Source organism: Loxodonta africana, chromosome 3, assembly GCF_030014295.1.
Source record: "Loxodonta africana isolate mLoxAfr1 chromosome 3, mLoxAfr1.hap2, whole genome shotgun sequence".
Taxonomy (NCBI): domain Eukaryota; kingdom Metazoa; phylum Chordata; class Mammalia; order Proboscidea; family Elephantidae; genus Loxodonta; species Loxodonta africana.
The window spans coordinates 3,940,604-4,083,890 of record NC_087344.1 but is presented as its reverse complement, the minus strand read 5'-3'; the positions used below and the strand labels follow the sequence as shown (position 1 = coordinate 4,083,890).

General features: G+C 46.2%; 3 protein-coding genes across 19 annotated transcripts; all 3 read left to right on the top strand.

Moving 5' to 3' along the window:
• Nucleotides 1–48,012: 48,012 nt before the first annotated feature.
• ZNF554 (zinc finger protein 554) lies at nt 48,013–66,549 on the top strand. 15 transcript variants are annotated; one of them, XM_023540949.2, is made up of 7 exons: nt 48,013–48,495; nt 56,784–56,822; nt 58,726–58,799; nt 59,685–59,811; nt 60,020–60,138; nt 61,200–61,295; nt 63,340–66,549. In XM_023540949.2, the coding sequence occupies exons 1-7, from the start codon at nt 48,404–48,406 to the stop codon at nt 64,524–64,526; spliced, it is 1,734 nt and encodes a 577-aa protein (XP_023396717.1). In that variant the 5' UTR covers nt 48,013–48,403; the 3' UTR covers nt 64,527–66,549. The 15 variants fall into 15 exon arrangements, with proteins under 15 accessions (XP_023396717.1, XP_023396718.1, XP_023396720.1 ...); XM_064280229.1 differs by lacking the exon at nt 48,013–48,495 and adding an exon at nt 57,438–57,545 and having other exon boundaries at nt 48,514–56,822; XM_023540950.2 differs by lacking the exon at nt 56,784–56,822 and having other exon boundaries at nt 48,014–48,495.
• A 7,674-nt stretch (nt 66,550–74,223) lies between these two features.
• LOC100673332 (zinc finger protein 555-like) lies at nt 74,224–94,004 on the top strand. Its single transcript, XM_010601241.3, has 4 exons — nt 74,224–74,386; nt 84,034–84,160; nt 84,611–84,794; nt 85,541–94,004. The coding sequence occupies exons 1-4, from the start codon at nt 74,384–74,386 to the stop codon at nt 86,679–86,681; spliced, it is 1,455 nt and encodes a 484-aa protein (XP_010599543.1). The 5' UTR covers nt 74,224–74,383; the 3' UTR covers nt 86,682–94,004.
• Nucleotides 85,582–119,841, top strand: LOC100673044 (zinc finger protein 709-like). Of its 3 annotated transcripts, XM_064280224.1 has the most exons (5): nt 94,237–94,330; nt 95,497–95,834; nt 107,252–107,378; nt 107,829–108,012; nt 108,424–119,840. In XM_064280224.1, exons 3-5 carry the CDS (start codon nt 107,345–107,347, stop codon nt 110,504–110,506), a joined length of 2,301 nt encoding a protein of 766 aa, XP_064136294.1. In that variant the 5' UTR covers nt 94,237–94,330; nt 95,497–95,834; nt 107,252–107,344; the 3' UTR covers nt 110,507–119,840. The 3 variants fall into 3 exon arrangements, with proteins under 3 accessions (XP_064136293.1, XP_010599544.3, XP_064136294.1); XM_064280223.1 differs by lacking the exons at nt 94,237–94,330; nt 95,497–95,834 and adding an exon at nt 85,582–85,662 and having other exon boundaries at nt 108,424–119,839; XM_010601242.3 differs by lacking the exon at nt 95,497–95,834 and having other exon boundaries at nt 94,004–94,330; nt 108,424–119,841.
• The last annotated feature ends 23,446 nt before the right edge of the window (nt 119,842–143,287 follow it).

Genomic DNA, 143,287 nt, shown 5'->3' with positions numbered 1-143,287 from the left:
GTATGACAAACTGACACACGTGGGGGCAGGCTGATGTAGTCTCTGGTTTATGTGGCCCTTTCTGTCTCTTGGGCTCACAATTACCCTTATGTCTTTCGTGTTCTTCTTTCTCATTTGCTCCAGGTGGGTTGAGACCACATTGATGCATCTTAGATGGCCGCTTCCTAGCGTTTAAGACCCCAGACACCACTCTGTAAAGTGGGATGCAGAATGTTTTCTTTATAGATTTGATTACGCCAATTGACTTAGATATCCCCTGAAACCATAGTCCTCAAACTCCCACCCCTCTTACGCTGGCCTTGGAAGCATTCATTTTATTCACGAAACTGCTTTTGGTTCAGTCCAGTTGTGCTGACCTCTCCTATATTGTGTGTTGTTTTTCCCTTCACCTAAAATAATACTTATCTTTTTTTTTTAATTCTCTAATTAGTGAAAACCCCTGTCTCCTTCTCTCCCTCCCTCTCCTCTCTCGTAACCATCAAAGAATATTTTCTTCTCTGTTTAAACTATTTCTTGAGTTCCTATAATAGTGGTCTTATACAATATTTGTCCTTTTGCAACTAATTTCACTCAGCATAATGCCTTCCAGATACCTCCATGTTATGAAATGTTTCACAGATTCATCGCTGTTCTTTATCGATGTGTAGTATTCCATTGTGTGACTATATCACAATTCATTTATCCATTCATCTGTTGATGGGCACTTTGGTTGCTTCTATTTTTTGCTCTTATACACAGTGCTGCAATGAACATGGGTGTGCATATATCTGTTTCTGTGAAGGCTCTTATTTCTCTAGGATATATTCCAAGGAGCGGGATTGCTGGATCTTATGGTACTTTTATTTCTAGTTTTTATAGGAAACGCCGAATGGATTTCCAAAGTGGTTGTACCATTTGACATTCCCACCAGCAGTGTATAAGTGTTGCATTCTCTCCACAACCTCTCCAACATTTATTACTTTCTGTTTTTTGGATTAAAGCCAGCCTTGTTGGAGTGAGAGGGAGCCTCATTTTAGTTTTGATTTGCATTTCTCTAATGGCTAATGATCATGAGCATTTCCTCATGTATCTGTTAGCTACCTGAATGCCTTCTTTAGTGAAGTGTCTGTTCATATCTTCTGCCCATTTTAAAACTGGGTTATTTGTCTTTTTGTAGTTGAGTTTTTGCACTATCATGTAGATTTTAAAGATCGGGTGCGGATCGGGAATGTCATAGCTAAAAACTTTTCCCAGTCTGCATGTAATCTTTTTACCCCTTTGATGATGTCTTTGGATGAGCATAGGTGTTTGATTTTTAGGGTCTCCCAGTTATCTACTTTCCCTTCCGCATTGTTAGTAATGTTTCGTATACTGTTTATGACATGTATTAGGACTCCTAGCGTTGTCCCTATTTTTTCTTTCATGATCGTTATCGTTCTAGATTTTATATTTAGGTCTCAGATGCATTTTTCAGTTGGTTTTTGTGAATGGTGTGAGATATGGGTCTTGTTTCATTTTTTTGCAGATGGATATCCAGTTATGGCAGCACCATTTGTTAAAAAGACTGTCTTTTCCCCATTGTACTCATTTTGGGCCTTTGTCAAATATCAGCCGCTCATATGTGGATGGATTTATGCCTGGAGTCTCAATTCTGTTCCATCAGTCTATATATCTGTTGTTGTACCAGTACCAGGCTGTTTTGACTACTGTGGTGGTATAATAGCATCTAAAATCAGGTAGAGTGAGGCATCCCACTTTGTTCTTCTTTTTCGGTAATGCTTTACTTTTCTGGGGCCTCATTCCTATCCATATGAAGTGGGTGATTTGTTTCTCCATCTCGTTAAAAAACGTCGTTAGAATTTGGATCAGAAGTGCATTGTATCCATACATGGCTATTGGTAGAATAGACGTGTTTACAATGTAAATTCTTCCTATCCATGAGCAAGGTACATTTTCCCACTTGTGTAGGTCTCTTTTTTAGTTTCTTGCAGTAGTCTCTTGTAGTTTTCTTCGTATAGGTCTTTTACGTCTCTGCTAAGGTTTATTTCTATGTATTTTATCTTTTTGAGGGTTATTATAAATGGCATTGATTTGGTGATTTCCTCCTCGATGTCCTTTTTGTTGGCATAGAGGAATCCGGCTGATTTTTGTATGTTTATCTTGTATCCTTATACTCTGCAGAATTCTTCTATTAATTTCAGTAGCTTCCTTGAGGATTCTTCAGCGTTTTCTGTGTATAGATCATGTCATCTGAAAATAGAGATACTTTTACTTCTTCCTTACCAATCTGGATGCCCCTTGTTTCTTTATCTAACATAATTGCTCTGGCTAGGGCCTCCAGCACAATGCTGCATAAGAGTGGTAATACAGGGAATCCTTGTCTGCTTCCTGTTCTCAAGTGGAATGCTTTCAGACTGTCTCCATTTAGGATGGTGTTGGCTGTTGGCTTTGTATAAATGCCCGTTATTATGTTGAGGAATTTTTCTTCTATTTCTATTTTGCTGAGAGTTTTTATCATGAATGCGTGTAGAACTTCATCAAATGCCTTTTCTGTATCAATTGATAAAATCATGTGATTCTTGTCTTTTATTTGTCTGATGGATTACATTAAGTGTTTTTCTAACATGGAACCATCCCTGCATACCTGGTACGAATCCCACTTGGTTATGGTGAATTATTTTTTTGATATCTTTTTGAATTCTATTGGCTAGAATTTTGTGAAGGATTTTTGCTTATAATTTCATGATGGAATATAGGTCTGTAATTTTCTTTTGTCGTGATGTCTTTACCTGGTTTCGGTGTCAGGAATATGGTGGCTTCATAGAATGAGTTTGGGAGTATTCCATCCTTTTCTATGCTCTGAAATACCTTTAGTAGTAGTGGTGTTAACTCTTCTCTGAAAGTTTGATACAACTCTGCAGTGAAGCTGTCAGGGCCAGGACTTTTTTTGTTGGGAGTTTTTTGACTACCTTTTCAATCTCTTCTTTTGTTATGGGTCTGTTTAGTTGTTCTGGCTCTGCCTGTGTTAGTTTAGGCAGGTAGTGTGTTTCTAGGAATTCATCCATTTCTTCTCACTTTTCAAATTTGTTAGAATACAATTTTTCATAGTAGTCTGATATGATTCTTTTCTTTTCATTTGGATCTGTTGTGATATTGCACATCTCCTTTCTTATTTGGGTTAGTTGGTTTCTCTCCTGTTTTTCTTTTTTCTGGCCAATGGTTCATCGATTCTGTTAATTTTTTTGACCAAAGAACGAGCTTTTGGTCTGCTATCTTCCAATTGTTTTTCTTTTTCTCTATTTCATTTAATTCTACTCTAATATTTATTCTTTGCTTTCTTCTTGTGCCTGAAGGTTTCTTTTGTTGCTCTCTTTGTATTTGTTCAAGTTGGAGGGATAGTTCTTTGATTTGGGCCCTTTCTTCTTATTGTATGTGTGTGTTTATTGATATAAATTGACCCCCGAGCACTGCCTTCGCTCTGTCCCAAAGGTTCTGATGGGAAGTGTTTTCATGGTCATTGGATTCTATGAATTTGTTTGTTCCATCCTTAATGTCTTCTATAACCCAGTGTTTTTTGAGTAGTGTATTGTTTAGTTTTCCAGTGTTTGATTTCTTTTCCCTGCTTTTCCTGTTATTGATTTCTTCTTTTATGGCCTTATGCTCAGAGAAGACGCTTTGTAATATCACGATGTTTTGGTTTCTGTTAAGGCTTGCTTTCTGACCTAATATGTGGTCTATTCTAGAGAATGTTCCATGTGCACTAGAAAAGAAAGTATACTTGGCTGCTGTTGGGTGGGGTGTTCTGTTAAGTCTATGAGGTCACGCTGGTTGATTGTGGTATTTAGATCTTCCGTGTCTTTATTGAGCTTCTTTCCGGATGCCCTGTCCTTCACCGAAAGTGATGTGTTGAAGTCTCCTACTGTAATTGTGGAGCTGTCTATCTCACTTTTCATTTTTGTTAGAGTTTGTTTTATGTATCTTGCAGCCCTGTCATTGTGTGCATAAATATTTAACATGGTTATAACCTCCTGGTATATTGCTCCTTGAATCATTATGTAGTGTTCTTCCTTATCCTTTGTGGTGGATTTAACTTTAAAGTCAATGTTGTCAGAAATTAATATAGCCACTCCTGCTCTTTCTTGACTGTTTTTTGCTTGATATATATATATTTTTCCCATCCTTTGAGTTTTTGTTTGTTCTCGTCTCTAGGTCTAAAGTGTGTCTCTTGTAGGCAGCATATACCTGGATCACATTTTTTTACCCATTCTGCAACTCTCTGTCTCTTTATTGGCGCATTGAGTCCATTTATATCCAGCGTGATTCCAGGTAGGTGTGAGTTTAGTGCTGTGATGTGGATGCCTTTTTGTGTGTGTTGTTGACAGTTTCATTTTTCCACTTACTTTTCGTGCTGAGGAGTTTTTCTTTGTAAATTGTGTCTTCCTCTTTTTCCTTGTAGTTGAATTTGTTTTTGCTGAATCTTTATGTTTATGTTGTTTTTCATTTTGAAGTGAGGGATTGTTAGTCTTTTTTGTGGTCACCTTAATATTTACACCTGTTTTTCTAAGTTTAAACCTAGCTTGAATCTCCCTATTTTGCCTTGATTTCCTCTCCATACGGAGGATCTATGCCTGCTTTATTCATTCTCTGTTTATTGATTATCGTCATCTTTTACATAATGACATCACTGATTTTCTGTTTGGAGCATTTTTTCAAATCTTATTTTTTTGATTTCCCAATCTGAGTTGATATCTGGTTTCTCTGTTCTGTGTTCTAGTATTGTGTTGATATCTGATATTATTGATTTTCTAACCAGAGAATTCCCTTTAGTATTTCTTGTAGGCTTGTTTTGATTTCTGCAAATTCTCTAAGCTTGTGTTTATCTCTAAATGTCTCAATTTCACCTTCATATTTGAGAGACAGTTTGGCTGTATATCTGGTTCTTGGCTGGCAGTTTTTCTCCTTCAATGCTCTATATATGCCATCCCGTTGTCTTCTTGCCTGCATGGTTCCTTCCGAGTAGTCCGAACTGATTCTTATTGATTCTGCTTTGTAGGTGAATTTTTGTTTATCCCTGGCTGCTCTCAAAATGTTCTCTTTATCTTTGTTTTTGGCAAGTTTGATGAGAATATGTCTTGGTGAATTTCTTTTGGGATCTACCTTGTAGGGGGTTCGATGAGCATCTTAGATAGACATCCTTTCATCTTTCACAATGTCAGGGAAGTTTTCTGGCAACAAAGCTTCAACAATTCTCCCTGTATTTTCTGTTATCCCTCCCTGTTCTGGCATTCCAATCACTCACATGTTATTGTTTTTGGTTGAGTCCCACATGATTCTTAAGTTTTCTTCATTTTTTAAAATTCTTTTATCTGATTTTTCTTCAAATATATTGATGCCAAGTGTCTTATCCTCCATCTCCCTGATTGTGTATTCCAGATTCTTTATTCTGTTCCTCTGAGTTTTTATTGAGTTGTCTAATTCTGTAATTTTATTGTAAATCTTCTGTATTCCTGAATGCTGTCTTTCTTTGGATTCTTGCAGCTTACTAAATTCTTGATTATGTTCTTGAATAAACTTTCATTTCGTCAACTGCTTCATCTGTGTGTTCCTTGGCTTTTTCTGTGTATGGCCTGATCTCGTTCCTGATGTCGTGAAGGGCTCTGTGTATTAGTCTTCTGTATTCTACACCTGGCAATTCCAGGAATGCTTCTTCATCCAGAAGAGTCCTTGCTTCTCTGTTTTGGGAGTTCATTGAAGCAGTCATGGTCTGCTTCTCTATGTGATTTGATATCAATTGCTGTCTTCTAGCCATCTATAAGTTCTGGTAATAATTTATTTTATGTTTGCTCACTGAGTGCTAGCTTCTTGCTTTGTTTTGTTTTGAATTTTAGGCTACTAGAGTGAGCTGACTTGATTATTGGAGCCTTTGAAGCATAAATGTCCTCTTACCAGATGGTTAGAGGTGTTACCAGGTGTATGAGCCTAGGAGTCCATTCACTATTCTTGAATGGAATCAGCTCAGGTGTTCTGCTAGTCAGTCACCTAGGGTGTGTTATAGGCTCTCACCTACTATCTTAGAGGAGTAGTGGTGATGGTTGTATGCACTGGTTTCTGGTAGCGGCACGAAGTCACACTCTGAGGAAGGCAGGGTGCTGACAGCCTTCCCCCAAGTGTCAGTGAGGAAGAAGTGTCTCTGTTGTCTAGAGCGCTCTGGTGGGTGGGCTCTGCAGCTGTACCTTAGGCACCCAATGCTTATACCTGTAAAGACTGGTGGGCACCACTAACCTCGGACCACTTTCGTGTGTGACTATGTGGTGTGGATGGAGCCTCGAGCCCTCAGGTCCCTACTGTGGGCAGGAGAGGGCCCTGTTTAATAGGCAGAGTGGTATCAAACCTTCAAAACCTGCCTCTGGACCACACAAATGAAACAATTACAATCAGACCTCAAACAGATTTGCCTTTGCATTATAATAGTCACCTCCTTCCATGTAGGGGTGAAAGCCAAAGTCAGTGAATCGCTCATGCCTGGACTGGAGCCACTCCTGCTCTGAACTTCCAAATTAGGGGAGTTGGGAAAGTATTTTTCCACCATTTGTTAATTTGTTTCTTCTCCCAGACCAGGAGAATGGCTCAGAGAGAGCGCAGCAGGTTCTATTTCTGGTCCAGAGAAATCAACTGTTAATGAAGCCGGCTGGAGCAGATAGGGGAGGGATCAGGTAGACAAGAGAGAGTACTTTGTAAAGACGGAGCTATTAGATCCAAGTGGTAAATGAGACAAAATCACTTATGTTGTGTCGAGAGTACTGTTTTATGTAAGATACCAGAGGCATGTGGAGCCTGTGGGCTCTGGCTGGGTCCCCACAGAGATTGCCCCAGGGGGTTAGGGTTTGTCCCTTGCTTGCCTTCTTTTGCTGAATTGGCTTAGTCCTGAACTCCACGGCCTGTCCCGTGGCTGTCACACCAGGGTGTCAGGGTACCGGCACTTTGTTTGCCTTCTTTCACTGAAGCAGCCACTTCCTAAACGCTGCGACCAGCCCAGTTGTAGACACGCCAAGAGTTAGGGGTGTGCCACTTTGCTTGCCTTCTTTCACTGATGCTGCCCTGTCTCAGGAAACTAAAATCAGCCCCACCACCATCACACCCAAGTTTGGTGCCAAAGCATTGGAGCTGAGGCCCTGCGCGGACTTGGCAGCTCGTCACTGCTTCTGCACTGTCTCACTGTCCCTCCTCGCTCATACTGATTCCTTAATCTGCGTTTGATGCTCAGGGTTTGTAGATTGGCATATATATAATCGATTCGCTTGTTTTTCTGGGTCTCTGTTGCAAGAGGGTTCGGTGGAACATTGTGACTAGCTTGCCCACTTCACCCTGCCTCTTTAGTTCTTATCTTTAGTTAACATTTTTAGTACAATCCAGAGACTTTAATGACATTCACTATGCTGTGTGACCATGACCACTCTCCATCTCCAGAAAATTTTTATCACCGCAAATGGAACCCAGTGCCCCTTCAGGCACCACTCCTCATTTCTCCCTCCCCTCAGTCCCTGGCCACCACTCATACATTTTGATCTCTATGCATTTGCCTAGGGAGCTCTGGTGGCACAGTGGTTCAGTGCTCGGCTGTTCACCCAGGGGTTGTCATTTCAAACCCACCAGCTGTTCTGCTGCAGAAACAACCTGGTGATATGCTCCCATAAAGATTACACCCTAAAAAACTTGGGGCAGGTCTATTGTGTCACATGGGGTCAGAATGAGTTGGAATCAACTCGAAGGCATCTGGTGAGAACAACAATGCATTTTCCTCGTTCAGACATGTCATATAAGTGGGATGATATATTATTTGTCCTTTTGAATCTGACTTATTTCGCTTAGCATGTATCAAGGTTCATCATATTGTGGCATGTATCAGGAATTCCTTTCTCTTTATACAAAAATATAGATAAGTAATATTCCATTGATTGGATAGACTATATTTTGTCTATCCATTCATTTGTTGGTTTCCAACGGTGGGTTGTTGCCACCGTTGCACTCTTGTGAATAACACTGCAGTGAACATTCATGTACAAATATCTGTTTGAGTCCCTGATTTCATGTTCTCTGGGTCTATAGCCAGGAGTGGAATTTCTGGGTCATATGGTGACCAGCCATCTTGGTTGCTTTCTCAGAGATTCCTGAATTTCAAGCAAAAAGTAGGCACCATTTGGCTCTGGGAAGCTTTGAGCATTTTTTTGTTTTTAGTTAAGGCTGTATATTTGCATTTTCTTATATTTATAACTACCCCATCTTGGGGGTTGAGGTTGTTCAGTGGTAGACTTCTCATCTTCCATGAGGAGACTCGGGTTCAATTTTCAGCCAATCTACCTCACATGGAGCCACGACTCATGTTGCTGTGATGCTGAACAGCTTTCAGCAGAGCTTCCAGACTAAGCCAGACTAGGAAGAAAGGCCTGGCGACCTACTTCTGAAAATCGGCCAATGAAAACCTATGGATCAAAGAATCCAATCTGAAACTGTTCATGGGAGTGGCCCAGGATCAGGCAGCATTTCGTTCCGGTGTGCATGGGGTCATCATGAGCCAGGGGCTGATTCAGCAGCAGCGAACAGCAAACAACAACAGCCCCATACTGGTCGTTCCTTCACACTTGGGGACATTAGAACTGTGCTCCACGGGGTTTTCTTGGTTGCCATCTGGACGGAAGGAGATCGCGAGCCCTTTCTTCTGAGGTGCTGCTGATTGGGTTCAAACTGCCAACCTTTTGGTTAGAAGTCAGTGCAGATTGTGCCACCCAAGGACCAGGGAACAGCGTGGGCTGAGGGAGTTCTCGTCCAAAAGCAGTGAGAGGCCACAAGCTCAACATTTCCTTTGGAAGTGAAGCCGTTGCCGATGCTACCCATAGCCCATTGCTGCTGTGTCAGTTCTGACTCAACGTGACCGTATAGGACGGAGTAGAAGTGCCCCAGAGGGTTTCCAAGAAGCAGACCTCCACATCTTTCTGCCCCGGAGCGGCTTGGGGTTTGAACCTCTGACCTTTTGGTTAGCAGCCGAGCACTTGAACCACTACACCACCAGGGCTCCTTATAGCCTCTATGCTAGTTCCGCAGAAATCAGGGTAGGACAGTCTGAAAGGTGCCTCATCCCACAGATACAGGATTTTAGAGCTGGAAGCAACCTTAGAGATTCTCGGGTCCAGATTTCCTACCCTTGTAATTTAAAAAAAAGAAAGAAACAAACGAAGTTGTATCAGGATGAGAGGTGAAGTTACTCTTCTCCAAGGACCAGTGACACAGGACTTTAGCAGAGAAAGCCACTGTAGAAGGAGGAGCTGGAGCTGGTCCTGGGGGCTGCCTACGATTTGTAGGACAGTCATTTTGTGCCCGATCCCATAGGATGTTATTAAATTCAGAGATGTCGGCAGCGTGTGAAGAAGCAGGTCCCCTTGTCCTGACACCCAGCCAGCCACCTCTGTTTAAGTCCAGGTGTGTATGTGCGCTGCCCCCTAGTGGGATCCCGTGGTAGTGCAGCATGAGGGGGTGGGGGCTGTTATGGCCCAGGGGACCTTCTCTGAGGGACATGGGGCCGGCCCTCCAGGGAGAATGATCAACTTGTAGAAGAGAAGGAAGGTGCCCAGCTTTGCTGCTATTTGAGGGTGTGTGGTGGGAAAAGGACCCCATCCCAGGGACGGACCTTTCCTGTTAGAATCCTGGGGAGGGTTGATGCACGGAGAAGGGGAGACCTGCCTCACTGGAGGTGGGGATGAGAGTGGAATCCAGGAGAACTTCCTGGAGGAGGGGCTATTTGCCCCCAGCTCTGAGAGCAGGCAGGCCCTATATGGGAGTGGTGGGGGTCCTCCCATAGGAGCCCAGACCCAGCTCCTGGACGCTGACCCACCCAGCACCCCACCCAGGCTCTCAGCACCCTGTCCTCCCTGTGGCCCAGGACTAGAGGTAATCCTGAGATTGAGCTGCTCCAGTCGGCCTTTGGCAATGACAGTGTGGCCCCAGGAGCACTTCGGTGCCTATTTCTGGTCCAGGGAGGGGCTCAGGGGGACTGAGAGGTGAGGCCCAGGCAGGAGGTGGGGAATATCAGGGGCGGGACTCCTGATGCTGCTCCAGAGAGCAGACCTGGGCGGTGGGGATAGTCGGTGTCTCACAGGTCCCCACGCTCTCCACATCCACCTGGCCCAGTGTCCTGTGACACTCCTGGGTACAGTGATCCCAGGACACTAGGCTCCCATGTGGCGGAGGGGAGGGAGGGACAGAAAGCTGGTAGAGGTGTGGATGGGACTGTGTGGCACCCCCCCCCACCAATGAACAGAGCATCTCGTGCCTGCAGGAAGGGGAGGAGGGTCACTTATACATGCTGTCACAGGCCACACAGGCCCTATTACCCCTGGGCCTTGCACATCGGCCTGGCTGCCCCGGGCAGTGTCCACACGCATCCCTCACACTAAGGAGGCTGTGTGCTGTGCTCACCCTGAGCTGTCACCCACGTCCACCCGAGCTTGGAGTCCTGGCCGGCGTCCTCCCTGAGTGATCACCGAAGCACTTCTCCGTCCAATCCCTCAGTGCACAATTGGGAAACTGAGTCCAAGAGAAAGGCAGGGACGGCCCAGGACACACACGTGGGCAGAGTCCACAGGATAAGGAAGGTTCCGTCCCCCTAGGCAGGACTCAGCCCCTCTCATGGGGTTGGCTTTGAGAAGGAGACATGCCAAATAAGGGGAACCCCGGGTACGCCCTCCCATTGTGCACATAGGTGTGAGAGTATACACGCACACAGCGGCACACACTGACTTTACAGGTGGGGCCATGCAGGTGGGGTCAGAAGAGAAGAGGACATCAAGGAGGTGACCCCCTGGAAAGAAGAGAGAGGGTGGAGACAGGTGTGTCTTGGGACAGGGGCCACCAGTTTCCTAGCAACATGCCCACGGCCTACAAGATAGGCTTGGAAGTCGCCGGATGAAGGGAAGGGATGCCATGGTTCCCCGGGGTCTGCCAGGGCCACCCATCTCCACGGCAGCACAGAGTGGACAAGGCCTAGTCCTGCGGTCACTGCTCTGGGTCCCTGGACCTTACCTAGGATGAGCCCCTTCCTGAGTGGTGGGGGCTACAGGACAGAAGTCCTCAGTTTCCTTCTCTGCACATTTGGGTGCTTAGAGTGGGTGAGCCCCAGGATTCCAAGGCTCAGAGAAGTGTCTGCTGGACCCACTGTGCTCTGAGGTCCTAGGAAAATGCTTTCTACCTCCTGGAATTGAGTATTCCCCCAGCAAGAGCACTGGGGTGTGGGGACTGCGAATTTGGGGTGGGGCAGGGCAGGGCAGGGCAGGGCAGGGCAGGGCAGGGCAGGGCAGGGCAGAGCCATGGACCATATGGCCAGGTCCAGTCCTTGGTGGAACTTCAGGGTCCTCCTGAGGAAGTGGAGTCTTTGCCATGAATGTGGGGAAGGTGCCTCCTGAGTGAGCTGGATACCCCAGGGCCTGTGGAGGCCAAGAGGGGGTAGGGCGTCTCCTGAGCTACCCCACACTCCCTGTGGACCTGCAGGTCCTGATCCTGCACCCCTGGGACACAGGAGAGCTGCTGCCTCCAGGACACTTGAACAAAGGTGTTCTGTGATGAGGTTACCAGCTTGGGGATACAGTGCTGATGTCAGCCACCAGGGCCTGCCAGTGGTGCCTCCTGGGGCCCAGGAGAGCTACTGCCTCCAGGACACCTGAACACAGGTGGGGGATGTGAGGTTTCTTGCCTGGGGCTGCAGTGCTAGCGCACAGTGGAGGGGAGAGGGACAAGAGCATGAAGACAGATACATGGAGAGAAAAGAGCATATTCCATAGAGAAAACAAAGCTGGGTACAGCCAGTGAGAGAGGGCTGGGCCACTGGGTGGGGATCCGGAGGCCTCACTGAGGTGACATTTATGTGTGAGCAAAATGACAGGAGAGTCAGCCCTGCCAGAGTCAGGGGAAAGTGTACCAAGGAGAAGGCATGGCTGGTGCAGAGACTGGGAGGCAGATTGAGTTTGCCCAGAGAGGGGGTTGGAAAGCTGCCATAGTGGCTGGAGGGAGCTGGGGAGGAGAGGAAAGAAGGAAGAGGGCAGGTCCAGGTCCCAGGACATGGTGGGCTGGAGGAGCTGTCTCCTCCTCTGTGACAACATCACCACAAAACATAGCAGCTCACAAAAACCATCTGATGATCTAATGGGTTCCGTGGACCAGGAATGCAGCGTGGCTTAGCTGGTGACTCTGCCCCACGTTCTCTCAGGAGGCTGGGGTTGTGGTCTCAGCTGAGGCTGGACTGGGGAGGATCCACTCCGTGCTCACTCTGTGTTGTGCACAAGAGTCTTTCTTGTGAGCTGCAGGACTGGGGTCCCAGTTCCTCTCTGTTGATGAGGGCACTTTGGGTCATTTTCCCAGGGGCATTATAGGGCAGTCCATACATCACAGCTGCTTTCCAGGGGAAAGAGTGGGCTCTGACAGAGAGTGAGAAAGAGAGAGAAGAGATAGATGGCAGACAGTCAGCAAGCAGAAGAGAGATCCAAGAGGCGTTGTCTCTAATGGGGTCAATATGAGTTGAAATTGACTCCAAGGCACCTTACAGCCACAACTATATTGTTGAGACGTGAGTCCCTGAGTCCAGCCCACACTAGGGAGGAGGGTCGCACAAGATGTTGAGACCTGGAAGAGGGATTGTTGGTGGCCGTTATGCAGGCTCCCCACCTCCTAGTCCATGACGAGGTCCTGGGTCAGATTCTAAATAAGGGAGGTTATTGGAGGCTTTTATGCACAGGGTAGCAATATCTGATGTTTGCTTAATTCCAACCCCTGCTGGGGCAGACAGGAAAACCAGGCCAAGAGGTGAAGTGACTTTCCCAGGCTCACACCACCAGAACCCAGCTCTGTCTTTAGGTGTACGCCATGCGGCTTCCCACCCCTGCTTGGAATTCTCCCGTCTCTGAGTTTGTGCATTAGCTACACGTGACACCAGCTCATGGGTTTATAGGTGGTATCTCACATCCACCTGCTGACTTCCCTAGGAAGAAGATGCTAGAATGATCCCCATTGTGTGATGGGGAGACTGAGGGGGCTCTGAGAAGCACAAAGATTTGTGCAGGGTCACAAACTTGTTAAGAGGGACGAGCTGTGTCTGCTCACAGCTGGGGCCCTGGCTGCATCCAGGCCTACCCTAGGTTGTGTGGGGGGCTGTGTTGGTGTCTCTGTGAACAGTTATGGAGATGGCATGGGGAGAGGTGAGCACTGAGCAACCCAGAAGGAATTTTGGGGAGATCTTATGTGAGGTTGGGCCCAGGTCAGGGGACCCAGGATATGACCTCACTTCCTTGGTGATGGACTACATAGAACTTGGAACCCTGGTAACCAGGCACCCACATTCTAGAGACAGCCCCTCCCTAGCTCACTTGAGTGGAGACACTCGAATGAGGAACATGTTTTCTTGTTGTCGCTCATGTTGCCTTGTATCGAACCTTGAGAAATCCAGGAGTTCGACCCTTTCACGAAGGCTGAGACATGGTCTCATCCCCCATCCCCGAAGGCTCTGGCCATTTACCAGAAAGAAGCCAAAGGTAACACAGGGTGGCCCGGAGTGCCAATCCAGGCCAGGCCACCACTGTGATCCCACTGCGGAGCCCCGCACTGACCGGGAATAGGGTGGTGGGTGGGAATAGTCCATCAGGCTGGGTGCCTTGGAGACGGGGGGCTGAGGGTGGCTTAGGTGGAGACCTGCTTCATGTCCCTGTCCCCAACAGCCTGATCACATAGGACGTTGGGATCTATGTCTCTCCCAGGGGTCATAGTTCCCACCAGGGCTTTAGGGAGGGATGGTCAGGGGGCCACAGGCTGAGTCAGCACACTCACCTGGGCCTTCTCTGAGCTCCAGCTCACCCTGTGTGGGGCAGTCACCTCACAGTCCTACCTGTAGGCATTGACTGCCCATTGCTGACCTTGTGCTGGCTCAGCTCTTCCTAGATCCTGGTGTACTACTCAGAGGTCCCTATCTGTACCCCTGCCCTGAGCCCCCTCCTGCCCCTGCAAGCTCTGCTCCTCCCTGGAAGGTGGGAGGTGGAGAGGAGCTGCAGAGCACAGGGTGGCCCTGGTCAGTGGACGTGGCTGGGGCTGCATGGTATAGCCTCGGGCTGGACCTTCCTATATGTGGTGTGGACGAGGAACTAGGGGCTTCTCGCAGGTCCAGGGGTAGAAGGGTCTGAAGGAGCAGAGAGAGAAGGAGGAGGCTTGGAACAGCCCTTAATGCCTCCTGGGCCGCTGCCGGGCACTTTCTCTGCAGAAGCCCCCAGAGAAGATCCGGGAGGAGAAGGAAGATGGCCTGGTCTACCCCGTCTACCTCAAGAAAGGGGCCAGGAAGGGCTGGCGCAGGCTCTGGGTGAGTGTGTGCAGGGGCAGCGTCCCCACCCAGGGCCCTGAGTTGGCCAGAGAGGACACAGGGACCAGACACTACTTCGAGATTCCTAGCTCCCTCCCAGGGCTGTCTCTCTCAAGGGCCAGGGCTCCCTCCCAAAGAAATCCGCCAAAATTCTCCTTTTATACCTCCTCCCCCAACTGCCCTGCCCAGTCTGGCCAGGTATAGCCACTCTTTCCCTATTTGCAGGAATGTCAGAAACGAGGCTTTTCTAGTGTTTTCACTGCACATCAGGCCAGGCATCTTTTTGCATGTTGTTCCTGTTTCAGGGTTTTACTCTCAGCCCCAGGGCCGGGCAGTAGTTGTCTGGGCTGTCCTTCCACACCTTCTTCCAAGCTCACACATCCTCACGGTGGCCAGGCTACTTTTACCCAAAAGCACAGGGCTCAGGCTGTGATGCACATTTTTCTGCAACCTGCAATCTCAGGGAACGCATCACCATGACCCTTCCAGCTTAGGAGCTGTGTGCTGACTCGGATGAAGACCGTTCCAGAAAGGAGGGCAATTCCCACAGTGACTGAGCCTCTCATGGCTGTTGGTCCTTGACTGATACCTCCTGCTGTCCTTTCAGCAGGGCTACAGGAATCTCACGTGTGTCCTCATACACTGATCCACCGCAGGGCTGCAAGAACCTCACATGTGTCCTTACACACTGACCCAACGCTGCGTTGCGGGAACCTCATGTGTGTCCTCACACACTGACCCACAGAAGAGCAGTGGGAACCTCACGAGTGTCCTCACGCTGTGACCCACAACAGGGCTGTGGGAACCTCAAGTGTGTCCTCACACACTGACCCACAGCAGGGCTGCAAGAACCTCAAGTGTCTCCTCATACCCTGAGCCACCCAGGACAGACTTCCAGGGGTGGCATGCTGGGGCCAAGGATGTGCCCATTCCAACTTGAGATCCCTAGAGCCAGACTTCCCAAAACCACTGTGACAGTCAGGTGGCCCAGCAGTCTATGACCCTGCCTGTGTCCCTGCATCCATCCTGTTCCATTATTGCCAATCTGCTGTCACATTGGCCACTGGAACCCCAGGGTGGCTTTGAGGGGCTGTTGGCCCTGAGAAGCTGAGCCACGTCTTAGCCCTCTCCTGGTCATTTGCATTTGCCCTCCCCAAGGCGTCTGTTCAGATCCATGGTCCTATGGGGGCCTTAATCTCACCCCAGAGATATCCAGGCAATCACCTTTGGCTAGATGTGGGACCACCATAGCTTTAGCTCCTCAAAACCCCCTTTTATGTACAGAAAGGAAAATCCCTGTCTTGCTTTGCATTCAGTGGGTGTCTCATGGATGTGTCTGCTCTGGGCACTGTCTCCAGCTGGGGACGGAGTGAGCTTGCACCAGACCTTCCCCTCCGAGTCAGGAGTAGATCAGACCTCATGCCGCACACGGGGAACATCACGGAGCCTTAGCGTCAGAAGATTCTGGGCTCCTATCCGTGACTTTGAACAGACACTGGACATGGCTAAGCTGTGTTTTCTTACCTCTACAACAGGGTGATTTGTGAGGACTCACAGGATACTAATCTTGATATCCAGCCCAACCAAACCAAACTTGTCATCGAGTCCATGCTGATTCATAGGACCCTATAGGACATACTAGACCTGCCCCATGGGGTTTCCAAGGAGTGGCTGGTGGAGTCACACTGCTAATCTTTTGCTTAGCAGCCACGTTCTCTACAGCTAATGTGCCACCATGGCTCCACTCTTACTCTTACTAGAGGGAGGTAATGTTATGAAGAAAATAGCTTGAGCTTTCTAATATGTGTAATAATCCCTATCTCCCGTTTCCTGTTGGGGACACTCGTGTCCCACCTCCTGCCACAGGCCACAGAGGTCTGGGACTCCAACCCTACTGGTGGCTTACGGGGTGCCTCTGACATTATGTCGCACCTTTGTCTCACCCCAGTGTACCTGTGGGCCGGACCAGGACCTGGATGAGACCCGCGTGGTGAGAATCGTCAAGGCTGGCTCAGTGGAGAAGCTGGGGGAGCACCTGGTGCCCGCCTTTGTGGATGGTGACTTGTCCTACATCAACTTCTTTCTGGGACATTACAGAACCTTCGCCACCACCCAGCAGGTCCTGGATCTGTTGTTCCAAAGGTGAGCACCCCTCCCTCCACAGACCCGTGGGAAGTCAACCCCTACCAGCTATGAGTCTGGGGAAAGTCACTCACATCTCTGTGCCTCAGAGTGCTCCTCTGAAAAGTGGGCTGGTAGAGGATCAGCCTGCTTGACCTTACTGTCAGAACCACATGGGACAAGCCATGGCAACTATGTACCCAGAGCCCGACCAAAGCCAAACTGATTGCCATGGAGTCAATTCTGACTCTTACCGACCTTAGAAGACAGAGTAGATCTGCCCCATAGGGTTTCCAAGGAGCAGCCGGATTCAAACTGTTGTGCTTTTGGTTAGCAGCCAAGCTCTTTAAACAGTGTGCCACTAGAGACAAACCCTGGAGCCCAGCTCTAGGGTAAAGGCTGCTGGAGGGGCTGGGATGTTCACATTTATTGTTTTTCTCTTTCAAGAAGAAGCTGTCTGCCTCACCCGTCACTGAGTGCAGGCCCTTCAGCAAACCTGTTCCCCGTTTGAAAAGGGGGAGTTGAGATTCCATCTAGTGGTGCTTTGTTTTTGGTGTAGCCAGAACAAGAATCCCTGTTGGCTGAGAGAGGGGCCCAGGATACTCAGATATTGGGGAAGGTGCTCCTAAAGTTCATTCACTCAACAATTATCTATGAAGGCCCTACTGTTTCAGACACTGTTCTAGACACTCAGCATCATTCAGTGAACAAAGCAGACAGGGAGCCGTGCCCTTCTGGGCCTCTGTCACTGTCAGGAGTCAGACAGGGGAAGACATGGGAAGACATAAGAAGCAGGTAGTGTCCACCGTGCATTAGATGTGATGCCCTCGTGCCTTCTCTAGGTATGAATACAGCTGCCCCCATTCAGCCAGGGCCGGCGGACCCCAGGACCAGCAGAAAGAGTGAGTGGACATTGGGTGGAAAAAGAGGGTTTTGTGTCTCTAAGGAAGCCTGGGGATTTTAGGGGGCTTCTGTCAGGACTGGGGCTGGGCATACCCTGGGACCCACACACCTTGATCCCTATGGAGAAATGAGTTCAGGGGCACCGCCTGTAGGAGCAAAGCAGTACCACAGAGCTGGAGGTGGACCCCGGGCACACTGGGAAGCAGAGATGAGGCAAGGGGCTCACTGTGGCCCTTGAGAAGGCCCTCTCCCCACCCCTGCCATAATCCCCTTCCAGCTCTGGTTGTTCCCTCCCAATTTTGAGCCCGATCAGACGGATGGGGAAAAACCGGCCCCCCAAACTGTAATCTTGTCATGGGGGCTCAGTTGCATGTGGGGTGTCTGTCCCTGGGAGAACAGTGAACGTGGGCGAGGAGACCCTCAAGTGCATGCAAAGGACCAGGCAGCAGGCTGGTGCCCACGCTCCACGTGGAGGGGCCTCAGGGCCTAGGCAGGCTGGGACAGGGGACAGACTCTGTGTCCTCAGGCTCAGAGATTCCTGTGTGTGCCAGGCTGTGAGATGAACATGCAGACACACCCCTTCCTGCTCTCAGGGGTTTACTGTCCATTGGGAAGGGAGCCAGGGAACAGACAGGGACATAATTCAGGCTTCCAGAGGAGAGTTGGTCACACCATTCATTGGGATGTCTCTGTGACCAAGGCTCTGCACTATTCCCCTGCTCAGTGACCAGGCCTGACACTGCCAGGATAGCCAGAGGGCACGGTGCAGGCTGTGGCTGGGGTTTGGGAGGACCGGGACAGACAGAGGAAGCCAGCCCCTTACATGGGTGCCATGGGACGGCAGTGTAGTGGGAAAGGTGAGGCCTCTGACCTGTCCTTCACCATCCATCCCCAGCGCCATCTCTTTCATCCTGAAAACCTGGATGGATGAATACCCCGAAGACTTTGACCAGCCCCCACACTTCTCCTGCCTGAAGCTCCTGGTGGAGTACGTGCAGGTGAACATGCCGGGCTCAGTCCTGGAGCGCCATGCCCATCTTCTCTGTGCCCAGCTGGATCCTCTGGAGCTCAGTGAGGCAGAACCAGTGGGTGAGGAAAACTGAGTATGCCTGCATGTGAGCTTGTGAGGGGACATGGGGCTGGTCCCACAGGGAGGACCCACAGAGGTAGGGTTGGGCTTGTGCTTAGATTAGCCTCAGACCCTCCTCTGGTGGCCCTCAGTCTGGGAAGTCTTCCTGGGGTGGAAATCTGGACCCTGGTCTTCTCTTCAAGGCTGTGGGATGTTTTCTATCATTGGAAAGGCAGGAGGAAAGGCAGCCATGTTGTTGAATGTTTCTCCTCTTGTACCTCTCCCATCAGGGCGGGCACTGGGTCTAAAAGCAGCTCAGGACCTAGGGCCACGTCCAGAAGCTACTCTAGGGCGACCTCCTCCTCCATCACCAACACTGGAGCTCGACAGAACATCAGGTCCTCCATCACCAGATCTGTCAGCAGACAGAGAACGTGCTGGAGAGCTGGGTTGTTTTCCTGGGTCACCTCTAGGAGAGAATCGAGAACCATCTTCTGAGATAGATCCTACTCCTGAAGCATCACAGGAGCTGCATAGAACACCAGATCTTCCACCGCCACCTCCCACACCAGACAGAGAGCTTGCTGGAGGGCTGAATCATCTTCCTGGGTCACCTCCAGAAGCAGCTCCTGTACCACCTGCCGATGTCGCTCTTGCTCCTGCACCCACACCGGAGCGCCATAGAGCACCATCTCTCCCATCACCAGTTCTATCCCTGGCAGTGAACGGAGATCATGATGGAGGGCTGGATCCTGACCCTGGGCCACCTCCAAAACTGGCTCCCGGACCACTGAATGATGTTGGTCCTACTCCTGCATCAACACCGGGGCTCCGTGTAGCCACAGGTCCACCGTCTCCAACTCTGGCCCAGCCACTAGGTGAAGAGCTTGTTGGAAAGTCGGGTGCTTATCCTGGGCTATCTAGAAAATTGGCTCAAGAATCACCTGACTGTGCACCAACACAGAGGTTCAAAGTAGAACAAGGTTTTCTAGATCCGAGTCTGGCTCCGGCTCCAGATGAAGAGCCTGCTGGGAAGTTGGCTTCTTCTCCTGAGCCACCTCCAGAATTTGGTTGTGGACCACAGGCTGATGGTGGTACTGCACCTGCAACAATACCAGAGCTCAGCGTATCTACAGGTACTCCATCGCCAGCTCCGGTCCAGATGCCAGATGAAGAGCCCACTGGAAAGTCAGGTTCTGTTCCTGAACCACCTCCAGAACCAGCTCCTCGGACACCAAGTGTTGTCGGTCCTACTTTTGTACCAGCACCAAGGCTCCATGTAGTGCCAGGTCCTCCATCTCCAGTTCTGGCCCAGACACCAGATGAAGAGACTACTGGGAAGCTCGATTGTTATCCTGGGTCCCCTCCAGAACAAGCTTCCAGACCACCAAGTGATGTCAGTCCTATTCCGACAGCAACAACAGACCTAGGTGTGGTCTCCTGTCCTCTGACTCCAGCTGTGGCCCAGGATCCAGACAAAGAGCCGGAGGGAAATTCGGATTCTTATCCTGGGCCACCTCCAAAACTCGATCCTGGACCACAAGCTGATTGCAATACTAAGCCTGCAGCAGTATTGGAGCTCAGTGTACCCACAGATCCTCCTTCTCCAGCTCTGGTGCAGGCCCTGGGTGAAGACCCCATTGGAAAACCACATTCTAACCCTGAACCACCTGTAGACCTGGATCCCAGACGACAAGGTGTTGTGGGTCCTACTCCTACATCACCACCTGGTCCTCGTGTAGCCCCAGGTCCTCCGTGTACAGCTCTGTCCCAGGCACCAGAGGAAGAGCCTATTGGAAAGCTGAATTCTTCTGCTGGGCCACCTCCGGAACTGAATCCCGGACCACCGGTGGATGTTGATTCTGTTCCTTCAGAAACAGCAGACGTTGATACAGCTCTAGGTCATCCATGTCTAGTTCTAGCTCAGGCTCCTGAGGAACAGTCTGCTGGAAAGTGGAATCTTTATCCTGGGCCTCCCCCAGAACCAAGTGTAGGACCTCCTACACGTATTGATCCTGTTCCGGCAGCCACACTGGGGCTCAGCGTAGCCCTGTGTCCTCCTTCTCCTGCGCTGGCCCCGGTACCAGAGTTCGAGCAAGTCCCGACACCTAGTCCACAACAGCTCCTCAGCCCCAGCCAGGGAGCTTCAGCTTCACAAGGAGATCCTTTCTTACCTTCAGCAGCGTGGGTGTTTGTGTGGTTTATTTGTGGTACTGTTACAGCTCACATTATACATTATAGTTTTTACTATTTGAACTGGTAGATTTCTCATGAAATAAAGTTTTGTTTTTCTAGCTTTAAAGGGTGTGATATAGTGGCTTTATGTACCCCACAATCCTATTCAACCATCAGCAGTACCTACTTCAGAGCACTGTCATCACCACAAACAGAAACCCTGGACCTGTTAGGCAGTCCTCCCTGTACCCTCCCCTGTGCCCATGGCAATCAGTGACTGGCTCTCAGTGCCTATGGACTTCCCTGCCCCGAATTTCTTATCTAAATGGAAACAAGTGACCTTTTGTACCTTGCTTCTTAGCTTCATGTGTTTGAGGTCCATTCCCATTGTAGCACGTGTCAGTTTCTCATTCTCTCTAAGGCTCAGTGGTATTCCATTGTGTGGATGGTCGACGCTTTGTTCACCAGTCCTCTGTTGATGGACATATGGGTTGGGTCCATTATGGACTGATGGGAGCAGTAGAGCTGCTATGGGCCTTCGCGGACAGACATTTGTGTGAGTGCCTGTCTACAGGAGAAACCCCTGGGGTGGAAAAAGAGGAGGTGGGAAGGGTGAGGACACAGTCCAGTTGTGGGGGGTGAGAGGTGGGAGGGATGAAGAGGCAGACAAGCCATGGGGGCTGAGGAGCTGGAAGATGCCTGGAGAACTCCCAGATGTGGCTACCAAGGAGTCAGGAGTGGTCCAGATCAGCACTGGTGTGGTGAGTGAGGAGGTGGGAGGGGTCAGACCCAGTACGGGATGTGAGAAAAATGGGAGGGGCCGGTAGATGAGCAGCAGGTGTGCTAATGAGGTGGGAAGGGTCAGGAGGTGGTAAAGTAATGGTGGTTGAGGAGGGTATAGGAGGAGGAGGGATGGCCCACAAAAGACACAGTTGTGGTAATGATGGAGCGTGAGGTGTCAGTGAGTTCACAGGCGTGTCAATGTGGAAGAAGCTGGAGTGTCAGGACTAAGGTTGGAAGTGGGTCAGTAGAAGGCACAGGTGTAGGGAGTGAGGAGGTGGGAAGGGTGAGTTGAAGACCAGGTGTGGTTGCTGAGCTTGAAGCGTTGAGGAGGCAGTAAATGTCTACAGAGGAAGGAGGCAGAAAGTGTGAGTAGAAGTCACACGTGTGGCCAGGTAGGAAGTGGGAAGGCCCATGAGGTAGCCCAGGTGTGGGGACTGAGGAGGTTTGAGGGCCAGGAGACAGCACAGCTGTGAGGAAAGGGGAGGTGTGAGGGGCTAGGAGGAAGCACAGGTTTGGGGAGTGGGGAGGTATGAGGGGCCAGGAGGCATCCCAGGTGTCAGACTGAGGGAGTGTGAGGGGTCTGAAGGCAGCCCAGGTGTGAGGACTGAGAAGGTGTGAGGTGCCAGGAGGAAGCACAGGTGTGGGGAATGAGGAGGTGTGAGAGGCCCGGAGATGCCCAGGTGTATGGAGTGAAGAGGTGTGAGGGTCCAGGAGGCAGCCCAGGTGTGGCCAGTGAGGAGGTGGGTAGGACTAGGAGGCAGCCCAGGTATGGAAATAGGAAGACGCCATGATAATCCTCAGGGGTGAGAAATGAGGAGGTGGGAGGCACAGGTGTTAGGTGGACGCACAGTTGTGAAGAGTGAGGTAGACGAGAAACACACCCAGCTTGGAGTAATAAGGTGGGTCGGTCAGGAGGTACTTAGTACTGGGAAGTGAGGAGAGTGTGTGAGGTAAGTGGGAGAGCCCATGAGGAGGCTCAGGTGTGGGGATTGTGTAGGAAAGAGGGCTCAAGAGGCACAGGTGCAGGGCATAATGAGGTGGGAGGGTGCATGTTTTTGCCCAGGTGAGGGTAATGAGGTAGAGGGAGGGATAAGGAGGAAGCCCAGGGTGGGGAATGAGAGGATGGGCAGAAGATTGGGCAGAGTTGACAAGGAAGCAGGTATGGTGACAAGGAGGACTCCCAGGTGTTGGATAGAGGAGATGGTTGGTGTCAGGAGGCAGCCCAGGTACAAGAAGTGAAGAGGCTGGAGGGTGTAGTAGTAGCCCAGGTGTGGGTAATGAAGAGGTCGGAGGGGTCAACAGGTGGTCAAGATGTTGGGAGTGAGAAGGTGCGAGGCATCAGAAGGCGATGGCACTTGGGAAGTGAGGACGTGGGAAGGTTTTTCCTGTGTGGGCTGTGAGATCGTGGGCAGTGCTGGAGAAGGACTAGCATTGGGCAATTGTGAGCCTTGAGGGACCATGGAATGGCCAATGTTAGGAACTGAAGAAGAAGGAGGGTCAGGTAAGGAGTTGGGCTGGGTGAGGAGAAGGCACAGTTGTGAAGACTAAGCCTGTGGGTGGGGCCAGGATATCACAAAAGTGTGGGTAATGAGGGGTGGGAGGGCTTCCGGAGCAGCCCAGTTTGGGTAAATGAGGATGTGGAGGGAGTCAGAAGCCCATGTCTGTGAAGAGAGAAAGTCTGAAGGGTTAAGATACTGCTCAAGAAGGGGAACTGAGCATGTGGGAGGGGCCAAGATTCAGCCCAGGTATGGGGAGGACATGGGAGAGGCCTGGAGGATGCCCAGGGCTCTGGAATGAGGAGGTGGGCGGGGTGAGAAGGTAGTGGCCAGGAGAGCCCAGGTGTGGGTGCTGAGGAGTGTGGCAGGGTCACGAGGGTCCCCACCTGTGTTAGAGAGAGGAGGTGAGACGGGTCAGGTGAAGACAGAGCCTCAGTGTGAATGAGGTAGGAGGGCTCAGGAGAAGGCCCAGGTGAGGCCAAGAACACATGGGAAGGCCCAGGAGGTAGCCCAGGTATGGAGAATGAGGAGGCCCAAGGTGTCAGGAGGCAGCCCAGGTGTGGGTACACGGCAGGTGAAACGGTGGAAACAGCCCTTTGTGGGAAGTGAGGAGGGGGACCAGCAGAAGAACCCCCAGATATAAGTGATTAGGACATTAGAGGGGTTAGGAGCAGAGCTTCTGCCTGGTTTGTTCTGGTTAGAACCTCTGCTGAGAATTTACATTTCTAACAAGTTCCCAGGTGACCCTAATGCTGCTGGTTAGGGACCAATTGTGAGAAGCACTGGAAGAGCAGTGTGTCTCAAAATTTATTCTACGTGAGAATCACCTGGGGGTCTTGTTAAATGGTAGATTCTGATTCAGTGTATCTGGGGTGGAACTAAAATTTCTCTGCAGAGGTTTAAGGAGAATAAAGGGATCTGAAGACCTGGTTAAGAGTCAGCCTGGCAGGAGATGCTGGGACCCATGCAAGCCCAGGGGTGGAGTAAAAGTTGGAAACAGCCAGGAAATGTCCAGGTGTGGAGAGTGAGGAGGTGGGTGGGACCCCTGGTCCCTGCCCTCCACCACTCACCCAGGTGACCCTTCAGGCTAGGGTTCTGCAAGGCCACGACAGGGACAGGGTAGAAGAGGTGACCTCAGGGGCTGGACGTGACAGAGGGCCAGGGGAGCAGTCAGGGGGCCATGGTGGGGGATGAACGCCTGCAGCACACCCCCAGCCCTGGCCTGAGGTCCTCAGGCCCTGAACACGTGCCCAAGGATGGGGGAAGCCCTGTGTACCCCAACCTGCCTGACACCCCTGGAGACCACATTTCCCCACTGCCCCTCAGAGGCCACTGCCCTCCCACGTGTGCCCTCTCCGAGATGGACTTGGAGTGGCCACCAGGCTTAGAGGGAGCATCACCGAGGGGCCAAGACGGCGAGCTTTTCTCCGGGACAAGGTAATGCGGGGGTGAGGGGGCTCATGCTAAGATGGGAGTCACGTCTCTCTAGAAGGCAGGACTGCCGGGCCTGAGACATCACACTCATTGGGGCCTGTGGGCCCAGAATTCCAGAACCAGAACATGTCCTGGATCCCTTGGTGGCCCTGGGAGCCAGCCCTGATGTACTCTGGACACCGTGAGAGGGAATGAATCAAGCATGAGCACAGATTCAGAACCACGTTCCTGTGTCCTCAGCCCCACAGTGGAGAGAAAATATCACTGGCTCAGTACACACACACAGACACACACAGACACACACAGACACACACAGACACACACAGACACACACAGACACAGGGCAGGCACACACTCATCTAGGTACGCGTGCTGTGTGTGCCATAAAGACGATCTACAAACATCATCACCACTTTTGTTTCTCCTTGGTGAGCTGACCACCCTCCCAGCCACTAGCCCAGACAGTCAGGAATGGCCCCAGGGCCCTAGAAGCTGGTCTATAACCCTGTCTCATCTTCCTGCACCATTTTCTGAGTTGGGCAGGGCGGGGGCATCCACATCCTACAGAAAAGGAAGACTGAGGTCCAGGAACTGGGCTTTAGAAAGCAGAAAAAAGAGGCAGAGGATGAGCAGGGGCAGACATCGCAGCCTAGCATTCATCTATAGCAGGCTGTAGGCCTGAGGGGACAGGAGGGAAATAGGTATAGGTTTTCATTCCCATTTTGCAGATAAAGAGTCTGAGAAGGGGAGCTTCAGTGAGGTGCCAAGGTCAGACAGCTGATGGGTGAGGAGCTGGTTCTGGGACCTGGGCATGTAGCGCTCTTAGGTAGAACCAGAAGAGTGTTGCTACCAGGTACATGGGTATGATGAGGTCCCAGGTGACTTCATGTGGTCTTCTTCCTTAAAGCCCATTCTGCTCTCCCATGTGAAAGAGGAAAAGCTCTTCCAGGTCTTTGTGGGACCTGGAGAATGAGTGGACCATAGTATCCACAGTAAGAGGTTGTCAATTGACTGGCTTGGAACCTGGTAATCCAACCAAGACAGGGGGCCTTGGATGAGAGGGACAAGACCATTAACACACATTCCTTCACGCCCTCTGCAGACTAAAGGGGTGCGTCTTTTCCTAGTCAGTCCATCCCATCTCCCACTCAGGGAGGTAGATGATAGTTCCCAGGAGAAGGGCAAGGAGAGGCCCTGTGTGGCTCGGGCAGGGAGGGAGGCAAACTTAGGAGAGGAGCTTCCCATGGGCAGGAGGAAGGAAAAGCAGCCGTACCCTGGTTGGAGGTGGATGAGGGGTCTCCATAGTGGGGTCTGTGCCTGGACGCCAAGACAGTCCACTGAAGTGAAGGAAGAAAGTATTAGAGCATCTGTAAAATGTGTCAATGTGATTCCTCCCTCAGTCATATTTGATGATCACGTGTCACGTGTGGTGCTACTGAGGAGCCCAGAGAGCAAGGGGGTCCCTCCTCTCAAAAGGGTCAGCAGGGACTCCTCCCCAAGCCTGTGGAGTCCACCCTGGGCACTGCTTGCTGGGTGGTTCCTGGGGGCCTAGCTCTGCAGACAGACAGAGATCCCTCTCTCTAGTTTACCTAGAAAGAAGGGTGAAACATTCTTGCAGGAAACCACACAGGGCAGACACTCCAGACCATCCCGGCTGCAATGAACACAAAGAAAATGGCAGCACTAGGCTGCTCCTGGTCCTTCTATGGGCTTTTGGCCCACAGGTGACTATGTAAAAGAGCAGATCCCTGAGGAGTCCTGGCTGAAATGTACGACAAGCGTGCTAACAGAAGACGTTTGAAGTATGGATTTGTATCCAGTGTTATTCATCATCCACGTTGCGGAAAGAGTTGTTTCACCTTGGATGTTATGTTAGCCTAGGAAACGGAACCGTCACCATTAGTGACCAGAACGTGTTCACAAATCCCTCTGTTTTCAAAGATGTGTTTATGTTCACAGTCTCTGCATCCAGGATTTTAACCGTTTTTCTACCTTTAAATATGATTTTAGAAGCCTCTCTTAAGGATTCAAGGATTCTTGCACACACACACACACAAACACACACACACACGATTTCAGGACACTAACTAATCACCACTGATGGAGTGGCTCCTTGATCTAGAGTTAAAAAAGAAAAAGGATTCCAGGGTGAAGCTGCAGAGGGAACCCCGTAGAGATATGTATTCACTTCCTTCTTCACAGGCAGGACACCACAAAAGAAGTCTCGGATTCTTGGATGTGGCTTCGATCTGTGCATCCAGGAAAAGCAGGTGAAGTGGGTGGAAGATACTTGACCTCATCCCACTCCCACACAACAGCCCTGCAGTCTGGTTCATTTCACAGAAGGTAAAACAAGACCCAGAGAACAGAGGGACTTTCCTGGGACGCTCAGAGGCCTGGCTGTAGGTTAGAGAGGAACTTCTCTCTGATGACTGTAGTCAGGGTACAACTGAAGCCGCTGGACTGTTTTAGATGGAAGCGTGTCTTGATATGATTTCAGTTTAAAAAGCTGATTCCAGCTACTGTTTGAAGAATGGATTCCAGAGGGTTAAAGGTGGAATAGTCCAGAGCCCAGCATCAGAGCCCTAGTAGTGGTTAAGAGCTACGGGTGCTAACTAAAAGGTTGGCAGTTTGAGCCAGCTAGGTGTTCCTTGGAAACTCTACGGGGGAGTTCTCCTCTTTCCTATACGATCGCCATGCATAGGAATCAACTCCAGAGCAATAGGTTTTTTTTTTTTTGTAGAGAACAGTTACGAGGAACAGCCCAGAGACTGCTGTGCTCCGTGGTCCAGGCGGTAGATGGTGACCAGGACAAGAGTGGAGAGTGGAGATGGGGAGAAGGGATCGGTCTGGGATCCACTGTAGAGGCAAAGCCAAGATGGGTAGTGCTGTGAGCATTAGGGACGAGGGAAAAGGAGACGTTAAGGATGATGCAGTGGTTTGGGCTTGGAAGGTGGACGATGGATGGAGAAGTGTGTGTGTGTTTGCATTTGTGTTTAGTCAGACGAGAGAGAGAAAGAGAGAAGTAGAGGGACAGAGAGAGAATGAGACAGGGAGGCACAGAGAAACAGAGAGAGAGAGAACACCATGTGTACTGTTTGGACATGTTTGTCTACTGAGGAGTAAATGTCAGGGACCACGTGAGTGGCCTTCAGGGCCTTCCTTCCTGAGGCCTCAGTTCCTTCCTGGGACGGCAGGGAGGGTTGGTCTACAAGCTTCCTGAGTCTCTGTCCTAGATCCCCCTGTCCTGGCACCCAGATTCCGACCTCTGTTCAAGTCCGGTTGTGCACATGTGCTCTGCAGCCCGGTGGGACCTTGCAGTAATGCAGCATGGGAGGGGTGGGGCCTAGTCATGGCCCAGAGGACCTTTTCTGATGAATGTGGGGCCAGCCCCCCAAGGAGGGTGATCAAATTCTACAAGCGAAGGAAGGTGCTCAGCTTTGGTGCTGTTCGAGGGGGTGGGGAGGAATCGGAAACTCCCCTGGGAAGGACCCCTCCTCCTAGAATCCTAGGGAGAGTTGATGCCCAGAGAAGGGGAGACCTGCCTCAGGGGATGTGGGGATGGGAGTGGAATCCAGGAAAATTCCCTAGAGGAGGGGCTGTTGCTCCCCAGCTCGGAGAGCAGGCAAGAGCCTATGGGAGTAGGGGGAGGGTGTCCCATAGGAGCCCAGAAACAGCTTTTGGCCCTGACCCACCCAGCCTCAGTTTCCTCCTCTGCCCATTCGGGTGTTTGGAGCAGGTTACCCCCAGTGTTCCAAGGCTCAGAGAAGTATCGCTGGCCTTGGTTCTGTGTCAATGACCTGCTGTGCTCTGAGGTCCTGGGAAAATGATTTCTCCTTCTAGGAATAGAATATTCCAAGAGCAAGAGCATCGGAGTGCGGGGACTGGGAACTTGGGGTCGGGGAAGGGCAAGTCAGAGCTATGGATCATGAGACCAGGCCCAGGGTCAGGACCAGTAGGTGGTGGTGTCTGGGGGTCCCCCTGAAGAAGTGAGGCCTTTGCCGAATGTGGGGAGGATGCCTGGTGAGTGAGCTGGGCACCCAGGGCCTGTGGAGGCAAAGAGGGGGCACGGGAGTCTCCTGAGGTCCCCCACACTGTCCGGGGACCTGCAGGCCCTGATCCATCAATCTCGGGGCTCAGGTGAGGTGCTGACTTGAGGACACCTTAATGCAGGTGTGGGATAGGAGGTTTGTTGCCTGCAGATGCAGTGCTAGCGCTGGCCACCAGAGAGCAGCAGACTCCCCCGTCAGAGGTGGCCCCTGGGTTTTGCTGGAGCAGCTGGACTAGGAGACAGTCACCCCAAGGTCATTCAGGGTGTCACCCTGTCTAGGAGGTGCACCTCCTAGTATTACCATCCATGCCCACAATCAGAGCTGGTCAGAGGCAGGAAGTGAATCAGATCCTCTCATTTATTCATTCAGCAATGGTACCTCAAGCTCTTGCCCTGGGCCTGGTCTGCGTTAGGTCCTGGGTGGGACCTGAAACGGACCCACATGGTCCTTGCCCCAGGATCTCACAGTAGAGGTGAGAGGGACAAGGGCTTGAAGACAAATACATGGGAAAGAAAAGATCATATTCCATAGAGAAAATAAAGTAGGGTGCAGCCAGCAAGAGAGGGCTGGGGCCACTGAGTGGGGGTCCAGAAGCCTCCTGGAGGTAACATTTATTCGTGGCCAAAATGACAGGTGGGGCCAGCCCTGCACGAGCCTGGGTGCAGTGTCTGAGGGAGAAGGCACAGCTGGTGCAGAGACTGGGAGGCAGGTGTGAGTTTGACCAGAGAGAGGTCGGGAAGCTACCAGTGTGGCTGGAGGGAGCTTGGAAGGAGAGGAGGGAGAGAAGAGGCGGGCAGGTCCAGGTCTCAGGACCTGGTGGGCTGGAGGAGCTGTCTCCTCCTCTGTGACAACATCACCCCAAAACTGACAACTCACAGCAGGACGCACTGATAACCTCACAGTCTCTGTGGGGCAGGAAGGTGGCATAGCTTAGCTGGTGACTCTGCCTCAAGTTCTCTCAAGAGCCAAGGGCTGTGGTCTCAAGTGAGGCTGGACTGGGGAGGATCCACTCCCTGCTAACTCTGTGTTATGAGCAGGACCTTGTGAGCTGTTGGACTGGGGGCCTAGCGCTTCTCTGTCTGTTGATCACGGCCCTAATTCGGGTCTTTGTCATGTGGGCCTCATAGGACAGGTCACACATTGTAGCTGCTTCGCAGGGGGAGAGACATGACAGAGATGGAGGAAAGAGAGCAGGAAACAGAGAGCTAATTGTCCTCTCTGGTTCTTTAGAAGCAGGTTCCTGAGCCCAGTCCACACTCAGTGAGGGGGTCACACAGGGTGTGGGCGCCAGGAGGCAGGATTGTTGGGGGCCATTGTACAGGCTGCGCAGTCCCCTAGTCTGAGATAAGGCCCTGGGTTGGCTTCTAAATATAATGGAAGTTACTGGACAGTTTTATGCAGAGGGTAGTGATATCTGATGTTGATTTAATTCCAAGGCCTTCCTGGTGCCAACCACGATACGAGGCCAAGAGGGGAAGTAGTGCTGGGTTGTAGTCCAGGCGGCTCCCCCATGGGTCTGTCAGTTTGTCATACTGTGGTGGATTGTGTGTGGCTGTGATACAGGGACCTGTGCCACCAGCAGTTCATATGCCGGCAGGGTCATTCATGGTGGACAGGTTTCAGTGGCGCTTCCAGACTAAGACAGACTAGGAAGAAGGACTTGACAGTTTAGTTCTGAAAAAGCAGCCAGTGATAACCTTATGAATTGCAATGGAGCATTGGTTGATATAGTGCCTCAGGTTGGAAGGCACTCCAAAGAAGGCTGAGTAAGAGCTGCCTCCTCAAAGTAGAGTTAACCTAAATGACATGGATGGAGTCAAGCTTCAAGCTGCAGACATCCGTTAATAATCACTACGTGGAATGTGCAAAGTAGAAATCTAGGAAAATTGGAAATTGTTAAAAAAAAAAAAAAGAAGTGGAATGCATAAACATAGATATCCTAGGCATTAGTGAGCTGAGATGGACTGGTATTAGCCATTTTAAATGGGACAATCATATGGTCTACTATGCCGGGAATGACAAATTGAAGAGGAGTGACGATGCATTCATCCTCAAAAAAGAACATTTCAAGATCCACCCTGAAGTACCACGCTGTCAGTGGTAGAACGATATCCATACGGCTACAAGGAAGAACAGTTAATACGACTGTTACTCAAATCTACTCACCAACCACTAAAGCCAAAGATGAAGAAATTAAAGGGTTTGACCAACTTTTACAGTCTGAAATGGATCAGACACACAATCGAGAGGCATCAATAATTACTGGTGATTTGAAAGTGAAAAATGGAAACAAAAAGGAAGGAACAATAATTGGAATATGTGGCCTTGGTCGCAGAAACAATGCTGTCGATCTCATGATAGAATTTTGAAAGGCCGACTTCTTCATTGCAAATACCTCTTTTCAACAACATAAACGGCGATTATACACATGGACCTCACCAGGTGGAATACACAGGAATCAAATCAACTACATCAGTGGAAAAAGACAATAGAAAAGCTCAATATTATCAATTAGAAGAAGGCCAAGGACAGACTGCAGAACAGACCACAAATTGCTTATATGCAAGCTGAATTTGAAGCTGAAGAACAGTAGAAGAAATCCATGAGAGCCAAAATAGGACCTTGAGTATATCCCACCTGAAGTTAGAGACCATCCCAGGAATAGATTTGATGCATCAAACACTGATGATCCAAGACCAGAGAGCTGTGGAATCAAGTCAAGGACATCTTCCATGAAGAAAGCAAGAGGTCATTGAAAAGACTAAAATGCATGTTAGAAGAGACTCTGAAAATTCTCTTGAATGTAGAGTAGCTAAAGTGAAAGGAAGAAATAATGAAGTACAAGAGCCAAAAAGATAAGAACATAAGGGGGCAGGGAAACTAGATTAATGGAAACAGAACCAGAACAGAAATAATGAGAATGTTCACGCATTGTGAAAAATGTAACCAACGTCACTGAACGTTTGTGTAGAAATTGTTGAATGGGAACCTACACTGATGTATAAACCTTCACCAAATACCCGAAAAAAAAAACTTAAAAAAAAAGACCAGAAACCGTTGGAATCATTATGATACCACAATTGAGAACAAAATATTTTATAGTTCTCAGTAAAACTATCGTTTACAGTAGTATTTACTGAGTAAATTATAGAATTTCTCTTTTACAGGCAATAAACTAAATCACAAATATTTTAAAGACAGTATATGTAGATGACATAAGGCCTTTGTAAACAAGCTTGCTTTGCTCATTTCCCTAGAAAACCCTGAAAATATCTTTATAGAAGCTAGCTTCCTATAAAGTATATGCAGAGCTAAGACACTGATCTTTATAGGAAACCAAAGGAAACTTGCAATGGCATGGGTGATGACTGTATTCTGTAGAAAATGCACAGAATCTACACTGTATTCACCATTTTGCACGCATGGATTTTTTCCAAAAATAAGCAGTTTCTCTATGGTGCTTATATATAATCACTGGCTACATGCAAAATGAAATAATGCAAGAGTCAATGAGAAAATACTACTTCCACGTTGAAAAACACGTACTTGGCAATGGTATAGAAAGCAGCTTAGGTACGGTCCATGCAGTTCTTCACGGTCAGCAGGCAACAGCAAGCTGTGTGGTCTTTACATGTCCCATCTGCTGACCGTTCCCTGGGCCATGGATCCCCTGACGTCTCACAGACTCGTCACTCAAGCGGAGTAGGACCCTGTGGGTGGTGCGCTGGGCCAAGTTCCTGTGGGGTTTCTGGAGTGGAGACACTTCTCTCCCACACTATGTGCTTAGGTGCTCACCATGTTCGTTTACTGGGGGAGAAGACAAAGATAAAACGCAATGGTGAGACTAGGTTTTGGCACCGACTTAGAACTCTGCCCCATAAGTAGAAAATGAGCTCATGATTTCTCTCCATAACCGGTGCCTTGGGAAAGTGCAGGTAGAAGTAGGGTTAATTAGGCTGAGGATTCTTCCGCAATGATTTTCAGGTGGATCTGCTTTCCAGTTGCCATCAAGTCAATCCCATGTTCTGGGGTCCCCAGGTGCAGAGCAGAACCGTGATCCTTAGGGTTTTCAAGGCTGTGATCTTTCAGAAGCAGATCACCAGCCCTGTCTTCTGAGGTGCCTCTGGGTGGGTTTGAGGCACCAATCTTTCTGTTAGTAGTCTTGGTTTAACCATTTGCACCAGCAGGGACTCTTCTAACATGGAACCACTGCATGGTAATTACACCGATGCCTATCCAGTCCCTCCTACCTCTCAGCACTGGGCTAGGACTCGGAGGGAAGCAGCGCAGGCTGAGACACACTCACGCTCTCCAAGTGCACAGGGGCTGGTGAGCTCTGGGATACCAGGCCAGGAGCCAATCAGACCAACTTCAGCATGGTCATTTCCAAATAATACATCCCAAGGTCTGGCTGTAAAAATACACCCAGCAAATACTTCACCTAACATGGTGAACATTTAAAGTCAGAGCCAGCTAACTCAACCTGTGACAATTCCACCAATATACGGTCCAAATCTTAAACTGACTTAAAACACACAGAGGAAAATGAAGGAAAATAGCCAACCCAAAGCAGTCTGCCAATGAACCAAGAAGCCTTTCCTGAGGCCCCAGGGCACTTTGTGGAGGCTGGATAACCCCCAGGGGGCGTCTGAATGGGAGCCAAACCAAGGTGGGCTTCCCAACCCAGCGAGCCAAGACCCCCTTTTCAGAGCCATGGACTGGACATCCAGATGTCAGCGGTTGCTTTTCTAACTTCCCCAACCCTAAGCTCGGGTCACCTCCACTTTTTTTTTAAACTAAGGAGTATATTAAGATCATATGCTTTGGTTCTTATTATTACTTTTACATTCTGCAATGGTAAACATTGCTCATACCCATTCCTTAATCTGCGTTTGATGCTCAGGGTTTGTAGATTGTCATGTATATAATTCGTTCACTTGTTTTTCTGGGTCTCTGTTGCAAGAGGGTTCGGCAGAACTTTGTGACTAGCTTGCCCACTTGGCCCTGCCTCTTTAGTTCTTATCTTTAGTTAACATTTTTAGTACAATCCAGAGATATTAATGACATTCACTATGCTGTGTGACCATGACCACTCTCCATCTCCAGAAAATTTTTATCACTGCAAATGGAACCCAGTGCCCCTTCAGGCACCACTCTTCATTTCTCCCTCCCCTCAGCCCCTGGCCACTACTCAGACATTCTGATCTCTTTGAATTTGCCTAAGGAACCCTGGTGGCACAGTGCTTAAGTGCTCGGCTGATCATCGAAGTGTTGTCATTTCAAACCCACCAGCTGTTCTGCTGGAGAAATGGCCTTGGGATGTGTTCCCATAAGATTACTCCCTGGAAAACCTGGGGCAGGTCTACTGTGTCACATGGGGTCAGAATGAATTGGAATCAACTTGAAGGCATCTGGTGACAACAACAATGCATTTCCCTCGTTCAGACATGCCATATAAGTGGGATGATATAGTATTTGTCCTTTTGAATCTGACTTATTTCGCTTAGCATGTTTTCAAGGTTCATCATATTGTGGCATGTATCAGGAATTCATTTCTCTTTATAGATAAGTAATATTCCATTGTCTGGATAGACTATATTTTGTCTATCCATTCATTTGTTGGTTTCCAAAGGCAGGTTGTTGCCACCGTTTGACTCTTGTGAATAATACTGCAATGAACATTCATGTACAGGTATCTGTTTGAGTCCCTGATTTCATGTTCTCTGGGTCTATAGCCAGGAGTGGAATTTCTGGGTCATATGGTGACCAGCAATCTTGGTTGCTTTCTCAGAGATTCCTGAATTTCAAGGTAAAAAGTAGGCATCATTTGGCCCTGGGAAGCTTTGAGCATTTTTTTGTTTTTAATTAATGCTCTATATTTGCATTTTATTATAACTACTCCATCTTGGGGGTTGAGGTTGTTCAGTGGTAGAATTATCGTCTTCCATGAGGAGACTCGGGTTCAATTTTCAGCCAATCCACCTCACATGGAGCCACGACTCACGTTGCTGTGATGCTGAACAGCTTTCAGCAGAGCTTCCAGACTAAGCCAGACTAGGAAGAAAGGCCTGGCGACCTACTTCTGAAAATCGTCCAATGAAAACCTATGGATCAAAGAATCCAATCTGAAACTGTTCATGGGAGTGGCTCAGGATCAGGCAGCATTTCGTTCCAGTGTGCACGGGGTCATCATGAGCCAGGGGCTGAGTCAGCAGCAGCGAACAGCAAACAACAACAACCCCATACTGAGTGTTACTTCACAAGGCTCAGGCACTGGTGTATAGAAATAAAAACAAAAAACCCAAACCTGTTGCCGTGCAATCGATTCTGACTCATGGCAAGTGCATGTGGACAGAGAAGAACTGTGCTCCACGGGGTTTTCTTGGTTGTCATCTGGATGGAAGTAGATCGCCAGGCCTTCCTCTAAGATGCTGCTGGATGTGTTCAAACTGCGAACCTTTGGGTTAGTAGTCAGTGCAGATTGTTTGTGCCACCCAAGGACCAGGGGCAGTGTAGGGTGAGGGAGTTCTTGTCCAAAAGCAGTGAGAGGCCACAAGCTCAACATTTCCTTTGCAAGTGAAGCCATTACCTATGCTACCCATAGCCCATTGCTGCTGTGTCAATTCTGACTCAACGTGACCGTATAGGACAGAGTAGAAGTGCCCCAGAGAGTTTCCAAGAAGTAGACTGCCACATGTTTATCCCGCGGAGGGGCTGGTGGGTTTGAACTTCTGACGTTTTGGTTAGCAGCCGAGAGTTTTAACCACTGCACCACCAGGGCTCCTTATAACCTCTAAGCTAGTTTCACAGAAATCAGGGCAGGACAGTCTGAAAGGTGCCTAATTACCCAGATACGGGATTTTACAGCTGGGAGCAACCTCAGAGGTTCTCGGGTCCAGATTTCCTATCCTTGTAATTTAAAACAAACAAAGAACGGAAGAAACTTGTCTCAGGATGAGAGTTGAAATTAGTCTTCCCCAAGGACCAGTGACTCAGGACTTTAACAAAGAGAGGCACTGCAGAAGGAGGAGCTGGAGCTGGTCCTGGGAGGCTGCCTCCGATTCGGAGGAGGACAGCCATTTTGTGCCTAATCCCGTAGGATGTAATTAAATTCGGAGGTGTCGGCAGCATGTGAAGAAGCAGGTGGAGACCTGCTTCATGTCCCTCTCCCAAACAGCCTGATCCCATAGGATGTTGGGATCTATGTCTCTACAGGGGTCATAGTTCCCAGAAGGACTTTGGGGAGGGGTGGTTGGGGGGCCACAGGCTGAGTTGGCACACTTCCCTGGGCCTTCCTCCGGCTGGATCTTCCTGTATGTGGTGTGGACAGGGAACTAGGGGCTCTTTGAAGGTCCAGAGGGTAGAAGGGCCTGAAGGAGCAGAGAGAGAAGGAGGAGGCTTGGAGAGGCCACGAATGCATGCTGGACCACTGCTGGGCAGTGTCTCTGCAGGAGCCCCCACAGGAGATCCAGGAGGAGAAGGAGGATGGCCTCGTCTACTCCATCGACCTGAAGAAAGGGAGCAGGAAGGGCTGGCGCAGGTTTTGGGTGAGTGTGTTTGGGGGCGGGGTCCCCACCCAGTGGCCTGAGATGACCAGGGAGGATACAGGGACCAGACACTACTTCCAGATCCCTAGCTCCCTCCTGGGGCTGTCTCTCAAGGGCCAGGGTTCCCTCCCAAATGAACCCGCCAAATTCCTTCCCTTATCTCTCCGCCTCCGGCCACCGACTTCTCTGTCTGGCGAAGTACAGTCACTTTTTCCCTATTTGTAGGAATGTCAGAATCGAGGCTTTTCTACTGTTTTCACTGCACATGAGGCCAGGCATCTTTTTGCATGTTGTTCCTGTTTCAGGGTTTCACTGTCAGTCCCAGGGCCCGGCAGTAGTCCCCTGGACTGTCCTTCCACAACTTCCCCCAGCCTCACACATCGTCGTGGTTAGCAGGCTGCATTTACCGAAAAGCACGAGGCTCAGGCTGTGAGGCACATTTTTCTGCAACCTGCAATCTCAGGGAACACATCACCATGACCCCTCCAGGTCAGCAGCTGTGTCCTGAGTCAGCTGCAGGATGTTCCAGAAGGGAGGCCGGTTCCCACAGTGACTGAGACTTTCATGGCTGCTGGCCCTGGACTGATCCCTTCTGCTGCCCTTTCAGCAGGGCTGCAGGAACCTCACATGTGTCCTCACACACTGACCCACAGCAGGGCTGCAGGAACCTCACGTGTGTCCTCACACGCTGACCCACAGCAGGGCTGCAGGAACCTCACGTGTGTTCTCACACACTGACCCACAGCACAGCTGCAGGAACCTCATGTGTGTCCTCATACACTGACCCACAGCACAGCTGCAGGAACCTCACGTGTGTCGTCACACACTGACACTCAGCAGGGCTGCAGGAACCTCATGTGTGTCCTCACACACTGACCCACAGCAGGGCTGCAGGAACCTCACGTGTGTCCTCACACACTGACCCACAGCAGGGCTGCAGGAACCTCACGTGTGTTCTCACACACTGACCCACAGCAGGGCTGCAGGAACCTCATGTGTGTCATCATACACTGACCCACAGCGGGGCTGCAGGAACCTCACGTGTGTCGTCACACACTGACACTCAGCAGGGCTACAGGAACCTCACGTGTGTCCTCATACACTGACCCGCCCAGGACAGACTCCCAGGGTGGCATGCTGGGGCCAAGGATGTGCCCATTCCAACTGGAGATCCCTAGAGCCAGACTCCCCATAACCTCTGTGACAGTCAGGTGGCCCAGCAGCCTATGACCCTGCCTGTGTCCCTGCATCCAGCCTGTTCCATTTTTGCCAATCTGCTCTCACATTGGCCACTGCAACTGGGGGGTGGCTTTGAGGGGCTGTTGGCCCTGAGAAGCTGAGCCAGCTTTTAGCCCTTTCGTGCTAATTCACATTTGCCCTCCCTGAGGCGTCTGTTGAGATCCTCGGTCCTGTGGGGGCCTTAATCCCACCCCAGAGATATCCAGGCATCCACCTGTCGCTGGATCTGGGACCACCATAGCTTCAGCTGCTCAAAACCCCCTTTAATGTACAGAAAGGAAAATCCCTGTCTTGCTTTGCATTCAGTGGGGGTCTCATGGGTGTTTCTGCTCTGGGCACTGCCTCCAGCTGGGGAGGGAGTGAGCTTGCACCACACCTTCCCCTCCAAGTCAGGACAGGCCTCATGCTGCACACGGGGAACATCACGGAGCCTTAGCGTCAGAAGATTCTGGGCTCCTATCTGTGCCTTTGAACACACTGGACATCGCTAAGCTGTTTTTTCTCACCTCTACAACAGGGTGTTTAGTGAGGACTCACAAGGATACTGCTCTTGATACCAGACCCAACCAAACTTGTTGCCATCGAGTCCATGCTGACTCATAGGGACCCTATACGAAATACTAGAAGCACCCCATGGGGTTTCCAAGGAGTGGCTGGTGGAGTCAAACTGCTGATCTTTTGCTTAGCAGCCAAGCTCTTAAGAGCTGATGTGCCACCAGGGCTCCACTCTTACTAGAGGGAGGTAATGTTATGAAGAAAATGACTTGAGGCTTCTAATATGTGTAATAATCCCTACTTCCTGTTTCCTGTTGGGGACACTTGTGTCCCACCTCCTGCCACAAGTCACAGAGATGTGGGACTCCAAACCAACTGGTGGTTCACGGGGTGCCTCTGACATCATACCCCTCCTCTGTCTCACCCCAGTGTACCTGTGGGTCGGACCAGGACCTGATTGAGACCCGCATGGTGAGAATCGTCAAGGCTGGCTCGCTGGAGAAGCTGGGGGAGCACCTGGTGCCTGCCTTCATGGAGGGTGACTTGTCCTACATCAACTTCTTTCTGGGACATTACAGAACCTTCGCCACCACCCAGCAGGTCCTGGATCTGTTGCTCCATGGGTGAGCACCCCACCCTCCACAGCCCAGTGGGAACTCAACCCCTATTAGCTATGAGTCTGGGGAAAGTCACTCACATCTCTGTGCCTCAGAGTGCTCCTCTGAAAAGTGGGCTGGTAGAGGATCAGCCTGCTTGACCTTACTGTCAGAACCACATGGGAGAAGCCATGGCAACTATGTACCCAGAGCCCCACCAAAGCCAAACTTATTGCCATGGAGTCAATTCTGACTCTTACCGAAATTAGAAAACAGAGTAGACCTGCCCCATAGGGTTTCCAAGGAGCAGCTGGATTTGAACTGATGTGCTTTTGGTTAGCAGCCAAGCTCTTTAAGCAGAGTGCCACTAGAGACCAACCCCTGGAGCCCAGCTCTAGGGTAAAGGCTGCTGGAGGGGCTGGGACGTTCACATTTATTGTTTTTCTCTTTTAAGAAGAAGCTGTCTGCCTCACCCTTCACTGAGTGCAGGCCCTTCAGCAAACCTGTTTCCATTTGAAAAGGGGGATTTGAGATTCCATCTAGTGGTGTTTCTTTTTGGCGTACCCTGAACAAGAATCCCTGGTGTCTGACAGAGGGGCCTCAGGACAATCAGATATTAGGGAAGGTGCTGCTTTGGTTTATTCACTCAACAATTATCTATGAAGCCTCTACTTTTGCAGACAGTGTTCTGGACACTCAGCATCATTCAGTGAACAAAGCAGACAGGGAGCTGTGCCCTCCTGGGCCTCCGTCCTAGTCAGGAGGCAGACAGAAATATTAGACATGGGAAGCAGGTTGTATTCACAGTGCATTAGGTGTGATATCCTTGTGCCTCCTCTAGGTATGGATACAACTGCCCCCATTCAGCCAGGGATGCTGGACCCCAGGACCAGCAGAAAGAGTAAGTGGACATTGCATGGAGAAAGAGGGTCTTGTGTCTCCAGGGAAGACTGGGGTTTTAAGAGACCTGTGTCAAGACTGGGGCTGGGAATGCCCTGGTTCTCACACATCTTGATCCCTATGGAGGAATGAGTTCAGTGGCACCACGTGTAGGAGCAAAGCAGTCCCACAGAGCTGGGGGTGGAGCCTGGGCGCACTGGAAAGCAGAGGGGAGGCAAGGGGCCCAGTGTGGGCCCTAGGGAGACCCTTTCCCTTCTCCCTCCCCCTCACCATAATCTACTTCCAGCTCTGGTTGTTCCCTCCCCGTTTGGAGCCCCATCAGGAGGTAGGGGAGAAACCGGCCCCACAATGCTGTATGCCTGTCAGGGGGGCTCAGATGCATGTGGGATCCCTGTCCCTGGGAGAACAGTGACTGTGGGCGAGGAGACCCTCATGTGCATGCAGAGGACCAGGCAGCAGGCTGGTGCCCACTGTGCAGGAGGAGGGGGCCTCAGGGCCTGGGCAGGCTGGGACAGGGGACAGACTCTGTATCCTCAGTCTCCGAGATTCCTGGAGCACTACAGTGTGCCAGGCTGTGAGGTGAACACTCAGATACACCGCTTCCTGCCCTCAGGGGTTTACTGTCCATTGGGGAGGGAGCCAGGGAACGGACAGGACATAATTCAGGCTTCATAGGGATGTCTTTGTGACCAAGGCTCTGTGCTAACACCCTGCTCAGTGACCAGGCCTGACACTGCCAGGATAGCCAGAGGGCACGGTGCAGACTGGGGCTGGGGTTTGGAAGGACAGGGACAGACAGAAGAAGCCAGACTCTTACATGGGTGCCATGGGACGGCAGCGTAGTGGGAAAAGCCAGGCCTCTGATCCTGTTCTTCACCATCCATCCCCAGAGCCATCTCTTTCATCCTGAAAACCTGGATGGATGAATACCCAGAAGACTTTGACCAGCCCCCACACTTCTCCTGCCTGAAGCTCCTGGTGGCGTACGTGCAGGTGAACATGCCAGGCTCAGACCTGGAGCACTGTGCCCATATTCTCTGTGCCCAGCTGGATCTCCTGGAGCCCAGTGAGGCAGAGCCAGAAGGTGAGGAGGAGTAGACATGCCTGCATGTGAGCTTGTGAGGGGACATGGGGCTGGTCCCACAGGGTGGACTCACAGAGGTAGGGTTGGGCCTATGTTCAGAGTGATCTCAGACCCTCCTCTGGTGGACCTCAGTCTTGGAAGAGTTTCTGGGGTGGAAATCTGGACCCTGGCCTTCTCTTCAAGGTTGTGGGATGTTTTCTATCATGGAAAAGGCAGGAGGAAAGGCAGCCATGTTGTTGAATGTTTCTCCTCTTGTACCTCTCCCGTCAGGGCTGGCACTGGGTCTAAAAGCAGCTCAGGACCTAGGGCCTCATCCAGAAGCTACTCTAGGACGACCTCCTGCTCCAACACCAACACTGGAGCTCGACAGATCATCAGGTCTTCCATCACCAGATCTGTCAGCAGACAGAGAACGTGTTGGAGGGCTGGGTTGTTTTCCTGGGTCACCTCTAGGAGAGAATCAAGAACCATCTTCTGAGATAGATTCTACTCCTGAACCATCACAGCAGGTGCACAGAAGACCAGATCGTCCACCACCACCTCCCACACCAGACGGAGAGTCTGCTGGACGGCTGAGTCGTCTTCCTGGGACAACTCCAGAAGCAGCTCCTGCACCAACACCGGGGCTCAGTGTAGCCACAGGTCCACCATCTCCAACTCTGGCTCAGCCACCAGGTGAAGAGCTTGTTGGAAAGCCATCTTCTTATCCTGGGCCATCTAGAAAATTGCCTCAAGGATCACCTGATTGTGCACCAACACCGAGGTTCAAAGTAGAACAAGGCCTCCAGATCCGATTCTGGCTCTGGATCCAGATGAAGAGCCTGCTGGGAAGTTAGCTGCTTCTCCTGAGCGACCTCCAGAATTTGGTCGTGGACCACAGGCTGATGGTGGTACTGCACCTGCAACAATACCAGAGCTCTGCGTATGTACAGGTCTTCCATCGCCAGCTCTGGTCCAGATGCTAGATGAAGAGCCCATTGGAAGGTCAGGTTCTGTTCCTGAACCACCTCCAGAAGCGGATCCTGGGACACCAAGTGTTGTGGGTCCTACTCCTGTACCAGCACCAGGGCTCCATGTAGTGCCATGTCCTCCATCTCCAGTTCTGGCCCAGGCACCAGAAGAAGAGCCTATGGGGAAGGCAGGTACTAATCCAGAACTGCCTCTGGAACTTGAGTCTCAACCACTAGGTGTTGTGGGTCCTACTCCTTCATCACCACTGGATCCTCATGTAGTCCCAGGTGCTCTATATACAACTCTGTCCCAGGAACCAGAGGAAGGGCCTATGAGAAAGCTCGATCCTTATTCTAGTCCACCTACAGAACTCGATCCCGGAACACCGGCCCATGTCGATCCCGTTCCTTCAGAAAGACCAAACTTCAATGTAGCCCCATGTCCTCCATCTTCAGCTCTGGCCCAGCCTCCAGAGGAAGAATCTGCTGGGATGTCAGACTCTTATCCCGTGCCATCTCCAGAACGGGTGCCAGGGCCACCCGCCGATGTGGAGCCTGTACACGCAGCCACACCTGGGCTCCGTGTAGCCCCAGGTCCTCCATCTACAGCTCTGGCCCAGGCACCAGGTGAAGGGCCTGCTGGAAAGCTCCATTGTTATCCTGGGTCCCCTCCAGAACAAGCTTCCAGACCACCAAGTGATGTCAGTCCTATTCGGACAGCAACAGCAGACCTAGATGTCATCCCATGTCCCCTGACTCCAGCTGTGGCCCAGGATCCAGACAAAGAGCCTGCGGGAAACTCAGATTCTTATCCTGGGCCACCTCCTGAACTCAGCCGTGGACCAAAAGCTGATTGCGATATTAAGCCTGCAGCAGTATTGGAGCTCAGTGTACCCACAGATCCTCCTTCTCCAGCTCCGGTCCAGGCCCTAGACGAAGGTCCTATTGCAAAAGCTGATTTTAACCATGAACCACGTGTAGACTTGGATCTCGGACGACCAGGTGTTGTGGGTCCTACTCCTACATCACCACCTGGGCCTCATGTAGCCCCAGGTCCTCCGCGTACAGCTCTGTCCCAGGCACCAGAGAAAGAGCCTATTGGAAAGCTGAATTCTTCTGCTGGGCCACCTCCGGAACTGAATCCCGGACCACCGGTGGATGTCGATTCTATTCCTTCAGAAACAGCAGACGTTGATACAGCTCTAGGTCATACATGTCTAGTTCTAGCTGAGGTTCCTGAGGAAGAGTCTGCTGGAAAGTGGAATCTTTATCCTGGGCCTCCCCCAGAACCAGCTGCAGGACCTCCTGCACATATTGATCCTGTTCCGGCAGCCACACTGGGGCTCAGCGTAGCCCTGGGTCCTCCTTCTACTGCTCTGGCCCTGGTACCAGAGTGCAAGGAAGTCGCCACACCGACTCCACAACAGCTCCTCAGCCCCAGCCAGGGAGCTTCAGCTTCACAAGGAGATCCTTTCTTACCTTCAGCAGCGTGGGTGTTTGTGTGGTTTTTTTGTTGTATTGTTACAGCTCACATTATACGTTATAGTTTTTACTATTTGAACTGGTAGATTTCTCATGAAATAAAGTTTTGTTTTTCTAGTTTTAGCGGGTGTGATATAGTGGCTTTATGTACCCCACAATCCTATTCAACCATCAGCAGTACCTACTTCAGAGCACTGTCATCACCACAAACAGAAACCCTGGACCTGTTAGGCAGTCCTCCTTGTACCCTGCCCTGTGCCCATGGCAATCAGTGATTGGCTCTCTGTGCCTATGGATTTCCCTGACCTGAATTTCTTATCTAAATGGAAACACGTGACTTTTGTACCTTGCTTCTTAGCTTCATGTGTTTGAGGTCCATTCCCATTGTAGCATGTGTCAGTTTCTCACTCTTTCTAAGGCTCAGTGGTATTCCATTGTGTGGATGGACCACACTTTGTTCACCAGTCCTCTGTTGATGGACATATGGGTTGGTTCCACTACGGACTGATGGGAGCAGTAGAGCTGCTGTGAGCCTTCATGGACACGCATTTGTGTGAATGCCTGTCTACAGGAGAAACCCCTGGGGTGGGAAAAGAGGAGGTGGGAAGGGTGAGGACACAGTCCAGTTGTGGGGGGTGAGAGGTGGGAGGGATGAAGAGGCAGACAAGCTGTGGGGGCTGAGGAGCTGGAAGAGGCCTAGAGAACTCCCAGATGTGGCTACCAAGGAGTCAGGAGGGGTCCAGGTGAGCACTGGTGTGGTGAGTGAGGAGGTGGAAGGGGTCAGACCCAGTATGGGATGTGAGAGGATGGGAGGGGCCAGTAGATCAGCAGCAGGTGTGGTAATGAGGTGGGAGGGGTCCGTGAGGGCACAGGCGAGTCAATGTGGAAGCAACTGGAGTGTCTGTCAGGACTCAGGTTGGAAGTGGGTCAGTAGAAGGCACAGGTGTAGGGAGTGAGGAGGTGGGAAGGGTGAGTTGAAGACCAGGTGTGGTTGCTGAGGTGGAAGCATTCAGGAAACAGCAAATTTCTGCAGAGGAAGGAGGCAGTGTCAGTAGAAGCCGCAGGTATGGCCAGGTTGGAAGTGGGAAGGCCCATTAGGCATACCAGGTGTGGGGAGTGAGGAGGTGTGAGGGCCAGGAGGCAGCCCAGGTGTGAGACTGAGGAGGTCTGAGGGGGTCTGAAGGCAGCCCAGGTGTGAGGACTGAGGAGGTGTGAGGTGCCAGGAGGAAGCACTGGTGTGGGGAGTGAGGAGGTGTGAGAGGCCAGGAAGCTGCCCACGTGTGGCCAGTGAAGAGGTGGGTAGGACTAGGAGGCAACCCAGGTATGGGAATAGGGAGAGGCCATGATAAACCCCAGGGATGAGAAATGAGGAGGTGGGAGGCACAGGTGTTAGGAGGTTGCACAGTTGTGAAGAGTAAGGTGGAGGAGAAACACACCCAGGTTTGAGTAATGAGGTGGGTGGGTCAGGAGGAGCCCAATCCTGGGAAGTGAGGAGGGTGTGTGAGGTAAGTGGGAGAGCCCAGGAGGAGGCTTAGGTGTGGGGAGTGTGCAGGAAGGAGGGCTGTGAATAAATATGTGGGACCCTCTTCAATTTGACAAGTAGCCCTTTACCAGGTGCTTCTGAAAAACCCTGCACAACAGTCCAGACAACCCCAGTACAGGTTTTCATTCCCATTTTGCAGATAAAGAGGCTGAGATGGGGAGCTTCAGTGAGGTGCCAAGGTCAGACAGCTGATGGGTGAGGAGCTGGTTCTGGGACTGGGGCTTGTAGGGCTCCTAGGTAGAACCAGGAGAGTGTTGCTACCAGGTACATGGGTATGACGAGGCTCCAGGTGACTTTATGTGGTCTTCTTCCTTAAAGCCCATTCTGCTCTCCCATGTGAAAGGGGAAAAGCTATTCCAGGTCTTTGTGGGGCCTGGAGAATGAGTGGACCATAGTGTCCACATTAAAAGGTTGTCGATTGACTGGCTTGGAACCTGGTAATCCAACCAAGGCAGGGGTCCTTGGGTGACAGGGACAAGACCATTAACACACAGCCCTTCATCCCCTCCGCAGACTAAGGGGTGCGTCTTTTCCTAGTCAGTCCACATCTCCCATTCATGAAGGTAGGTAGATGGTTGCCTGGAGAAGGGCAAGGAGAGGCCCTGTGTGGCTCGGGCAGGGAGGGAGGGAGGCAAACTTAGGCAATGAGCTTCCTAAGGGCAGGAGGAAGGAAAAGCAGCTGTACCCTGGGTAGAGGATGACGGGTCTCCACAGTGGGGTCTGTGCCTGGATGCCAAGACAGTCCACCGAGGTGAGGGAAGAAACTGTTAGGACATTTGTGTAGGAACTGTTGAATGGATACCTAAACTGATGTATAAACCTTCAACGAAAACACAAAAAAAGTAAAAAAAAAAAAAAAAGATCACAACACTGGAATCAATATACTGTCACAATTGACAACAAAATATTTATTTCTTTCAATAAAAGTGTGTATCTTACGGTACCATTGACTGTTGAGCTTTTGGTTAGCAGCCAAGCTCGTTAAGCAGTGTGCCACTAGACCCCGACCCCTGGAGTCCAGCTCTAGGGAAAAGGCTGCTGGAAGGGCTGCGATGTTCACGTTTATTGTTTTTCTCTATTAAGAAGAAGCTGTCTGCCTCACCCCTCACTGAGTGCAGGCCCTTCAGCAAACCTGTTCCCCATTTGAAAAGGCGGAATTGAGATTCCATCTAGTGGCGTTTGTTTTTGGTGTACCCTGAACAAGAATCCCTGGTGTCTGACAGAGGGGCCCCAGGACAATCAGATTTTGGGGAAGGTGCTGCTTAGGTTCATTCACTCAACAATTATCTATGAAGCCCTACTGTTGCAGACACTGTTCTAGACACTCAGCATCATTCAGTGAACAAAGCAGACAGGGAGCTGTGCCCTCCTGGGCCTCTGTGCTAGTCAGGAGGCAGACAGGAACACTAGACATGGGAGGCAGGTAGTGTTCACAGTGCATTAGATGTGATGCCCTTGTGCCTTCTCTAGGTATGGATACAACTGCTCCCATTCAGCCAGGGATGCTGGACCCCAGGACCAGCAGAAAGAGTGAGTGGACATTGCGTGGAGAAAGAGGGTTTTTTGTCTCCAAGGAAGACTGGGGGTTTTAGCGGGCCTATGTCAGGACTGGGGCTGGGCATGACCTGGGTCCCACACATCTTGATCCCTATGGAGGAATGAGTTCAGGGGTACCACGTGTAGGAGCTAAGCAGTCCCACAGAGCTGGGGGTGGACCCCGGGCACACTGGGAAGGAGAGAGGAGGTAAGGGCACAGTGTGGGCCCTAGGGATACCCTCTCCCCGCCCCTGCCATAATCCCATTCCAGCTCTGGTTGTTCCCTCCCCGTTTGGAGCCCGATCAGGAGGTGGGGGAGAAATCGGCCCCCCAATGCTGTATGCCTGTCATGGGAGCTCAGTTGCATGTGGGGTCCCTGTCCTTGGGAGAACAGTGACCGTGGGAGAGGACACCCTCATGTGCATGCAGAGGACCAGGCAGCAGGCTGGTGCCCACTGTGCAGGAGGAGGGGGCCTCAGGGCCTGGGCAGGCTGGGACAGGGGACAGACTCTGTGTCCTCAGGCTCAGAGATTCCTGGAGCACTCCTGTGTGCCAGGCTGTGAGGTGAACAGGCAGACATACCCCTTCCTGCCCTCAGGGGTTTACTGTCCAGTGGGGAGCGGGCCAGGGAAAAGGCAGGGACATAAATCAGGCTTCCAGAGGCGGGGGAGTTAGTCATACCAATGGCCCAGAATATGATCTATCTTTGTATATGTTCTGTAGGCACTGGGGAAGAATGTGTGTTCTGATATTGTTAAATGGTATATTTTATAAATGTCAGTTAGGTCGAGTTGGTTGATCAGGTTGCTCAGGTCTACTGTATCCTTGTTGATTTTCTGCCTATTTGTGCTATCAATGGAAAACCTGGTGGCACAGTGGTTAAGAGCTACAGCTGCTAACCAAAAGGTCGGCAGTTCCAATTCACCAGGTGCTCCTTGGAAGCCCTATGTGGCAGTACTACTCTGTCCTATAGGTTGCTCTGAGCAGGAATTGACTCGACGGCCGTAGGTTTGGTTTTGGTTGGTTTGGTTTGTCCTACCAATTACTGAGAGTGGGGTAATGAAATTTCTGACTCTAACGGTGGATTTCTCTGTCTCTCCTTGCCTTTCTATTGGTTTCTGCTTCATGTACTTTGAACCTCTGTTATTAGATGCATAAACCTTTTGCATTATTATATCTTCTTGATTATTTTGACCCCTTTATGGTTATGAAATGACTTTCTTTATCTCTGGTAATAATCATTATCTGAAATCTCCTTTGATATTAACAAAGCCACTTCAATTTTCTTTTGAGGAGCGCGAGCATGATATATCTTTTTTTCTTCCCTTTTACTTTTAACAGCAGGCCTGGTAGTGCAGTGGTTAAAGCACTTGGCTGCTAACCTGAAGGTTCAAACCCACTAGTCACCCCATAGGAGAAAGATGTGGCAGTCTGCTTCTGTAAAGGTTTACAGCCTTTGAAACCCTGTGGGGCAGTTCTGCTCTGTCCTGTGGGGCACTATGAGTCGGAATTGACTCTCTGCAGTGGGTTAGTTTTAACCTAACCCAGAAATACCAGCCTCATTGCTGTGGAGTTGATCCCGACTCATAGAGACCCTATAGGACAGAGTAGAACTGCCCCACAGGGTTTCCAAGGAGCTACTGGTTGATTCAAACTGCCAACCTCAGCTCTTAACCACTGTGCCACCAGCTTGGTCTTTATACTTAAAGTGTGGGCTTAGTCTCTCGTTTTATAGTATAGATCTGTATTAAAACTTATTTTATGTCCCAGAATATGGTCTATCTTTGTACATGTTGCATGGATAGAGAAGAATGTGTGTTCCAGTGCTCTCATTATTAAACTGAAATCTATTATTATTCGCTAGGGGCTCTGGTGTTTCAACAGTTAAGCGCTCAGCTGCTAACTGAAAGGTTGGAGTTTCAAAGTCATCAGTGGCTCTGAGGGAGAAAGACGTGGCGGCCTGCTTCTGCAAATATTACAGCCTGGGAAACCCTATGGGGCAGTTCGACTCTGTCACATGGGGCCGCTGTCAGTCAAAATCAACTCGGTGGCACCTAACAACAGCAACTTTATCATTATTATTTTAACGGCAAAACTTTATGTTTCAGGCATCGTGCTAAACTTGCTCTTTCTCACCTATTTGTCACAGCAACCCATAGGAACTGGGTGCCACTGCTGTTCCCATTTTGCAATTGCGGCTCTTTGAGGGCCATAAAAAACCATTTGCCAAAGAGTAGATTCTGATTCATGACCACTCCACGTGTGTCAGAGTACAACTGTGCTCCACAGGGTTTTCAATGGCTGATTTTTTTTTGGACGTAGATCGCCAGGCCTTTCTTCCAAAGCGCCTCCCGGTGGACTTGAACCTCCAACCTTTCAGTTAGCTTCTGAGCAGGTTCACCACACGCTCCATCGAGGGACTACAATGCGGGAGAGGCTTGTCCTGCGAAGACACCTCCGGACCAGAGAGGGCGCTGGAGCCCAACACGCTGCTCATTGGTCCCTGTAGCCCAGCGCCGGGCCCCGATGTCTTCTGGGACTTGTAGTTCGAACGGTTGCAGTGCGCAAGCGCAGTGCCGAGTCCAAGGTCTGGGCGCGTCAATGGGGGTACAGGCAGCAGAGATTCGGTCTCCATGCTGAGGCGGGGATGCCCATATATACAGATAATAATAATAACAACAACAATAGCGACAGGAGCTGCGCTGCAGGAAACAATTCTGCCCAGGTGAGCGCAAATGACCATCTGCGTTTTCAGCCGGACTTGCCCAAGTTCACACTGCAGTGAGTGGCGGGGCCGGGGTTCGAACCCACAACCTGACTCCTGTGCTGTTCTCTTCCTGGCCGAGCCAGTGCGGGACGGTAGGTGGACAGTGGAGACAACGCAGGGGGGCGGGAAGGCGTGGCCTGTGCCTCACCCTGGGGGTGGCTTCACCCAGGCCCAAGGCCCCCCGCATCAGAGCTTGAGACCCATGAGGGCGGAACTCACTTAGGAACTGAGAATGAGAGGAAGATGGAGTCAGCCCATTTGCTCTTTATCTTAAAGGCAGAGGGCTTGACCGCCGAGACTCCTGAGTATCTTCTCAGATGAGCTCTTTGTGATCTAGTCCAGGGGTTCTGCCCTCCAGGGGACACTGGGTGAGATCTAGGGACTGTGTGTGTGTGTGTGTAGTTAATTTCTCATTGGAAAATCATATACACATGTTGTTACCTTAGTTGCAATCCCCACAATGTGACAGCACGCTTCCCCTTCTCACCCCAGGGTCCCTGTGTCCATTCAGCTACTTCCTGTCCCTTCCTGCCTTCTCATCCTGCTCTTGGACAAGAGCCTCCCATTCGGTCTCATGTATCTGATTGAACTAAGAAGCACATTCCTCACGTGTATCAGTTTTTGTTTTATAGTCCTGTCTAATCTTTGTCTGAAGAGTGGGCCTCAGGAAATGGTTTCAGTTCTGGGTTAACAGTGTGTCTGGGAGCCATAGTTTCAGGGGTTCCTCCAATCTCTGTCAGACCATTAAGTTTCTGGACTTTTTACATGAATTTGAGTTCTGTTCTGCATTTTTCTCCTGCTCTGTCCAGGACTCTCTGCTGTGTTCCCTGTCAGGACAGTCATTGATGGTGGTACCCAGGCACCATCTAGTTCTTGTGGTCTCAGCCTGGTGGAGTCTCTGGTTCATTTGGTCCTTTAGCCCTTTGTGCTGGTATTTTCCTTGTGTCTTTGGTTTTCTTCATTCTCCTTTGCTCCAAGTGCGATGGGACCAATCGATGTTTCTTAGATAGCTGCTTGCAAGCTTTTAAGACTGCAGGTACCACTTACCAAAGTGGGATACAGAACATTTTCTTTATAAACTATCTTATGCCAGTCGACCTAGATGTGGGGACGTTTTTGATTGTCACAAGGAGGGAGGGTGGGGTGTGCTGGCATCGAGTGTGTGGAGGCCAAGAATGCTGCTCAACACCCTCCAGTGCACAAGATGGCTCACCCCAGAGAAGGATCAGGTCCCCAAATGTCCACATTGCTAAGGAGGAGAACTGCATTAATTATTTGGGGAAAAACTGAGCTTGATCCCTGCTCACACCATACACCAGAATAAAATCCCGCTGGGTCAGACAGTGTAAACCAGGGAACCCTCCAGCTGTTGTGATTTCTGTCCTCTCTTCTCCCCACTCAGCAGGTGGATTTAAATGTGGGCGGTGTCCTAGGATGTCAGGAGGTCAGGTGATTATGGGATGCAGTCTCTTGGGGTCAATGGAATCTTGGGTGACACTGGGTGATGTCTGGGGACATTTGTGGTTGTGACAACTGGGGGGAGTGCTACTGGCATCGAGTGGGTGGAGACCAGGGATGCTGCCCAATGCCCTACAGTGCACAGGACGGCCCCACCCCAGAGAAGGATCAGCCCCCATGTCAGCAGTGCCGAGGGGGACGGACCCTGATCTGGGCACAGGTTCCTAAAACGAGTGGTAGAGGTTGCACATGCAAAACCGGCATCTGTGTTTTGTGGGTAATTGCAGAGCTTTTCCGGGGCTGTGTGATCACTCATATACAACCCTCAGGAGCCAGCTTTCACATACACTCGTCACAAGAGTCTGCCCTCCTGGCACTCGCTGTTGACTCCCTGAGTCGGGGATTTGTTCTACTCTCACAGGAGACGATGGGGTCGCTTCCTCAGAGCCCTCTGCTGCCTCACCCTGTTTGTCTTCAGCCCCAGCCACCTGAGAATTTGTGCTCCCCAAGATGGGGCCAGGACTCTCTTCATAACGGAGGGAATGCAGTAATCACCCCCCTTTTTATAAAAATTCATTGCGATAAAATATATGTAACAAAAAGTTTGCCATTTAGCTCTTGTCCAGAGGTGAGATGAGAAGGCAGAGGGAGACAGAAACAGGTTGACTGGACACGGGGAATACAGGGTGGAGAGGAGGAGTGTGCTGTCACATTGTAGGGAGGGCAACTAGGGTCACATAACAATGTGTGTTTCAGTTTTTGTATGAGAAGCTAACTTGAGCTGTAAACTTTCACTTAAAGCATAATAAAAAAAAAAGTTTGCCATTTTACCCTTTTTTAAGTGTCCGATTTATTGGCATTAATTATATTCACCATGCCGTGCTGCCATCACGGCTATCCATTTCCAGGTGTTTTTCATTCCCGCCAAAGAGAAACTCAGGCCCCCTTCAGCAGCAGCTCCCATTCCCTCAACCCCCAGCCACTGGTAACCACTCATCTTTTGTCTGTATGGGTTTGCCTGTTCTAGATACTTTATATAAGTGGGGTCAGACAATATTTGTCCTTTTGTGCCTGGCTTCTTTAACTCAACACAGTGTTTTCAAGGTTTATCCACTTTGTGGCATGTGTCAGGACTTCCCTTCTTCGTGGCTGACTAATATTCTGTCCTGGAGTCCCCCGGGGGTGCAGACGGTTAAGCGTTCGGCTGCCAACTGTGAGGTTGGAGGTTGGAGTCCACCCGGAGGCACCGTTGAAGAAAGCCCTGGTGATCTGCTTCAAAAAAATCAGCCACTGAAAACCTCGTGGGGCCCAGTCGTATTCTGACACACGGGGGGTCGCCACGAGTTGGAGGCGACTCCACGGCAGCTGGTTTTACTATTCCATTGTGCGGATGGACCACATTTTGTTTATCCGTTCGACTGTTGATGAACGTTTTGATTGTTTCCACCTTTTGGCAGTCGTGAACAGTGGCGCAGTGAACATTGCTGTCCACGTGTCCGCTGCAGTCCCTGCTTTTAGATGGATCCCCTTTTACATTCTTCAACACATAATCATTAAGCCGTGCTGGGCTCTGGGGGTACAGTGTGACCATGCCAGACACTGCCCACGCCAGATATGGCCACAGCAGACACAGCTCTTGCTATCATGGTGCATGTGGCGCCATGAGGGACCCAGGCAACAAAGACACGAATGTGAAAATCAAACAACTGCAAACTGGGGAGAGTGTGGGGAGCTGGGGTACGGTCCTGGGGTGGGGCAGAGGATGCTAAAAGTACTGGTTGTTGTCGTCATGTGCCCTCGAGTCAATTCTGATTCATGGCGACCCCATGTAACAGAGCAGAACTGCCCCAGAGGGTGTCCTAGGCTGTAACCTTTATGGGAGCAGATGGCCAGGTCTTTCTCCTGCAGAGTCACTGGGTGGGCTCAAACCACTGACCTTTCAGTTAGCAGTCAAGTGCTTGTCAAGGATTGAATTGTATCCCCAAAAAATATGTGCCCGCTTAGTTAGGCTATAATTCCCAGTATTGTGTGGTTGTCCTCCATTTTGTGATTATAATTTTATGTTAAAGAGGATTAGGGTGGGGTTGTAACACCCTTACCACGTCACAGCCCTGATCCAATGTAAAGGGAATTTCACTGGGGTGTGGCCTGCACCACCTTTTATCTCGCAAGAGGTAAAAAGGAAAGGGAAGCAAGCAGAATTGGGGACCTCATACCACCAACAAAGCAGTGCCGGGAGCAAAGTGCATCCTTTGGACCTGGGGTCCCTGTGCAGAGAAGCTCCTAGTCTGGGGGAAGATTGGTGAGACGACTGACAGAGAAAGCCCTCCCCTGGAGCTGACGTGCTTGCTGAGTTTGGCCTTTCAGCCTACTTAACTGTGAGAAAATGAACTTCTCTCTGTTAAAGCCATCCGCTTGTGGTACTTCTGTTATAGCGGCAGTAGGTAACTAAGTGCTTAACCGTTGCACCCAAAGTGATGGTAACACTGGCTTTACACTCCCAGGCCCCAGCCTCAAAGGAAAATCAGACGCTGGAGCCTCAGGCCCAGGAGTGGAGACCCCTCTGACCAGGACAGAGACCCCAGAGCAGGAGGAGAGGAAGTCCTGGCACTCAGCATTTCCTGCCCCAGCTACCTGGCGGCCTGATGCCAGGAGCTGGAGGGCCTTGCCTGCCAAGAGGACGGGGCAATATCGGCCAGAAACCTCAGAGAACGGGGAGCTCTCCTCCTCAGTTTCCTCATCTGTGAGATGAGGGAAATAATGTTACACTGTCAGGTTGTGGGAAGAGGAGATAGGTCAACACACTCAGTTCTCAGAATAATTGTTGCCTAGCTCGTGGGAGTTGTCCAGCGCGTATCCAGTACCGCGGCGTTGACCCAGACTCGCGGAGACCCCACGTGTGTCAGAGAAAAACAATCCCGTAGGGTGTTCAGTGGCCGAGTTTTGGGGAGTAGATTGCCAGGCCTTTCTTCTGAGGCACCTCTGGGTGGACTCAAACCTCCAACCTTCCAGTAAATGGCTGAGTGTGTTAGCCGTTTGTATCACCTGCAGACTGAGCTCGCTGCATGTTGGCCCTTGATGTCCTCCCCTCTTCATTTGCTTTCTTCCGTGAGAATTTTGGTCTATGGGTTCTCCCTTCTCCATGGTCATAGCCTCTGGGGAGTGTAGGCGCAGTGGGGGTCTGGTGGTAGAATTCTCGCCTCCATGTGGAGACCTGGGTTTGATTCCTGGTCATTGCACCTCATGCACGGCCACCGCCTGTCTGTCCGCAGAGGCTTGCGTGTTGCTGTGATGCTTATCAGGTTTCAGCGGAGCTTCCAGACTAAGACTTAGGAAGAAAGGCCTGGTGACCGACTTCAGAAAATCAGCCAATGAAAACCCTGCAGACCACATGCCTGTTGGTCTCTTCACCTGGAGCAACAGAGGAAGAAGGAGAGTCAGGAACAGGAGGAGGAAATAGGATGCATGGCTGATTGCCTCCAGGAACAACTGCCTCCTTTGCTGTGAGACCATAAGAACTGGATGGTGCCCGGCTACCACTACTGAACATTTTGATCAAAGATTCCATAGAAAAAGCCTGATCAAGAGGGGGAAAAGGCAGAAGAGAATTTCAAATTCCCACAGACTCCAGACTTTCTGAAGCCATGGGGCCTGGATGAACCCCTGAAACTATTGCCCTGAGATAATCTTTAAACCTCATACCAACGATATCCCCTGAAATTGTCTTAAAACCAAACAGTAGTTTAGCTTAAGGAGTAAAAGCCGTCGACCTTGAGCGTTATGCTCTTTTAAAAACTCTGTGGGATCAAATTAGATAGTTACCATAGGGGGTGGCAAGTTTATGTTAATGAGGGAGGAACGACTCCGAAAAGGAGGGTGAGAATAGTTACACAACTCAGTGAATATAATCAGTGTCACTAGATTGTACGTGTAGGAACAGGGAGGATGAGAATGGTCACACAACTCAGTGAATACAATCAGTGTCACTAGATTGTATGTGTAGGGACAGGGAGGATGAGAATGGTCACACAACTCAGTGAATACAAAGAGTGTCACTAGATTGTACATGTAGGAACAGGGAGGATGAGAACGGTCACACAACTCAGTGAATACAATCAGTGTCACTAGATTGTACTTGTAGGAACAGGGAGGATGAGAATGGTCACACAACTCAGTGAATACAATCAGTGTCACTAGATTGTATGTGTGGAAACAGGGAGGGTGAGAACGGTCACACAACTCAGTGAATACAATCAGTGTCACTAGATCGTACGTGTACAAACAGGGAGGACGAGAACGGTCACACAACTCAGTGAATACAATCAGTGTCAGTAGATTGTACCTGTAGAAACATTTGAATTGGTGTACGTTTTGCTGTGTGTATTCTCAACAACAACAACAGCAAACACCATGGTCCAGTCTGCAGCCGATCATGGAGATGGCCCAGGACCGGGCAGTGTTTCATTCCATTGTGCCCTGGGTTGCCACGAGTCGGGGCAGCTTGACAGCAGTTAACAACAACAACAAAAAAGAGGATATAATCCATCATGAGTCCAGGACGGACTTTACTGTCTCCGAGAGACTGGGTTATATTTACATCATCTTCTAGGGCTGAGAGGTAGCTCCTGTGTGATGAATGAGAATGAGACACTGGACAGAGCCAGTTGTTGTTGTTGGATGTCATCTAGCCGACGGCGACTCACAACAACCCCATGTGATACAGAGTAGAACTGCCCCATAGGGTTTTCTTGGCTGTAAACTTAGCGGAAGCAGGTTGCCAGGCCTTTCTTTCCTGGTACTGCTGGATGGATTCAAACTGCCAACCTTTAGGTTAGTAGCTGAGCACAAACCTCTTGCGCCACCTGGTGTATCCAGAGGTACCAGAATTGCCGCGGCAGATCCACCGGGAGCTATTTCTGTGGAGAGGTCGGGAGTCCTTGGTATGTGGGACTCTCGGGAGAATCCCGGTGAACATTCCGGTCCACGTACTTCTGCTTCTCGTGAGTCAGGCAGTACTGTCGATCCTCGTCACTTGCAGACTCCATGTTAAGTGAATTTGCCTAGTTGCTAAAATTTATTTATAACCCCAAATCAATACTTTTACCGTCATTTGCAGCAAAAAATTTGAGTTGCCGACTTGTGCGTCCCCAGGTGAGGCCAAACAAGGCAATGCTCTGTCTTCTTGTTCCCACTCCCGTACTGAAGTCAGGGGTCCTTCTCATGGTCTGTATAGTGCCATGGTTTTCATATTCTTGTGCTGTTTGTAGGTGATTGTCTTAGTTATCTAGTGCTGCTATAACAAATACCACAAGTGGATGGCTTCAATAAACAGAATTTTATTCTCTCAAAGTCTAGGAGGCTAGAAGTCCGAATTCAGGGCACCAGATCCAGGGGAAGGCTTTCTCTCTCTGTCAGCTCTGGGGGAAGGTCCTTGTCATCAGCCTTCCCCTGGACTAGGAGCTTCTCAGCACAGGGACCTTGGGTCCAAAGGATGCACTATTCTCCTGGCTCTGCTTTCTTGGTGGTAGGAGGTCCCCATGTCTCTCTGCTCATTTCTCTCTTTTATATCTCAAAAGAGATTGACTTAAGACAAAGCCTAATATTGTAGATTGAGTCCTGCCTCATTAACATAACTGCCTCCAGTCCTGCCTCATTAACATCATAGAGGCAGGATTTACAACACAGAGGAAAATCACATCAGATGAAAAAATGGTGGACAGTCACACAATACTGGGAATCATGGCCTAGCCAAGTTGACACATATTTTGGGGGGACACAATTCAATCCATGACAGTGATTTTTCTGTTTAAAATGGCCCCGAAGCGTAGTGTTGAACAGCTGGCTAGTGTTTCTATGCGTGGGAAGGCTGTGATGTGCCTTATAGAGATAGTGTATGCTAGATAAGCTTCGTTTAGGTGTGAGTTCAATGTCAAGGCACCAGCAATATACAGTATATTAAATAAGATGTATTTATACAGAGGAGCCCTGGTGGTGCAGTGGTTAAGAGCTACAGCTGCCAACCAAAAGGTCAGGAGTTCAAATCCACCAGCTGCTCCTTAGAAACCTTATGGGGCAGTTCTACTTTGTCCTATAGTGTTGCTATAGTCAGAATCAACTGGACAGCACCAGGGTTTCCTTTTTTTTAGTACAGAAAGACAAAGTCCCTAGGTGGTGCAAACGGTTTGCAATCGACTACCAACATAAAGGTTGGCAGTTCAAACCCACCCAGCGGCACCACGAAAGAAAAGCCTGGTGATCTGTTTCCCTTAAGATTACAGCCAAGAAAACCACACGGAGCACAGTCCTACTCTGACATACACAGGGTTTGAGCCCTAATCAACTCAACAGCAACTGACGACAAACAGAAACATACTAAGACAAGGTTATGTATGAATCAGTTGACAAATCGTGACCGGGGCGCACAGGAGCCTGACCTGTGTTCCTCCTGGAGCGATCGTCCCGTATTTACTAATTCGGCGTTGCGGTGACTGTATGGAACACGTTGCTAGCTGCTGTCGAGCTGCTCAACAACGAGAACTTACCGTATTTACTAATTCGGCGTTGCGGTGACTGTATGGAACACGTTGTTAGCTGCTGTCGAGCTGGTCAACAACGAGAACTTACCATATTTACTAATTCGGCGTTGCGGTGACTGTATGGAACACGTTGTTAGCTGCTGTCGAGCTGCTCAACAACGAGAACTTACTGTTTACACAGTAGGTTTAGCACTTGATAAACGCCTGTCGCTCCTGTCGTCATTGTTTCAGCCTGAGGTGTTTCTGTTACAGACTCTGGGATGACAGCCGTGGATCTGCCGGCTACCCGTGGTGAGCGTTCCTTCCTGTTCTCCCACTGTGACCTAATTCTGTCACATTTGTGGGTGGGGATGGTCCTGTCTTGAATCCTTCTTGCCGCAGTTAAAGCAACTTGGTAGAAGAGAGTCCAGGAGAGAGAGGAGGGCCAGGGGAGGTGGGAGGGAGAGGACGAATCAGAGAAAGGCAAGACGTGGTGGCTCCAAGGGCAGAGACAGCTGGGAAGGTCTGAACTAAACCTTCCAGGATTTGGGTCTGCCAGGTTGTGCTGGGTTGAATCACACATCACACACCTGGTTGCTTGGAGTTGACTCTGACTCATGGCAACCCCGTGTGTGTCAGAGTAGATCTGTGCTCCATGACTGTGATCTTCTAGAAGTAGATCTCCAGGCCTTTCTTCTGACATGCCTGTGGGTGGACTTGAACCTCCAACCTTTGGTTAGTCGCCAAGTATGTTAACCATCTGCACCACCTAGGGGCTCCACCGGGTGGAATAGTGGCTAGTTAAGATGAGGTCAGACTGGAGGAGGGTGGCTCCCAAATCCAGTAACTGAGGTCCTTATAAGAAGAGGGAAATTTGAGGAGTCGCTGGTGGCACAAACAGTTAACCACTCAGCTGCTACCCAAAAGGCTGGAGGTTCGAGTCTACCCAGAGGTGCCACAGAAGAAAGGCCTGGTGATCTGCTTCTGAAAATCGGCCATTGAAAACCTTATGAAGCACTGTTCTGCTCTTCAGAGGTAAGGTCACTATGCATCAGAATAGACTGCAACTAACAACAGCAACAAAGCTCCAAGTTAAAAATAATGAAGAGGGAAATTTGGACACATAGACACACAGCTAGGAGAAGGCTGTTTGAACTCACAGACACACAGAGAGAGAAAGCCACGTGACAACACAGGCAGAGACTGGAGTGAGGTAGCCACAAGCCAGGGAACATCATGGAATGTTGGCCACCACCAGAAGCTAGGAAGGGGCGAGGGAGGATCTTCCCAAGAGCCTTCAGAGAGAGCGTGGCCCTGCCCACACTTGCTTTAGAACTTGCAGCCTCTGGAACCATGAGATGATACATTTCTGTTGCTTTAAGCTGCCTCGTTTTTTGGCACTTCATTGTGTCAGCCCCAGAAAGTACATACAGAGGTGCTTCATAATGAACTCATCAACTAATACGCTCTTGTCAAGCAGACTAGTGAACTGAAGTGAGCCAGACACAGGGCTGGAAGAACAGAAAGGTTTATTCAGTTTGCAAAGTGGGAGACCGGCAGGGTCTCCTGACCTAAGGCTGCCAACTCCCTGAACCGGGGCAGATTTGCTTTTATAGGGAGTGACATATATTTGCATAAACGGTGAGGGGAGGATCTTCAGTCTTGTGATGCCTGTGCCATCTGCATAATTTTAGTGTATTTCGAGTTTTTGCACACGGTTCTAAAAATAATTGCACACAGCCCTAAAAAGATGGTGAGGGCTCACTACTGCCACCCTAGGAAGCCTGTAAAGTGGTGGATTTGGAGTCAGGGCACCTGCGCCTCGGCCTCCTGCCAAGAGAAGAAACCTGGGGAATCAACCAGTCGTGGTGAAGTGCTGTAAAAGTTGTAACAAAAATGTAGCAAGAGTAGATGTTTCTGAAAACAACTATTATGGGATGGTTAATAACCCTTAATAATGCTTTCGTTACTGCCCACTTCAATAACAGGACACTAGAACTCGTAGGCTTTATAAACTTGTGTACGTTGGTTGCAGGCAAGAGTTTCGGCCTCTCCATCCATAAAATAAACCAGTTAAGGTCTTGGTCCCGGCTCCTGTGGATCGGCAACCCCCGTGTTGCTCACCCTAAGCCACTGAGGGCATCTCTAGGCCAGGTGTTTAGTGATTTGGGGACAAACCAGGTCTGGACTTCACGGTGCCTTTCTCTTCCCCCAGCTCTGCCTGTCCAACACCCTGCTTTTTCCCAAAAGGAGAGAATGGCTGTGGGGTACCTGCCCCCCTGGCCCCAGGTGAGTGGGAACTTCCCATTTCTCCTGAACAGCTCCCAGTGTACCCTGAGAGAACAGCTCCACAGAAATTCTCTCCTGGATGGAGAAGGGCCCTCTGCTCTGTAGGAACCCCAGGAGAATTCCTCTGAACCTGTGGGCCCAGGTCCTCCTTCCTGTAAGTAAGGAGACGCGTGCTATGTGTTGAGCACAATGCTTTGCCTAGGAGAGCAGTAAGGAGCCCTGGTGGTGCCATGATTAAGCGCTTGGCTGCTCACCGAAAGGTTGGTGGTTTGAACCCACCTGATGCCTCCGGGGGAGAAAGGCCTGGAAATCTGCTCCCAAAAAGATTGCAGCCAAGAAGACCCTGTGGGGCAGCTCTACTCTGTCACATGGAGTCACCAGGAGTCAAAATCAACTTGATGGCACCCAGCAGCAGCATCTGGAGAGACATGGGCTTCCTTTCCAGGGCTTGGAGGGTCTCAGCTCCTGAAGGTCCAGAACCTTCTTCCTCAGAGCAACCAGGGACTGCTGAAAGAAATTAAAGGATACCTAAATGAATGGAAAGACACCCCGTGCTCATGAATTAGAAAGCTTCATGCTGTTAAGATATCAATACTGCCCAAAGTGGTTGACAGATTCAAGGCAATCCCTAGCAAAATAAGCAATGGCCCAAAGATTTCAGATCAGACCTTATGTGCTGATCCTCCTTGCCAGGTTCGCGCTGGGCCTGGGGTCTGAATGGCCCTCTGATTGTAAGCCAAAGACGAGCGCCCACAAGGCATCTGGTGGAGTCTGACTCTCCTCTTTGAGCCTGTATCTTTCTGAACGTTGCCATCCCTGCCCCTCCGCTGGTGAACGTAGGCTGGGCTGGTTCCTTCCTGAGCAGGAACCTCTGTGATGTTTCAGGGATCAGTGACCTTCGCAGACGTGGCGGTGGACTTCTCGCAGGAGGAGTGGGAATTGCTGGACCCTCCTCAGAGAGCCCTCTACAGAGAGGTGATGTTGGAGACCTACCGGACCCTGGCCTCCCTGGGTAAGATCAGCATCATTAATTCATGTGTTCATTAATTCAGCACATTTATTTAGCATCTACTGTGTCAGGAGAAACCCTATAGGGCAGTTCTGCTCCGTCCTATAGGGTCGTCAGGAGTCGGAATCGACTCAACGGCAGCGGGTTTATGGGTTAGGAGGGGTCGTTGGGTGGTGCAGACTTTGATTTGCACTCGACTCCCAACCTAAAGGTACATGATTCGGACCTACCCGGTGGTGCTGCAGAAGAAAGGCCTGCCGACCTGCTCCCATAAAGATTACCATGAAGAAAACCCCGTGGAGCAGCTCAGCTCTGTCACATGGGGCCGCTGTGAGTCAGAACCGACTCGATGGCAGTGGGTTTGATTTTGTTTTGTTTGTGTGTCAGGAAGGAATCCTTGCTCAGCACAAAATGTTAAACACTTGACTGCTAACCTAAAGGTTGAAGATTCGAATCCGCCCAGAGGCACCTCGGAAGAAGGGCCTGGCAGTCTACTTCCAAAAGATCACAGCCACTGAAAACCCTACAGAGCACAGTCTGCTCTGACACACGTGGGGTCACCATGAGTCAGAATCGACTCTGTGGCAGCTGGTACTTGTCAGGCAGGAACTATGCTAGGAATGGAGGTTTCTTGGTGATCAAGACAGACAAGACCGCCTTGTAGAACTCAGCCTACTGATTTCTTCAGCAGAGTGAATGAATGTCTTTTTCCGTATTTGATAGTGGGAGCTGCTGTTGGAATGTGCGTCCTCTTAGCTTGGGTACAGATACAAACCTTCAGAATGCTCTCGAGTCCAGACTCAGTGCATTTGTGCTGTCTGCCCTGGTGAAGAGCCGTCATTTCTTAATTGTTGTTGTTGGGTGCCATCAAGTCAATTCTAATTCATAGCAACCCCATGTGACAGTAGAACTGCCCCGTGGAGTTCCCTAGGCTGTAATCTTTACAGGAGCAGATCGCTAGGGCTTTTCTCCCACAGAGCCACTGAGTGGATTCGAACTGCCAACCTTTCTATTAGCAGCTGAGCACTTAATCATTGTGCCACCAGGGCTCCTTTAAAATCTTTAGCTTGGTCTTTGTGTTGTTGTTGTTAGTTTCTGTCACGCCGATTCTGACTCATGACGACCCTGGTGTGCAGAGTAGAACTGTTCCAAAGGATTTTCAAGGCGGTGACCTTTTGGAATTAGACCGCCAGGCCTGTCTTCTGAGGCACCTGTCAATGGATTCCAACCACCAACCTTTCGTCTAGTAGTTGAGTGCTTTTGCTACCTCTTGAGCATAGTCTTGTTTCTTGCAGAACCTTTGAATAGCCAACGTGCCATTACAGGAATTGAAGATGCTCCATTTTCTCCAGCACAACCCTCTCAAGTTGCCTCTCTTCCCCTGTGGACAGGGTGTTCCCTCTGTCGACCACTGGTGCCTCCCCACTTGGAGCAAGGAGAAGCCGTGTGGATGGTGGATCGTGGAAGTCCCCAAGCCTCCTGTTCAGGTGAGAACGGACAGGGAAGTCTCGGTCAGAGATCTCTCCTCAAAGGCTCTGGTTGTATAAGGAAAAGGCCAAGGCTACTTGGTTATACTTTCTGAGAAACCTCCTTGGTTAGTTCACCTCCACCAGCTTTATCCTGTTTACCACTGATTCGCTGGGCTGCTAACCTAAATGTTGTCAGTTTGAACCTACCCAGCGGCACCGCAGAAGTAAAGCCCTGGCAATCAGCTCCCATGAAGATTACAGCCAAGAAAACCATATGGAGCAGTTCTGCTCTGTAACACAGGGGGTTGCCATGAGTCAGCATCGACTCGATAGCAGGTAACAATGACAGCATTACCCCTCTTTGGTTGCCAAGAAAAGAACATCCCATTTTCTTAATTGAAGTTACCCTATCCATGTTTCTAGTTCGATCTCTTCCCTCATTGCTTTCTTTTTTTAAAAAAATGTTTTTGATAGCATGAAACAACAGAAATTTATTATCTGACAGTCCTGGAGGCCAGAATTCTGAAATCAGTATCCCAACCCACTGCTGCCAGTCAGTTCTGACTCCTAGCGACCCCATGTGACAGAGAAGAACTGCCCCGTAGGGTTCGCCAGGCTGTAATCTTTACAGAAGCAGACTGCCACGTCTTTCTCCCCTGGAGTGGCTGGTGAGTTTGAACCACCGACCTTTCAATTAGCAGCTGAGTGCTTAACCATTGTGCCACCAGGGCTCCTCGACACCAGTATCACTGGGCCCAAATCAGGTGTAGGCAGCACTGTTCTGCCTCTGAAGGCTCCTGGGGAGGACCTTTCCTTGCTTCCTCCAGCTCCTGGTGGCTGCCGACATTGCTTGGCTTGTGGCTGCATCACTGCCATCTCTGGGTCACCTTCTCCTCTGGGTGTCTGTATCAAAGCTGCCTCTCTCTCTTTCTCTCTTTTTTTAATTGTGGTAAAAATTGTAACAAAGGAGCCCTGGTGGTGCAGATGGATAGTGTTCAGCCGCTAACTGAAAGGTTGGCATTTCGAACCTACCCAGCGGCTCCACAGAAAAAAATCCTGGTGACCTGGGGCCATAGAGATTCCATCCTAGGAAGTTCTACTTCTGTCACCTGGGGCTTCTATGAGCCAGAATCGACTTGATGGCACCCAGCAACAACAACATGCATGTAACAAAACATTTGTCACTTGTACAGTCTTCACGTGTACAGTTCAATGACGTTAATTATGTTCATCCTGTTCAGTTGTCACCATTAACCATTCCCGAATTTTTCCATCACCCTTAGCAGAAGCTCAGTGTCCCCTAAGCATTGTGCCTTCCTCCCCCCGCTACTTCTTGATAATTCTTTCTCTCTGCCATCCCGTTCTCCCCTTTTTATAAATTAACTTCTTCTACATTGACATTTTCTATTCCCTCTTTTTTATCATTGTTGAGCTCCTTAACCTGCATTTTATCCTCAGCACCCTCCCTAGCTTACTGACCCATCTCTTCCTTTTGTATTGAAAGCTATTTGAACATGAATCATCACGTGCCTAGTATGCGCTGGAAGCTCCTTTGTCCCACCATTTTTACATATATATGCGTGTGTGTATATATATAATTTATTTTTTGTTACTGTTGTTGAGAATATACACAGAACATACACAAATTCAACAATTTCTGCATGTACAATTCAGTGACATTGTATCCAGTTGTATAACCATTCTCACCCTCCTTTTCTGAGTTGTTCCTCCCCCATTAACATAAACTCACTGCCACCTAAGCTTCCTATCTAATCTTTCAAGTTGCCATTGTAAATTTGATCCCATATAGATAGATCTCAAAAGAGCCCAATGCTGAAGACCAACATTTTTTACTAGTTAAGCTGACTATTGTTTGGTTTTAAGAAGACGTCAGAGAATATTTTTGGTTGCAGGGTTAAAGTTTAAAGATTATCTCAGGGCAATATTTTGGGGGGTTCACCCAGCCTCCATGGCTCCAGAAAGTCTGGATTCCATGATATTCCACCATTCTCAAGTTAGCGGTTTCTTTCTCCAAACAATATATTTCCCCCAATTATTTCAGGTTGGGAGGCTAGACTGGAAATCCAAGAATCGATTTATAAGAAGGTCAACTTGGGACAGAAACCGTCCAGTGGTCTGAATATCATCAGGCTCACCAGAGGAGATGGGGAATGTGGTCAGTTTGAGGAGAACCACGAAGACCCCCAGAGGCTTTTGAGGCAAATGGCGTATGTCCAAGTAGACGCATTTACTCAGACGAGAGCTTCTGTATGGAGTGAGTTTGGGGAAAATGGTAATCTGAGCTTACACCATGTTTTAGCACAAGGAAGTCCTCCCAGGAAACATTTCCATGAATGTGACTTCCATATTGGAAGTTTGGTATCTGATTCTGTCTTAAACAGCCATCAGGTGGGATATGCAGATCAGAGACCCTGTGAAAATAATGAATGTGGAGAAGCCCTCAGCCAAAGCGATCACCTTATTCAACACGGAAGACCTCAAACAGAGGAGAAAACATTTTCGTATGCTGAAAGTGGAAAATCGTTTTGTCATAGTATGGCTCTTACTGTCCACAACAAAATCCCCATGGTGGAGAAACCCTATGAGTGCCTCCAGTGTGGCAAGGTCTTTAACCGCAGGCACTCACTCATTGAACATCAGAGAACCCACACAGGAGAGAAACCGTACGACTGTCAGGAATGTGGGCGAGCCTTCACACACAGCTCAACCCTCACGCGGCACTTGAGGATTCACACTGGAGAGAAGCCCTATGCGTGCACCGACTGTGGGAAGGCCTTCAACAGGATTTCCTCTCTCACTCAACATCAGAGAATTCACACGGGGGAAAAACCGTACACATGTAAGGACTGTGGGAAATCCTTCTGCCAGAGTTCTTACCTGATTTTGCACAAGAGAACACATACCGGCGAGAAGCCGTATGAATGCAACGAGTGTGGGAAAGCCTTCAGCGATCGTTCCTCTCTCAACCAGCACGAGCGGACTCACACCGGCGAGAACCCCTATGAATGCAATCGGTGTGGAAGAGCCTTCAGCCAGAGGTCTTCCCTTGTTAGGCATGAGAGAACTCACACTGGGGAGAAGCCGTATCGTTGTAACGAATGCGGGAAAGCCTTCAGCCAAAGCTCTTCCCTTATTACCCATCAGAAAACTCACATTAGTCAGAAAACCTTTAAGATAATTGATTGTGGGAAAGCCTTCCATTGTAGCACCCACCTGATTGGATTTTAGAGATTACTTTTTTGTTGTTTTTAGGTGTCATTGAGTTGATTTCAACTCATGGCTACCCCATGTGACAGAGTAGAACTTCCCCATTGGATTTCCTAGGCTGTAATCTTTATGGGAGCAGATCACCAGGTCTTTCTCCCACAGAGCCACTGGGTGAGTTTGAACCACCGGCCTTTCTGTTAGCAGCTGAGTGCTTAACCATTGCACTACCAGGGCTCTTTAGAATTGATTATTGCCTCGTAAAGCACTTTTTAGTACTCCACCACCTAAGTATGCTTGGACTTTGTGGTATTTCTTGAAAAGAAGTAGGCCGAATCTACTCAGTGATGCTGTGGAAGAAAGACCTGACAATTTACTTCCATGTGATTACAGTCTTTGAAAACCCTGTGGAGTTTTCTACTACTATGCTGACACACATGGGGTTACCGTAAGTTCAAGTGGGCTCAACAGCAACAAGTTTGGTGTTCTGGTTTATTCCTCATTCTTGAAAGAAAGCACTGAGGGCTAGATTTGAGAAGGAGCCTTTTAATGTGCAAGGTTGCCATTGAGGATATAGTAAGCTCCATCCTCTTTGAAGAGATAGGTAAAATGAAATACTAAGATGAAATGAAATTCTAAAAAATATCATAGGTTAATTTAGTTGTTGAAACAAAAATTATTGTTTCAACTTTTTGTTTTAGCATTCAGTATTTTTGTTTCAATATTCTATTTTGCTATTTTACATAATCATTCCTCCACTGTTGGCCACTCACCTGGGTCCTAATTGGCCTCTTGCACTGTTAAAGAAATACAGAGTGTGTGATACAATAGCTCTTTGGCTGTTACATGTAAAATAAAGGGTGCATGATAGTATGTGTCACTTCGTCCAGTGCAGCCTAAATATATGCACAAAGGAGCAAAGACTGGAAAGAGATGTGGATAGATGAACAGAGTTTATTTGTCAGGGTTATCTGATTAAATGTACTTTCTGTCTTCTCCCATTTGATTCATTTTGACAATGAATAAAAATCAAATAACATCAAACGTTGAAAGGAGAGTCAAGCTTCATTGATCAGTTGGGGAGGATTGCAGACACTAAGATGGCGAGAATAGAGTAGGTCTTGGGATGTTGAGTGATAGCACAACCTTTGCAAACTGGAAAAAGTCCCAACCGTGAAACAAACTTGGCAGAATAGAGGTCAGTTGTACTGATAAGCATTATCATCATCGTTAACATTTACTGGGTGCTTATAATATGCCAGGCAAACAGCTTCCATAAAGATTAAAGGTTGGTGACTCAAACCCACCCAGCAGCACCATGGAAGAAATGCCTGGCAATCTGCTTCTGTAAAGATCACAGCCAAGAAAACCCCATGGAGCAGGTCTATTCTGCGCACATGGAGTCACCATGAGTTGAAAATGACTCCACAGCAACTAACGAGCCTAGCACTTATTTATGTTTCCATACTTAACTTTCACAACAACTCCATGAGATAGTAACTGTCTTAGTTATCTAGTGCTGCTATAACAGAAATACCACAAGTGGATGGTTTTAACTAACAGAAATTTATTCTCTCACAGTCTAGTAGGCTAGAAGTCCCAACTCAGGGTGCTGGCTCCAAGGGAAGGCTTTCTCTATCTGTCAGATCTGGGGGAAGGTCCTTGTCATCAATTTTCCCTTGGTCTAGGAGCATCTCCACACAGTGACCCCAGGTCCAAAGGACATGCTCTGCTCTTGGCACTGCTTTCTTGGTGGTATGATGTCCCCATGTCTCTCTGCTTGCTTCTCTCTTTTATATCCCAGAAGAGATTGGCTTAAGACACAATCTAATCTTGTAGATTGAGTCCTGCCTCATTAATATGACTGCTGCAAGTCCCATCTCATTAACATCATAGAGGTAGGATTTACAACACAGGAATATCACACCAGATGACAGAATGGCGGGCAATCACACAGTACTGGGAATCATGGCCTAGCCAGATTGATAGACATATTTTTGGGGGGGACACAATTCAGTCCATGATAGTAACTATTCATATTCCCATGTTACAGAGGAGAGACCAGAGAAATAAAGGAAATTGCCCAAGATCACCCAACTACAAAGTAGTGGAATCAAGATATGAACCCAAGGAGCCTGTACAATGTCAACTGTCCCACTTTCCATTCCAAAGAGCAAGCAGGTATATGGAGGAGATAGATTTCAAATTCTCTTTTAGAAGTCACCTAATATTTTTCTGAATCTTCTCATTTCCCTGGAGGTAATGAGGTTACCTGTCTGATCTTCTTTCACCCCAATGGGACCTGTTCACATGAATTTTGTTGCCTTTCATTAAAGTTGTTGTTCCCAGTTGCCATCGAGGCAACTTCATCTTATGGCCACCCCACGTGTGGCAGAGTAGAACTATGCTCCATAGAGTTTCCAATGGCTGGTTTTTCAGAAGTAGATCACCAGGCGTTTCTTCCGAGGCACCCCTGGGTGTGCTCACACCTCTAACCTTTTGTTTAGCAGCTGAATGCATTAACTGTTTGTACCACCCAGGGACTCCGAGTTGTAGAGCATGGATAGCATAATAGCATTTTTATACAATTTGAATACATGGGAAACAACATGCTGTATGTTGCATATGGCCCATGTGCATGGCATGGGAGTAAGTAATAAGCCCAGTCATGATTGTGGTTTCCTCTGGGAGGAGATGGAGGGGGCACGTGGGCCATGTCAACTCAATGCATAATGTTTGGTTTCTTTAAAAAATATGTGAGCATGTAACAACCCAAAACTAGAACACAGGACAGAACAACCAGATTATCAACCCAGAAAGGGAAATCACAAAAATAAATCAAAGTTAAAACACTCAAAACGGAAACAGAGACATCATTATGTAAAAGATGACAACATTAAAACAAAAAAGAGGAACTAAAAAAGGCAGTCGTGTATCTTTCGTATGGAGAGGAAGTCAAGGAAATATAAAGAAAGAAAAGATTGGTTTAAACTTAGAAAAATAGAGGTAAATATTAAGCTAACTACAAAGGAAACAATACTACATATCAAAACAAAGACATAAAGACTCAGCAAATACAAAATCAACAACAATGAAAAAGAAAAGAAAATACATAAAGAAAAACAAAGCACAGAAAAGTAAGTGGAACAACGAAACTGTCAACAACACACACACACAAAAAAATATATCAAAATGACAGCACCAAACTCATACCTATTGATAATTACACTGAATGTAAATGGGCTAAGACAATCTGAGCATAGTATGGGATTTTCTAGAGCTTGGTGGTAACTGTGCAGGTATTCGTTATATTATTGTGTATGATGGAAATGTTTCGTTAGAGTTTTAAAATGCTACCCACCCCCTAAAAAAGCAACACAGAAAGTGCTGTTATAGTTATTAATATATGCTTTCATGACAAATGAAAAGTGAACTGTCCTAACTTCTTTTTTTAATTGTACTTTAGATGAGGTTTTACAGAGCAAATGAGTTTCACATTAAACAATACACATATCGTTTTGTGACATTGGTTGCCAAGCCCATGACAAGTCAACACTCTCCCTTCTCGACCTTGGGTTTCCCGTAACCAGCTTACCTGTCCCCTCCTGCCCTCTCGTCCTTGCCCCTGGGCTGGTTGTGCCCCTGTAGTCTCATTTTGTTTTATGGGCCTGTCTAATCTTTGGCTGAAGGGTGAACCTCAAGGAGTGACTTCATTACTGAGTTAAAAGGGTGTCTGGAGGCAATACTCTTGGGTTTCTCCGGTCACTGTCAGACCAGCAAGTCTGGTCTTTTTTGGGGGAGTTAGAATTTTGTTCTACATTTTTCTCCAACTCTGTCCGGACCCTCTACTGTGATCCCTGTCAGAGCAATCGGTGGCGGTACCTGGGCACCATCTAGCTGGACTGAGTCTGGTGGAGGCTGCGGTAGTTGTGGTCCATTAGTCTTTTGGACTCATCTTTCCGTTGTGTCTTTGGTTTCTTCATTCCCCCTTGCTCCAGACAGGGTGGGACCAGTGGAGTATCTTAGAAGGCCGCTCACAAGCTTTTAAGACCCCAGATGCTACTCACCAATGTAGAATGTAGAACATTTTCTTTATAAATTATGTTATGCGAATTGATCTAGATGTTCCCTGAGGCCATGGTCCCCACAGCCCCCAGCCCAGCAATGCAGTCTCTCAGGGAGTTTGGATGTGTCTATGGAGCTTCCATGACCTTGCCTTAGTCAAGTTGTGCTGGCTTCTCCAGTATTGTGTACTGTCTTACCCTTCGTCAAAGTTACCACTTACCTATTTTCTAGTTAGTGTTTTTCCTTCCCCATCTCTCCCCTCCCTAGTAACCATCAAAGATGGTTTCTTTCTGTGTGTAAACGTTTTCATGAGTTTTTATAATAGTGGTCTTATACAGTATTTGTCCTTTTGTGGTTGACTTATTTCACTCAGCATAATGCCCTCTAATTCATCCATGTTGTGAGATGCTTTGCAGATTCATCATTTTGTTCTTAATCATTGCGTAGTATTCCATTGTGTGTACATACCATAGTTTGTTTATCCATTCATCTGTTGATGGGCACTTAAGTTGCTTCCATCTTTTTGCTATTGTGAATAATGCTGCAGTGAACATGGGTGTGCATATGTCTATTTATGTGATGGCTCTTATTTTTCGAGAATATATTCCTAGAAGTGGGATTGCTGTATCGTATGGTATTTCCATTTATAACTTTTTAAGGGAGCGCCATATCGTTTTCCAAAATGGTTGTACCACTTTACATTCCCATCAGGAGTGTATAAGAGTTCCAAGCTCCCCACAGCTTCTCCAGCATTAGTTATTTTCTGTTTTTTGATTAGTGCCAGTAATGTTGGGGTGAGATGGTATCTTGTAGTTTTGATTTACATTTTGCTAATGGCTAGTGATCATGAGCATTTCCTCATGTGTTTGTTAGCTGCCTGAATGTCTTGTTTGTTGACGTGTCTGTTCATATCCTTTGCTCATTTTTTAGTTGGATTATTTGTCTTTTTCTTGTAGAGGTGTTGGATTTTTCTATAGATTTTAGAGATTAGACAAATACATTGTCAGATACATTATAACCATTTTTTTTTTCCCTCTGTAGATTCTCTTTTTTCTGTTTTGGTGAAGTCTTTTGATGAGCATAAGTGCTTAAGTGTTTAATTTTTAGAGGATCCCTGTTATCTAGCTTATCTTCTGGTGTTTGTATATTGTTAGCTATGGTTTATATTCTATTTATGCTGTATACTAGGCCTCTAGTGTTGACCCAATTTTTTTTATATTATCTTTATAGTTTTTGGTTTTATATTTAGGTCTTTGATCCATTTTGAATTAACTTTTGTGTATGGTATGAAATATGGGTCCTGTTTCATTTTTTTTTTACAGATGGACATCCAATATTGCCAGCACCATTTGTTAAAAAGACTGCCTTTTCCCCTTTAATGGACTTTTGTCCTTCGTTGAAGATCAGGTGACCATAGATGGATGGTTTTACACCTGGGTTCTCAATTCTGTTCCACCGGTCAATGTGTCTGTCGTTGTCCGAATACCAGGATATTTTGACTATCGTAGCTGTATATAGGTCTGGTAGTGCGTGTCCTCCTAGTTTATTCTTTTTCTTCAATAGTGCTTTACTTATCTGGGGCCTCTTTCCTTTCCATATAAAGTGAGTGATTAGTTTTTCCATCTCATTAAAAAATCATGTTGGTATTTGGGTTGGGATTCCATTGTATTTGTGGATTGCTTTGGGTAGAATTGCCATTTTCACAATGTTGAGTCTACCTATCCATGAGCATGGTATATTTTTCCATTTATGTCAGTTTTGTTTAGTTTCTTGGAGTAGTGTTTTGTAATTTTCTTTGTTTAGGTCTTTTATGTCCTTGGTTAGATTTATTCCCAAGTCTTTTATTTTTTTAGGGGCTTTTATAAATGGGGAAACTCTGGTGGTATAGTGGTTAAGAGCTATGGCTGCTAACCAAAAGGTTGGCAGTTTGAATCCACCAGGCATTCCTTGGAAACCCTATGGAGCAGTTCTACTCTGTCCTATAGGGTTGCAATGGGTTGAAATTGACTTGGCTGCAGTGGGTTTTTATTGTAAATAGTATTGCTCACCTGATTTCCTTTTTGTAGTTCTTTTTATTGGTGTATAGGAATCCAGCTGATTTTTGTATGTTTATCTTGTATCCTGCGACTCTGCTGAATCTTTCTATTAGTTCCAGTAGTTTTCCTGTGGAGTCCTTTGGGTTCTCTATGTATAGAGTCATATCATCCACAAGTAGGGATAGCTTTACTTCATCCTTACCTATTTGGATGCCCTTTCTTTCTTTTTTTGCCTAATGTTTTGCAGGAGTCCCTGGGTGGTGCAAATAGTTAAGTGCTTGACTATTGACTACTAGCCTGGAAGGTTGGCAGTTAGAGTCCACACAGAGGTGCCTCAGAAGAAAGGCCTGATGACCTGCTTTTGAAAGGTCATAGCTTTGAAAACACTATGGAACACAGTTCTACTCTGTAACACGTAGGGTCCCCATGAGTTGGAATCGACTCCCCAGAAACTGGTTCTGGTAGTGTTTTGCAAACAGATATTTATGGTTTGGGATCAAATTTGTAATCAGAACTTCATACATCCAAAAGTGCTGTATTTAAAACACAAGAATGAAAGATGTTGTTCTCTGAAAAACCACCAGATCACTTAGAAAGTTATTGTATTAACCAAGTCATATTGAAGGTGCATGTGGATAGTTCAAAACTGTTTCATGAAATCTGAGATTGGGAATAGGAGCTCCTTGTGCCACTTAGTAAGTTATTGTCCCTGTGCTTCCGACCTACTGTATTAGTTTCCTGTTGTTGCTTGACATATTGCCTCAAACTTAGCGGTGGCTTGAACACTCAGCTACTAACCGAAAGACTGGCAGCTCAAGTCCACCCAGAGGCACTTCAGAAGAACAACCTAGTGATCTACTTCCAAAAGGTTATAGTTACTTGAAAACACTATGGAGCCTAGCTCTGCTGTGACACACATGGGGTTGCCATGAGTTGGTACCGACTTGATGGCAAGTGGTTTTTTGCTTTTTTTTTTTTTGGTTTAGTGGCTTAAAACACAATTTTTTTTTTGTTGTTGTTACAGTTCTGGAGGTTAGAAATCTAAAATCGAGGTTTCTGCGGGGCTGTGTTCCTTTCCGAGGCTCCAGGGGAGAACCTGTTTCCTTGACTTTACCAGCTTCTAGAGGCCTCCTGCTTTCCTTGGCTCATGGCAGTTTAGCAGTCCAGTCTCTGCTTCTATTATTCTATTTCCTTATTTGACTCTGGTGCTCCTATATTCCTCATATAACCAGCTGCCATCCAGTTGACTCCAACTCATGGCAACCCCCTACGTGTCAGATTAGAACTGTGTTCCATAGGGGTTTCAGTGGCTGATTTTTCAGAAGTAGGTAGATTGCCAGGCCTTTCTTCTGAGGTACCTCTGGGTGAACTCAAATCTCCAAACTTTCAGTTAGCAGCTGAGCACTTTCACCTTTACACTACCCAGAGACTCTTCCCTCTTATAAAGATCCTTGAATTATACTGGGTCCATCCTGATAATCCAGGCTAATCTTTCCATTTCAAGATCTGTAATTACACCTGCAGAGTCTCTTTTACTTACATGTAAATACCATATTCACAGGTTCTAGAAATTAGGACGTGGACACTTTTACCAGTACTAATACCAGTTGCAGTTGAGTTGATTCCAACTCCTGGTGACCCATGTGTGCAGAGTAGAACTGCTCCATAGGAATTTCATGGTCGTGATCTTTCTGAAGCATATCGCCAGGCCTTTCTTCCAAGATACTTGTGGGTAGGTTCAAACCATCAACCTTTTGGTTAGCCCAGTGCTTAACCATATGTGCCACCCCGGGACTCCACTGGAATTCCTTTGGAGGGGCCATTAATCTGCCAAACAAACCTCCCCTTTTATACTTTGCTTTGTGACATGATGCAGAAACTCTGCAAATCACATTTCTACTTTACCGGCCAGCTTCCCATTAGGCTCTGCTCAGGGGACACTAGAGAGACAATGGAAACTTGGAGCCGGGAGAATGGACTTGCTCCTCCCTGTAGGCTTCCTGTTCTTGATACTCCTTGCATGTTTGAGAATATCTTTGTTACCTCTGTACATAAATAACATCCTACCAGCACCAGTTGCTGTTGACTCAGTTCTGACTAATGGCAACCACACATGTGTCAGAGTAAAACTATGCTCCACAGTTCTTCTACACACCACAGGTTTTCAGTGGCTGAGTTTTTGGAAGTAGATTGCCAGGCCTTTCTTCTGAGGTACCTCTAGGTGGACTCCAACCTCCAACTTTTTGGGACCTGTGTCTGCATCATCAAGTTACTCTGAATAACATTCTAGTGTGGCCTTAATATCCTGAATCATACTTCTTTCCCCTCAGATTGCCATGATTGTTGCTTGTCTCTCTCTTCTCTCGGGCAGCAATGGATGTTTTGTGAAGAATTCAGAGAGCTCCCTAATTTTCCACCCTAATAAGTGAAATGACATGCAGTTTATGTGTGATGCTCCCAGGATATATCACTGGGAACACATCAGAACAAGCAGATACAAATGCTCTTAGCGGTATGTGCTAGGAGGTAGTCTTAGGCAGACATTTAAATTTCAAGCTGTTTTTCTTGAGACTTGTCATTCATTATTAACTCACAATAAATTGTGTAGCCACATTTTAAAATAATTTATAAATCAAATGAATAATTATTTTTAATTTTTATTTAATTTTTAATTCAAAGTTGCTTTTTTGTGTTAACCATCTAAATGGTAATTTTTTCCTGAAAGCTTATAAAACCTTTCTGCAAACTATAAAATATGAATTTTAAAAATTCTGTGCTTGAATAAGATGAGAAGTGATATCAAAGACTGTATTTCCACTTTATCTCAAACTAGATAATGTTTTCTGAAACAAGCTATACTGTATTAAATGCATTAGACGTTTTTGGCCCAACCTATTAAGCGTTTTAAGATCAAAGTCAAATTTATATAAGCTTTTGTTGTTTTTCTTATATTAGTTAAAATGGAAATTTAATTGCCTTAGGGACATCATAGCCTTTATCTTTCACAATTAACCTGGAGACTCACTGAAAAACTAATCTAAAATAATTTCTCTTCCTGTGTGAAACGTCCCGCTGAGAACTGTAATGAGCAGACCTCGTTTCTTCTGGTTGGTCTGAGTTCCCGCGCCCAGGCTGCCGCTGCGGGTCCAAACGTTCCACTCGCAACAACGGAGGAAGACGAAGAGCGCGTGCTGTCAAATGCTAACGTCCCGAGGGCGGGGCCAGGAGGAAGCCCCGCTCACTAAGCAACGCCCCGCTCCGCCTGTCACTCAAGGAAAGGGGGCGTGGTAGTAAACAAAACCCCTGGTGGCGTAGTGGTTAGGTGCTTCGGCTGCTAACCAAAAAAGGGTTGGCAATTCGAATCCACCAGGCGCTCCTTGGAGGCTCTATGGGGCTTACAGTGTCGCTAGGAGTCGGAAGCGACCCCGAGGCAATGGGTTTGGGTTTTGGGGCGGAGACTAGAAGACTGCCCAATCCGGGGCTCGGGGGTGGGACCGTGGGAACTGTCCATTCAACGCTGAGAGTGAGGCTGCAGGAGCGGCCCAATCAGGGGCGCCGAAGGCGGTGCCGCCCTCACTGTCCAATCACAGGCGCCGGAGGTGGGGCGGTGCTCCCCGAACGCGTGCGGATGACGTTGTTCGGGTCGGTCGCGGCTCAGGCGCGTCTCGGCCGCCGTGCGCAGCCCCGGGTCCCCGTGTCACCGTCCCGTCCTCTCAGATGCCCTAGCCTGGAGGGGCAGCAGGAGCGACCTTCCGAGGTCTCCCCAGAAGGGAGACGGCCATGGTGAGCGCGGCAACGGGGGCCCCCGGATGGGGAGGGGCCGGTTCGGACCGGCTGGAAGGGGCCGTGCGCGCCGCCCCTCTCCGCGCCACCACTCGGGGGTCCTGCCCGTCCCCGCGCGCGGAGACCTCGGCCCGGCCTGGAGCCCCGCGTCCCGCAGAGGCCGTGGGGGAGGGTCCCACTCGGCCTGCGGGGTCTTCAGAGCCCGGCGGGATTGTTGTGGATGCCCCCAGGGGACCCGGTTTTCCCGGAGGCTGCAGTACGTGTGGGCAGCAGGTGCCCAAATCCACGACCCGTCCCCCTGCCTGGCTTCCCCTAGGGCTGGCGATAAAAAAAAAAAAAAAAAGATCACCCAAATTCCAGATCCTTCTCCGCATTTCCGAATCCAGGCTCCCCTCCTCCGAGTCACAACATCATTACCAACTACAGAGCAATGGGTGGTCCTTTTTAAATAAGGGGGATTAGGTCTCCTTGCGAGAGTATGAGCTCAGCTGCCTTTTCTCGTGGAGAGTGGCGTGAATATCGTCTCCTCCTGGCGCACCGCCGCGGTGTGGGGAATCCCTGATAAAGCCTTTATGTAAAAAACAACCACTTGGCCTCTCTGGAGATTTTATTCCTTGAGCCCCAGTTTTCATTCCATTTGGAGACAGGCTAGTCCTCAGCTGACACGATGCCGGTTATGAGGGAAAAAGACAGAGACGATTCCTCCCCTCCGGGTCTCACAGAGAAGAGATGGGAGAAAAAGCGACCCAAAAGACCCAGAGAACCACCCCAGTGAGGTGAATGGAACACCCTCAAATGCAAGGTCCACCTTAGTCACAGGGTGGGGCACAGTGGGGTGTTGGTGGGGAGGGTGGTCAGGGAACAGCTCAAAGTGCAGGTTTGGGAGGGGGTGTGCTATGTGGTAGGACATGTCTGTGTTCCAGTCAGCTTTGCCCCCTCTGGGTTTGTCATCTAAAAAGATCATTCACCCATTGGAGCCTCGGTTTTTCAGTAAATACAGAGTACTTTAAAAGAGCTTGAAAGATAAGAAAATATTGCCAAAGAGTCAAGAAAGATGGATTTCAGGGAAAAAATTACAATGTTCCAGCCTTATATTCCATTTGTTAAAAATCCTTATTTACCTTTTTTCTTCCCCAGACCGTGGGCAGTAAGTTTCTCAAGTCTTTTCTTTTGCTTGATAAAAGTGGACTTCCAGGGCTTAGGTTGAGAACATGCCACTGGGGAAAAGAATCTTAGAGAAATAGAGAAAATCTCCCTTCCAGTATGACTGCAGAAAAAGGAATACCTTTCTACAGAGAAAGTGTGGTAGATAAGTTGTTGGATTACAAAGACTCACCAGAACATCTTATTCTACTTTATAGGGTGGAGAGTTTGTGGGTAATTGTGTTTCCTATTATCTGGCCTTCAGAGATTAATGCCAAATCCCATGAGATAAGATTTGTGACACCTGTTGTTACTGTTAGGTGTTGTGGACTTGAGTCTGACTCAGCAACCCTGTGTACAATACGACAAAACACTGCCCGGTCCTGTGCCATCCTCACAATTATTGTTATGGTTGAGCCCATTGTTGCAGCCACCGTATCAGTCCATCTCGTTGAGGGTCGTCCTCTTTTTCACTGACCCTCTACTTTACTTAGCATGATGTCTTTCCCCAGTGACTGGCCCTTCGTGATAACATGTAAAAAACTGTAACACCTACAAGTGTTGAAATAGGATTTTTTACAAAATATTTTGTATCATGGCAATAATAATTAACTGACACCTTTATCTTCTGAACGAGAATTTGTGTGTTTTCTTATCGGGCACTGAAAGGTGCCTCACAGTTTTATTTCTTCTCTTATGCAGAAACATGGGGTTCGAGTGGTTTTGTTGGAATCTTCAAACACTAGATTTGTCTTGTTTAAAATGTCGGTGGTGGTCCGAAGTGAATAACCTTGACTGGAGGCAGGGTGCTGAAGCCAGTGAGCCGGTGGAGGAGGTGAAGGAGGTTGGTTCTCCCAAGGGAGCCTGCCGCCCTCAGCAGGTGGCCTCGCATAACAACCTCCTTCAGGAGCCTTTTGTGCTCAGAGAAGTTCCAGAGCCTTGGGAAGCTGGAGATCCTCCCTGACGATGCCCTTTCAGAGGCTGTCCCTGCCGTCGTCTTGGGGCTGTTCTAATGGTAGGCGTGAAGCGTGCATCCACAGAGCTGGTGCCGTGAGAGTGTCATTTGCACGTGTTGAGAAGGCCTGTGAGGGCAGAGGGAGGGAGGACTCCTCTGGGCTCTGTCTCTGCAGAAAGGGTCTATGAATCTGAGACTTCAGCTGTGTTTCAGCATCCTAAGCTGACGCAGGGTGAGCGTGCTCTCATGTGTAACCATTGAAGCCGTGGAGGGGGAAGAAGGGGTGTGGAGGTAGGTCCCAGACGTCATTCTGTGACTGCTCAGGTCCCCCTCCCTCCCCCGCCTCCACCACAGGGACTCGACTGTCTTCGTGGTGTAAGAGTCTGGACCTAAAGGTCAGGAGTTGTTTAACCTTCTGAATATGGGTTTCCTTGTGAACATTGGCTGAAGCAGGCTGCTTATCTGGGCTGCTTTTCACGTTGGCTTTTCCTCCCTTTGAATTCCTTCCTCAGGCGTTGCTGCCGTAGAAGTTGTTGCCCCAAGCGTTTGGTAATGTTTATGCAGAAGCTTTGGGTTTGAGTGATTTCGCTCAACGTGGAAGATTTTTTTCTACGTGGAAGATTTTTATTTTCTCAGAATGGTTTCAGAGAGATGATATAGTAAGATAAGAGAATTCTGGATCCACAGAGAATTTTTGTTCAAGATATGAGCTGGGAGTATTTATGTTTTCAGATACACTTTTCATTCTGTAGGTCAGCTTTTGTGTATCTGCCTGGCTTTTGAAAAGTTTGAAATTTAAAAGGCTGTACTGTTCCTGCGATACCCTGGTGGCGTAGTGGTTAAGACCTGCAACTGCTAACCAAAAGCTTGGCAGCTCAAATCCACCAGGCGCTCCTTGGAAACCCTGTGACAGCTCTACGCTGTCCTATGAGGTCGCTGTGAGTCAAATTCCTATTTCAGTTGTTATGAGGGAAACTAATAAAAGGTGATGTTAATTCTTAAAAATCCTAAGACGTTTGTCAGGTCAGACTCACACCTCTGGGGCAGTTAACTACTCATTCCTGAAAATACTCTCCAGTTTGGGATAGAGTAGAAGTACAAACTCTGGTGCCATTTGTCATTTTCTTTACAAAGAGATTTGGAAATTCTATTTTTGTGGTTTGCGTTTTCATAAATGTTAGTGTTTAGAGGATTAGATCTAAGTTTCCTACACAGAAAAGTAGCTTCCAATTAAAATTTTAAAAAACTATTAAAAAGTAAACTATGGTTTATATTAATTCTTCTGTTGATCCTTAATAAGTCATACATGGGAAAGTTCAGCAAGATTTGCATGAAATTTCCATCTCTAGGGGACCAGCTTAAGGACTCAGTTCTTTCCATGGATCTAGTTGTCCGTCCCTCTGCTAACACCACGCCGTCTGGATTGCTCACATTTTAAAATCCTCGACATGTGTTTGACAAGCCCCACCTTGTTCTTAAGACATTTTGGTTATTATCCAACGTTTGTTCTTCCTGTTAGGTTTGTAGTAGTCGTATTTGTTAAATTCTAAAGAAAGTCTGGGTTGGGAATGAAAGGAGTTGTATAGAGACCGTAGGTCTCTCTTGAGGGAGCTTGCCATCCAAGTGCCATTTTGACACTAAGTTCTCTGTTCTAAGAATGTATACCATCTTTCCATTTATTTCATTCTGCTTTGATACTATCCGGTCCTTAAAAAAAAATAGACCTAATTTTTCAGACCAATGTTTGGTTACAGAGGAATCGTGTAGAAACTATAGTTTTCCTGTACCTCCTCTCCTCCCTTGCACCCTGTTTCTCCTGTTACTAACATCTTGTATTCCACTCCATTCTTGTGGTACGTATGTTACAACTGATGAACCGTTATGAATATATTACTTTTAACTAAAACCTGTAGTTTACATTAGTGTTCACTCTGTGTTTTACCACATATGAGTTTTGACAAATGCTTTGTGTCATGTGTGCACCATTGCAGTATTGTACAGAAGAGCTTCATGGCCTTGAAATTCCTCTGTGCTCCAGCTGGTCATCCCTCCTCCCTCAATCCCTGGCAACCACGGATGTTTTTGCTGTCTCTGTCCCATTGCCATCAAGTTGATTCCAACTCACAATGACCCTGTAGTTTTGGCTTTTCCAGAATGTCATCGAGTTAGAATCATATAGTGTGTAGTTTTTTCAGACTGACTTCCTTCACTTAGCAATATGCATTTAGGGTTCCTCCACATCTTTTGGTGGCTTGGTAGTGCATTTCTTTTTATTGCTGAGTAATACTCCATTTAATGGATGTACCACAGTTTGTTTATCCATGTACCTATTGGACATCTAGGTTTCCAGTTTTTGGCAATTATGAATAAAATGCTTATAAATATTTGTTGGCAAGTTTTCTTTTTATGTTTCCATAAGATTATTGTGGTAAAATACACACTTAACAAAAGATTTGTGATTTTAGCCATTTTTAAGTGTACAGTTTAGCAGGTGCAATTTTTTGAGCCCTCTGGTTGCACTAAATTCCTCCAACATAAAGTTGTGACACATGTAAAATGTTGTCTATCAAGGAGGCTTATTACAGACTCAGTTCTCAAGTTTTTTTATTGGCAGATGATCATGTAAGCACCCTCTGCTTTGCATGTACCAAAACTCCAGACTCCCAGAAGGAAAGCAGGGGTCGTCATAAACCGTATTGTTTGCATAAACAGTTTAGGCACAGTGAGCACATCTTAACAAGAACAATAGTTGGAACCCTCCTGAAATTCCAAGTGCTTGCACACCAGCCAGGAGCTGACCTTGCCAGCAGACCTTTGTCATGATAAGGAATATCACACCTGTGGTAACTCTTTTCTGCACACTAGGTAATGGAGCTTTTTAAAATGATAATCACTATACATAGCTGTACCTAGAGTAATTAAGACTGACCCAGGGAGCTCATTTTACTATGTACCATCAATACAGATATTCCTATCCTGCTGCCCTGCTGAATAGGTAAACCCTAGCGTCACTGTTGTGTCAAGAAAAACATGACTTACACAGAGGCATTGGATGGAACAACATTTTCATCACCTGATGAAGAGACAGAGCAAGGTCATCTTCAGGAGTGGGTACTAGTCCCCCACGGCCAGCAGGTTACTCCCTGCAGTCAACCCAGGGCTGGTGGTCTGTGCTAACCCCTCTTGTGTTGGAGCTGAAGGACCTTTATTCCCTCTCCTCCAGGAACATATAGTAATTGAATTGGCCAAGCACCATATGATGTGCACATATAAGCAGAACAAAGAGATACTCATTAGGCCCATAACAGGAAAGGAGTTTCCCTGATTTAAAAAAAAAAAAGAAAGAAACCAGGACAAGGGAGGCTCAGTTCCCGTCTTCCATTATCAGGGAATAACCAGACCCAAGACTTCTGATTAGTTGGTCCAGGTGAGAGGTGGCCGTGTGACAGACTGCCCTCCCAACAGTCAGTGTTGTTGCATGGCAGTATTTTCTCTGTCCCCTGCATGTGGACATCAGTAGGCACATGCAGCTCAGTGGTTTCTGTGACCCCAAGTTTGTGTGCCCAACAAGTAGTGAGGGAATGAGTGACATTGGGATGTATCTTAGCTGTCTACTGCTGCTGTAACAGAAATACTACAAATGGGTGGCTTTAACAAACAGAAATTTATTTTCTCACAGTTTTGGAGGCTAGAAGTCTGAATTCAGAGCTCCAGCTCAAGGGGAATGCTTCCTTTCTCTGTTGGCTCTGGAGGAAGGTCCTTGTCTCTTCAGCTTCTGCTTCCTGGTTCCGTAGAGATCTTCATGTGTCTTAGCATCTATCTTACCCCATCTCTCCTTCGCTCACGTGCTTGTTTAATCTCTTTTATATCTCAAAAAAGGTTGATTCGAGACACATCCTACACTAATCCTGTCTCATTAACATAGCAAAGACAATGCATTCCCAAATGGGATTATAACCACAGGTATGGAGATTAGGATTTAGAACACATATTTTGAAAGAACACAATTCAATCCTTAACAGAGTGTAACCTCTTGAGTGGCCCAGGGGAATCACTTCCTCCTGGAAATTGAGTCAAGGGAGTATGTTCTTTTGGGGAAAAACAGTACTGAACCCTTTGTATCTTATGCTATTAGATGCTGTCAAGTAGGTTCCAACTCATAGTGACCCTGTGTACAACAGAACGAAACACTCCCTGGTCCTGTGCCATCCTCACAATCGTTGCTACATTTGAGCTCATTATATATTATTCATTGTTGTCAGGTGCCATCCAGTTGGTTCCAACTTAATAGCGACCCTGTGTACAATCGCACAAAACACTGCACGGACCTGCAGCATCCTCACAATCGTTGCTGTGTTTGAGCCCATTGTTGCAACCACTGTGTCAGTCCATCTTGTTGAGCGTCTTCCTCTTTCTTGCTGACCCTGTACTTTACCAAACATGATGTCCTTCACCTGGAACTGATCCCTCCTGATAACATGTCCAAAGGATGTGAGACGTAGTCTCCTCATCCTCAGTTCTAAAGAGCATTCTAGCTGTACTTCTTCCACGACAGATTTGTTCATTCATGTTAGACCCAGTATTCTCGGCCAACACCATAATTCAAATGCATCAATTCTTTGGTCTTCCTTATTCATTGTCCAGCTTTGGCGTGCATATGAGGTGATTGAAAATACCATGTCTTGGATCAGTGCACCTTAGTCTTCAAGGTGACATCTTTGCTTTTTAACAGCCTAAAGAGATCTTTTGCAGCAGATTTGCCCAAAGCGATACAATTGTTTGATTTCTTCTTGACTGCTGCTTCCGTGGGTGTTGATTATGGATCCAAGTAAAATGAAATCCTTGTCAACTTCAGTCTTTTCTCTGTTTATCATGTTGCTCATCAGTCCAGTTGTGAGGATTTTTGTTTTCTTTATGTTGAGGTGCAATCCATACTGAAAGCTTTAGTCTTTCATTTTCATCAGTAAGTGCGTCAAGTTCTCATCACTTTCAGCAAGCAAGGTTGTGTCATCTGCGTAACACAGGTTATTAATGACTCTTTCACCAGTCCTGATGCCATGTTCTTCTTTATATAGTCCAGCTTCTCGAATTATTTGCTCAGCATACAGATTGAGTAAGTGTGGTGAAAGGATACAACCCCGACGCATACCTGTCCTGATTTTAAACAATGCAGTATCCCCTTGCTCTCTTCTAATGACTTTCTCTTGGTCTATGTACAAGTTCTTCATGAGCACAATTAAGGGTTCTGGAATTCCCATTCTTTGCAGTGTTATCCATAATTCGTTATGATCTGCGCAGTTGAATGTCTTTGTATAGTAAAATATAGGTAAACATCTTTCTGGTATTTTCTGCTTTCAGCCATGATCCCTCAGATATCAGCAGTGGTATCCCTCATTCCATGTCCTCTTCTGAATCCAGCTTGAATTTCTGGCAGTTCCCTATTGATGTACTGCTGCAGCCATTTTTGAATTATCTTCAGCATAATCTTACTTGCATGTGGTGTTAATGATATTGTTCGATAATTTACACGTTCTGTTGGATCACCTTTCTTTGGAAAGGGCAGAAATATTGATCTCTTCCAGTTGATTGGCCAGGTTCCAAATTTCTTGGCATACACACCTGAGCACTTCCAGCACTGCATCCATTTGTTGAAACATCTCTATTAGTATTCCGTCAATTCTGGGAACATCTGTTTTTTGGACTTCAGTTAACACTTTTGCAATGTGGGACTCTTAACCTCTGCCTCAAGGTCAGCAAGAGAAGGGTACTTTATTATTGCTCTGGTGAAAAGTGTTTTTCTGACATCTTACAGCCTCAGTGTGTGGGTGGGGGAGTGTGTGGGTGTGTGCGCTCTGCATTAGTGAGCAGCTGCACCAAGGCTTGGGAGTGTAGGGAATGTGTGGGGGTCTATGTTCTTGTGTTTTTTCTTCCTGAGCTCCAACTTCTCAATAACATCCAATTTTCATGAAGTGGCATGAGAGGAAAAGTAGATACTGACCCTGTGGTAACTGATACACAGGTAAATTAACATCATTGCTGATCCAAAACAATATTTCATTCAGGCAGTTGGACCTGTCTAGTTCTGGCCCTTGTTGCAAGTTGGGTTTCCATAGGCACTTTAGCGTCTTACGAGTGGTAAGAAAAAGAGAAGGAAAAGCTCCCAGTCTTGCAATATATTTTTATTATTTGAAACCTAATCTAGGTTTGACTCTGTGTTTTATGTAGTGTTGAGTGATGTGGTGACCAGTCGTGTTACAGATTGAATTGTATCCCCCAAAACTATGTGTTGTAAATTCTAACCTCTATCTCTGTGTTTATTATCCCATTTAGGAACGGGTAGTTTTTTCTGTGTTAATGAGACAGGATTAGTGTAGGGTGTGTCTTAAATCAGTCCCACTGGAAGCATAAAAGAGATGAAACAAGTAATTGAGAGAAGCAGAGATGGGGTAAGATAGATGCCAAGCGACATGGAGATCTCTAAGGAACCAGAACACAGAAGGTAAAGGGACAAGGACCTTCCTGGAGTGCTGACTAAGAGAGAAAGCCTTCCTGTAGATTCAGCACCCTGAATTCAGACTTCAGTCTCTTAAACATCTGCTGCAAAAAATCTCTTTAAAGTATTCAAAAGCAAAGATGTCACTTTGAGGACTAAGGTGAGCCTGACCCTGTCCAGCATGTGAAAGCTGAACAATGAATAAGGAAGGCTGGAGAAGAGTTGACACCTTTGAATTCTGGTGTTGGTGAAGAATACTGAATATCCCATGGACTGCCTGAAGAACAAACACATCTGTCTTGGAGGAAGTACAGCCAGAATGCTCCTTGGAAGCGGGGATGGCAAGACTATGTCTTACATACTTTGGACATGTTGTCAGGAGGGATCAGTCCCTGGAGAAGGACATCATGCTTGGTAAAGTAGAGGGTCATCAAAAAAGAGGAAGACCTTTGATGAGATGGATTTACGCAGTGGCTGCAACAGTGGGCTCAAGCATAGCAACAATTCTGAGGATGGCGCAGGACCGGACAGTGTTTCATTCTGTTGTGCATAGGGTATCTGTGAGTCAGAACTGACTCAACCGCACCTAGCAACAGCAACAACGGTCTTTTAAACTGTCTGAAAATACATTTCTGTTTAATTAAGCCACCTACTTTTGGTTTTTTTGTTATACCAGTACTAGGTAACTAAGACAAGTAGGGAAGGAGGTGAAATAGTTTTTTCTCACAAGAAATTGTTGTTTTAAAATGGAAAGACTTGTCTCATTTGTATCGTATTTCTTTTCGTTTCTCCCCTGTGCTCTGGACTGTTCTGATATAGAGGAAGAGGACTCGAAATAGTCACAATAAAAAAGGTTGAGACAAATGCCGTGTGTAAGTGGTGCTGTTTAATATATGAGTTAGAGTGTAGACAGAAAGTAAAAGGCCTGGTAACTGGGTAGTAGGGTAGATATTAAGGGACCTCCGAATCTTGTTTGAACTGCCTGTGAATTGAGTCTAGTTCCCCAGTTCTATCAGTTTTACCCGTCCTCCTGCATATGTATGTCGTATGTTTCAGGAGTCTGTGGTCTTTGAGGATGTAGCTGTGGACTTCACTCTGGAAGAGTGGGCTTTGCTGGATCCGGTTCAGAGGAAGCTCTACAGAGATGTGATGCTGGAAACCTTCAGGAACCTGGCCTCACTAGGTAAGGATGACGTTACTCCTTCCCTTAGTTATTTAGAGAACAAGCACTTTTTGCTCATCAAGCCTGTTCCAAGATTTGTGATGTGGAAAGGGGATACATTGATCAGTAAGGCAGACAGGGTCACCACCGTCATGGAGCCTGAGTCTAATAGTTCCTCCATGACCATGAGAATCTATGTGTAAACTGAGTTTTTCTTTCTGTCTTGGTTAAAAGACTTGAAATTCCCTTACTGTGATCGGTGTGCATATAGGTTTCACAGATCTTTGGGGGCCCAGATAAGTTTGGTTTTGGAAACCTTGAGGGAATTTTACTGTGTCTGTGGAGTTGCTTTCCATTTTGACCCCTTGTGCCTGTTATCAATGAAGTCTGTAAACAGCTAAACTTCTTAACATCTTTATTTGATACAGTTTTCTTTTTCCTCATAAGACTTGTTCACTTTTTTGGTTTCAGATGATGAGTCTTCGTGTAAAGCTAGTGGGTCAGTTTCTCAACAGGATATTTCTGGGAAAAAAATATCCAAGGAACATAGAATAACAAAGTTCACAGGAAATGATTCTTGGGCCTCCATTTTAGGAAAAATTTCGGCAGACCTTAGCAATGAAGATCAGCCTGAAAACCATGGCAGGAATATGAGGTGAGTTGTGTTCATAGGAGAAAGCAGTATCCCAGGAGAAAATCTTAGTATGTTGTGAAATTAAAAAAGCAGACAAACAAAAACCCCACACATGCCTAGCTTTACCTATTTATGATAAATTTTCACAGTAGTTTTGTAAACATGACTTAGGCACTGAGTGTTAAAATACAGTTCAGTTGGGAATGTTTACTGAGAAAACCCATACGTAAGACCTGCTGTTTTAATAATGGCTGTGGTCAAACCCCTTTCCAGAGATTTCAGATTTATTACACTTGAATACCATCCACACAGGGCTCAAACATAGCAACAATTGTGAGGATGGCACAGGCCTGGGCAGTGTTTTGTTCTGTTGTACATAGGGTCGCCATGAATCAGAATCAACTCAATGACACTTGACAACAACTGGCAACAGCAGCACAGGGCCTGAAACGTTCACTGAAAATTGTAAAAATGTAATCCCAATATCAAAAACACAAACCTCTTACTGTCAAGTCAATTATGACTCATAGCGACCCTGTAGGACAGAGTAGAACTGCCCTGTAGGGTTTCCAAGGCTGTAAATCTTTATGGAAACAGACTGCTACATCTGTCTCCCATGGAGCAGTAGGTTTGAACTGCCAACCTTTTGGTTAGCAACTGAGTGCTTAACTACTGTGCCACTAGGGCTCACTGTAATCCTAATAGTTATTAATAAATATTAAAAGTCACTTATGTACTATTAATAAAATTCTTTTCATTTTTAACAGAAATATGGTTGAGAGACTCTGTGAAAGTACTGAACGTAATCAATGTGGAGAAACCTCCTGCCAGATTCCAAATCTTATTCCGTACAAGAAGACGCCTACAAGAGTCAATCCATATGAAAGCAGTGAGTGTGGGAAAGCCTTCATGCACCATTCCTCCCTTAAGATGCATATTGCAGATCACACTGGACACAAACCATATCAATGTCAGGAATGTGGGAAGGCCTTTAGTTGTCCATCATATCTAAGAACTCATATGAGAAGTCACAGTGGAGAAAGACCTTATGCATGTAAATTATGCGGGAAAGCTTTCAGTTACCTCCATTCCTTTCGAAGGCACGAAAGGACCCATAGTAAAGAGAAACCCTATGAATGTAAGGAATGTGGGAAAGCCTTTAAGTGGCCCTTATCCTTACAAACACATATCAGTACACACACTGGAGAGAAACCATATGAATGTAAGCAATGTGGGAAAACCTTCAAATGGCCCTTATCTTTACGAACACATATGAGCACACACACTGGACAGAAACCATATGAATGTAAGCAGTGTGGGAAAGCTTTTATTTGGCCCACATCGTTATGTACACATAGGAGAACACAATGTGGAGAGAAACCCTATGAATGTGAGCAGTGTGGGAAAACCTTCAGTTGGGCCATATCCTTCCAAAGGCATGTGAGAGTGCACACTGGAGAGACACCCTATGAATGCAGTCAATGTGGAAAAACCTTCAAATGGCCTATATCCTTACGAACACATATGACTACACACACTGGAGAGAAACCCTATGAATGTAAACAATGCGGGAAGGCCTTCAGTCAAATTTCACACCTTCGAGAACATGTGAGAATGCATACTGGAGAGAAGCACTATGAATGTAAGGAATGTGGGAAAGCCTTCAAGTGGTCTTCATCGTTACTAAAACACATGAGAATGCACAGTGGAGAGAAACCATACGAATGTGAACAGTGTGGGAAAACCTTCAAATGGCCATTATCCTTACGAACACATATGAGTACACATACTGGAGAGAAACCCTATGAATGTAAGCAATGTGGGAAAGCTTTCATTTGGCCTACATCATTACATACACATAGGAGAACACAGTGTGGAGAGAAACCCTATGAAATAATTGTTCTATAAGTAAGCAGTTACTAGAACAATGACACTTTAGTATTTGTTGGGATTTTTCTTACTGGCATCATGTCGTAGATACTGGCTATCAGTTTCCCATTATAATAATTCTACTTCTTTTTTTTTTTTTAATTTTTTTATTGTGCATTAACTGAAAGTTTACAGAGCAAATTAGTTTCCCATTCAGTAGTTTGTACATAAAGTGTTCCACGACGTTGGTTTCATTCCCCACAATGTGTCAGCATTCTCCTCACTTCTGCCCTGTGTTCCCCATTTCCTTTTGTCCTGATTTTCTACCCCTTTCTGCCTTCTCATCTTTGCTTTTAGGCAAATGTCACCCTTTTGATCGAGTATAATTGATTGTTCTAAGGAGCATGTTCCTCTCCAGTATTACTATTTTATGGGCCTGTCTGGCTTGGTTGAAAGGTCATCTCCAGGAATGGCTTCAGTTCCAGTTCAGAAGGGTATCTTAGGGTCACAGTCTCAGGGGTTTGTTTTTAACTCCTAAGGAGCCTTCGTGGCACAGAGGTTAAGTGCTTGACTCCTCAAACAAAAGTCTGTGGTTCGTCACCAGCCGTAATCCAAGGGAGAAAGATGTGGCAGTCTGCTTCTGTAAAGATTTACAGCCTTGGAAACCCTATGGGGCAGTTCTCCTCTGTCCTGTCGGGTCAGTAGGAGTTGGAATCCACTTGAAAGCAATGAGTGTGTTTTTGATTTGGGTTTTCAACTCTTAAGAGTGCCATAGCTGGGTCATACGGTAACTCTGTGTTTAACCTTTATTTTGAGGGGGGGCTTTAGATGAAAGTTTATAGCTCAAGTTAATTTCTCATACAAAAACTTATATTGTTCTGTGACCTTAGTTGCAATCCCTGTAATGTGACAGCACACTCCCCCTTTCCACTCTAGGTTTCCTGTGTCCACTCAACCAGCTCCTATCCCTTTCTGCCTTCTCATCCAACCTCTGGACAGGAGCTGCCCGTTTAGTCTTGTGTACCTACTTGAACTAAGAAGCACAATCTTCACGAGTATTATTTTATGTTTTATAGTTCAGTCTAATCTTTGTCTGAAGAGTGGGCTTTGGGAATGGTTTTAGTTCTGGGTTAACAGAGAATCTGGGGGCCATGTCTTCTGGGGTCCTCTAGTCTCAGTCAGACCATTAAGTGTGGTCTTTTTACATGAATTTGAGTTCTGTACTCCACGTTTCTTGTGCTCCATCAGGGCTTCCCCGTTGTGTTCCCTGTCAGGGCAGTCATTGGTGGTAGCCAGGCACCATCTAGTTCTTCTGGTCTCAGGCTGATGGAGTCTCTGGTTTATGTGGACCTTTTGTCTCTTGGGCTAATATTTTCCTCATGTCTTTGGTGTTCTTCATTCTCCTTTGCTCCAGGTAGGTCGGGACCAATTGAGGCATCTTAGATGGCCACTCACTAGCTTTTAAGACCCCAGACGCCACTCACCAAAGAGGGATGCAGAACATTTTCTTAATAAAGTTTGTTATGCCAATTGACCTGGATGTCCCCTGAAACCATGGTCCCCAAACCCCTGCCCCTGCTCCTCTGTCCCTCAAAGTGTTTGGTTTTGTTCAGGAAACTTCTTAGCTTTTGGTTTAGTCCAGTTGTGCTGACTTCCCCTGTATTGTGTGTTGTCCTTCCCTTCACCTAAGATAGTTCTTGTCTCCTATCTAGTTGGTGAATACCTCTCTCCCTCCCTCATTCTACTTTTTTAGTGAGAGAATTTACATTTTCCCCCATTATTACCATTGTCCTTATTCCATTATCCTTGCTAGTAAACAGTTGGCAGAAAGTTTTAATTAGGTAAAGTTCTTCCAAAATATAGTCTGATGTAAATTGTTATTTTCAACCTTTGCCCCTTTCTCTTTGACCTTGCTTCTGACTGGGAATTAGACAATAGGCTTTGCATTCAGATGCCTGTCATATGATAATGAAATCTAGAGTTGGAGATGATTATCTTGAATTGTGTTATACCAGTGTGAATTTGATGGGGAATTACATTTACCCAAATCCTTGGCACAGACAAAGACAGACACCATGTGAGTATCATCTATAAGCCAAGGAATGAAGGAACACTCAGGGCTACTGAAAAAGGAAGTAACTGACACACTGAGACCCTGATTTGGACTTGCATCTTCTACAACATTGAGAACACAATATTTGTTAAGTAAAGCCACTCACTTGTGGTATTTGTTTTTATAGCAGTACTAGATAAATTAGATAAACCATGGACTGCCAGAAGAACGAACAAATCTGTCTTAGAAGAAGTACAACCACAATGCTCCTTAGAAATGAGAATGGCAAGACTTTTCTTATGTACTTCGGACATGTTATAAGGAGGGACCAGTCCTTGGAGAAGGACATCATGCTTGGTGAAGTAGATAGAAGGTCAGCAAAAAAGAGGAAGACCCTCAATGAGATGGGTTGCCACAGTGGCTACAACAATGTGTTCAAACATAGCAACGATTGTGAGGATGGCGCAGGACTGGACAGTGTTTTGTTCTGTTATACATAGGGTCACTACAAGTCAGAACCAACTTGATGGCACCTGACAACAACAACTAGATAACTAAGACAGAATTTGGTGCCAGAGAGTGGCAGTCTGCTCTAAAAAATACCTACAGTGTGGGAAGGGCTTTGGCCCTTTGGTTAACGGATAGAAGCTGGAGGAATTTTGATGTGCTTCATGGTAAAAGCCTGTTTTGGTTTGAAGAGACTGTTGGTAGAATTGTGGACATTAATCGCAGTTCTGATGAAGGGTCAGAAAGAAATGAGGAATCCTGTAGAGACAGCTTCTATTGCCATAAACAGAATGTTGCTAGAAACAATGTTAAATATGCTTTTGTTGAGGATTTAAAAGGAAATGATGGACATATTATTTGATACTGAAGAAAGGATGATCCTTTATATAATGTGGCAAAGTACTTGTCTAAATTATGTTGAATGTTTTGTGGAAAGTAGAACTTGTAAGTGATGAACTTGAATATTTGGCTGAGGAGATTTCTAAGCAAAATCTTGAAAATCCAGCCTGGTTACTCCTTGCTACTCATAGTAGAATTAGGGAGGAAAGAGAGAGACTTAAAAATAAATTGTGCAAAATGAAACCAGAACTTAAAGGTTTGAAATATCCTGTTGTACAGACTAAGAAATTGTGCTCTGAAACTTTCATCAAGAACATGGCTACACAATCTTTTGCTAAAAGATTTGGCCTATGACTGATAGATCTAATCAACTACCTCAGCAGAAATCCAGTCAGCTTAGACTGAGAGGGATGGAGACAGGACAAAACGAAGGAAAATTTTCTGCCCTGTGCAATTCTATGGGCAGAAAACTTGGTTGTGAATATCTCTTGTCCTCCAAGAAAAGAAAAATGCCATCCCAGGTGCAGCTTGGAGATCAGCGGGAGCACAGCGGGGACAGTGCTGCCTCAGTTTCCAAGGGTGGAGCTGCCATGTCAGTGGGCCAAGATAACGGAGCCGCCTGAACTCGGGTGGACTAGGAGAATGGGGCTGCTAGAGCCAAGGGAGCGGGATGTCTGTCCCAGTGGACTTAGAAGGTGACGCCCAGAGTACAGAGACTGTGGCCTATGCCCAGAGCCTGGTGGGCAGGCCGTTGCTCAGAGGTTTTCGGGGAAGAGAAGATTATTTTCAATCCCTAAGAGCTAATGAAATTTGTTCTGCTGGGTTTTGGACTTATGTTGGACTTGTGACCCCTTCTTTCCCTCCAGTTTCTCCCTTTTGGAATGGCAGTGCCTACCTGTACCTGTCCCACCATTGTACATTGGAAATGGATTACTTGTAGTCTAGGTTTCACAGGTCAGTAGGTGAAGAGGAATTTTTTCCCAGGATGGAACACGCCCAGAGTCTCACCCATGCTTGATTTAAATGATTGAGAAGATGAAATTTTGAACTTAGAGTTGATAATGAATAGGTTAAGCCTTTTGTGGATGATGTGATAGGGTGAATGTGTTTTGCACATGGGAAGAAGATGAATTTTGGGAAGCCAGTGGGTGGAATGTTACGGATTTAAATGTGTCCCTGGAAATATGTGTTGGAATCCTATCCACTATACTTGTGGATATAATCCTGTTTAGACATAGGGTTTCTTTGTTATGTTAATGAAGTCATACCAGTGTAGGGTGTGCCGTAAACATAATCACTTCTGAGTTAAGAGCAGAATAGACCTAGATACAGCACAAACAGGTGAAGACAGGTGCCACAGGTGAAGACAGGAACACCTACGGCTGCTGACAAGGAAGGAATCCACATGACTGGGACCCTAATGGACTTTTAGCTTCCATAACTGTGAGAAGGTAAATTTCTGTTCTTTGAACCCACTCGCATGCGGTATTTGTCTTACAGCAGCAGCATAAGTAAGACGATTTGAGACCCTTGAAGAGGAAAATTTTCAATGCGTTTTATAGGAGGAGAAGGTGGAAACTTTGTTTTAATGACCCACAAAGCCTCCAAAAGGCCATTTCCTTTTTCACAGTTATCATTTGCATATGCCTAGATGTCTAGCACTAGCTAGGACAGAGGAAAAAAAGTGGCACCATTGTGTTTTCATTATGGAGCAAAGATAATCTTTCTCCATTTTCCCCATGTTAATTCATGTTTTTGTATCACTGCAGAGGTTGTGATTTGGAGATCTGCCTCTCATTTGAGCTGTCACCCACATCGTCCCTATTATCATGCCAGTTGAGAGAGTTGATCACATAGCCCACAGAATTTTGCCAGCTAAGCTCACGTAACTCACTGTAATACGACCTCTCAGTTTTGAAGACTTCGTCTGCTCTGCTACCTGTACTTGGTTCTGTCAAAAAAGTAGAATATGGATCAGTGCTGGAAGACAGGCACGGTCACTCAGTTTTACAAACACGGCATCACATTTTACAGAACGCCTCCTCGGGCTGTAGGGCATTCATTTTATAGGACATGGTGGAAAAGGCAAAGGTAGAGAGATCTAACACAGATGAGTGGTTGTGGGTGGGGTTTTGAGTACAAATGGGCCCACAAGAGTGTTCTTTTGGGGTGATAGAGTGTTCTGTACCTTGATAGCGGTGTAAATATGCATTTAGGGAAACTTAAAATTGTGAATTTCAGTGTATATGTATTTTAAGAAATAAACATAAAACTAGCCAACAACCATTTCATATGCTAAGAGGATACTTACCCTCTTAAAGCTTGGTTTATGAGTGTGGAACAACACTTCTTTCTGTAACCTTGGGACCCTTCTTAGGAAGAACTGAAGGACTAGGGAAGAAGGACTTGGGCCCCTTTTGTTCCTGTGAACCACTTCGTAGTTAGGAAAACACCCTCTAGGATGTCCTCAGTTCATAGGCATAACTGGGGGAAGTGGGTTGCCTCCTGGAATCTGCCTTTGTGGCTAGACCAGGTTCCTGGGTGTAACCTCAGAGACCTGTGGGGATGCTATCCTCCTGAAACATGAAGGCACACCTTCAGTCCTCCCCAAGGATGACCTTGCCTGGGGAGTTTCTAACCCACAAGATCAGCCCATCTAGAGTGCCATAACTTGGGCCGTGACAGGCCCCTGCCTCCCACGGACTCAGGTATCCCATCCTGTAGCTCTCACAGAGACAGTGAGGACTCAGGAAATTTCTCACTGACCACGACTTCTGAAGGAACCTCCTTTGGAAACTGGTTTAGATGCAGGGAGATAGCCTTCCACCACATGGGATGAACGTGAATGCAGTTCACTCTGTGAAGCTCAAGTTGACATGTGCCTGTGACGGGGTCTGTGCACAAACCCCAGTGTGCCTGTGTCTGTTGAGCAAGGTTGTTCAGTAAGTACTTACTGAAGCTCTTGTGGGTAACTGGCTGTTACGGATTGAATTGTGTCCCTCAAGAGATATGTGTTGGAAGCCGAATTCCTGTATGTGTGAACATAATCTAATGAAATTACATTCCCGAGTGCAATCTAATGTGGTAGTATCAGTCAGTGGAGGGCCTATCAGTGTATGGTAAGTCCTGAACATACCCACTTTTGAGTTACATGAAGAGCAGCATGGAAACAGAAGGGGCCCTGGTCGTGCAGTGGTTAAAATGCTCAGATGCTAACTGAAAGGTCAGTGGTTCCAACCCTCCATCCGTACCGGAGAAACATACGGCAGTCTGCTCCAGTAAAGATTACAGCCTTGGGAACCCTGTGGGACACTTCTGCTCTGTCCTGTAGGGTCACTATGAGTCAGAATCGATTCGATGGCGGTGGGTTTGGTTTGAGTTTGTAGATTACGGAGAGGTGTGTTCAGACCTGGCGCGGGGGGTAGGGCTGGAGACGGCTGCTGTGTGAGGATCATCACAAGCTAAGGGACAAGGCAACGCCTGGGACCACCTTGAAAGGAAGGCATTCACAAGAGTGAGACCTTGATGTGGACTTCTAGCCTCCACAACTCGGAGGAAATAAATACCTGTTCTTTCAAGCCCCACCACTTGTAGTATTTCTGTTACAGCAGCAGGAGACTAAAACATGGGCCCTGTTGTAGATGCTGCAGTGAACAAATTGGAAAAATTTTCCCTGTCTCCTTGAAACTGGAGTTCTAGGTGACAAGGAACAAGGGCATAAGTGAAATATACAAGGTAAGGGTGGTGGCACATCCTCTGGAGGAAAATAAGGCTGGAGCAGGGGTGGTGGTGCTGAAGGCCAGGGCCGGCTGTGTCTGTGGGGGAGGGTGCTACTCCCTCTGGTACCACTGCCTCTGAGTGGGTCTGTGTCAGGGTGTGTCACCTGCATTTCCCAGTGACAAAGTCTGCGTGATTTTGTGTGCCTGTCTGCAGGGCCTTGGTCTGTGTAGCAGTTCCGTGTGTTCCTGTGGTGGTCCCTGTGACCGGGCAGAAGTGTCTGCCAGTGTCTGTCTCACTGCATGGCTGCGGTGTGTCAGTATGTCTCTGTGTGTCGTCCAGTCTGTGTGTGTGATAAAACTGAAAGGCACAGCAGGCCCAGATAAACTTACAAGGGAATTGTATTTAACATTTCAGAGGTGCATGTTTGTATTACAGTGAACCCCGTGAGAGCCGGAACTTGGTGGGACTGCCTCGTTTTTCCAGGTCTTGCGAGTTTTCTGCCTTTAACAGGGTACTGTCTTATCCTTTTTCTATTGCTTGTTTCAGTAGAAAATATTTGAGTTTTCTTTCTCTGACAGGTTTCTGCCTTACACAGGTTCCAGCTTTTGCAGGTTTTCCTGTTTTAAATTTTTCCAGTTTAAAAAGGAATAAATCGCACTGGCCCTTGTATTGAGGGACGCAGGCCCTCCCGCCTGGCCCCGCGTCCAGAAGGAGATGCAAGAGGCCCCGGAGCTGGGGGAGAACGCCAGTGTCCGCCCTGGTCTGCACTGTGTCAAATGCGGACTTCCGGGGGAGGGGGAGGGGAGAGGGGGAGCCCGCCCGCTCAGCCTCAAGTGCCCAGCGCTTGTCAATCAGCCGTCAAGAGGTGGGGCCGCCTGGAGAACCGTCCAATCAGGGGCGCCGGAGGCGGGGCGACGGTACCCAAAACCCCGCAGACGTCACCAAAACCTGCGGCGACGTCAGTGCCCCGCGCGGCCGCTTAGTGCTCCGGTATCGCCTGCGGCGCGCGGCCTCGGCTGTCCCGGTCCCCGCGCAGAGGACGCCGGGAGGTCTGCCGAAGGCGGAGATGGTGAGCGCGGGGCCGGGCGTCCGAGACCGGGCGAGGGGAGGCCTGGTCGGAAGCGGCCGAAACTTGCCTTGGGCGCGGCCCCTGCGCTCCGGCTCAGATCCGAGTCTCCAGCCCCGCGTCAGCCGGCCCGGCCTCCGCCCCTTGGGCTCGCGGGGCGGGGCGCGCTGGCACTGGGACCCCGGGCGACCTGTCCGTCCGCGCGCCCGGAGACCTCGCCCCCGGGCCGGAGGCCCGAGTCCCGCACACGCCGTGGGGGAGAGTCCGCCTCGGTCTGCGGGGTCCTGGGTGGGAGGGGCTCTCAGGACCCTCGTCTACAGGCCGGGCGGGGTGCGCCCGCAGGGTGCGGGGTGTTCCCCAGGGGACCCGGTTTCACCTGAGGCTTCCGGATGTGGGGGCAGCAGGTGCCCAAATCCAGGACCCTGTCCTCGCTGTCTAACCCCTCCTACCCCCCCAAAAAACCCAGTGCCTTTGAGTCAGTTCCGACCACACCCCTTCTCACATTCCCAAACGCCAGGCTCCCGGAGAAAGGCTTCTGAATTTGAGATTTCATCAAAATCCTAAGCTGTCTCAGGGTGAGCGTCCGTCCCCCCACCCCCGCTTGTAAGAATTGAAACCCTACGGGAAGGAGCATTTCCCCCTGCAAGGGTGGAGGGGGTTGTGTGGAGGTCCCAGATACAATTCTTGTGGCTGCTCAGGTTCCCCACCGTCAATCGCCACCAGGGACTCATCCCCCCCAGTGGTTGTGTCTCAGCACGAAGGATCTAGACCCAAAGCTTAGGAATGTGTTTTACCTCCGAATGCGGGTGTCCTTGTAAGCGGCAGGTGAAGGGCCTGTTTCTCTGAGCTACTTTTTTTATTGGCTTTTCTTCCCTTTTGGTTCCTTCAGCAAATATTGCCGCCATAAAGTCTAGTTCCCTTAAGCTTTTGGTAATCTTCTATTGTTTTTAAGATTGTTACTTTATTGGGAGAAAATGTAAGTGAAGTCGAAGATAAGATGTTGTTAGGTGCCTTCCAGTCGGTTCCGACTCACAGCGACCCTAAGTACAAAAGGACGAAATTCTGTCCGGTTCTGAAGTCAAACAGATTTTTTTGTTCCTTTTCGATAAGAAAGCCACAGGTATGAGATAGGTGTATTTAAGTTCTCAGACATGCGTTTTATTTCATAGGACAGTTTTTCTAAGCGTGTGCCTCCCGTGAAAGATCTGAGATTTAAGAGGCTGCACCATTCCTGGGGCATTGGTGGTTCCGTGGAAGAACTCTCCTCTGCAGGGGAGACCTGGGTTGAATCCTGACCAGTGCACCTCATACGAAGCCACCACTCGTCTGTCAGCGGAGGCTGACCGATTGCAATGCTGTTAAACAGGGTTTCAGTGGAGCTTCCAGACTTAAGATGGAATAGGAAGAAGGGCCTGGTGATCTGAAAATCAGCCAGTTAAAACCCTGTGACGACAGCAGCCGATCTGCAACCAGTAAGGGGAACGGCCCAGGACTGGACGGCATTTCCGTACGTGCATGGGGCCGCCGTGAGTTAGGGGCTGGCCCGCTGGCAGCTCACACGGGGCCACTGTGAGTTAGGGGCTGGCCCGCTGGCAGCTCACACGGGGCCGCCGCTAGTTAGGGGCTGGCCCGCTGGCAGCTCACACGGGGCCACTGTGAGTTAGGGGCTGGCCCGCTGGCAGCTCACACGGGGCCGCCGCTAGTTAGGGGCTGGCCCGCTGGCAGCTCACACGGGGCCGCCGCTAGTTAGGGGCTGGCCCGCTGGCAGCTCACACGGGGCCGCCGCGAGTTAGGGGCTGGCCCGCTGGCAGCTCACACGGGGCCACCGTGGGTTAGGGGCTGAGCCGCTGGCAGCTCACACGGGGCCGCCGTGGGTTAGGGGCTGGCCCGCTGGCAGCTCACACGGGGCCACCGTGAGTTAGGGGCTGGCCCGCTGGCAGCTCACACGGGGCCACCGTGAGTTAGGGGCTGGCCCGCTGGCAGCTCACACGGGGCCGCCGCTAGTTAGGGGCTGGCCCGCTGGCAGCTCACACGGGGCCACCGTGGGTTAGGGGCTGAGCCGCTGGCAGCTCACACGGGGCCGCCGTGGGTTAGGGGCTGGCCCGCTGGCAGCTCACATGGGGCCGCCGTGAGTTAGGGGCCGAGCCGCTGGCAGCTCACATGGGGCCACCGTGAGTTAGGGGCTGGCCCGCTGGCAGCTCACATGGGGCCGCCGCGAGTTAGGGGCTGGCCCGCTGGCAGCTCACACGGGGCCACCGTGGGTTAGGGGCTGAGCCGCTGGCAGCTCACACGGGGCCGCCGTGGGTTAGGGGCTGGCCCGCTGGCAGCTCACACGGGGCCGCCGTGAGTTAGGGGCCGAGCCGCTGGCAGCTCACATGGGGCCACCGTGAGTTAGGGGCTGGCCCGCTGGCAGCTCACACGGGGCCACCGTGAGTTAGGGGCTGGCCCGCTGGCAGCTCACAGCAACAACAAATAACTCTTCATAAGGCAGTTCTGATTTCAAGTAATATGAGGGAGACTACTAAAATCTTATGCGAATCTTTGAAAATTCTAGGTTAGTTAAATACTCCCCTGTTTCAGAATCAGTAGGAGTACAAATGGGGAGGACACCTGTCACTTTATTTACAAAGAGATGTGAAAATTTTCGTTGCTGATGGTTTGTACTTTCACAAATGTTACTATTTAGAAGGTTAGACCAAAGTTTTCTATTTAGTGAAGCTGCTTCCAATTGAAAATGAAAAACGATTAAAAAGTAAAATATGGCTTATATGAATTCCTCTGTTTATCTTCAGTAAATAATGTATGCAAAGGTTAAATGAAATTGACATGAAATTTTTATATGTAGGGGTTGTGCTTTGGGTCCTGAAAGGACTCTCTTCTTCCCACTGACCTAATTGTCCATCCCTCTGCTAACACTGTTCTATCCAGATTCTCATCATTTTAAAATCTTTAATATATGTTGGACAAGCCCCCTCCTTGTTCTTCAGAACAGTTTGTTGATTTTTGGACACTTGTCCTTCGTATTTGGTCGATAACGGTAGTGTTTGTTGTTGTTAGGTGCCCATGAGTCGGTTCCAGCTTATATCAACCCTGTGTACAACAGAACAAAACACTGCCCCATCCTGTGGCATCCTCACAATCGTTGCTTTATTTGAGCCCATCGTTGCAAACACTGTGTCAGTAATCTCATTGTGGCTTGTGCTCTTTTTCACTGACCCTCTAATTTACCATGCATGATGTCCTTCTCCAGGGGACTGGTTCTTCCTTATAACATGTCCAAGGTATGTAAGACAAAGTCTCGCTGTTCTGCCTTCTAGGGAGCATTTTACCTTCATGTCCTCCAAGACGTATTTGTTCGTTCTTTTGGCAGCTCATGGTATATTCAATATTCTTCGCCAGTACCATAATTCAAAAGCATCAATTCTTCTTTGGTCTTCCTTTTTCATTATCCAGTGCGCAAGATGTCCTTTGATTTCTCGACTGCTGCTTCCATGGGTGTTGATTGTGGATCCAAGTGAAACGAAATCCTTGACAACTTCAGTCTTTTCTCTGTTTATCATAATGTTGCATATTGGTCCAATCGTGAGGATTTTTGTTTTCTTTATATTGAGGTGTAGTCCGTAATGAAGGCTGTAGTCTTTGATCTTCATCAGTAAGTACTTCAGGTCCTGGTCCTCTCTGCTTTCAGCCAGCAAGGTTGTGTCATCTGCATATGGCAGGTTGTCAATGAGTCTTCCACCAACCTTCAGCAAAATTTTACTTGCCTGTGATGTTAATGATATTAAATAATTTCCCCATTCGATGGAATCACCTTTCTTTGGAATAAGCATAAGTATGGATCTCTTCCATTTGGTTGGCCAGGTAGCTGTCTTCCAGATTACTTGACATAGACAAGTGAGCGCTTCCAGCACCGCATCCGTTTGTTGAACCATCTCAATTGGTATTCTGTGAATTCCTGGAGACTTGTTTTTTTGCCATGGAAACCCTGGTGGCATAGTGGTTAAGTGCTACGACTGCTAACCAAAGGGTCGGCAGTTTGAATCCACCAGGTGCTCCTTGGAAACTCTATGGGGCAGTTCTACTCTGTCCTATAGGGTCGCTATGAGTTGGAATCGACTTGACGGTACTGGGCTCGGTTTCGGTTCGTTGTTTTTTGCCAACGCCTTCAGTCTGGAAGCTCAGCTGAACCCTGTTGGCCACAGGTGACCTTGCTCATATTTGAATACTGGTGGCATAGCTTTCAGCATTTGCCCATAGAATCCTTCAAAATTACAACTCTAGGCTTGAATTTTTTCTTCAGTTCTTTCAGCTTGAAAAATGCTGAGTGTGTTCTTCCCTTTTGGTTTTCTAACTCCAGGTCTGTACACATTTCATTATAATACTTTGTCTCCTGGAGCTGACCTTTGAAATCTTCTGTTCAGCTCTCTTACTTCATTTCTTCTGCTCACTTTGGCCACTCAGCATTTAAGAGCAAGTTTCAGAGTCTCTTTGGACATCTGTTTTGGTCTTTTCTTCCTTTCCTGTGTTTTTAATAACCTCTTGCTTTCTTCATGTATGATGTCACCCTACAATTGGTCTGATCTTTGGTCATTAGTGTTCAGTGCATCATATCTATTTTGAGATGATCTCCACATTCAAGTGAGGTATACGTAAGTTTCTATTCTGGTTCTCGTGGTCTTGTTTTAATTTTCTTCAGCTTCAAATTGAACTTGCGTTTGAGCAATTGATGATCTGTTCTGGAGTTGGCCCCTGGCCTTGTTCTGACTGATGATATTGAGTTTTTCCATCGTCTCTTTCCACAGATGTAGTCAGTTTGATTCCTGTGTTTTCTATCCGATGAGGTCCAGGTGTGTAGTTGCCGTTTTACGTTGTTGAAAAATGGTATTTGCAGTGAAGAAGTCGTTGGTCTTATCATGCAATCTCTGGTGTCGTTTCTGTCACCAAGGCCATATTTTCCAACTGCTGATCCTTCTTTGTTTCCAAGTTTCACTTTACAATCACCAGTAATTATCAGTGCATCTTGATTGCACACCTGGTCAATTTCTTGACCGCAGAAGTTGGTAAAAATCTTCAATTTCCTCATTTTTGGTGTTAGTGGTTGGTGTGTAAATTTGAATAATAGTCACCTTCCTTGTGTGGGCATTATCCTATCAGTGACTGCGTTGTACCTCAGGCTCGATCTCGAAGCGTTCTTTTTGATGGTGAACGTAATGCCATTTGTCTGCAATATGTCCTTCCCGGCCTAGGAGACCATGGGATTGTCTGATTCACAATGGCCGGTACCGGTCCGTTTCAGCTCGCTAATGCCTGGGATATCAACATTCATGTGTTCCGTTACAGCTTTGACGGCTTCCAGTTTTGCTAGATTTATACTTCATATATCCCGTGTTCCAATTACTAATGGATGTGTGCAGCTTTCTTCTCATTTTGATTCGTACCGCATCCGCAAATGAAGGTCTCGAAAGCTTGACTCCATTCATGTCATTAAGATTGACTCTACTTTGAGGAGGCAGCTCTTCCCCTGCCGTGTTTTGAGGGCCCTCCAACCTGAGGGGCTCATCTTCCGGCACCGTATCAGACAGTGTTCTGCTCTATCCATGAGGTTTTCACTGGCCAGGTCCTTCTTCTTAGCCTGGAGCTCCGCTGAAACCTGCCCACTGTGGGTGACCCTGCTGGTATTTGCCACACCCAGTGCACAGCATCCTGCGTCACAGCGACACGCCTTGGTGCGTTACCTGAAACTGACAGTCATCATTTGCATTAGGGTTCACTCGTCGTGTTGTACAGTCCTGTGAGATTTAACCAACGCTTCATGTCATGTGTCTACCCTTGCAGCGTCACACAGAACAGCGCCATTAGCCCAGAATTCCTCCATGCTCCGCCTACTCACCCCTGACCCCCCCTTGCCCTGACCCACCGGCAACCACTGACCTTTTCAGAGTCTGTGGTTTTGTCTCGTCTAGAATGACATCTGGTTGTAAGCATTGTTGTTAGGTGCCGTCGAGCCAGTTCCCACCCACGGCGACCCTGGGTACAGCAGAACGAGACACAGCCCCGTTCGGCGCCGTCGTGACGATCGCGGCTGTGCCTGAGCCCGCAGCCGCAGTCGCTGTGTCAGTCCCCCTCCCTGAGGGCCGCCTGAGCAGTCGCTGTGTCGGTCCCCCTCCCTGAGGGCCGCCTGAGCAGTCGCTGTGTCGGTCCCCCTCCCTGAGGGCCGCCTGAGCAGTCGCTGAGTCGGTCCCCCTCCCTGAGGGCCGCCTGAGCAGTCGCTGAGTCGGTCCCCCTCCCTGAGGGCCGCCTGAGCAGTCGCTGTGTCGGTCCCCCTCCCTGAGGGCCGCCTGAGCAGTCGCTGTGTCGGTCCCCCTCCCTGAGGGCCGCCTGAGCAGTCGCTGTGTCGGTCCCCCTCCCTGAGGGCCGCCTGAGCAGTCGCTGTGTCGGTCCCCCTCCCTGAGGGCCGCCTGAGCAGTCGCTGAGTCAGTCCCCCTCCCTGAGGGCCGCCTGAGCAGTCGCTGTGTCGGTCCCCCTCCCTGAGGGCCGCCTGAGCAGTCGCTGTGTCGGTCCCCCTCCCTGAGGGCCGCCTGAGCAGTCGCTGAGTCGGTCCCCCTCCCTGAGGGCCGCCTGAGCAGTCGCTGTGTCGGTCCCCCTCCCTGAGGGCCGCCTGAGCAGTCGCTGTGTCGGTCCCCCTCCCTGAGGGCCGCCTGAGCAGTCGCTGTGTCGGTCCCCCTCCCTGAGGGCCGCCTGAGCAGTCGCTGAGTCGGTCCCCCTCCCTGAGGGCCGCCTGAGCAGTCGCTGTGTCGGTCCCCCTCCCTGAGGGCCGCCTGAGCAGTCGCTGTGTCAGTCCCCCTCCCTGAGGGCCGCCTGAGCAGTCGCTGAGTCGGTCCCCCTCCCTGAGGGCCGCCTGAGCAGTCGCTGTGTCAGTCCCCCTCCCTGAGGGCCGCCTGAGCAGTCGCTGTGTCGGTCCCCCTCCCTGAGGGCCGCCTGAGCAGTCGCTGTGTCGGTCCCCCTCCCTGAGGGCCGCCTGAGCAGTCGCTGTGTCGGTCCCCCTCCCTGAGGGCCGCCTGAGCAGTCGCTGTGTCGGTCCCCCTCCCTGAGGGCCGCCTGAGCAGTCGCTGTGTCGGTCCCCCTCCCTGAGGGCCGCCTGAGCAGTCGCTGTGTCGGTCCCCCTCCCTGAGGGCCGCCTGAGCAGTCGCTGTGTCGGTCCCCCTCCCTGAGGGCCGCCTGAGCAGTCGCTGAGTCGGTCCCCCTCCCCGAGGGCCGCCTGAGCAGTCGCTGTGTCGGTCCCCCTCCCCGAGGGCCGCCTGAGCAGTCGCTGTGTCGGTCCCCCTCCCTGAGGGCCGCCTGAGCAGTCGCTGTGTCGGTCCCCCTCCCTGAGGGCCGCCTGAGCAGTCGCTGAGTCAGTCCCCCTCCCTGAGGGCCGCCTGAGCAGTCGCTGTGTCGGTCCCCCTCCCTGAGGGCCGCCTGAGCCTCTACGATGTAAGCGTGCGGAATGGTTTTTTGAGCGACTTCTTTCCCGGAGCAGTATTCATTTAACATGCCTCCATGTCTTTTGGTAGCTTGATAGCTTCTCTCTATTTTTTTTTTTAAGTTTTATTGTGAAAATATACTAAACAACACATACACCATCTCAACAGTTTGTATATGTCCAATTCAGTAGTGTTGATTACGTTCATCAAATAATGCAGCCGTTCTCCAGACCCTTTTCCCAGCCACTCCGCCACCTTCACGTCACCTCAGGGCCTCCTGAGCAGAATCCCCTCCTCTCCCCTCCCTCCCGCCCCTTAACCACTAATAATTATTGGTTTCTTTATACTGGCTTATTTCCTGCAAGTGAGATCATACGGTGTTTGTCCTCCTTTTGAGTCTGAATAATTTTGTTCAGCGTGACTTTTCCAAGGGTCATCCACGTGGTGACATGCAGCAGGACTTCGCTGCCTTTTACAGACGGTGGTCGTCCGTCCTGTGTGTGCACCCCATTTTGTTCATCCGTTCGTCTCTCCTGGACATTTCCGTCGTGGCTGTGCAGACTGCAGCACTGAAAGTCCGTTCCTTCTTGTTGGGGAGCAATGCTCCATGGCACGGACGCAGCACAGATGATACGCCTGTTCACGTGCTGTAGGACATCTTGGTCCCTTCCAGTCTGGGCAGCTGTGCATAAAGCTGCTGTAAATATCCATGCGCAGGTTTTTACGCGGACAGACATTTTCAGTTCGTTTAGGTAAGTAACTAGGAGCAGGACTGTGGAATAACGGGACTGTTTATCTTCGTAGGAAACTGACAGGTGGTCTTCCCAGGTGGCTGTGCTATTTTGCGTTCCCACCAGCAATGAATGAGTACTTGTTATTCCTCATCCTCTCATCTGGTGGCGTTAGTTTTCTGTATTTTAGCCATTCTAATTTAATAGGCGTGTAGGGATATCTCTTTGTTGTTTAAATCTGCAATTCTCTAGTGACATGCGATGTTGGGCTTCTTTTCATGTGTTTATTAGCCATCTTATGTGGTATCTATATATCCGTGTCTGTATATCTCTTGGCAATTTTGTAACTGGGTTGTTGGTTTTCTTATTACTGAGTGTTGAGGGAGTTCTTTATATATTTTGGTAACAAGTGCCTTACCAGAAATGTGTTTTGCAAATAGTTTCTCCCAGTCTGTGGCTTGTCTTTTCCTTCTCTTAACAGAAATTTTTAAATTTAATGAAGTCCAGGTTATCAGTTTGCTATTGTGTGGATCACACTTTTGGTGTTTATCTAAAAAGTCATCACCAAACCCAGGTTACCTAGATTTTCTTCTGTGTTATCTTCTAGAAGTTGTATGATTTTGCTTCTTACATTTAGGTCTGTGATCCATTTAGAGTTAATATTTGTGAAAGATGTAAGCTCTTTGTCTAAGTTCCCTTTTTGACATGTGGATGTCCAATCTTCCCAGCACAATTTGTTGAAAAGTATGTTCTTTCTCCATTGAATTAGCTTTGCTCATGTCTCAACGATCCCTTCACTTTATTTGTATGGGTGTATCTCTGGGCTCTTGATTCTGTTCCACTCATCAGTTTCTCTAGTTTTCCGCCAGTACCATACTGTCTTGGTCACTGTAGTTTCAGGGTAAGTCTTGAAGTGGGGTCGTGTCAGCCTTCCAACTCTTTCCCTTTTCGGTATTGTGTTGGCTTTTCTGGATCTTCTGCCTTCCCATATAAAGTCAGTATCCACCAAATAACTTGCTTGAATGTTGATTGGGAGTGTGTTTAATCTACAAATCAAGTCGGGAAAAACTGGCGTTTTATTAAGTCTCCCTGTCTATAAACATGAAATATATCTCCATTTATTTAGATCTTTCATCAGAGTGCATATGTTTTTTTAGATTTATGCCTAAGTATCTTCTTTAGTGCTACCGTAAATGGTATTGTACTTTTAATTTCAGGTTCCAATTGTTTATTGCTGGTATGGGGGAAGCAGTTGCGTTTTGTATCCTGCAACCTTGGTGTAATTGCTAATTAGTTTCAGGGCATTTTTTTGTTTTTGCTTTTTTTTTTTTTTCTTTGGGATTGTCTGTGTAGACAATCATACCGTCAAAGACAGTTGTTTTTTACTTCCCTACTCGTGTGTCTTTTATTTCCTTTTCTTGTCTTGTTGCTGGTCTTAGGGAGAAAGTATCTAATTTCTCACCGTTAGGTATGATATTACCTGTAGCTTTTTTCTAGGTTTTCTTTGTCAAGTTGAAGTTCTCCTGTATTACTAGTTTTTTTTTTTTTTTTAAGAGTTTTTATCATGAATGGGTGTTAGATTTTGTCAAATGCTTTTTCTCCATCTGTGATGTTAGCGTATGATTTTTCTTCTCTTCCCTGTTGCTGTGATGTATGATGAATTACACGGATTGACTTGTAAATGTTGAACCAGTCTTACATACTTGGATAACATTCAGTCATGGTGTTATAACTCTTTTTATATGTTCTTGGATTCAATTTGGTGATATTTTGTTGAGTTTTGCATCTGTGTTCCTGAGAGATACTTGTCTGTAATTTTCCTTCCTAGTAAAGTCTTGGAAACCCTGGTGGCCTAGTGGTTAAGTACTACAGTTGCTAACGAATAGGTCTGCAGTTCGAATCCACCAGGTGCTCCTTGGAAACCCTATGGGGTAGTTCTACTCTGTCCTATAGGGTCGCTATGAGTCAAAATTGACTTGATGGCAACGGGTTTGGTTTTTTTGGTTTTTTAGTAACGTCTTTGGTATAAGTTAAAAACCTTATTGTGGTTATATGCACATATATATAACAAAAAATTTGCCGTTTTACCCATTTTTAATGCACAATTCCGTGCCATTGATTACACGTACTGTGTTGTGCTACCATCACCACTATTTCCAAAAGGTTTTCATCACCCCAAAATACACCAGATAATGCTTGAACATAAGCATATATATTTTAAAAACATTTTAGAGAAATTTTAAGGCCAAAGAACCTCATCATATAGCTTCTTTTATTCCCATCAGTTCTTATTAAGTCCAATTCTTATGCATCAAATTGTGAAGCTCTGAATTTGTTGAAGACATGTTTGAAACTGTTATTAGTTTCAATTTCACCAATAAATAACAATGTTTTTTTAATATTTTGTTATCGTTGAGAATATACACAGCTAAACATACACCAATCAACGTTTTCTACACGTACAGGTCATTGATATTGATGACTTTCTTCGAATTGTACGACCATTCTCACCCACCTTTTCTGAGTTGTTCCTCCCGCATTAGCATAAACTCACTGCCCCCAAGACTTCCTGTCTAATTTTTTAAGTTGCTGTTGTCACTTTGATCCCATATAGATAGTTCTTAAAAGAGCATAATGCTTTAGGAGTTTTAACCATTTTTAAGTGTACAATTCGACAGCTGCAAGTTTTTAAGAACTGTTTCCCGGTGAGGTCACGTAGGTTGCACTTCATTCCTATCGCAGTTAAGTTGTGACAACAGGTTTGAAATGTTTCCTACTGGTGAAGCTTGTTAGAGTCTCAGTTCCCAGGATATGTATTGGCGGGTGATCATGTAAGAACCGCCTCCCTAGCATGTACCAAAATTCCAGACACCCAGAAGGAAAGCTTAAACCATATTGTTTGCATCAACTGTTTAGGCACAATAAGCAACTCACCACATGCAGTAGCTGGAACCCTCCTGAAATCCAAGTTCTCACCCACCAGACAGGGGCTAACCTTGCCAGCAGGCTATTGTAAGGGTAAGTCCTAGGCCTGGTATGTTAACTCTTTTTGTATGCTAGGTACCGGAACTTTATTATGAGAAAGCACTACAGATAGCTCTACCCAAAGGAATTAAGGGTGACCCAGGGAGCTCATTTCATTGTGTACCCACAATAGCGGTGTTCCTATCCTGCTGCTGTTCTGCTGAGTAGGTAAATTTTAACATCAGGCTTGTTGCCTGACAGTATTGTCTCTGTTCCCTGCACATGGATATCAGTGAGTCGATGATGTTTTTCAGACACATCAGGGGAACCATGCAGCTCATTGTTGCTATGAGCAGGGGTTGGACTGTCATGCTTGTGTACCCAATAAGTGAAGTTGGGAGTGCAGCCTCGAAAACGACTCTGGGGATCATATCCTCCTGGAAATTGAGACGGGAGTGTGTTCTTTAGAGAAAAGCACTGCCAAAACCTGTGTGTGTATAATAACCATGTGCAAATTCACAGTAGAATGTTTCAGCCTTCAGTTGGCTCCATGCAAGGTGGACTCTTACCCTCCTTCTTGAGGTCAGCAAATCCGGCATACTTTTTTATGGCTTTGGTGGAAAAGAGTTCTTTTGGCAACTTGGCGCGCGCGTGTGTGTGTGTACTCAATACTGGTAGGTACTGCCAAGACTTGGGAATATGTGGGATGTATGGAGGTCTAAGACCTTATGTTTTGTTTTTACTGTAATTTTTCTCTTTCCTGAGCTCTACTTTTCAGTAACTTTCTAGTCCCACGAAGTAGCACAGAGAGGAAGATAGAAACTGAGTCTGTTATAACTGTTACACAGATAAGTCAATATTGCTCCAAAGGAATATTTCTGTTTAGCAAGTAGGACCTATCTGATTATTTCTAATAGCATGGGGTTCTTGAGGATATTGTGACTAGCTGTCCCTTGTTGCAAGTTGGGTTTCTACAGGCACATTGGCCTCTCTTGTTTGGTGAGGGAAGCTTAGTACTGCAATATGTTTTTATTCCTTAAGACCCTAATTCAGGTTTGACCCTGAACTTGACGTCCTGCTGATTGATGTGGTGAGAGTTGGGAAGGAGATGAAGTAGCTTTTGTCATAGGAATTGGTGGTTTTAAAATGGAAATAGTTTCCTTTGTTTAGTATTTCTCTAATTTTTCCAGTGTGCTCTGGATCCTTCTCATAATACTTGAAGTGTTCATTGCAACTAATGTCACAAAACAGTATGTGTATAAATTTTTGTATGAGAAATTAACTTGAGCTGTAAGCTTTCACCTAAAGCACAATTAAGAAAGAAAAGAAAAATACAATGCTAGAAACTAAAGAAAAAAAAAAAAACTTGAAGTTGTCACAGAAAACCCGAATAGACACGTCCCATGTATTAGTGGTGCTGTTTAATCTATTGGAAACCCTGGTGGCACAGTGGTGAAGAGCTACAGCTGCTAACTAAAAGGTCGGCAGTTTGAATCCACCAGGTGCTCCTTGGAAACCCTATGGGGCAGTTCTGCTCTGTCCTATAGGGTCGCTATGAGTCAAATAGACACATTCTGCATAATAGTGGTGCTGTTTAATCTATGAGTTAGTGAGTGCAGACACAGAGTAAGAGGTCAGATCACTGAGTCACAGGGTAGATATTAAGAGACTCCAGAATCTTGTTTGAACTGCATATGAATTGAGTCCAGTTCCCCAGTGCTGTCAGCTTCACCCATCTTCCTGCACACACATGTCATATGTTTCAGGAGTCTGTGGTCTTTGAGGATGTGGCCGTGGACTTCACTCTGGAGGAGTGGGCTTTGTTGGATCCGGTTCAGAGGAAGCTCTACAGAGATGTGATGCTGGAAACCTTCAGGAACCTGGCTTCACTAGGTAAGGATGACGTTACTTCTTCCCTTAGTTATTTAGAGAACAAGCACTTCTTGCTCATCAAGCCTGTTCCAAGATTTGTGATGTGGGAAGGGGATATATTGATCAGTAAGACAGATGGGGTCTCAACCGTCATGGAGCCTGAGTCTAATAGTTCCTCTATGACCATGAGAATCTATGTGTAAACTGAGTTTTTCTTTCTGTCTTGGTTAAAAGACTTGAAATTCCCTTACTGTGATCAGTGTGCATATAGGTTTCACAGATCCTTTGGGGGCCCAGATAAGTTTGGTTTTGGAAACCTTGAGGGAATTTAATTGTATCTATTAAATTGTTTTCCGTTATAACACCTGGTGCTTTTTTTGATGAAGTCCTGAAATAGCCAAACTCTTCAATGTCTTCTTTGCTAACTGTTGCCTTCTTCCTTATAACATTTGCTCACTTTTTTGGTTTCAGATGATGAGACTCCATTTAAGGCCAATGAGTCCATTTCTCAACAGGATATCTATGTGAAAAAATTATCCAAGGAACATAAAACAACAAAGTCCACAAGAAATGATTCTTGGTCCTCCATTTTAGGAAAAATTTGGGAAGGCCCTAGCACTGAAGATCAGCAAAAAAACCAGGAGATACTTCTGAGGTGAGTTTCACAAAAAAGAGAATGCAGTATTCCAGGAGAGAGTCTTAATATTTCTGAAATTAAAAAGCAAATAAAAAGCCCACAGATGCATAGCTCCATCTTTGTTTATTCACAGGAAATGTTCACAACAAATTTTTTACTAAATGTGAGTTGGGCATTGAGTGTTTGAAACATAACTCAACTGGAAATAGTTGTTAGGAAACTCTGTAAATAACAAACACTGTTTTAAGAGTAAGTGTCTTTGAGTCCTCTTACAAAGCATTCAGTTTATTCCACTTTCAGGCAATTCAGATAGGGCAGAAAACCCACACTGTTAACACAAATGATTAAAATGGAACCCTAGTAGTAACTCATAAATGTTAATACTCCATTAATATTTTATTTATAACATTCTTCCCTTCATTTTAACAGAAAACACATGATTGAGAGACTCTGTGAAATTAATGATCATAATCAATATGGAGAAACCTTCGGCCAGATTCTAAATCTTAAACTGTTTGAGGAAAATCCTATTCTACTCAATCCATATGAATGCAGTGAATCTGGAAAAGTCAGTAGGCATCGTTCATCGCTTAAGAGGCACGTTGCAAGTGACACTGGACACAAACCCTATCAATGTCAAGAATATATGCAGACTTGTAGTTGTCCATCAGCCATAAAAATGCATGAGCAATCTCACAATGCAGAAAGACCTTGTGCATGTAAATTATGTGGGAAAACCTTCAGTTATCTCCAGTCCTTTCAAAGTCATGAAAGGACTTACACTAAGGAGAAGCCTTATGAATGTAAGCAATGTGGGAAAGCTTTCAGTTGGCCCATATCCTTACGAAGACATATGAGAAGGCACACTGGAGAAAAACCTTACGAATGTAACCAGTGCAGGAAAGCCTTTAGTTGGCCCATATCCCTAAAAAGACATGTGAGAGTGCACACTGGAGAAAAACCCTATGAATGCCATCAGTGTGGGAAAGCATTCAAATGGCCCCTATCTTTACGAATACATATGAGCACGCATACTGGAGAGAAACAACATGAATGTAAGCAATGTGGAAAAGCCTTCAGCTGGCCTGTATACTTACGAGCACATATGAGAACGCACTCAGTTGAGAAACCCTATGAATGTAATCAGTGTGGCAAAGCTTTCAAATGGCCATTATCCTTACGAACACATATGGGTATACACACCGGAAAGAAACTTTATGAATGTAAGCATTGTGGGAAAGTCTTCAGTTGGCCTATACACCTAGAAGCACATATGAGAATGCATTCAGATGAGAAACCCTATGAATGTAAGCAATGTGGGAAAGCCTTCAAATGGCCCTTATCCTTACGAGCACATATGACTACACACACCGGAGAGAAACCCTATGAATGTAAGGAATGCAGGAAAGCCTTCAGTCAGCTCTCATACCTTCGAGAACATGTTAGAACGCATACTGGAAAGAAACCTTATGATTGCAAGGAATGTGGAAAAGCGTTCAAGTGGCCCTCATCTTTACGAAAACATATGAGATTACACACTGGAGAGAAACCCTATGAATGTAAGGAATGTGGGAAAGCCTTCAATTGGCCCATATCTTTACGAGCACATATGAGGATGCACTCTGGCGAGAAACCTTATGAATGTAAGCAATGCGGAAAAGCCTTCAATTGGGCCATGTCTTTACGAACACATATGAGTATACACACTGGAGAAAAACCCTATGAATGTAAGCAATGTGAGAAAGCCTTCAATTGTCCTAAACATTTACGAGAACATATGAGAACACATTCTGGTGAAAAACCCTATGAATGTAAGCAATGTAGGAAAGCCTTCAGTTACCTCCAAAACCTTCGTAGGCATGAGAGGACTCACAGTAAAGAGAAACTCTATGAATGTAAGCAATGTGGGAAAGCTTTTAGTCAACTTTCATACCTTCAAGGACATGTGAGAATGCATAATGGAGAGAAACCCTATGTATGTAAGGAATGTGGAAAAGCCTTCCAATGGCCCTCATTTTTATCAAATCATATGAGAGTGCATAGTGGAGAGAAACCCTATGAATGTAAACAATGTGGGAAAGCCTTTAATTGGCCTATATCCCTAGAAGCACATATGAAAACACACTCTGGTGAAAAACCCTATGAATGCAGTCAGTGTGGAAAAACCTTCAAATGGCCTTTATCTTTACGAACACATATGAGTACACACACTGGGGAGAAACCTTATGAATGTAAACAGTGTGGGAAAGCTTTCAGTCAGCTGTCATACCTGCGAGGACATTTGCGAATGCATACTGGAGAGAAACCGTATGTGTGTAAGGAATGTGGGAAAGCCTTCAAGAGTCCCTCATCTTTACCAATACATATGAGAATACACACTGGAGAGAAACCATATGAATGTAAGAAATGTGGCAAAGCTTTTAATTCTTCTTCTGCTTTAAAATATCATGTGAGAACACATACTAGAGAAGAATATTATAAATGTAGGGTGGGAAAGCCTACTGGAAGGTAATTCCTGTATTATACTCTATAAAACACCAGGAGAAAAATCTTATAAAAATTATAAATGTTATTGCCTTTATTATTACCTCATCCTTAAGTGGACTGATAATGTGTGTATTTCTACTTACTACCTTTGAGAAATAAATATTAAGGGAGAAAGAATTCTGTAAGTACTCAACTCTAGTATATAACTTTTGACAAAAAAATCCATTGCCATATAATTAATTGCAACTTATAGCTACCCTATAGGACAGACTACAATTGCCCCATAGGCAGTCTGCTTTAAGGAAGCAGACTGCCACATCTTTCTGCAGTGGGGCACCTGGTGGGCTTGAACAGCGGACCTTTCAGCAGCCAAGTGCTTTAACTACTGTGCCACCAGGGCTCCTGAAGTTTTGATAGGTAGTGTTTTTTCTTATCATTTAGTAAGTAGAAGTTCTATCTTTCTAGTGTTTTGAGGTATATTTTTAATACAAATATAGCCTTTTATGCATTTTTTATGAGGTTCTGTAATTGTTAGAACAGTAGTAACAGTATTTTTCAGATTTTTTAATATGCCTAGTGTTGTAGTTGCTGGATATGAGTTACATATTACACATAGTCTACTTACAGAATTTTTTTTTTAATTACCAGTGCCCTTATTTCATTTTCCTTTCCAACAAATACACCATATACACCTGTTGCTGTCAAGCCGATTCCAACTCATAGCAACCCTGTAAGACAGAGTAGAACTGCCCCATAGGGTTTCCAAGGAGCAGCTGGTGAAATTGAACTGTTAACTTTTGGTTAGCAGCTGTAGTTCTTAACCACTGTGCCACAAGGGCTCCTTCCAATAAATAGTTGGCAGAAATTTGTAATTATGCAAACTTCTTCAAAAAATATAGCCTGAAGCGAATTGTTAAATTCAGCCTTTGCCCATTGTCCTTGATTCTATTTGTAAATTGGACAATAGGCTTTACATTCAGAGAAACCTTGATATGATAAATCTAGAGTTGGAGATGGGTCTCTTGGATTGTGTTATGTCAGTGTGGGACATGTTGGGAATTATATTGACAAGACTCCTTTTACGGTTCCATGTTTCAATTTAACAATATCCTAACTCGTGTGTGATTTGGAAGGCAGAAGTGAAGAAGCCATTCCTGAAATATTGGAGTTACGATACAGGGAGACAGACCGATGCATAGGGGATTTGTGGGCACAAGCTGCCAGCTCATTTTCTTGATTTCCTCGACATGTGTGCAGTGGAAAATTTACAGACGTGATAGGCTGTATTGTACGACAGAAACTGTATTTAAAAATACAAAATGAGTCTCAAGCTGAGATGGAGTTAGGCCTACACTTTAGTCGGAGGCCTCAGTCATGTCAAATGCCTTAAATATTAGAATGCTCTTTGTCACAGGGAAAAGACCTCATAAGGAACTCACTTCACTGTAGATGTTCTTAGGTCATGAACGTAACTCTTTGAAAGTTTTAAACGTTTTTGAGGCAGTAAGAATTGAGTGGAGGTAAAAGCCCTCGGTAAAGAAGCAGCAGACAGTCATATTAGCAAGATGCGCAGAATCATTGAGAGGTTTTTGTAGTTTGAAGGTGAGCTCCAGAAAGAGAGTATCATTTTGAGTAGCATTTAGTAGAAAAGATGATGCATTTGCTATCCTAGAAGGAAAAAATTTAATGTGTTTTGTAGGGGGAGAAGTTGGGAGCTTTTTGTTTAAATAACCAACAAAACCCCCAAGACCCATTTTCCTTTTTCATAGGTGTCACATGCCTGTGCTTACACATTTGGCACTAGGTAGAGAAGAGGAAAAAAGTAACACCTTCGTGTTTTATTAAAGAGCAAATGATATGCAGTCTTCTTTTTTCCATGCTAACTATGTCTTTGTAGCCCTGCAAAGATTAGTGAGTGCTAATCAGTACCTGAGTCCCCTCTCACCCTAATCACCCTTCCTATCATACAAATGAAGGAACCTAGACGTAGACCCTTGCCTGAGTTCATGTCACTCCTAGTAATGGAATCTCTATGTTGAAGAGTTAATGTGTGGCACCACTTGTACTAACACTGCTGAAAATTTTAAAATCTGGAAGAACACTGAAAGAAAAATGTGACTGCTTAGTTTTACCAAAGACTCCTTGGACTGTATGGTTTCCTATTAAATGACACCATGGAAATGGCAAAAGTTTAGAGATCCAAAACATATCAGGAGGTAAGTGTCGGGGAGTACAAGTGGACCCCATGGGAGAATTCTTTTGGGATGATGGAGTGTTACGTATCTTGATAGTGGTGTGAATACGCATTTATAAAAACTCAGAGCTACCCTAAAAATTGTGAATTTCACTTTTTTTTTTTTAACAAATGAACATAAAACCACCAAGCAACAAGCACACTTAACACGTGCTAAGAGGAAAGTTACACTCTTGCACCTTGATTTCTGGGAATGCAGCAACATTTCTTTCTACATCTTGGGATCTTCGTGAAAAAGTGGACTGGGGAATGACTTGTGCCCCATTACTTCTCTTCAGAAAACACTTGGGAAACCCCTCTAGGGCCACACCTGTCAGCTGACACACACTGGGTGAAAGGAATCTTTTCAAGATTACACCAATGTCTTTGTTTCTGTGTTCCTATAACAAATACCACATGTAGGTAGTTTAAGAAACAAAAGTTTAATTTCAAGCATTTTGGGGGACTAGAAATCAGAATTCAGGGTGCTGGCTCTAGGGAAAGGCTTTCACTGTTCACTCTAGGGGAAGGTCCTTGTCTCTCTTCCTCTTCCGTTCCTTAGGTGTTGGTGATCTTCATGTGGCATGGTATCTGTCTTCCTCCATCTCAGCTTGCTTGCTGCTTGCTACCTGCTTCATCTGCTCTTTTACATCTCAAAAAGTGATTGTCCTAAGACTTACCCTACATAAATACTACCTCATTAACACAACAGAGAAAAGCCATTATTCCCAAATGAGATTATAACCACAAATATGTTGTTAGGTGCTGTCCAGTTGGTTCTGACTCACAGCTACCCTGTGTACAACAGAATGAAACGCTGCCTGGTCCTGCCCCATCCTTAACAATCATTGCTGTGTTTGACCCCATTGCTGCAGCCCCTGTGTCAGTCTATCACGTTGAGGGTCTTCCTTTTTTTCACTGACCCTCTACCTTACTAAGCACGATGCCCTACCTCAGGGATTGGTTCCTGCTGATAACATGTCCAAAGTGTGTGAGACAAAGTCACTACATCCTAGCTTCAAAGGAGCACTCTGGCTGTACTTCTTCCAAGACAGACTTGTCCAGTCTTCTGGCAATCCATAGTATATTCAGTATTTTTCACCAACATGATTCAAAGGCATCAATTCTTTGGTCTTATTTACCATCCAGCTTTCGAATGCATATAAGGTGATTGAAAATGCCATGGCTGGGGTCAGGCGCACCTTAGTCCTCAAAGTAACATCTTTGCTTTTCAACACTTAAAGAGGTCTTTTGCAGCAGATTTGCCCAATCCAATACGATGTTTGATTTTTTGATTACCACTTCCATAGGTGGTGGTGATTGTAGATCCAAATAAAGTGAAATCCTTGACAACTTCAACATTTTCTCCGTTTATCATGATGTTGCTTATTGGTCTAGTGAAATTTTTAGTTTTATTTTGAGGTGCAATCTTTGATCATCAGTAAGTGCTTCAAGCCTTCTTCACTTTCAGCAGCAAGGTTGTGTCATCTGCATATCGTAGGTTGTTAATGAGTCTTCCTCCAATCCTGATGAGACGTTTGTCTTTGTATAGACCAGCTTCTCAGGTTATTTGCTCAGCATGCAGATTGAATAAGTAGGTGAAAGGATACAACCCTGGTGCATACCTTTCTTGACTTCAAACCACGCAGTAACCCCCTATTCTTTTCAAACGACTGCCTCTTGGTGTAAGTACAGGTTCCTCAAGGGCACAATTAAGTGTTTGGAATTCATATTCTTTGTAATGGTTATCCATAATTTGTTATGATCCCACAGAGTCTAATGTCTTTGCATAGTCGATAAAACACAGGTAAACATCTTCCTGGTATTCTCTCCTTTCAGCCAAGATTCACCTGACACCAGCAATGATATCCCTTGTTCGGAATCTGGCTTGAATTTCTGGAAGTTCCCTGTTGATGTACTGGTACAACTGCTTTTGGATTATTTTCAGCAAATTTTTACTTGCTTGTGATATTAATGATATTTGTCAATAATTTCCATATTCTGTTGGATCACCTTTCTTTGGAATGGGCACAGATAGGCGTATTTGTAACCAAATGGCTACACTTCACAATTTCTGGAAATGGAAGATTCAAGCATGCCTGCTTATACCCGTTGCCCGTTGCTGTCGAGTTGATGCCTGCTATGGTAGTCTTAAAAGACAGCTGCAAATATTTTGACAATTCTCCCATCAAAAGTGGGGTCTATTCCTCTTTCCTTCAACACGTACTGGCCTTAGAACCTTGGTTCTAACAGAGAGAGTTTAGTGGAATTGATGGTATGAGACTTCTGAAGCTAGGAGATTAAAAATACTGCTCCTGCCAGGCTTTGTCTGTTGGGTGGCCCTCTTAGGGATCCCTGAGTCTAAGGTAAAAATTCCACATACGATGAAGCCGCCATGCTGGAAACATGGGAAGGAATCACGGAGTGACAGTCGCTGCCCTGCTGATTTCAAGTGAAAGAGAAAATGGACGTTCTTTTGTAGCCCTGTGCCAGAAGCAGAACCGTGGAGAAAACAAAAATTGTTTGAAGCCACAAAATTTTAGAGAAGTATTTTACGCAGGCAAATCCGTTGCCATTGAGTCGATTCCGACTCATAGTGACCCTAAAGGACAGAGTAGAACTACCCCATAGGGTTTCCAAGGAGCACCTAGGTGGATTCAAACTGCCTACCTTTTGGTTAGCAGCCATAGCTCTTAACCACTACACCACCAGGGTTTATCCTTGAAGACTAAGTTGCTCCTAACCCAAGCCATGGTATTTTCAATGGTATCATATGCATGCGAAAGCTGGACAATGAATAAGACCGAAGAAGAATCAATGCCTTTGAATTGTGGTGCTGGCGAAGAGTATTGAATATACCATGGACTGCCCAAAGAATGAACAAATTTGTCTTAGAAGAGGTACAACCAGAATGCTTTTTAGAAGCAAGGATGGCAAGACTGCGTCTCACATACTTTGGGCATGTTATCAGAAGGGATCAGTCTCTGGAGAAGGACATCATGCTTGGTAACGTACAGGGTCAGCAGGAAAGAGTAGGACCCTCAACAAGATGGATTGACATGGCTGCAACAATGGGCTCAAGCATAACTACGATTGTGAACCAGGTGCAGGACTGGGCAGTGTTTTGTTCTGTGGTACATAGGGGTCACTATGAGTCGGAACTGACTAGACGGCAACTAACAACAACATAATATGTAGCAGTAGACAACCAGGTGATATGCCCCTCCCTCTACTCCAGGTGAGATGGAGCGCTATTCCACATAAAACATGACTTACATAGAATTTGAGAGAATATTTAAAAAAAAAATTTAGATCATTTTGACAAACTGTTTTTCTTCCCAAATTTGTTCTACTGACCAGAAATAGATGAGGCATTTTATAAGTTACGTTTCCTCACCTACCCCAGAAAACATACTGCTTATCTTCTTGGTGAAAAATGGGGACATGGACGTCTTATAAAACAGAAACATTTTTATTCCTGAAATGGGCTGCACTCTTTGATAGGTATCTAATGTATCAGAAATTCTATTGTCCAGTATTCCATTTATGACTTTTAATTCTTCATTCAGAACTTAGCTTACAAAAAACAAAAAAAACCTGTTGCCATCGAGTCGATTCAGACCCACAGCAACCCTAAAGGACAGAGTAGAACTGCCCCATAGGGTTTCCAAGGAGCACCTGATGGATTCAAACTACTGACCTTTTGGTTAGCAGCTGTAGTTCTTAACCACTGTGCCACCAGGGTTTCTTATTATTTTCATCATAAACATATATGTGTCACAACTTACAAAGTTGTATACTTTATATAGCTGCATGTACCCCATATACCTTAAAAAATGTTAGCTTGATCACGGCTTTTGTATTTTAGTTCAATATCAAGCTCTTGAAAACTTACTGTAAATGATTGTGAAGCTTAAAGTTTTCCCATATATACTTAAAGGACCAAATAATACATAATTATTCACCACTTGGAGCTCTGGTGGTGCAATGGTTAATAGCTCGGCTGCTAACCGAAAGGTCACCAGTTCAAATCCATCAGCCACTCCTTGGGAACCCTATGGGGGAGTTCTGCTCTGTCCTATAGGGTTGCTATGAGTTGAAATCAACTCGGCAGCAACTTTTTTTTTTTAACGCACCCCTTAGGCATTACCTGCGTGGCGCAGTTAAGCGCTCAACTACAAACCAAAAGGTTGGCAGTTCGAGTCCACCCAGGGGCACCTCAGAAGAAAGACCTGGTGACCTGTTTCCCTATGGGGCACAGTTCTGCAACACATGGGGTCCCACGAGTCAGGACCGACTTGATGGCAACTAACAAAAATAGCATATGTGCCTCTTAAACGGTAAATACGACTCACAGGTAAGTCTCTCGGAGCTTGCTGTGCTTTTGAGTCTCATCACACACAGGCTGGAAAACACACGGAGACAGACACACCTCTGGGAGACACTCCTGCCTGAGCGTCAGGATTGGAGGAAGACTCATTAACAACCTCCGTATGTAAGTCGGAATCGACTCGACAGCCCTGGGATACGCAGGCGACGCTACCTTGCTTGCTGTAAGGGAAGAAGACTTGAAGCACTTACTGATGAAGACCAAAGACTACAGCCTTCAGTATGGATGACACCTCAATCACAACAAGTAATTTTTTAAAAATCTTTACAACTAGGTCCATAAGCAACATCCTGATAAATGGAGCAAAGATTGATGTTGCCAAGGATTTCATTTTACTTGGATGCACAAGCAATACGTCGTTTGATTTCTTGACTGCTGCTTTCATGGGCGTTGACTGGATTTCAAGGAAATTCTTGTTGTCAGGGATTTCACTTTACTTGGATCCACTATCAGCAATGCCCGTGGAAGCAGCAATCAAGAAATCAAATGACGTATTGGACTGGGCAAATCTGCAAAAGACCTCTTTAAAGTGCTGAAAAGCAAAGATGTCACTTTGAGGACTAAGGTGCGCCTGACCTAAGCCATGGCCTTTTCAATCATACATACATAAATACATATACATATACATATATACAAGCTGGACCGTGAATAAGACAAAAAGAATTGGTGCCTTTGAATTATGGCGTTGGCAAGGAATCTTGACTATACCATGGACTGCTAGAAGAGCAAACAAATCTGGAAAGAAGTACAGCCAGATGCCCCTTAGAAGGGAGGATGGTGAGACTTCTCACGTACTTTGGACATGTTATAAGGTGGGGCCGGTCCCTGGAGATGTACATCATGCTTGGTAAAGAAGAGGGTCAGTGAAGGAGAGGAAGACCCAAGTTGGACTGACACAGTGCCTGCAGCGATGGACTCAAGTGTAGCAATGGTTGTGAGGATGGGGCAGGACCGGGCAGTGTTGTGTTGTGTCGCTGTGAGGTGGACCGGACTCCACAGCACCTAACAGCAACATGCCCACACGGGCCTGAGTGGAAACATTCTGCTATAGATGTTTAAGTGAGACCACAGTCTCTGGATTTTCCACATTCTAATTTCTCAAGAAAAATACCAAATCATTAACAGGGCTTAAAAGTCCACACCACCTTGTCTAGTAGCTTCTCTTGACCCTGCACCTCCCCTGTTCCAGCACCCCAACTCCTGTGACCCGGGCCGGATCTCAGTTTTCAACTTCACCATACTCTTTTCCTCCAGCGTGACCACATGAGAATTAACCTGGAGCAGTGTGTCTCCTTTAACAAGCCGAATTCATAATCATCCTTCAAACTGCAGCTTCAATTTCAGTCTCAGAAAGACCTTCGAGACTCATCCAACCAAAGCAGTTACTCCCGGTTGTTATGTTGGAAACTGCCCTGTAGTTACTCTTCGTTAACACTGATGCCAGCTAGCCGGTTACTCCAGTTGAATCTGAGTCATGGTGACCGCATGTGTGTCAGCCTAGCACTTTGCTCCAGAGGGTTTCCGAGGCTGATTTCTTTTGAAGTAGATCATCACTACGTCTTTCTTCCGAGGCGCCTCTGGTTGGCCTCGAACCGCCAACCTTTCACTTAGCAGCCAAGTGCATTAACCATGTTCGCTACTCAGGGACTTGTCCTAGTGGAGTCACTGGACCCACATTCCAGTTGATTTTAAAAGAAAATTTTTACGAAGGAATAATTTCCCTGGAGAAAGATGCATTCAAGTCGATTGCCAAAGCGTGTTCTGCCTTGCAGGACAGAACAAAGAAGTAACTAGTGTAAGTGGTTACAGGCAGTGTAACTAGTTCGCATCAAACGGGTTGCAAGGAGGAGGAGGAGGATTTACAAGGGGCAATTAGCTACAACTTTCTTTACATCAATTTCTAGTCTAACTCAAATTCTTATTTTTGATACAGTTTAACTAAGGCAGTATTTCTAAAATGAAACGTATAAACATTTTTGTGAGGAAGTTTAGTGATGAATTGCAGCCTGATTCCACTTAATATTGTAGTTTTTGGATACAAAACCAACCATTAGTCAGGAAAGAATAAGATTAGATCCATTTTAAAACTAGGTCTTTTGAAGTGTAACTCTGCTTTTTCAGCTAAGGGAAAAGGAGGTAAAGCCCAGGAGCTTGTTGGGGAAATTCCTTGCAGGTAATTAAAACAACAAGTTTATTTAAGGCTCTTATTTAACGTCTCAGTGAGAGCCTTCCCTTCAGAAACATACTTCACGTAATCAGGCACTGAGCTTTGTCCCCTTCTCCCCCCACAAACAGTTACACCGTAACAGAAGTCGCATGTTTATCAGGAGAGCAGAAGAGAAATTCTCAGATAATTTCAGAATAGCGAACCTAAATTTATTTCTGAAATCCTCCCTAAACCAGAGGTCCAAACACCTCAACATCTAAAATTCCCACATACATCGTCCCTTTTTGACCAAGCCACCGCCAGGGGGCGACAGATGACTTACAAAGGAATTACCACTATTCTGCAAGGACTCGGACTCTCCGGGAATAATTTTCTTGTTGTGAGTCTTCAGGCTGCTGTGTCCAGTTGTCTTTCTGTAGGGAACTGGATCTCACCATGTTACTTCCCGAACTCCAGTCGCAGAAGATTTTGTCGCGGCTGGGCTGCTCTTCCGGCAGTTGGTAACGCTCTGGATGCTGCTCTTTGGCGACTGGACACCGTTTGATTTTTTTGCAGTCGGGAACTATCTGACGTCAGCTTGCTGTCACTCTGTCTGGGTTTCATCTTCAGGGTGGCTAGGTTTTGATGGGGGTGTGTGTGGTGAACAGACCCCATTAAAGGAATAACTGGTATTCTAACAGGGTTTAACTTCAGAACTAAACCTCATCCTCCTTAGAAAAATCGGTTTCCTCTAAATACATAATTCATCACATGGTCATATGCCTTGAGGGTTGGCTGTGGCAATGAGAAGCACAACGCATTATACATTTTTTTTTAATATCGTGCTTTAGGTGTAAGTTTACAGAGCAAATTAGTTTCTCATTAAATGATTAATAGGCAAATTGTTTTGTGACATTGGTTGCTAATCCCATGATGTGTCTGTCGACACTCTCCCAATCTCAACCTCCGGCTCTCCATTTCTGTTTGCCCAGTTTTCCTGTTCCTTCCTGTCTTCTCATCTTTGCTTTTTGGCTGGTGTGCCCATTTAGTTTCTTACACATGATTGAGCTACAGGTGTTGTTTGTTTTATCGGCATATCTAATCTTTGGCTGAACCCATTGGGGGCAGGTGTCTGTTTTTGCGGAAACCCTGGTGGTGTAGTGGTTAAGAGTTTGGCTACTAACCAGCAGGTCATTCAGTTCAAATCCACCATGCACTCCTCGGAAACCCTATGGAGTAGTTATATCCTGTCCAGTAGGGTCGCTATGGGTCAGGATTAATTCGACAGCAACGGTTTTTTTTTTTTTTTTAATCTTTGGCTGAAGAATGAACTTCAGGAGTAACTTCAGTACTGGTATCTGGGGGCCATACTCTTGAGGTTTCTCCAGTCTCTGTCAGATCAGTAACCCTGGTCTTTTTTATCAGTCTGAATTTTGTTCTACATTTTTCTCTTATTCTGCATGGGACTCTTTATTGTGATCCCTGTCAGACCAGTTTGTGGTGGCAGCCAGGCACCATCTAGTTGTTCTGGACTCAGTCTGGTGGAGCCTGTAGTAGTTGTGGTCCACTAGTCCTTTGTGTCTTTGGCTTTCTTCATTCTCTTTTTTTTCCAGATGGGGTGGGACCAGTAGATGTATATTAGATGGCCACTCACAAGCTTTTAAGACCCCAAATGTTCCTCACCAAAGTATAATGTTATGCCAGTGGAGCTAGATGTCCTCCAAGACCATGGTCCCCAGTCCTCAGCCCAGTTATTTGGTCCCTCAGGGAGTTTGAATATGTCTATGAAGCGTCTATGACTCTGCCTGGGTCAAGTGTGCTGACTTCCCCAGTATTGTGTACTGTCTTATGCTTCTCCAAAGTTACCACTTATCTGTTAACTAGTTGATGTTTTTGCCTCCCAATCCCCCTCCCTCATAACCATTTGTCTTAAGCTGGGTTCTCTGAGAAGCAAAACCATAAGGCATATGAATATATATATAGACTTTTATATCAAGGAAACAGCTTATGTGATTGTAGGGGTTGGAACACCCCAAGTGCTTGGATCAGGATGGAAGCTTTCCCAATTCATGGAGCTGCAGAAGCTGGTGAACCCAAGATGAGCAGGTCAGAGAGCAGGACTTCTGCTCACAGGCTGTAACCATCAAGGAATCCCCAAAGTCGACAGGCAAGACCTCAAGGTTTCTCTGGAGTCACGTAGCTGCAGGGGCTGGCAAACCCAAGATAGGTAGGTCGGGGAGCAGGACTCTTGCTCACAGGCCATGAAGATCGACAAATCCCAAGATGGACAGATAAGCTGCTAGCTCAAGTCCCGAGAACCACCGGTCAGACAAAAGACAGCTGCTGGATCCAGAACAAGCCAACAACCTTTGCAAGGTGAGCAGGAAGGAAGTAGGCAGCAGAAGGCAGAGAGATGAAGAATGAGGGGGTGGTGAGCTGCCACAGGCCCCACCCCTGCCAGTACCACTCAGAAGATTCCATCATGGGGGTGATCACATATCAAAATTCACAGGGAAGTGATGACAACATTATACAACTGCCAAAACACTGGGAATCATGGCCCAGGCAAGTTGACACAATCTTAACCATCACACCATTAAAGATTATTTCTGTGTGTAAACCTTTTCATGAGTTTTATAATAGTGGTCTCATACAGTATTTCCCCTCTTGTGATTGACTTATTTCACTCAGCACAATGCCCTCCAGATTCAACCATGTTGTGGGATGTTCCACAGATTCATCACTGTTCTTTAATGTTGCATAGTATTGCGTTGTATGTACGTACCATAGTTTGTTTATCCATTCCTCTGTTGATGGACACTCAGATTGGTTCCATCATTTTGCTACTGTGTATAGTGCTACAGTGAACATGGGTGTGCATATGTCTATTCGTGTGATGGCTCCTATTTCTCTAGGGTGTATTCCTAGGAGTGGGATTGCTGGATTGAATGGTATTTCTATTTCTAACTTCTTACGGAAGGACCAAATTATTTTTCAAAATGATTGTATCATTTTGCATTCATAAGCAGTACATAAGAGTTCCAATCTCCCCACAGCCTCTCCAACATTTGTAATTTTTTTTAATTAAAAAAAATTTATTAGTACCACCAATGTTCAGGTGAGATGGTATCTCATTATAATTTTGATTTGCATTTCTCTAATGGCTAGTGATCACGAGCATTTCCTCATGTGTCTGTTAGCTGCCTAAATGTCTTCTTTGGTGAAGTGTCTGTTCATATCCTTTGCCCATTTTTAATTGGATTATTTGTCTTTTTGTTGTAGTGGAGTTGGATTTTCCTATAGATTTTAGAGATTAGACCTTTGTCGGATATGTTACAGCCAAAAAATTTTCCCCTGTCTGTAGATTCTCTTTTTACTATTTTGGTGAAGTCTTTTGATGAGCACAAGTGCACAAGTGTTTAATTTTTAGAAGATCCCAATTATCTAGCTTATCTTCTGGTGTTTGTGTATTGTTAGTTATGGCTAATATCCTATTTATGCTGTATATAAGGGCCCCTAGTGTTGACCTAAGTGTTCTGCTGCTAGTCATAAGGTTTTCACTGGCTAATGCTTTTCAGAAGTAGACTGCTGGGTCCTTCTTCCTAGTCTGTCTTAATCTGGAACCTCAGCTGAAACCTGTCCTCCATGGGTGACCCTGAATACCAGTGGCATAGCTTTCAGCATCACAGCAACACGCAAGCCCCCACAGTACTACAAACTGACAGACACATGTAAGAACACTTAATTGTGTTCATGAGGAACCTTTACATAGATCAAGAGGCAGTTGTTCAGACAGAACAAGGGATACTGATTGGTTTAAAGTCAGGAAAGGTGTGTGTCAGGGTTGTATTCTTTCACCATACCTATTCAATCTGTATGCTGAGCAAATAATATGAGAAGCTGGACTATATGGAGAAGAACGGGGCATCAGGATTGGAGGAAGACTCATTAACAACCTGGGTTATGCAGATGACACAACCTTGCTTGCTGAAAGTGAAAGGTCTTGAAGCACTTACTAATGAAGATCAAAGACCACAGCCTTCAGTATGGATTACACCTCAACATAAAGAAAACAAAAATCCTCACAACTGGACCAAAGAGCAACATCATGATAAATGGAGAAAAGATTGAAATTGTCAAGGATTTCATTTTACTTGGATCCACAATCAACAGCCATGGAAGCAGCAGTTAAGAAATCAAAAGATGCACTGCATTGGGCAAATCTGCTGCAAAGGACCTCTTTAAAGTGTTGAAGAGCAAAGATGTCACCTTGAAGACTAAGGTGCGCTTGACCCAAGCCATGGTATTTTCAATCACATCATATGCATGTGAAAGCTGGACAATGAATAAGGAAGACCGAAGAAGAGTTGACGCCTTTGAATTGTGGTGTTGGCAAAGAATATCGAATATTCCATGGACTGCCAAAAGGATGAACAAATCTGTCTTAGAAGAAGTACAACCAGAATGCTCCTTAGAAGCAAGGATGGTGAGACTGCGTCTTACACACTTTGGATATGTTGTCAGGAGGGATCAGTCCCTGGAGAAGGCCATCAAGCTTGGCAAAGTACAGGGTCAGTGGAAAAGAAGAAGAACCTCAACGAGGTGGATTGACACAGTGGCTGCAACAATGACCTCAAGCATAGCAACGATTGTAAGGATGGCGCAGGACCGGGCAGTGTTTCATTCTGTTGTGCATAGGGTCGCTATGAGTCAGAACTGACTCGACAGCACCTAACAACAACAACAACAGTGTTGACTTCATTTTTCTTCAAGAATCTTCATAGTTTTTGGTTTCATATTTAGGTCTTTGATCCATTTTTAATTAGTTTTGTGTATGGTGTGAAATATGGGTCTTGTTTCACTTTTTTACAGATGGACATCCAGTTTTGACTGCACTGTTTGTTAAAAAGACTGTCTTTTTTCCATTTAATGGACTTCAGGCCTTTGACGAAGATCAGGTTACGAGAGATGAATTGATCTACATCTGGGTTCTTGATTCTGTTCCATTGGTCAATGTGTCTGTCATGGTACCTGTACCAGGCTGTTTTAACTACTGTAGCTGTATAGTAGGTTCTGAGGTCAGGTAGAGTGAGACCTCCTCCTTTGTTCTTCTTCTTCAATAATGCTTTACTTATCCAGGGCCTCTTTCATTTCCATATAAAGCTAATTAGTTTTTCCATCTTCTTAAAGAATGCTGTTGGTATTTGGATTGGGATTGCATTGTATTTGTAGATTGCTTTGGGTAAAATTGACATTTTCACAATGTTGCGTCTACTTACATGAGCATGGTATGTTTTTCCATTTATGTAGGTCTCTTTTGGTTTCTTGCAATAGTGTTTTATAGGTTTGCAGTTATGTCCATGGTCAGATGTATTATACATTTAGCCAGTCCTTCTTCATTGCAAATACCTTTTTTCAATGACATTAATGGAGACTATACACCTGGAGGAAACCCTGGTAGCGTAGTGGTTAAGTGCTACTGCTGCTAACCAAAGGGTTGGCAGTTCAAATCCGCAAGGCACTCCTTGGAAACTCTATGGGGCAGTTCTACTGTGTCCTGTAGGGTCGCTATGAGTTGGAATTGACTCGATGGCACTGGGCTGGGTTATACATCTGGACCTTGCCAGATGGAATTCACAGGAATCAAATCAACTACATCTGTGGAAAGAGATGATGGAAAAGCTCAATATCATCATTCAGAATGTGGGACAGACCATCAGTTGCTCATATGCAAGTTCCAGTTGAAGCTGAAGAAAATTAGAACAAGTCCACAAGAGCCAAAGTAAGACCTTGAGTATATCCCACCTGAATTTAGAGACCATCTCAAGAATAGATTTGATGCGTTGAACACTAATTACTGAAGACCAGATGATTTGTGGAATGACATCAAGGACATCATACGTGAGGAAATGAAGAGGTCATTAAAAAGACAGGAAAGAAAGAAAAGACCAAAATAGATGTCAGAAGAGACTCTGAAACTTGCTTTTGAATGTCAAGTAGCTAAAGCAAATGGAAGGCATAATGAAGTAAAAGAGCTAAACAAGATTTCAAAGGGCAGCATGAGAAGGCAAAGTAAAGTGTTATAATGACATGTGCAAAGACCTGGAGATAGAAAACCAAAAGGGAAGAACACGCTGTGCATTTCTCAAACTGAAAGAACTGAAGAAAAAATTCAAGCCTCGACTTGTAATATTGAAGGATTCTATGGGGGAAAATACTGAATGCAGGAAGCATCAAAAGAAGATGGATCCAAAGACTTCACCAAAAGAGTAAAAAGATTACCTACAGACTTTGTAAAAGTTTTTAGCTATGACATTTCCGATCAGCATCTGATCTCTAAAATCTACATGATACTGCAAAAACTGTACAAAAACACAAGTAACCCAATTAAAAATGGGCAAAGGATATGAACAGACACTTCACTAAAGAAGACATTCAGGTAGCTAACAAATACATGAGGAAATGCTCACGATCATTAGCCATTAGAGAAATGCAAATCAAAACTACAATGAGATTCCATCTCACTCCAACAAGGCTGGCATTAATCCAAAGAACACAAAATAATAAATGCTGGAGAAGTTGTGGAGAGACTGGAACACTTATACACTGCTGGCGGGAATGTAAAATGGCACAACCGCTTTGGAAATTGATTTGGTGCTTCCTTAGAAAGCTAGAAATAGAACTACCATACGATCCAGCAATCCCACTCCTTGGAATATATCCTAGAGAAATAAGAGGCTTTACATGAAGAGATATGTGCACATCCACATTCATTGCAGCACTGTTTACAATAGCAAAAAGATGGAAGCAACCAAGGTGCCCATCAACGGATGAATGGATGAATTATAGTATATTCACATAATGGAATACTATGCATCAATAAAGAGCAATGATGAATCCATGAAACATTTCATAACATGGAGAAATCTGGAAAGCATTATGCTGAATGAAATTAGTCGGTTGCAAAAGAACAAATATTGTATGAGACCGCTATTATAAGAACTTGAAAAATAGTTTAAACAGAGAAGAAAATATTCTTTGATGGTTACACGAAGGGGGAGAGAGGGAGAGGGGCTCTCACTAATTAGATAGTAGATAAGAACTATTAGGTCAGCACAACGGGACTAAACCAAAAGCAGTTTCCTGAATAAACTGAACACTTTGAAGGCCAGTGTAGTGGGGCGGGGGTCTGGGAACCATGGTTTCAGGGGACATCTAAGTCAATTGGCATAATAAAATCTATTTAAAAAATATTTTGCATCCCACTTTGGAGAGTGGCGTCTGGGGTCTTAAACGCTAGCAAGCAGCCATCTAAGGTGCATTAATTGGTCTCAACCCACCTGGAGCAAAGGAGCATGAAGAACACCAAAGACACAAGGTAATTATGAGCCCAAGAGACAGAAAGGACCATATAAACCAGAGACTACATCAGCCTGAGACCAGAAGAACTAGATGGTGCCCAGCTACAACCAATGACTGCCCTGACAGGGAACACAACAGAGAACCCTAGAGGGAGCAGAAGTGTAGTGGGATGCAGACCTTAAATTCTCATTAAAAGACCAGACTTAATGGTCTGACTGAGACTAGAAGGACTCGGGAGGTCATGGTCCCCAGACCTTCTGTTAGCCCAAGAGAGGAACCATTCCCAAAGACAACTCTTCAGACAGGGATTGTACTCGACTATTTTTTTTTTTTTTATGGAATAAAAAATGATACGGGTGAGGAGTGAGCTTCTTGGATCAAGTAGACACATGAGACTACGTGGGCAGCTCCTGTCTGAATGGGAGATGAGACGGCAGAGGGGGTCAGAAGCTGGCCAAATGGATACGAAAATGGAGAGTGGAGGGAAGGAGTGTGCTGTCTCATTAGGGGGACAGCAACTAGGAGTATATAGCAAGGTGTATATAAATTTTTGTATGAGAGACTGACTTGATTTGTAAACTTTCACTTAAAGGACAATAAAAATTAAAAAAAAAAAAAAAGAAGATGGAAGGAATATACAGTCACTGTACCAAAAAGAATTGGTCAACGTTCAATCATTTCAGGAGGTAGCATATGATCAAGAACCGATGGTACTGAAAGAAGAAATTCAAGCTGCACTGAAGACGTTGGCGAAAAACACGGCCCCAGGAATTGACAGAATACCAACTGAGATGTTTCAACAAACGGATGCAGCGCTGGAATAGCTCACTTTTCTATGCCAAGAAATTTGGAAGACAGCTACCTGGCCAGTCAACTGGAAGAGATCCATATTTGTGCCCATTCCAAAGAAAGTGATCCAAGAGAATGAGGAACTTATCAAACAATATCATTAATATTACATACAAGGAAAATTTTGCTGAAAATCATTCAAAAACAGTGCAGCAGTACATTGACAGGGAGCTGCCAGAAATTCAAGCTGGATTTAGAAGAGGACGTGGAACGAGGAATATCATTACTGATGTCAGATGGATCCTGGCTGAAAGCAGAGAATACCAGAAAGATGTTTACTGTGTTTTATTGACTGTGCTAAGGCATTCGACTGTGTGGATCATAACAAATTATGGATAACATTGTGAAGAATGGGAATTACAGAACACATAATTGTGTTCTCGAGACCCTGGTGGCCCAGTGGTTAAGCATTTGGCTGCTAACCAAAAGTTGGCAGTTCAAAGTCACCAGCTCCTTGGAAACTCTATGGGGTGGTTCTGCTCTGTCCTATGATGTCGGTATGAGTCAGATTGACTTGATGGCAATGGGTTTTTGTTGTTGTTTTTGGTTAATTGTGCTCATGAGGAACCTGTACATAGACCAAGAGGCAGTGATTCAAACAGAAGAAGGTGATACTGCATGGTTTAATGTCAAGAAAGGTATGCATCAGGGTTGTATCCTTTCACCGTATTTAATCTATACGCTTACCAAATAACCTGAGAAGCTGCACTATATGAAGAAGAACGGGGCATCAGGATTGGATGCAGACTTACTAACATCTGCCTTATTCTGATGACAGAATCTTGTGTGCTGAAAGTGAAGAGGACTTGAAGCACTTACTGATGAAGATCAAAGACCACAGCCTTCAGTATGGATTATGCCTCAACATAAAGAAAACAAAAATCCTCAAAGCTGGACCAATGAGCAACATCATGATAAATGGAGAAAAGATTGAAGTTGTCAAGGATTTCATTTTACTTGGGTCTACAATCACTGTGCATGGAAGCAGCAGCCAAGAAATCTAAGGACGCATTGCATTGGGCAAATCTGCTGCAAAAACCTCTTTAAAGCATTAAAATGCAAAGATGTCACTTTAGGACTAAGGTGCACCTGACCCAAGCCATGCTGTTCTCAGTCACCTCATATGCATGCAAAAGCTGGACAATGAATAAGGAGGATGGAAGAAGAATTGACACCCTTGAATTATGGTGTTGGTGAAGAATATTGAATGTCCCATGGACTGCCAGAAGAATGAACAAATCTATCTTGGAAGAAGTACAGCCAGAATGCTTCTTAGAAGCGAGGATGGTGAGACTTCCTCTCATATACTTTGGACATGTAATCAGGAGGGACCAGACCCTGGAGAAGGACATCGTGCTTGGTAAAGTAGAAGGTGTGCAAAAAAGAGGAAGACCCTTAACGAGATGGATGGACACAGTGGCTGCAACAATGGGCTCAAACATAGCAACGATTGTGAGGATGGGGCAGGAAGGCGCCGTTTTTCATTCTGTTGTACATAGGGTCGCTGTGAGTTGGAACTGACTCGAGGATACCTAACAACAATGACAAATTAAAATACTAACAGTTAAAAACCAGAGTTCATAGATTTCCAGCAGTTCATGTATCATCTCGTGCCGCGGTTTGGGTTCAGAGGCTTGGCTTTGAAGGGGGTTGTTGCTATTTACTGAGGTGTTGTTTTAATCAGAGTTTTAAATCTCCAGCTGGTTGGCAAGTCCAAACAGGTGTTTTAGCTTTTTATAACTGTAATAAATGAGTCTTAATGGTTAATTCCTTCTAGTTTAACTGCACAAGGGTTAGTTAAAAGGACAAGATAAAGTCCCCTCCAGCCAGGTTCTTAGGAATCTTTTAGCTGGTGTCTCTTCTAATAAACTTAATCTCCTGGGTTAATATTAATTAATGAAAGAGTGTCAGATTTCTACTCCATAATTGCCTCTTATACTTGTCAAAGATATTTCTTGGAGTACTGCATTAAAGATTGACAATATTTTAATAATTCAGGTTGTACCAAATTAGGACCAGTAGAGACAGTGTAGGGAACGATCCCGTAATTATTTCATAAGAAGTGAGTTTATGAGATCTGAAAGGAGTTCTTAAATTTAGAAGAACTAGAGGGAAGACTTTAGTCCAGGGCAAACCTAAGGATTCAGAAAGTTTAACAAGTTGAGTTTTTATTATACCATTAGTTCTTTCCACAAGCCCAGATGACTGTGGATGGTAACAACAACGTAATCTCTGGTATATGGGGAAAATTTGGCATAATTCTTGAATAGTTTGTCCAGTAAAATAAGTTCCTGTAAGATTCACTATAGGATTCACTATAAGGAATTTTGGGTATTCCCCAAGTTGGTATTACGTTTTCAAGGAGCTTCTTTGCCACAAAAGAAGTGGCCAGTTAGGCAGATAAAAGCTTCTACCCAGTGTGAAAATCCACAAATCATTCCTAAGACATATTTGTAACCATTTGAAGGTAGAAGCTTGATAAAAATCTAACTGCCATTTGAGCACAAGCCCCGAAGGCGAAGGCTACTGTCCAGGAGAGGTCTTAAGATGTTTCCCATGATTATAACAAGGGCAGATAGAGCAATGAGTGGTCACATGCTCAGCTGCTTCAGAAAATTTTCCCCACCACTATTTCTTTAAAACTTCAATCATTTTATTTCTCCCTAGCTGTCCTATAGGGTCGCTACGAGCCGGAATAGCTTTCCTGTAGGGTCGCTATGAGCCAGAATCGACTGGATGGCACTGGGTAGCTGAGTAATTCTCATGTAGATTCCTCATCGTAAAACCCCAAAAAACCAAACCCATTGCCATCAAGTCAATTCTGACTCATAATGACCCTATAGGACAGAGAACTGCCCCATAGGGTTTCCAAGGAGCACCTGGTGGATTCAAACTGTCAACCTTTTCCTTAGCAGCTGTAGCTCTTAACCACTATGCCCCCAGGGTTTTCTCCTTATCACAGGAGCATGCAAAAATTTAGGAGGAACAATTTTGGCATTAGGTCTTAGCCATAGCTTAGCGTCAGAATCTTGATAACTGCCTGACTTTTTCCATGCTTCGACACTTTTAAACTGAGCCCATTGCTGATGTTTTAAAAGCTGCTCTTTCATGGGTGCAGATAAATGTACCACTGGTTTCACGCGTGTAGGTTTTTCCAGAAGTCCCTCTGCACCCTCTTTTGCTATTATAGGGGCAACAATAATTTGAGAAGCAACCCGTTTTGCAGCTGTATTGGCTAGATTATTTCCTTTAATTTCATCAATCTGAGGTAATCTCTTTGGTTGGTGTGCTTGTATTTTAACTACAGCAGTTTCAGAAGGGAGCAGTAAGGCATCCAAAAGGTCTGCTTCTAAAGCCCAGTTTTTTTTTTTGTTGTTGTTGTTGTTTTAACTTTTATTGTGCTTTAAGTGAAAGTTTACAAATCAAGTCAGTCTCACACAAAAACTTATATACACCTTGCTACATACTCCCAGTTGTTCTCCCCCTAATGAGACAGCCCACTCCCTCCCTCCACTCTCTCTTTTCTTGTCCTTTTCACCAGCTTCTAACCCCCTCTGCCCTCTCATCTCCCCTCCAGGCAGGAGATGCCAACACAGTCTCAAGTGTCCACCTGATCCAAGAAGCTCACCCCTCATCAGCATCCCTTTCCAACCCATTGTCCAGTCCAATCCATGTCTGAAGAGTTGGCTTCGGGAATGGTTCCTGTCCTGGGCCAACAGAAGGTCTGGGGGCCATGACCACCGGGGTCCTTCTAGTCTCAGTCAGACCATTAAGTCTGGTCTTACAAGAATTTGGGGTCTCACTGCTCCCCTGCTCCCTCATGGGTTCTCTGTTGTGTTCCCCGTCAGGGCAGTCATGGGTTGTAGCCGGGCACCATCTAGCTCTTCTGGTCTCAGGATGATGTAGTCTCTGGTTTATGTGGCCCTTTCTGTCTCTTGGGCTCGTAATCACCTTGTGTCTTTGGTGTTCTTCATTCTCCCTTGTTCCAGGTAGGTTGAGACCAATTGATGAATCTTAGATGGCCACTTGCTAGGGTTTAAGACCCCAGACGCCTCTCTCCAAGGCGGGATGCAGAATGTTTTCTTAATAGATTTTATTATGCCAATTGACTTAGATGTCCCCTGAAACCATGGTCCCCAAACCCCCACCCCTGCTACGCTGGCTTTCGAAACATTCAGTTTATTCCAGAAACTTCTTTGCTTTTGGTTTAGTCCCACTGTGCTGACCTCGCCTGTATTGCGTGTTGTCTTTTCTGTCACCTAAAGTAGTTCCTATCTACTATCTAATTAGTGAATACTCCCTCCCACCCTCACTCCCCCCTCTCGTAACCATCAAAAAATATTTTCTTCTCTTTTTAAACTATTTCTTGAGTTCTTGTAATAGTGGTCTTATACAATATTTGTCTTTTTGCAACTGACTAATTTCACTCAGCATAATGCCTTCCATATTCCTCCATGTTATGAAAAGTTTCACAGATTCGTCACTGTTCTTTATCAATGCATAGTATTTCATTGTGTGAATATACCATAATTTATTTATCCATTGTTATTGTAAACAGTACTGCAATGAACATAGGTGCGCATATGTTTGTTCGTGTAAAGCCTCTTATTTCTCTAGGATAAATTCCAAGGAGTGGGATTGCTGGATCATATGGTAGTTCTATTTCTAGCTTTTTAAAAAAAAAAAAAAAAACTTTTTAAGGAAGCGCCAAATCGATTTCCAAAGTGGTTGTACCATTTTACATTCCCACAAGCAGTGTATAAGTGTTCCAATCTCTCCACAGCCTCGCCAACATTTATTGTTTTGTGTTTTTTGGATTAATGCCAGCCTTACTGGAGCGAGATGGAATCTCATTGTAGTTTTGATTTGCATTTCTCTAATGGCTAATGATCGTGAGCATTTCCTCACGTACCTGTTAGCTACCTGAATGTCTTCTTTAGTGAAGCGTCTGTTCATATCTTTTGCCCATTTCTTAATTGGGTTATTTGTCTTTTTGCAGTTGAGGTTTTGCACTAGCATGTAGATTTTAGAGATCAGGCGCTGATTGGAAATGTCATAGCTGAAAACTTTTTCCCGGTCTGTAGGTGATCTTTTTACTCTTTTGGTGAAGTCTTTGGATGAGCATAGGTGTTTGATTTTTAGGAGCTCCCAGTTATCTAGCTTTTCTTCTGCCTTGTTGGTAATGTTTTGTATACTGTTTATGCCATGTATTAGGGCTCCTAATGTTGTTCCTATTTTTTCTTCCATGATCTTTATCATTTTAGATTTTATATTTAGGTCTTGGATCCATTTTGAGCTCGTTTTTGTGCATGGAGTGAAGTAAGGGTCTTGTTTCATTTTCTTTGCAGATGGATATCCTGTTATGCCAGCACCATTTGTTAAAAAGACTGTCTTTTCCCCATTTAACTGTTTTGGGGCCTTTGTCAAATATCAGCTGCTCATATGTGGATGGATTTATGTTTGGATTCTCAATTCTGTTCCATTGGTCTATGTATCTGTTGTTGTACCAGTACCAGGCTGTTTAGACTACTGTGGTGGTATAATAGGATCTAAAATCAGGTAGAGTGAGGCCTCCCACTTTGTTTTTCTTTTTCAGTAATGCTTTACTTCTCTGGGGCCTCATTCCCATCCGTATGATGTTGGTGATTTGTTTCTCCATCTCATTAAAGAATGCCGTTGGAATTTGGACTGGAATTGCATTAAATCTGTAGGTCATTTTTGGTAGAATAGACATTTTTATAATGTTAAGTCTTCCTATCCATGAGCAAGGTATGTTTTTCCACTCATGTAGGTCTCTTTTGGTTTACTGCAGAAGTGTATTGTAGTTTTCTTTGTATGAGTCTTTTTCATCTCTGGTAAGATTTATTCCTAAATATTTTATCTTCTTGGGGGCTACTGTAAACAGTATTGATTTGGGGATTTCTTCTTCGATGTTCTTTTTGTTGGTGTAGAGGAATTCAACTGATTTTTGTATGTTTATCTTGTATCCCGATACTCTGCTGAACTCTTATTAGTTTCAGTAGTTTCCTTGAGGATTCCTTAAGGTTTTCTGTGCATAAGATCATGTCATCTACAAATAGAGATAATTTTACTTCTTCCTTACCAACCTGGATGCCCTTTATTTCTTTATCTAGCCTAATTGCTCTGGCTAGGACCTCCAGCACAATGCTGAATAAGAGTGGTGATAAAGGACATCCTTGTCTGGTTCCCATTCTCAAGTGGAATGCTTCCAGGCTCTCTCCATTTAGGAGGATGTTGGCTGTTGGCTTTGTATAAATGCCCTTTATTATGTTGAGGAATTTTCCTTCTGTTCCTATTTTGCTGAGAGTTTTTATCATGACTGGGTGTTGAACTTTGTCAAATGCGTTTTCTGCATCAATTGATAAAATCATGTGATTGCTGTCTTTTGTTTTATTTATGTGATGGATTACATTAATTGTTTTTCTAATGTTGAACTGTCCTTGCATATCTGGTATGAATCCCACTTGGTCATGGTGAATTATTTTTTTGACATGTGTTGAATTCTATTGGCTAGAATTTTGTGGAGGATTTTTGCATCTAAGTTCATGAGGGATATAGGTCTGTAATTTTCTTTTGTTGTGGTGTCTTTTCCTGGTTTTGGTATCAGGGATATGCTGTAAAGCCCATTTTTTAATACAGTTGCTAGAGGAAGTTAAAAAACCTCTTTGTCTCCATAACATTCCAAAATCATGAATAATTCCATGTGCATATTTTGAATCAGCATAAACCATCAAGGACTTTCCTTTAGCCAGTTTATGTGCTCTGTAAGAGCAATACGTTTGGTTTGCTAAGCCAGCGTAGCTTTGGAGAGAGGCTTGTGTCAGGGTCTTCAGTAGAAGTTGTAAACACATAGCCATCCTGATAGTGAGAGGTAGGAGGTGGTTTTAAATAAGAGCCATCTACAAATAATATCATATCAGGGTTTACCAAAGGAGTTTCCTTTAAATCACTCCGAGGAGTCAGAAGCTGCTCGATTAAATTTAAACAGTTATGGCAAGGACAGTCATCCTTATCAGCTATAGGGAGAAGGGCACCACACAAACACACACAAAAGCCAAACCCATTGCCATCAAGTCCATTCTGGCCATCACAGGCTGGGCTCTCTAGAGAAGCAAAACCGGTAAACTGTATAAATATTTATATAGAGAGATAGATTTATATCAAGGAAATGGCTCACGGGGTTGTAGAGGCTGAAACATCCTAAGTCTGTGGATCAGGAAAGAGGCTTCTCCTGATTCATGTACCTACAGGGAATGGCGAACCCAAGATTGGGAGGCCGGAGAGCAGAGCTGTTGCTCACAGGCTGTGAAGATGGACAAATCCCAAGATCGGCAGGCAAGACCCCTGCTAAGCTGCTAGCTCAAATCCCAAGAACTGGAAGTCAGATGAACAGGAGCCAGCTGCAGGATCCAGAACAAGCAAAAGCCCCAGAAAGGAGAGAAGGAAAAGCTAGGTAGTGGAGGGTGGAGAGATGAAGGTTGAGGAGGCTGGTGAGTTGCCACAGGCCCTGCCCCCACCAGTACTGACTCACAGCAGATCCCATCATGGGGGTGATCATGTATCGAATCTCAACAGGGAAGTGATCACATGATAAGAATGCCAAAACACTGGGAATCATGGCCAAGCCAAGTTGACACACAATCTTAACCATCACAGTCTACCCCTTCTCAACTTGGCACCTGTACACATCTCCTTAAACCATACATAATCTCTGAATAAAGACAATTATAAAGTCATACTTGGGCCTAACATGATACAACACACACACATACAACTGAAAATGCAATAGCTTTGTTTACATCTTATATTTTATAAGTGAAGAAAACAAAAATAATTGATGCACACATACAAAGCAGAAATACAACAACTGCAGTCCTTGTTTCTGCAACTGGCCACGTGGCCATAACTGGTATTTAGAACTACCTTCTTCCACCACCCATTCCGTATTCCCTTTGCCCTCAGCAAGCACCTCAGCTGATCCTGGTTCTTTGCCTGGGGGTAACCCAAATCTTCATTCCTGAAGGGTCCAGGCCATTAGTAGTCATGTCAGAATTGGGTTGCTGTAGTTTTCCATTGACTTTAATCACAGGGCATGGTCGTACTAAGAGATGCCCTAAGGGATCTCCTGAATTCCAGACATACTCTTATTTACCTCCGTTATGTAATATCAATCCGATTTCCTCCTGGTAATCAGGATCAATCACACCAGCCAGTATGGTAACTCCCTTGTTTGACTATTGATCCAGAGGCATAAAGAGCCCAAAGTGGCCAGGTGGCATTCTTAGCTTCCTGTTCAATGGAATCATTGATGTGTCCCCAGATAGGAGCATTCCTCCCTTTGGAGCTAAGACCTCTAGACCTGCAGAGCACAAGGTCATGGGGACAGGAAGCAAAAATCTTGCAAGAGGGTTAAGAGGTAATAGTGAGTGGAGCCACTCCCATTTCCACCCCACGATTCCTGGACCTGTGAATCATGACAGATACAGCACTATATATTGAATGCTGGTTTAGAGCACATACAGCCTCCTCGAAAATATTGCCCCAACTCTGCAAGGTATTGCCACCTAGCTGGCACCGTAATTGTGTCTTTAGGAGGCCATTCCATCATTCCATCAAGCCAGCTGCTTCAGGATGATGGGGAACATGGTAAGACCAATGAATTCCATGAGCATGGGCCCACTGCCACACTTCATTTGCTGTGAATTGAGTCCCTTGTTCAGAGGCAATGCTGGGTGGGATACCATGATGGTGGATAAGGCATTCAGTAAGTCCACGGATGGTAGCTTCGGCAGAAACATTGTGTGCAGGGAAGGGAAATCGATATCCAGTATAAGTGTCTAGTCCAGTAAGAACAAAATGCTGCCCTTCCCATGAAGGAAGTGGTCCAATGAAATCAGCTTGCCACCAGGTTCCTGGCTTATCCCTTCAAGGGATGGTGCCATGTCAGGCACTCAGTGTTGGTCTCTGCTTCTGGCAGATTGGGCACTCAGCAGTGGCTGTAGCCACGTCAGCCTTGGTGAGTGAAAGTCCATGTTGTTGGGCTCATGCATAACCTCCATCCCTGCCACCATGGCCACTTCGTTCATGAGCCCATTGAGCAATGATGGGAGTAGCTGGGGAAAGAGGATGAGTGATTTCCACAGAACGTGTCATCCTATCCACTTGATTGTTAAAATCATCCTCTGCTGAGGTCACCCTTTGGTAAGCATTCACATGAGACACAAATATCTTCACTTCTTTGGCCCATTCAGAGAAATTTACCCAAAAATCTTTGTCTCCAATTTTCTAATCATGTTCCTTCCAAGTGTCTGACCATCTAGCAAAACCATTGGCCACACCCCATGAATCAGTATACAGTCTCACGTCTGGCCATTTCTCCTTTCAAGCAAAGTGAACAACCAGGTGCTTGAAGTTCTGCCCATTGGGAGGATTTCCTTTCACCCCTGTCCTTCAGGGAGGTCCCAGAAAGGGGCTGTATTGCTGCTGCTGTCCACTTTCGATTGGTAAGTTTTCTTTTCTTCAGTCAACTGATCATAAGGAACTTGCCCATGAGGCCATAGGTGCACACTGGAATATGGAAGGTAATGTGACAGGAGTGGAGACCATGGGCATTTGGGCCACTTCCTCATGCAGCTGACTTGTGCCATCACAACCTGCTCAGGCCTGATCTCATATACACCATTTCCATTTAATGATGGAGTGCTTCTGTGCATGTTCAACTTCATGACTCTGTGGGTCAGACAACACCCAGTTCATGATGGACAGCTCAGGCCACATGGTGACTTGGCGGCCCATGGTTAAGCATTCAGTCTCTAGTAAGGCCCAGCAACAAGCTAAAAGCTGTTTCTTAAAAGGAGAGTAGTTATCTGCAGAGAATGGTAGGGCTTTGCTCCAAAATCATAAGGATCTGCGCTGTGATTCACCAATAGGGGTCAACAAAAGACTTCAAATATGGTCTCTGCCACTGTCACTTCACCATTGGATCAACCGGACCATATGGCCTAAGGGGCAGAGTGGCTTGCACGGCAACCTGAACCTATTGCAGAGCCTTCGCTTCTTCTGGGCCCCACTCAAAACTAGCAGCTTTTTGAGTCACTTGATAAATAGGCCAGAGTAGCACACCCAAAAAGAGGAATGTGTTGTTGTTGTTAGGAGCCATCCAGTTGGTTCCAACTCAAGCGACCCTATGCACAACAGAAAAAACACTGCCTGGTCCTGCACCATGCCCACAATTGTGGTTATGCTGGAGCCCATTGGTGCAACCACTGTGTCAGTCCATCTCATTGAGGGCCTTCCTCTCTTTCACTGACCCTGTACTTTACTGAGCATGATGTCCTTCTCCAGGGACTTATCTCTCCCGACAACATGTCCAAAATATGTAAGATGTAGTCTTGCCATCCTTGTTTCTAAGAAGCATTCTGGTTGTGCTTCTTCCAAGACATATTTGTTCATTCTTTTAGCAGTCCAAGGAAACACTGGTGGCATAGTGTTTAAGAGCTATGTCTGCTAACCAAAACAGTGGCAGCTCAAATCTACCAGGTGCTCTTTGGAAACTCTGTGGGGCAGTTCTACTCTGTCCTTTAGGGTTGCTATAAGTCAAAATCAACTTGACGGCAATTTTTTTTTTTTTTTTATGGTTGGCAGTCCATGGTATATTCAATATCTTTGCTAACACCTCAATTCAAAGGTGTCAATTCTTATGCCTTATACATTGTCCAGTTTTCATATGCATATGATGCCATTGAAAATACCACAACTTGGGTCAGGTACACCTTAGTCTTCAAGGTGACATCTTTGCTTTCCAACACTTTAAAGAGGACTTTTGCAGAAGATTTGCCCAATGCAATGCATCTTTTGATTTCTTTTTTTCTTTTTTTATTGTACTTTAGATGAAGGTTTACAGAACAAACTAGTTACTCATTAAACAGTTAGTACACATATTGTTTTATGACATTGGTTAACGACCCCACGATATGTCAACACTCTCCCGTCTCAAAACTTGGGTTCCTATCGCTAGCTTTCCTGTTCCCTCCCGCCTTCTAGTCCTTACCCCTGGGCTGGTGTGCCCCCCCAGTCTCGTTTTGTATTATGGGCCTGTCCAAACTTTGGCAGAAGAGTGAACCTCAGGAGTGACTTCATTACTGAACTGAAAGGGTGTGTGGGGGTCGTACTCTCAGGGCTTCTCCAGTCTCTGTCAGGCCAGCAAGTCTGGTTTTTGTTTTTGAGTTAGTATTTTTTTCTACATTATTTCTCCAACTCTGTCCAGGACCCTCCATTGTGATCCCTGTCAGAGCAGTCAGTGATGGTAGCTGGGCACCATCCAGCTGCACTGGACTCATTTGAGCAGAGGCCACATTAGATGTGGTCCATTAGTCCTTTGGAGTAATCTTTCCCTTTTATCTTTGTCTCCTTCATTCTTCCTTGCTCCTGAAGGGGTGAGATCAATGGAGTATCCTAGATGGCTGCCCACAGGCTTTTAAGACCACAGATGTTACTCACCAAAGTAGAACGTAGAACATATTCTTTATAAACTATGTTATGCCCGTTGAGCTAGATGTTCCCTGAGACAATGGTCTCCACATCCCTCAGCCCACCAATTTGGTCCCTCAGGGAGTTGGGATGTGTCTATGGAGCGTCTATGACCATGCCTTGTATACAAGTTGTGCTGGCTTCCCCAGTATTGTATACTGTCTTACCCTTCACCAAAGTTACCACTTATCTATTGTCTGTTTAGTGTTTCTTCTTCCCCACCCCTCCCCTCCATAACCATCAAAGTTTGTTTCTTTTTGTATGTAAACATTTTCAAGAGTTTTTACAGTAATGGTCTCATACAATATTAACCTTTTTGTGATTGACTTATTTCACTCAGCATAATGTCTCCCAGATTCATCCATGTTATAAGATGTTTCACTGATTCATCGTTGTTCTTTATCGTTGTGTAATACTCCATTGTGTGTATGTACCACAGTTTGATTATCCATTCATCTGTTGATGGGCATCTAGATTGTTTCCATCTTTTTGCTATTTTGAACAATACTGCAACGAACATGGGTGTACATATGTGTATTCATGTGATGACTCATTTCTGTAGGATATATTCCTAGGAGTGGGATTGCTGGATCATATGGTATTTCTATTTCTACCTTTCTAGGGAAATGCCATATAATTTTCCAAAATGGTAGTACCATTTAACATTCCCACCAGCAACGTATAAGAGTTCTGATCTCCCCACAGCCTCTCCAACTTTTGTTATTTCCAGAGATGGGATAAAAAAAATCCTAGAATCAAATAAGAATGAAAACACATCATACGAAAACCTTTGGGGGCACAGTAAAGGCAGTATTCAGAGGTCAATTTATAGCAATATGCACACATAAAAAAAGAAGAAAGGGACAAAATCAAAATATTAGCTACACAACTTGAACAAATAGAGAAGAGCAGAAGAAGGCCACAGCCACCAGAAGAAAGGAAATAATAAAGATCAGAGCAGAAATAAATGAAATAGAGCATAGAAAAACAATAGAAATAATCAACAAAACCAAAAGTTGGTTCTTTGAAAGGATCAACAAAATTGACAAATCACTGGCCAAATTAACAGAAGAAAAACAAGAGAGTATGCAAATAACCCAAATAAGAAATGAAATAGGGGACATTACAATAGACACAACTGAAATAAAAAGGATCATAATAGAGTATTATGAAAAACTATAGTCCCACAAGTTTGAAAACCTAGAGGAAATGGACAAGTTTCTAGAAACACACTCCCTACCCAAACTAACACAAAATGATGTTGAAAATCTGAACAGACTCTAACAAGAGAAGATATTGGAAAGGTAAAAAAAAACAAAAACAAAAAAACTCCCAACAACAACAAAAAACCCTGGCCCAGATGGCTTCACTGGAGAATTCTACCAAATATTTAGAGAAGAGCTTATACCAGTACTACTCAAACTACTTCAGAACATAGAAAAGGACGCTATACTGCCAAACTCATTCTATGAAGCCTGCATAACCCTGATACCAAAACGAAAAAAAAAAAAGAAAAGAAAATTAGAGACTAATAGCTCTCATGAATGTAGATGCAAAAATTCTCAACAAAATTCTACCCAATAGAATTTAGCATCATATCAAAAAATAACAATAATACACCATGACCAAGTATGCAAGTGTGGTTCAACATTAGGAACTCAAGCAATGTAATCCACCACATAAATAAAAGGAATCACATGATCATCTCAATTGTCACAGAAAAAACATTAGACAAAGTCCAACATTCATGATAAAAACTCTCAATAAAATAGGTATAGAAGGGAAATTTTTCAACATAATAAGGGGCATCTATGCAAAACCAATGGCCAACATCACTCCTAATGGAGAGAGGCTGAAAACATTCCCACTGAGAACAGGAAAAAGACAAGAATGCCCTTTATAACCTCTCGGATTTAACATTGTGCTGGAAGTTCCAGCTAGAGCAATAAGGCAAGAAAAAGAAATAAAGGGCACCCGAACTGGTAATGAAGAAGTTAAACTGTCCCTATTTGCAGATGATATGATACTATATATAGAAAACCCAAAAGACTCCATAAGAAAACTACTGAAACTAATAGAAAGATTCAGGAGAGTAGCAGATACAAGATAAACATACAAAAATCAGTTGAATTCCTATACACCAATAAGGGAGGGATGAAAAGGAAATCACAAAAACAATATCATTTATAATAACCCCTAAAAAAATAAAATACTTAGGAATAAATCTAACCAGGGATGTGAAGGACCTATACAAAGAAAACTACAAAACACTACTGCAAGAAACCAAAAGAGATCTACATAAATGGAAAAACATACCATGCTCATGGATAGGTAGACTCAACATTGTGAAAATGACAATTCTACCCAAAACGATTTACAAATACAATGCAATCCTGATCCAAATACCAAAACATTCTCTAAAGAGATGGAAAAACTTTCATTAACTTTATATGGAAAGGGAAGAAGCCCTGGATAAGTAAAGCACTATGGAAGAAAAAGAATAAAGTAGGAGGACTCCCACTACCTGACCTCAGAACCTACTATACAGCGATGGTAGTCAAAACAGCCTGGTACTGGTACAATGACAGATACATTGACCAATGGAGCAGAATTGAGAGCCCAGATGTAAATCCATCCACCTATAGTCACCTGATACAAGAGCCCAAAGTCCCCAACAGATGGGGAAAAGACAGTCTTTTTTTAACACATGGTGCTGGCAAGACTGGATGTCCATCTGCAAAAAAAGTGAAACAGGGCCCACACCATATACAAAAACTAATTCGAAATGGCTCAAAGACCTAAATATAAAGCCAAAAACTATGAAGTTCATACAAGAAAAAACAGGATCAATGCTAGAGGCCCTAATACACGGCATTAACAGGATACAAACCATAACTAACAACACACAAACGTCAGAAGATAAACTAGATAACTGGGATCTTCCAAAAACTAAACATTATGCTCATCAAAAGGCTTCACCAAAAGAGTAAAAGGAGAACCTATAAACTGGGAAAAAAATTTGGCTATTACAAATCAGACAAAAGTCTAATGTCTGAAATCTACGAGAAAATCCAACACCTCTACAACAAAAAGACAGATAATCCAATTAAAAAATGGGGAAAGAAAATGAGCAGACACTTCACCAAAGAAGACATTCAAGCGGCCAACAGATACCTGAAGAAATGCTCGCGATCACTAGCCATTAAAAAAAAAAGCCATTAGAGAAATGCAAATCAAAACCACAATGAGATACCGTCTCACCCCAGCATTACTGGCATGAATGAAAAAAACAGGAAATAAGAAATGTTGGAGAGGCTGCAGGGAGATTGGAACTCTTATGTGTCTTTTGATTTCTTGACTGCTGCTTGATTGTGGATCCAAGTAAAATGAAATCCTTGACAACTTCAGTCTTTTCTCCATTTATCATGATGTTGCTTATTGGTCCAGTTGTGAGGATTTTTGTTTTCTTTATGTTGAGGTGTAATCCATATGGAAGGCTGTGGTCTTTGATCTTCATTAGTAAGTGCTTCAAGTCCTCTTCACTTTCAGCAAGCAAGGTTGTGTCATCTACATAATAAAGGTTGTTAATGAGTCTTCCCCCATTTATGATACCTTTAATTCTTCATATAGTGCAGCTTCTCAGATTATTTGCTCAGGATACAGATCGAATAAGTATGGTGAAAGGATACAACCCTGCTGCACACCTTTCCTGACTTTAAACCATGCAGCATCCCTTTGTTCTATTTAATCAACTGCCTGTTGATCTATGTACAGGTTTCTCATGAGCACAATTAAGTGTTTTGGAATTCCCATTCTTTGCAGTGGTATCCATAATCTGTTATGTTGTCTCCAAAATCCTAAGAGGCACACTAGGCATTGTGCCTTCCTTTTAGTTGTGGAAGGAGCCAGATGCAATAACTTATCCTTCAATTTAGATGGAATATCTCAACATGCCCCACACCACTGCACACCTAGAAATTTCACTGAGGTGGAAGGCACCTGAATTTTTGTGGGATTAATTTCCCACCCTCTAGCATGCAACCCTCTGTGCTACAGCTGCTAAACAAGAGGTTGGCAGTTCGAATCCACCAGGTGCTCCTTGGAAACTCTATAGGGAAGTTCTACTCTGTCCTATAGGGTCGCTATGAGTCAGAATTGACTCGATGGCAGTGGTTTAGCATGCAAGTGTTTTACCAGTAAGCCCAGAGTCATTGACACTTCTCCCTTACTAGGTCCAATCAGCATAATGTCATCCATGAAATGGGCCAGTGTGACA

Bases quoted from the DNA above. Each gene is read 5' to 3' on its own strand.
- LOC100673044 (XM_064280223.1), top strand. The intron at 107,379-107,828 runs GTAAGGATGACG...TTTTGGTTTCAG, and splicing joins CAGGAACCTGGCTTCACTAG to ATGATGAGACTCCATTTAAG. The intron at 108,013-108,423 runs GTGAGTTTCACA...TCATTTTAACAG, and splicing joins AACCAGGAGATACTTCTGAG to AAAACACATGATTGAGAGAC.
- LOC100673332 (XM_010601241.3), top strand. The intron at 84,161-84,610 runs GTAAGGATGACG...TTTTGGTTTCAG, and splicing joins CAGGAACCTGGCCTCACTAG to ATGATGAGTCTTCGTGTAAA. The intron at 84,795-85,540 runs GTGAGTTGTGTT...CATTTTTAACAG, and splicing joins AACCATGGCAGGAATATGAG to AAATATGGTTGAGAGACTCT.
- ZNF554 (XM_064280225.1), top strand. From the start codon at position 58,422: ATGTTTCTGAAAACAACTATTATGGGATGGTTAATAACCCTTAATAAT. The intron at 58,800-59,684 runs GTGAGTGGGAAC...GTGATGTTTCAG, and splicing joins ACCTGCCCCCCTGGCCCCAG to GGATCAGTGACCTTCGCAGA. The intron at 61,296-63,339 runs GTGAGAACGGAC...CAATTATTTCAG, and splicing joins TCCCCAAGCCTCCTGTTCAG to GTTGGGAGGCTAGACTGGAA.